Below are 144,179 nucleotides of genomic sequence, written 5' to 3'. Positions count from 1 at the left end.
ACTTATTGTCTACTGTTTTCATTACCCGCTCCTTTACTTAGTCATGCTTCTGCTTAATCTATTGGCCTGCGATGCTGCTATAATGCTGCTTTACTTATAGCTACAGACATACCTTGTGGATGCTTTTTCAAGTTAAGAAAAGAGGCAGCAAGGGATCTGATTGCAGTTCTGTCCACAAAACATTTTTTTTTGGCTGTAATAGTTAACACTAGCCATTGGAGGGGGGCGTGAGTAGCAGTTTACATAATCATATCGGATGAAAGCAGAAACTAAAACTTACATCTCCATTTGGTCATCAATACGTCAATATCCATAAGTGACGTGAGAAGCTGAAAGGGAATCTGAAAGCGAGGTTCTTCTCTTGGGTGTCAGGGTGGGGAGAAACAGAATTCAGTATTTTAATTTTATTTAAGTCTGTGCATTTGCTTAGTTTAAATACTTAAAATACAAACTGAAGTTCTCAAAGTGTCTCACAAATGTTACCATACAATTGAAATTGATAATTATCAAATGTACAAAATAACAGCAAAGCAGCTAAGCAGCACTTAAAATATGAACAAAAGATGAAAATAGAACTAGTATGTATATTGGTGAGAGTGGCCTGGGGAGCTCTTGATTCAAGTCTTTGCTTGCCATGAAATCAGCCCAGCCTACTTCACAGGTTTGTTGTGAAGATAAAATAAAGGTACGCTCATGTCAGTTGCCATGAGCTCCCTGAAGGATAATGATATTATAAATAAAGGAAAGTAGTTATACCTGACAAAAATAGAACCATCAAATAATTATCAATGCCCAGGAAGCAAAACATTTTCTCCTGGTACCTAAAGCCCCAATGAGTAGGTACCAGATACATAAATGCAAGGAGGTTATCCTACAATAAGGTATCACACTCAAAAGCTTTGTCTGTAGTTACTAGAGACTAGTACTAGTTATTAGGGTCTAGTAGCCACCAATTTTATCCATAAAGGTGGGGGCATGGAGAACAGGCCCTCTGATGATTATCATACGGCAGTCAAGCTCGCCTACCTTAACAAAGGTAGGAACAGAAGGGGGGGAATAATATTTGCTATGGTGTCTGACCTCAGCTGAAGCTGTTTCTACGTGTGTTACAATTGAAGATTTCACTGATAGTCAAAGGTCCAGTGATGGTAAAGAGAATTTGTAATTTCCTACCCACTGCTTCACTTGAATCTTCAGTTTTATCTACATTCTCATATATTATGGTTTATGGAACTGCCAGGCCCTTCTATGCAATCTTTGTTATTCCGTGTCAGGTGAAAACATTTTTGTTTCATTTGGGTTTGGGTTGTTGTTTTTTACCTCATCTTTTTGTTGTCTCTTGCTGAGTTTTTTTATTGTTGTCTGCAGCTTTTAATATGGTTTTGTTGTTATGCTACTATATGGTTTTGCTGTTATGCTAATATTTTTGTTTAATCATTTTTTTTAGTTTAAATGTTTTAATTTGTTAGCTGCCTTGGTGGACCCTTATGAGGGTAGAAAGGCAGGGTATACATTTCGTAAAATAAATATATTAGGTTTTTAAAAAGTAAAAGTAAAGATAGTCACCCGTGCAAGCACCGAGTCATTACTGACCCATGGGGGGACGTCGCAATACGATGTTTTCTTTGCAGACTTTTTACAGGGTGGTTTGCCATTGCCTTCCTTAGTCATCGACACTTTACCCCCAGGAAACTGGGTACTCGTTTTACCAACCTTGGAAGGATGGAAGACTGAGTCAACCTTGAACTGGCAACTTGAACCCGGCTTCCACCAGGATTGAACTCGGGTTGTGAGCAGAGCTTGGGCTGCAGTACTGCAGCTTACCACTCTGCACCACGGGGCTCTTACTATATTAGGTTTATGGGTCTGATTTTCATGTTATTTTATTATATTATTGATTATTTAAACTATTTATATTTATGTTTATATTTACAAAACTATATACAAGGCAGCTTACTTTATAAAATTATAAAAAAATACATGGTAAATGAATAACAATAAAGTTAAAACAGCAACAAACATGTAAAAGCAGCAACAATGAAATGCATCAAATTAAAACTGCATAAGGTCTTCCCACATCCTTTCCTAAAAAGTCTTTTAAAGCCTCCAAAAGCAGTCTAAAATCAAGCAACTAAACGTGGCAGCTAAAACTACCTGCAGTGGATCCAAAATGGTTGACAGAAATTTTAAAATATATAGACTTGATGCCAGGGGAGCCTTTGTGGGAATGGAGTTCCACAGCATAAGCTATTACTTACAAGATCCTGTCTCTGATGCTCACCCACCTCACTTCAGCACTCTGGAGGAATCGTTTCAAATTTCTGCTATAGCCTATTGTATTATTTACTGAATGTCCCAGCCATTGATCACTTTGTTTTACACTATGTAATCAACCTTGAGTCTCTGTGAGAAAAGTGGACTATTTAAAATACAGCTTACCGGCCACGGAACATCGCACCGAGCTCTTGGAATGACAGCGTCTTCCTGGCACAATTTCACACGAGAAAGGCAGTTCTCACATGAAATCGTGCCAGGAAGACGCTGTTGTTCTGGGAGCTCAGTGCGATGTTCCGGGGCCAATAAGCCATGTGAAAATGGCCATGTGAAAACGGCCATACATACATAGCAAGGCCTCTAATAATCTTCACTGGTGGGCAGGTATATAGAGTGTTAGCCAACTTGATATTTTATTGGGAATGCAAGATAAAAATCTTACAAATAAATGCATGAATGAATGAGTGATGGAGAAAGAGAAGCTCACGTCGAGAGGCCATCACTGCAAGAGCACAATTGTCTACTGACTTCAGAGCAGATGGCATCCCAAAGACTGACAACACCTACACACAGATAGCCAGCAAAGTATGGAGTTATGGAAGCAGGTCTTATACTTTGACATTATGTTATAGGTAGAAAAATCAGCGAAGAAGGGGGAGAAACTAACCATGCTTGGTGGAGGCTCCAAGGGGGGCAAAAGAAATGGTGCATCATGTGGTACCTCATAAAATAAACAGCAAACGCTCACGTGCTAAGCAAAAAAATAACTGGGTTTTTTCTTATGGGTTTTTTTATTCCCCAGAAGACCCTGAGAAAAAAAATTCATATCAGACCTCAGAACCTTGTAATATTAATCTAGGGGTAAATGAGAGTTATATGTAAACATCTATGGGATCAGGCTGCATATGAAACACAGGGTCTCACCATACAAGACAAAATGCACTTGAATTACATGGGTAATTCAAGTGTATTTTGTAATTCGAGTGATATTTGAGGGCCAAGCTACAAGTGACAAATGACACTTGAACGGCAAGTGGATTGAGTGGAGAGCAAGTGGAAGGCAAGTGAACGGAGGAAATACACTTGCTGTTCAAGTGTCATTCGTCACTTGTAGTTTGGCCCTGAGTGTAATTTGAGTGTAATTCAAGTGTATTTTGTCTCGTGTGGTTTGACCCACATTTACTGCCCCCACCCGTCCATATTTGCTCTGAAGTACATTCAGCTAAACAGGCTTAGGTTTTCAGCCTTGACTGCAGATAACTATACAAAAAAATCTGAAATTTTTTTGGCTGTACAGAAACAGGGCTGTAGACTGGGGGTGTTCTTGGATCCAGGCCTCCAGCTGTGGCCAGGGGTTCCTTTTACCAGCTTCAACTGGTTAGCCATCTGGAGCCTTTCCTGGGCAGAAAAGATCATTGTGGTGTATGCCCTGGTTACATCTAGATTAGATTACTGCAATGTGCTTTACATAGGGTGGCCCTTACAAACCATTTGGAAATTTCATTTATTGCAGAATGCTGCTGCCAGGGTGTTGACTGGAGTGGGTCACAGGGGCTGTGTCTTAGCCCATCTATATTGGCTCCCAATTTATTTCTGGGTTCAATTCAACATGCTGACATTTAAGACCACATTACTCTCTTATGAACCTACCTGACCATTACAGTCATCTTTGAAGGTCTTGCTTCATGTTTCCCTTCCTTCTGAGACTAGGTGAGAGATGGTTTAACATCAAGGGTTTTGAACTGTCTCCTAGGGAGATTCATCTTTCCCCTTCAGTTGCCATCTTCCACCAGCAAATGAAAACTTTTTTGTTTCATTTGACATTCCTTCGGTGATCCTTCCTTCTCAGGGTTGCCAGATCCCACCAAGTGGGATGGGATACGGGCGCAAGAAGTACTCGCTTGTGCATGTGCATGAAGCATACATGTGTCCCTGCATCTACCAGCAATGACATCATTTCTGGTGTGAATTGGAAGTGAAAGGTTGCACCGGGGACTGATTCTTTAGCCCAAAACTTAGCAAAAACATCCTGGTCATGCCAGGAATTGTGTCATTTCCAGAGGACACAGGGTCATACGTGTGCTTCATGTGAGGGCCAACTTCTCCCCCCTTCCAGAGGCCTTTCCCCCCACCAGCCAGGTGAGCAGCAGCAGCATGGACTGGCAGCTGGCAGGGGCTGGGGGTAGAAGATTCTCTGACATAGGAAGGGACTTTGCAGCTCTGCTCCTTCCTGCTAAGTTCTTTTTAAATGTTTTTCTATATATTTTATCTCTTGTTTTAATTGTTTTAATGATTTGTTAGGGAGTTATTATGTTATTATGTATGTTTTAATTTGTTAGCCATGGTAGCCCATATGAGGGCAAAAAGACAGGGTCGAAATTTTGTAAAATAAATGAATAAAAATAAATAAAATGTATTGTTGTTTTAATTACCAACTGAATAAATATTGGAAGATTTCAGCTGTATGAAACTGCAGAAAGATTTATTTTCTAAATGTTGAGGACATGTCACTCTGAAAATTCCCAACATCCTTACAAGAGATGAAAATGTTTAGGAAAAGGAAAGAAAACAGCATCAAAAAGGTTCACACAAATGAATAACTCGTTAAAGTCACCTGTAAAAGTAGATCATTAAAGCTCCTTTCATTGCTTTATAGGACAACCTTCTTTCACCTGCAAATATAATAATTTTCTCATAATTTCTTAAATTCCATTTATTTTGTTAGACACCAGACATCCCAACACAAATTCATAGGCCAAACACAGTGGTGTACCTCAGATGCTTCAGGTGGGGTATGCCAAGTTTTGCCACTAAGGTTAAAAGTAGAGATGGGCACAAACTGAAATACGAACCAAAATTAAGCATGAACCAGGCCGCTTCATGGTTCGCGATTCGTCAGATCCCATTTCTGACGAACTGCCATGAACTTTAGGCTGGTTCGTTTTGGTTCATTTTTTGGTTCATCACTGCAGACAGCCTGGTGCCAATCAATCAGTTTCCTAGGCAACAGGGGATGGACTTCCTGCAGACCTTCTGCTGACCTGGAAGTGAATTTCTGCTAGCCCGGAAGTGACCTTCTGCTGACCCGGAAATGATTATTTTCTGCCCTGGATGTGCTGTTTTCACAAACCAAATGTACCAGTTCGCAAACCAGGGGCAGGTTCGTGGAAGTTCATGGTTAGTGAATTTTGATGAACCAAAAACCACATGTTCCGTTATTTTCTAGTTCGTGCTCATCTCTAGTAAGGAGTAGCCAATTAGTTCGATCTCCCATACTCGCGCCCTCTACTGCCCTGTCTCATTTGCCTAATTCATGCCATTAATTGTCCCCATGACAACTGATTTGTTTTAGTAGCAGTATGCTTGTACATGCCTTCTTTCTAGCCAACAGGAGATCAGGTCTATGAGAGCATATGTATCTTCTTAGAGAAAAGCGAGTTCCCACCACCAATCCTCAGCAGCAGATATGTAGTCCACTCAAACACTTCTGGATATGAGCCTAAATCTATTCATGCATTAAGTTCCCAAACAAACAACCCCCTCCCCCCACACCCATTCGTAGTTTGTTTGCAATGAATGATTATACCTACCTTTACTAAGAAGGTGCTCATGGCGTTTTTCATCAAACAATGAAATAAGCACTTCCTTTTGTTTCTTCAATTCAGCCATCTGGTCTTCTTTTTCTTCTGAGTCCTCTTTGACCTTTCAAATCACAATAATTTTTAAAAGAATACTAAAAGCTTATTCTTTGGCTTATTTTACATAGATTACTTTTCCTTCTGTTGTCCATTCTATTGCCCTAGAGATGAAAGCATATCCTGTTCAACCCATCTTTGGTCAGTTATATGTCCCTGGAAAGGGTTTGCCATGACTTTGAAAACCACCTCAATAGAGAGGAACTACTACTGGTTTTCCATCCTTATTCCAGAGTTGGCCCATTATTGAAGTCTTTCCCAGTGTTCAAAAATTAGACCCAGTAACTTGATTATTCTGACCAAGGATGCATTACAGCACTCTAAAAGCAAGACAGCCATTTTTACTTTTTCACTGACTCCGTATGACTGAGGTGAGTTTCATATTGGTTAGAAGGCAACGCAGTTAAGACTTCCGTTCCTTTCTGCTGACTAGGTTTGTTGAAATCACATCCTAGTTCCTAAATGGTACAATAGGTGGTTTGCCAGTCATATGTTTTAAAGTTGATGGGTTTGTTTACAATAATCCTTAATCCTGGAGAGAGTTCTCATATTACATTTTCACAAAGACTCATGAAAATGTATCTATTATGTTACAAGGGAATGGCCACATGAATATACATTACAAAAACAAAGTAATTACTTGCTAACACATGAATGTGGCAACAAAAAAGGGCCATTTGTACATGAATTTATTATGTATTTGTCTATTTCGTTGGATTTATATCCCGCCCTCCCTGCAAGCGGGCTCTGCATGGGTCACACATCATAAAACCACAATTTAAAATACAATAAATAATCATTAAAGTCATTTTTTTAAAAAAATAAACTCAATTGAAGTGGTACACAATGTGTGTTATATGAAAATACATCTCTAGGTACAAATATACCATATGTTAACATGAGATTCCTTCTTCAGAAACTTTGTTCACTAGGTAAGCAGCCATCAGTCTCAGGGTCCCTTACAGTGAGAATGGAAGTTCAGGGTCATCAAAGAACTGCTATATGTTTGTCAGGCAGACTAGACTTGTATGTTATTAATTACAATAATAAAGGGTTGTTCCATAATTATCGTAATTAATATAAAAACAAAAAAGTCCTATCTAAAGAGCCTTATAATGGAGAAAAACATAATTTTCTTTTGTTTTGTTCTGGTTTCTTTTGTTATTGCAGCCTCTACCACTATTGGTTCCACTTTTATAAGGCAGGCAGGCAGCATTTTCCTAATAAAGGCATAGAGAGACTGCAGTGTTCCTCGGGGGGAGAGGGAAGAGCAGCTTTGGGTGTTCTTGAATGACTACAAGCAGTAGCCACTAGGGTTATGTACATGTGCAAGGTATTCCAGTCCTGAAGGATATGCAGTTCTCTCCTTGCAGTACCTGCCCTGCTGTGCCAAATTTTCCTTTGCAGTCTGCACTTGCCTGTTTTCCTGCTGCTCCTCAAATCTTGTTCCTCATCCAAGCAAATCTACCTCAAGTAAGGATCCCATTCCCCCAAGTGGGGGCAGGAGATCCCCTGACCCCCTTTTCACTCCCCGCCACTGCTTACTTGGCCAGCGGCGGTACGGTATGGGCCTCCCAGGCACTACCAGGGCTGGCGCTATGATATCACTGATACCATCACACTACCCCAAGAGCACTCCCACCTTCACAGGGGGCTGATTTGGGCCCCAAATAGGCTGAATTGGGCACATTTGGGACCCAAATCAGCCCGCTGTGAAGCATTCCCCCCCCCTCCTTGTGCAATGACATCACTTCCTATCGTGCTGGCCTGGAGTCACGTGCATGCAAAGCATGCACAAAGAGCATGCCAGCAACAAGAAAAAGGTAAGTGCCAGGTCCCCCCTCCCACCAGGAGGATAAGGTGACCTGGAAAACCTAACCTCAAGGTCCTCCTCCTGCTGCCAAGCTTGTGTCACAAAATGCCTTTGCATAGGCAGTCAGCCTCTCCCTCATTCTACTTTTCTTCAAGCTTAGCGGCTGCAGTGCTGTCTGTGTTAACTGTGTAAATTCTTTCTTATCAAATTTCCCATAGAATTTAATGTTTAACATGGGTGCCTTTTATTGCCTTAAAATGTGTGTGTGTGGGGGGGGTATTCTATTTGTGAAATTTGGCAATGTGGGGATCCTTAGAAGATATAACGACCACCTTGAGTATTGTTCTTGTGGATTTTCCGGGCTGTATAGCCGTGGTCTTGGCATTGTAGTTCCTGACGTTTCGCCAGCAGCTGTGGCTGGCATCTTCAGAGGTGTAGCACCAAAAGACAGAGATCTCTCAGTGTGATACTGAGAGAAGATGCCAGCCACAGCTGCTGGCGAAACGTCAGGAACTACAATGCCAAGACCACAGCTATACAGCCCGGAAAATCCACAACAACCATCGTTCTCCGGCCGTGAAAGCCTTCGACAATACCTTGAGTATTGTTAAATTTATATGGAAAACCATGAAGGTACAGACCTGAGAAAGGGGAAACCAATGAGAAATAACAAAATGGAATTATGGAAATGGAGTAACAATAACAAAAGAAACAATAACTAAACAAAACCATACAAGAAATCCAATGATGAAACAATCCCTTTCGGAACTATCAAAACTGAAACCTGATTTATAGCTGCAGTCTGATATTGTAATAATGTAATAATTGTGATTAATTGTAATAATTGTAATGTAGATTTCAACCATGTCAGCATGTTTATGTTGATAGCTTTAAAAAAAAAGGAATTGATCTAGCTTGTGTAAATCCCTCCCCCACAATGGATGGGGGCTAATCACAAAAACAGAACAACCTTATCAACCCACATCCAGGTAGTCTAGTTTTAAGTGGCCACACTTACGGATGGCTGAATTTACACTATGACCAAATATTGTAATTTTAATTGAGCATCTTTTTTGTTTAACAAAAAAAAAGATGATCAGTACCTGCACCATTGCGAATTCTTCTTCCAGTCCTTTAAGTACATTCATTTCAAATTTTCCCCAGAAATTAAACCCTTCTGGCTCGAGTCCTGGTGTTCTTTCGAGCCACGCCTTAAATAACAAAATAAATTAATTATTAATTATTGACACTATATATTGGGTTGTATCCAGCCAGCTTTTTCACTCATTCTCACCTAGTTTTCCTCTTTACTACGACCCTCATCCTACATGAATTTTGTCCACGCACGTCCCATAATTCCCAGCATACCTTTTTAGGGGGTCAAGAGACTGAGATCGCCTCCATTTTCAGCAGTGGAAAATCTGGTAACTCGCTCTGATCATTTGTAAACTGACAATAGTGCTTTTTACAATGTTTTGCAGGAGAGTCATTGGCTTAAGAGGACAGAATTTACTTTCTGGGAATGTGGATTTTAATTGTCCTTCTGCAGACAGGGTTCGTAAGAATTTACCCACGTCTCCAAATAGCCCATATATTTTCAGCAAGAGGGATTTAGTTTTGTTCCAATAAGCTAGTTGTGTTCATCTAAGCTAAACCCCTCTTGTCCAAAATACATGGAATATTGTAGACTCGGGTAAATTATTACTAAAACTGCCCAGCAGTTGGTCACCAATTAATAGGAACTCATACCTCCACTAACTGCAGCAGGGTTAGCTCTTGCTCAGATTTCAGCAGTAATTCATTTTCTTTTCCTTTGAAGTTATCCCGGTAATGTCTTCTGTTGTACGGGACTCTCAGGCTTTGAGGGACACCAATCTTATTCTCCAATAATCGAAACTGTAAGCTTTGAAATCCAGATGCTGGACTCAAATAATCTCTTTAAAGATAAGGGGGAGGGGGAGACAGTTTTTTTTAAAGTGATGCAACGTAAAAAGTAAAGAATAGCTAAATACACACTTTTGAGGAAACCAGTCCAGTACCCAAAATGTAGCCCCACCATGCCTTACTGCTACTTTATTAAAGAAGACAAAGAACTGGGCTCAGTATCTTAGGGAGATGGTAGGGAAGTTCCTTTGGAGAGCCAAAGCATTGGAATGCTACACTGAGAGGCACTCAAGATACTATTACAAAGAGTGTGTCATTTTAATAGGATTAGAAAGTAGATCAATCTGCACTAATTTCTGTAACCACAACATTCTGCATTCGGAACAAACCAAGAATATTTGCAAAACATCAGTTTCTTTGCCCTGATACATTCCATGTATAAAATCTGAGTACTTACACAATCAGACAGCTTGATCTTTTTACACTTACTCAGAAGTTACTCCTGCTGAATTAAATGGGGCTTACTTCCAAGTAAGAAAACATGCAAAACAGGGTTGTACTAACAGAGCAATACTAAAAAGAGTTACATCCTTATACATCCATTGATATCAATGGACTTAGAAGGGTGTGGGGCTCTGGTTAGGATTCCACTGTAAATCGCATGTGATTCATCTGGGTCAGTGTTTGTATACTTTGTCTGGCAGCATCTCTTCTGGATATTAGGCAGATAAAATGGTCTTTTGGGATTGCTGGCCTAGTCTCAGCAACGCAAACAATGTTCTTTTCCATTTTTATTTGCTTCATTTTAATTTTTTTAAATCATTTTATTTAATCTTTCAATTTGTTTTTAATTATTCCCTTCCTCCTCCTCCTCCTCCTCCTCTTCCTCCTCACTTAAAACTGGCCACTTGGTTTTCAAGTGCGACCACTTCAAATTCAGAATTATAATAGAGAAATTCACAGAAATGTCTTTTCAGCTCATTATTTGTTGTGTTAAGATACAAGTCTTTGTTTTGTAAATTTAGCAAACAGGGTTGGGGACGTCAAATTTGAGAAGGATCCTGACAGAATTGCTGAGTGTACTCAGCAATTGCCAAGTTTCCTTTTGCCAAAGCATACACTCATCTTGTTCATTTGAACATTCTTGTCCTGCTCTTAGGTGAGGATTAATGCTGACATGCAAGCTTTCTTTTGGACCCAAAGGGTTCAATGAGATTGGTAATGATGAATCACCTATGAATGAATCAAAGGATCAAAGGGAGGGTTTACCTGAAATCAAAAAAGTCCAGGGCTGTCATGGTTTCTAGAACAGAAAATTGTTCCACGAGTAACTTAAGGATCATTGATATTCTGTGCATGCGAGTAACAATCTTCAACATGTTCCGCTCATCTCTCACCTTAGTGGGGATGGGGGAGAGAAATACATATCATAACTGGCAAGAGGACAGGGAATAGTGGGTTTGTTGGAACCTTTGTTTTTCACTTAAGTATTAATACAGCATTTAACCCAGATCTTGTTTTTAGGTTTTAGAAGCTGCTAAAGAGTTCCTTTATGATTTATGCCTGGGTCTTCCAAGAAGGCATGCACATTAAATAATGCATCCAATTTGACACAAAATCCAAAGGAAGTTAGCCATACCAAATTCCTAGTTAAGCCTAATCCTCTACACATTTACTTGGAAATCAGTCCTGTGGGGTTTGTGCACTGGGACTTACTCCTAACTCAGGTTTGCAGCCACACTGCTCAATGCCGACCAAGTTTACTCATTTAAGTACCTCTGAGATCAATGTGACATATTCCTGAGTAAGTGTATTAGACTGCAGCCTTACAATACAATCCTATGAATGCTTACTCAAAAGTATGTCGCATGTAGGCCTTACTCTCAGGTATATGTGCACAGGACAGCAGCAGTCTTCTATACTGTTAAGTTATTTCAGTGAGATTTGTGGGTGCTCCCCATAGATAATTATACTGTTCTACATCCCCTCAATGCACAAGGTCTTCAGAAAAGAGCTGTCAGTAGTTGGCAGCTAGATCCCCAAGTCCCTCACAGCAAGCACTCAGGTGCATTGGTTGAAGTAACTTTTATTAGAGATCTATACAATTCAAGGTGTTCACACAAAGGTAGCAATTGGCAGAAGTGACTATTCAAAACTGGGTCTTAGTAGTAATAAGGAAATTTCCCACCCTTTGGATCCGTTGACATTCTGGCGTGAAACCCCAAAGAGTTACATGGGAACTGATTAGTTTAGGCTAGACATGGTACAGAATGAAATCATCCCAGTCTCTGAAAAAAGAGACATTGCTCACTGCCCGCAGCTTGCACTTGATAGGAAAGTGAAAGTAAACAACTTCAACTGATAACAGAGAGGCCCCACTGGCTCTCCGGTACATTTCATGTTGCAGCTTATACATTCTCAGATGACTTATACAGTATACAGAATACAACTTTAGCAAACAGTTATGGTCAGAACAAAATGCAGGACACATTAACTAATGGCAGGTATGCAGGCATCCATGACAAGAGCTCAACTTAAAATATTCATTGTGTATCTGGTGAAAAACAAGCAATAAAAGAAATATTTTTAAAATGAGATACATTCTGATGTGACTTACGTGACCATTTTGAAATATCACTCGGACAGAATCCAGTTCCCACAGAATCTGCTTGAACCATAGTTCATAGGCTACAATTAAAAGGCATGTATTGTTAGCTTCCCTTCATAACAGAGATAATGAACTCAAGTAAAACATAAGAAAGTTAAACATCTCCTGGTTTATTATGAAATGAACCTATAATTTTTTCCTTACAAGGAATATTAACTAAAACACAAAATCTGCTTCCAGTTTTTCTGTACTAGCATGCCATATTTCTTCCCTGTCCCCTAGGGCAGTTTAGGAGGATAGCAGTATAGAGATCAAGAAGATATCTGGAAGGGGCCTCACTTCTTCCATCCCTGAACATACTCATACCAGTGCTGCAGGTGTACACAAAATGTCAGAGTAATGCAGTATAGCAGCTGTAAGGTTGTACTTCTTCACATGAGGGAGAACGGCATGTAATGTCTAATCATATTTTCTCATCCTAACTTGCCTTATATAGTAAATGTAAGGATAAGAGGAGAAAGGAAGAACCATGTATCCCACTCAGAAATACAGAGAAGTTGTGATAAAAAATGGACGACACAGAAGTGAAGAAATTTAGCAAATACATGACCGATTGTGATGTGTACTTCAATAATGTAGAAGAGAAAAGCAAAGCAACTGGACAGCTGTGGAACACTGATTTTGGAATGTGTTTATTTAGCTAATTATATCTTGCTTTTCTCCCCACCCACACAGCTTCCAACATAGTTCTCCATTCCTCCTCACAACAATTCTGTGAGGTAGATTAGGCTGAGAGAGATAGTAACTGGCTCAAAGTCAACCAGCAAGCTTCAAGAGCAGAGTGGAGATTCAAACAGAGTCTCCAAGATCCTAGTCTGACACTCTAACCACGACTCCATGCCTGCTTATTTTAATAAACATTTTTTATAGTGAAACCAGAATTCAGATGAACAGGCGGGAGAATGAATGCACACAACCATAAAATGAAGGATGAGGGTGCCCTGACTCCAGTTGCTACAGCAAGAAGCATCTTCTTGAAGAGCCTTGCAAACTGGTTAGTCCAGCAAGATTCCCATCTCAGCTCAGGGCTTAAATACACTGAGAGGGAAGTGGCCCAGCTGCTCTGGAGGCAACACATGCTTCCCAGTTGTCAAGGCTTAACTAGGCACCTAAACTCAAAGGGAAACTCCCAAGGAGACCAAAAAACACTACTGGGTGTCAATGGGATGAAATTATTATTAAAGTGCTCAAATGTGAATCATTTTGGTGCAATCAAAGTAATGTTAAATTATATCCATTCAAAATAATTTACAATCATACATCATAGTAGTTGCCCAATATAATGAGGTAAGTCCACAAACAGTCTGTAGTAACCAGGGCTTTTTTTTCTGGGAAAAGAGATGGTGGAACTCTCAAGAGGGAAATGAGGGAGAAACACTTGGCCCCCCTTACAAAACAGCTATTTCCTCCAGGGGAACTCATCTCTATCTGGAGATTGGGAGGCGGGACTACCAAACACAAGAGGCACCGGAACTCCGTTCCACTGCGTTCCCACTGAAAAAAAACCCTGGTAGTGGCAATGTAGATACTTGTTCTTTTTCTTATTTCTTTTTAAGCAGAGATGAGTGGAACGTCAATAAGTATCTACATTGTTACGACTGACTGTTTGTGGACTTACCTTATATTGGGCTACTACTATGATGTATGATTGTAAATTATTATTTTGAATGGATGTAATTTAATGTTACTTTGATTGCACTACAATAATTCACATTTTAGCACTTGCACTTTAATAATAATTTCATCCTGTTGACACCTGGTAGTGTTTTTTTATCTCCTTGGGACTTTTCCTTTGAGTTTAGGTGTCTATTGCTTTGGAGACTTTCCCTTTGTGCTTTTGTAAGGCTTAACTAGGGCCAGAACCCTGAAAAGGATTACTTCTGGTGCCCAACCACTGCAGCATGGGCTGCCTTGCACTGGCTCTCCAGGTTGGCAGCAGAGCTTGGAGGGTTGGCGGTCCTGGATCTTGCCTAGCCCAGGCACAGGACAGCTGTCACTGCTTATGGAACATCTGTAGAGTCTGCTGGTGAGGAGGTCTCAGCATGAGGCTCTCAACGCATGGCTTTGGGAGCTGGTGGCTCCAGGACTTCCAATGGCAAGTTTTGGACCTCGCCAGGTTCTTGGGGATATCAGACAAGTTTCTGAGAAACTGATACTGCGGATGCAAACCTGTAAATGGGGGCAAATTGGATCCATTTATCAATTTTAAGAATAAATTTTAAGAATTTCACCATCAGGTAAGAAAAATGAGCTGCCACATTGTACCCTAGTTTTGCTTTTGATCTGGAAAATTACCTTGGTGGGTCACAATAAACAGATGCTCGTCATGGATTTTGTTCCCCTTCTTTTCACTCTGAAGCTCCTGAGCATCCAATATTTTTTCTAGCTTTAAAAGAAAGAATATACTCCTTGGCCTTAAAGCAGTACAATTAATTCCAATAAAAGTATTTCCCTGAGTTTGCATTTCACAGTCAGCATGAACATGCTCAACTTTAAGTTTAGAATCATTACTGACCTTGGTCAGTAACAGAAATAAACAATTCAAAATAATCAATAAACAAGAATAATACATTTAGAGAATTACCAAAACAGTCTAGTAAAAACAACAGAAAGGCTTCCACTCTGTTGGAATTCATAAGGGATGTACAACTTTTTAAAAAGGTCTTTGGGGTCCCTTAATATTGATATAAATCTAAGGTGTCTCAGCAGGGCACTATTTATTGTGTTTTTACTGGATAGTTTTGTCCTGTGCATGGATGAGGCAAGCTCCAGAACCACCAACCCTCCAGGCTCTGCTGCCTGGAAGACAGTGGGATAACCAGCAGAAGTTGCTGTGTGAAGTTGCCACATGGGTTCATACTTTGTGTGTGTGTGTGAGAGAGAGAGAGAGAGTCCTTCAAATGTGAAGGACAGTAATTTGAATTGGCAGCAGGGCTTTTTTTCAGCTGGAACGCAGTGGAACAGCGTTCCGGAACCTCTTGAAAATGGTCACATGGCTGGTGGCCCCACCCCCTGATCTCCAGACAGAGGGGAGTTTAGATTGCCCTCCGCGGCAATCTAAACTCCCCTCTGTCTGGAGATCAGGGGGCGGGGCCACCAGCCATGTGACCATTTTCTCCAAGGGCAACCCACTGAGTTCCACCACCTCTTTTCCCAGAAAAAAGCCCTGATTGGCAGTAATTTGAGTTGGGCTGAAAAAAATACTGAATTGGACTGCATTCTCACATATGAACCTACCTGCTCACTCCTGCTTCAGGTGCCCTCGCCATATGAGGTAGGTGGCAACCCAGGAAAGGACTTTTACAGCCATGGCACCAAACCTTTGGAACTCCCTCCCCAGGGAGATTTGTCTGTCTCCCTCTATTGTCTTCTGCCAGCTGGTGAAGACTTTTTTGTTTTGACTGGCATACCCCCAATAACTGTTATTGGCCCTCCTCCCTGTTCTTTGTGTTATGAGTTTGTATATATGTTTATTGAATTTTAATACTATTTTAAATGTTGTTTTAAATTTAAATTTTTATTGTTTTAAAATGTGGTTTTAAATTGTTTGCTAGTGTTTTAATATTCGCTGCCTTGGAGACCCTATTTTGGGTAGAAAGGCAACACAGACATATTTTAACTCAATTAATCAATATTGGCAATCAATGCAAAGATAGTAGAATAGGAATAATATAATAATGGCTATGGCTAAACAACAATACTAAATAGGTGGCCACATTCTGTACCACTGGTAGTTTCCAAGTTGTTTTCAAGGGAAGTCTTACATGGACTTTTTTTCAAGGAACAGCCCTACTGTTGTGCTTCTGGATACACTGCTATGAAGGCACAAAATGGAGGGTGCTTTAGTTTTGACAGTATTTGAAAAAGATGAGGACGAATCCCACCCTGATTTGAAGCTTGGACATCTAGTGCTTTGGCTGGTCGCTTTCACTCAGTCTAATGTACTGATGGACATGGTTTTTTCCCCTTTGCTTTTAAATATTGTAATTGTGAATACTTTTGGTCTACTCATTTTTGTGGCTGATATTGATGATTCAGTTGTTTCTTTTATGCATTTTATGAATAAATTATGTTTATGGTATATATATATGTACAGTGCATATATTTTGTATAGAGGTCATATCATTAATATGTGTGATTCTGATTTATTGATGCATAAATAACATAAAAATGCATATATTTTCAGGGGGAAATTCAGTGCAGGGAAACTGAAAACGGGAGTCAAAACTAAACAGTAATAGGTTCAGTTTGCACTAGGTTCAGTTTGCAACACTGAAATAAGAATATTTAAATCAAACTAACCACCAAAGTTCATTAGCATCCCTAGTCTAACATACCTCACTGGGTTGTGGGGATGAAACTGGAGTGTAACCATGAGTCACTCTACACAAGACATCTTACACGAGGATGTTCAAGTGACTTACTTTCAGTGTAGTCTCATATTCAAGCATACTCTGTCTTCCTAGTAGTGCATATGTATCCACAATGGTAGAACAAGTGTAAGATCTTTCATTTGTGTGTCCCCGTCTAAGATGTCTTGTGTAGAGAGACTCATGTATTCCTCCTTTTTGGATGGAGGATAGGATAAAAATCAAATAGATCCAATAACCAAAAACTTTGCCAGAAAAATTCAACAGTCTGTTCCAAACAAGAGGAAATGTTACACTCAATCACCTATTCCATTCAGAATATACTTCGTGAATATTCCTCCCATACAGCTTAGATAAAAACTCATAGGGTTTCCTCACATCTTAAGTATTTGAGTTAACACAGTTGCCAGCTAAAGGGTGATTATAATTAGACATGGGCACGAACAGGAAAAAAAACCCGAAGAAGCTGTTCATTGTTCGTTGCCATCCATGAACAACGAACAGTAACGAACATGACCCTGTTCACAAACATGTTCGTTGTTCATTGTTCATGGCCCTTTAAAGATCCCTTTAAACTATCAGCTGGCAGATGGCAGGGGGGATTCCAATAGTTTAAAGGGCCCTTTCCTGCCATATGCAAGGGGCAGGTCCCTTTAAACACCCCACAAACTGACATTCCCAATGTCCAATACCTACCAAATTTGCAAGGGATATAGTCTTCACTGTCCTCTGAAGCCCCCCCCCCCAAGTTTCAGAGAGATTGTACCCTGGGAAAGGCATGATCCATGGGTCTCCCCCTTTGTTGTCATTTTCTCCTCACAGTGGCAAAAATGGGACTCTCTGCTGGAAGTACTTTGAAGAGTTAAAGCCAGAAGGAAAGCCAGAAGGAGTTCAAACAGAGTTCAGTCCCTGCTTCCGGTTGCCAAGGGAATTGATTGCAGGTGCCAGATTGTCTGGCTTGACAAACAGCTGACGAATGGCTTGTTCGCAAACAGACGAACGGGCTGTTCATGGGTTTTTTCCGTTCGTAATGCTGTTCATGCCCATGTCTAATTATAATCAGATCCCAATGGTAGTAGTAGTGCATCATCTGGGAGGCTCTTTTTGACTGGAAACAGATGATAATTTTTAAAACAGTTGAAAGTGTTGTGTCTGTGGTATGCACACTATTTTTTTCCTGATCTACGGGTAATCTCTTGTAAAAAAAAATTTGCCTCAAAAAACTTAAAACAATAGTGTCCAGGTAAGGACCCAGCTGAATCACATAATTGAATAACATAACTGCTCTTAATAATACCTTCAAGTCTTAAAAACTATTACCTGTATCTAGACAATAAACAATCAACCTAGTAGAGAGAAATGTACCAAATGAAAACCATTATGACCGTATTACTTCACATATATTTTCAAGTTTTTAGTTCCCAGTCGTTTAGTAGCATTTGTTATAGCAGTATATGCATTTGTTACAACGGTATAGTACATCCTGCTCTTTAAGAACATCTTCACAAACATCTTCACAAACTGCAAATAAGGCATCTTGGACAGCTCTTTTCTACCTCAAAATCTGGATGTATTAAAATAATCAAGCTATCCCATGATCATGAACTACTATAAAAGCCAAGGGAAATTGTTTTGCATAACCATAAATGTTCAATATGATTTACGTCATATTGAGGCTCATTTGCTGAAAGAGAAAAGCAAGGTACGTCCCGTCACAAAATCGACACGAAATCTACACTTACCTGTAAATAGTCTCCATAGATAAGGCCCCCTTTGTTAGCTTTATTTTGCCCTTCTTGTGACTTATCTTCCGCATCTGACAAAGACAGCTTGCTAAAATTAAATCTAGGAATAAAACAAAAGACAATAAGGCTAAAGAATCAAACTGTCCATACATGTTCAGACCTTTTGATGAGCTGAAGCATAACTTTTTAAAAGTCTGATTCTACAGTTCTGTATAGAATATATTATTGTTATTATTTTCAAAAAGCAGCTTCTTTTTTCCTTTTTAAACACATGTTTAGTAGTTAATCTACCCCACTAGGCTATATTTCATTCTTTCTTAATGTTCTGTTAAGGTTGGCGATCAATCTTAATTAAAAACAGAAATGTACTCACTGATATTTGTTTTCCCAAAATGGACACCCACTCATGACTCTAGAATCCAGTAATGCACTGAGCTACCCTTAAGCATAGGCTAGCCACCTTTTATGTAAGATGATCCTAGGATTTAGACCAATCCCCTGCGTCTTCATCTGCCCGTCCCTGTCATTCTACTATAACTATGAAATGACTCTGAAACAAACACCATGAAGTATTTGTTTTTTCAACTGATCAATTCCTTTAGTAAACCCAACAAAAACTGGAGAAATGCTCACAAAAGTCAAAGGTGACCTTTGTCAGTTTCTCTGACTGACCGTTTTCAGTCATCAAAAGGGTTGGACATCATAGCAGAAGGAAACAATTTACAAAATGTTAAAGGAGGACTGTCCTAAGTTAAAAATCCCAACGCAATTAGGAAATTAATATATTCATGTCATGAAGATAATAAGGGCTTTCTGGAATCAAGCTTGTAATTAGAGCAATCAAATGCCTGTATCTCCACATTAAAATGGATTTTTTAAAAAAAGGATATGTTGGCTAGGTTGAAAAATATATTTTAATTAAAAAATAATTTTACTACGTTCCCCAAAACAGCTGTGTTAGTTTAACATTGTACCCAGCTCTTCCTAATCATTAACTAAGCACTTGTTGAACAAATGAAACATGATTTATTTTCACTAGGCCCCCAAGTATATCTCAGACTTTTGGATATCACCCAAAGAAATTAGACTGTTTTTCAAATCATCACAGAAGTGACTCTGTCTGAACACTAGGATGATTCTTGTAGTGGTGAAAAGGGCCATTAAGTTGTAGCCAACTTATGTTGGCTATGACTTGATGGCACTGCTGGGGTTTTCAAGGCAAGAGACTAACAGAGGTAGTTTGCCATGGCCTGCCACTGCTTAGCTTCCCTCCCTCACCTCAGCAGGATCGAAATATCCATTCATTTTATCTTACTATATAATTGAGTAAGTGTATTCAAGATGACTCACTTCTTACCCTGGTGCACCACCAGAGGCAACGCACCATGTCCCTCCAGAAAATGTGCCATGGTGGGAAGCCCAGACTGGGATCAGGATGGGAGCAGGTGGCAATGCCTGCCCCATGCCTTCACCCAGCTAGTATTAAGAGTGGAGGTGGCAATGCCTGCCCCCCCCACCTTAACCCAGCTGATTTTAGGATCCGAGCAGGTGACAATGCCCACCCTTCACCTTCACCCAGCTGGTATTAGGAGTGGAGCAGGTGGCAATGCCTGCCCCTGCCTTCACCCAGCCTGGATCACGAGTGGAGGAGGTGGAAGGAGGTGGAAATGCCCACACCCACCTTAACCCAGCTGGTATTAGGAGCAGGGAAAGTGGCAATGCCCACCCAACCACCTCCACCTTAACCCAGCTGGTATTAGTGGAGTAGGTGGCAATGCCCACCCCCTTCACCCAGCAGGGATCAGGAGCAGAGCAGACAGCAATGCCCACCCTCCTTTACCCAGTTGGGATCAGGAGCAAAGCAGGTGGCAATGCCCCCCCTGCCATCACCCAGTTGGGATCAGGAGTGTAGCAGGTGGCAATGCCCACTACACACCTTCACCTGACTAGGATCAGGTGCAGAGCAGGAGGCAATGCCCTTCTTCCCTTCACCCAGCCAGGATAAGGAGCAGAGCAGGTGGCAAAGCCCACCCCCAACCTTCACCCAGCCAGAATCGAGCATGGAGCAGGAGACAATACCCCCTTCACCCAGCTGGGATCAGGAACAGAGAAGGTGGTAATTTCGCTCACCACCATAGTCCAGTTGGGATCAGGAGTGGAGCAGGTGGCAATGTCCACCCCCCACCTTCACCTGGTTGGGAGCAGACACAGAGCAGAAGGAAATGCCCACTCCCCCTTTACCCAGCTGGGATCAGGAGCAGAGCAGTGGCAATGAGGAGCAGTGGCAATGCCCTTCATCCGGCTTGGTTCAGGAGCAGAGCAGGTGGCAATGCCTACCCCCCCCCATTACCCAGCCTGTATCAGACATGGTGCAGGTGGCAAAGCCCATCACCCCCTCACATGGCTGAGATCAGGTGTGGAGCAGGTGGCAATGCCAACCCCCACCTTCACCATCTGGGATCAGGAGCGGAGGAGTTGGCAATGCCCACCCCCCTTTACCCAGCTGGGATCAGTAGTGGAGCAGGTGGCAAAGCCCGCCCCCACCTTCATCCGGTTGGGATCAGGTGCAAAGCTGGAGGCAATGTGCACTCCTCCCTTCACCCAGCTGGGATAAGGCAGGGAGCAGCTGACAGTGCCCACACCCCTTCAACCTGCCAAAATCAGCCATGGATCAGATGGCAATGCCTGCCCCCTTCACTCAGCCAGAATCAGGCAAGGAGCAGGAGAGAACTCCCAATCCCCCTTCACCCAGCTGGGATCAGGAGCAGAGGCAATGCCTGCCCCCTGGTCAGGATCAGGTGCAGAGCTGGAGGCAATGCCCACTCCCACCCCACCTTCACCAGCCAGGATCAGGAGCACAGCAGGTGGCAACGCCCGCCATCCCCCTTCACTCGACCAGGATCAGTCATGGAGGAGCTGGCAATGTCCACCTGCCCGCTTTACCTTTTCTAGAACCTGTTGTATTTTTTCCCTACAACGGGCTTTGTTGCTAGTATAATATAGAAGATAGCCTGGACATAGAGAAAGCAAGCTGAAAATGCACACATACAAAGCATTAGTGATCTAGTTTTGAATGTTTAAAATAAGTGAACATTTTTTCCAAATTTTCCAGGCTCATGACAAGTGCCTTACAATTTGCAATCATTTTCAAAAATAGCAAGTGGAGAGGAGTCTCTGTTTCTGCTGCTCCAGGTGGAGTATTCTGCGCATGTGGAGCAGTAAAAACAGGGTAATACCCTCCCTTGTGCTATTTTGACACAGGGAAACGTTCGGGGGGGAGCAGGAGCTCTTCCTTTTCCTCTGGTGGTATTCAGAGGCTGCTCAGGCTCTCCTTTATTTTTTAACAGCCATTCCCCACAGCTGCTATGTGGCTGCAGGGAACCCATTGGGTCTAAGGAACCCAAACTCAACTATTTAAAGCTGCACATCTCATTTAACCCCTGCTCATCAGCAGGGCTGGTGCTAACATTAGGCCAACTAGGCAGCCACTGAGGGCGCAGACCTCAGAGGGTGAGAAACTGACCTGAGGGACAGTTTTATACAGATTAGTTTCTTGAAAAAAATACAACTGACAATTTATATTTTTTATTTTAAGATAAATACCACAACAGTGCTATGGGATATAATTAATTATAAAGTCTTGTAAAAGTTTTATATATACTGCGCAAGGGGTGTGTGCTTCGGGTTCCTGGTTCGGGAAAAAACCTAAACCGGGCCCGATTCATAAAGATTCGGAAATACTGAATCAAAGCTTCCCGGAGGGATTCGGATTGCTTCGGGAAGCTTCGGGGCCTTGTTTTCCCCCAAGGAGGGTATGCTTTATTAGGACCAATTAAAATGACATAAAACATTGTGCAAGCTTTTGAGTTCATCAGGGCTCTTCATCAGGCTGCATGTTTTTTTTTAATAGCTTTTTATTAGTTTTCTCATGTAGGAATAGGGGAGGACAAGGGAAAAGGTAAGGAGGGAATATCCAATATATATCATAGAGTCTGCTTGAGTTAGAATTCTACTTATCTATGTCCTTTCATCATAACATTTCATCAGACATTTAACTGTGTTTATTAATAATACATTACAGTAGTGTCTTCATATAGTTACTACATTCAAGTCTCTATATTTATTTTTTATCCATAAAATGGTGTCCATGGGGCTGCAAAATCTTCTTCTATTTGTCCTTTCATTAATGAAGTTAGTTTATCCATTTCTGCATTTTCCATTATCTTCGCTATCAATTCTCGGGGTATTATTGCTCTTTTCCAGAAGGATGCCAATACAGTTCTTGCTGCTGTTATGCCATGGATTATAAAATATTTCTGATCTTTTCCAATATCTTCTGGTACACAATTTAACAAAAATATCTCAGGTTTAAAAGGGATTGTACATTGTAAAATTTGTTGTAACAGGTTATGCACCATTATCCAGAATTTGTGGACTTTGGAGCCTTTTTAAAGGGCTACCTCCCACCACCACCCCACTTACCTGGGACATCCTGGCAGCAGTGGAAGCAGTGGCGCAGGCAGTGTAGGCACTGGCTGCGGACTTCCTTGCCACCCTGCTGGCCACTGCAGAGGCCAAAGCAGTGGTGTGGGCGGCCAAGGCACCAGCTGCGGCCTTCCCCACTGCCCTGCTGACCACTGTGGTGGTGAAGATGCCTGCTCTGGCCTTCGGGAAAGGTAAGTGGGGTTGGGGGAAGAGGGGTTCAGGGGGGAGATGGGGGTCTCACTTCAATATGCTCCGAATCATTAAGAAGCATACCAAAATGATTCCGATAACCCAAACCCGAAGCCGGTTTTGGGTTATTCTGAATCTTTTTCCCCGCTTCAGGTAAACCCGAAGCAGGAAAACCAAATATTTCCCCAGTGCACACCCCTATACTGCACCCCCTATCACTTGCAAAAGTCCCATTGGCACCAGCCACTGCATTCTGCCTTCTGGACTTTTAAGTCAGCAAACAGGGCTAATGGGCAGGCAGCACTGGGGGAGAAAACCTATTGTGCACCCCCCTAATAGGGTAGGGGGAATGGCCCTCTAAACAGACAGTCAAGCAGCTAAAAAGCTCACCCTAAAGTTTTTAACAAGACATTTCCCAATAGGTAAAACAAATAGCAGAAAACTGTATAATAAATAGGCTAGTTAGCATAATTATTAAGGTGAAAAATATACTAGCAATTTGTATATAACAATTTGAATAACAGCAGTATGTATGGCTTTGGGTAGGCAATATGAGATCATTAACTGTCAAAAAAGGCAAACCTTAGGAATTATATCATTCTGCTTTGAGATAATGTTGCCAGTTGTTGCTGCATCTCAAAATAGTCTAGGAGACTCAAAGTTATCCCAGAAGACTCAATCAACTTGAGAGGAACAAGTCTCACTAAAACTACTCCTTTTTAGCTCTCCAAAAAGCCAGCTGAAAGAAGAAAGCAAACAAAATAACTGCAGAGAAAAAGTATCTCCTTATCAAGTACAACATAATTCTCCCCCCCCATTGTCTCACAACAAGCATAAGAAGAGGGACGGAGTAGATGTAGAAGGTCACTCTGTTGTGCCAGCCAGGAAAAAGCTTCCAGTGCTGCAAAAAGAAACTTTTCAGCAACCTGAGAAAGCAACGCAAGAAAGAAGAAGGAAAACAAAGGGGGAAAGGCAGAAAACTACCCCCAGAGCTAAGAAAAGAAACCACTTAATACAGTAAAGTGTACCCGAGCAACACGAAGAGGAGAGCCAGAGTGGAAAACGCTAAAATCTCCACAGCTGTTCTGTTATGTCTGGGAAGTAATGTGCTGAAAGAAAGCTTCATGGCTGCAAGAAAGGGAAGGAAAGTGGGGAAATTCTGCTGTAGCAATGTGCAGAGCATACATGCTTCAGAGGAGGAAGTGCAGGGGCGAAATACCTCTGCACTAAGAACTTTGCAACTACTCCCACACCTTTCCCTAAAGCTATATGAATGCCCTACTTACAAGTCATCATTAACAACCCCTGGAACTCAGCAATTATGGCTCCTAGGATTACCAGGTCCAGGTTGGGAAATTCCTGGAGATTTTGGGGTGGAGCCTGGAAAGGGTGAGGTTTGGGGAGGGGAGGGACCTCAGTGGGGTATAATGCTGTAGAGTTCACCCTTCAGAGCAGCCATTTTCTCCAAGGGAACTGGTCTCTGTTGCCTAGAGAACAGTTGTAGTTCTGGGAGATCTCCCGCTATGACGTGGCTGACAACCCTACCGTAGATGATCTCAGCCACAGCCACAGTGGTGGCTGAGAAGGCAAGCTAAATTAATAAACAGGCGCAGAAGAAGGAGGAAGAATACTCAGGACACTACTGTAGTAAAGTTTTCAAGGATCCTGCTGATTGCTTTGGTCAGCGTTCTTGGCGTGCAAAACTTGGCATTCCGTGGAACAAGTGAAACGTTGGACAGTGCTAACAATGGGAATTTTTTTTAAGTTTGTAGAATATTTAGCCCTTTTTGATCCTATCATGAATGAACACTTGCACAGAGTTAAACATGAAGAAACAATGGTTCACTACTGAAGAAAAGAGATCCAAAATGAGCTTGTACAGCTCCTAGCAGGAGTTATAAAGCAGAAAATTTTAGCATGTGTAAAGTAACTCAGCCAAATACTACTCAGTTGTTCTGGACTGCACACCTGATTTAGTCATATTGAACAAATGACAACGATTATATGTTATGTTGATGTAACCAAACTATCAGATACTCAGACATCTGTCTGAGCCTTGGGTTATGACAAAAGAACATTTATCGGGATTTGTTCTACTACAGGAGACTACTGGTGCCTTTATGACAGAAACTCTTCTCGTACAGCTCGAACAAATGGAATTACCACTTAAAAATCTATGTTGTCAAGGTTATGATAACGGAAGTAACATGAAAGGCAAAGAAAATGACGTACAAAAGAGAGTCCTAGACATAAATCCACATGTCTTTCTCGTGCCCTGCAATGCACACTCTTTAAACTTGATAGTCAATGATGCCGCTAAGTGTTGTCTGGAAGTAACGAGTTTCTTCAGTTTGGTTCAACAGATCTATCATTATTTCTCTACATCAACTCAGCATTGGCAAATTCTAACTAGCCATGTATCAGGTATAACTGTTAAGCCATTGAGTCAAACAAGATGGGAGAGTTGGATTGATGCTTTGAAACCACTGAGATATCATTTTGATAGTAGATATGATGCTTTAATAGAGATCTTTGATGACACAAGCCTAAAAAAATTATTGAGAAATACTTCTCGAATTGAAGCTAAGGCCCTTGCTGATGCAATTTGTAAGTTCAACTTTGTGGTATCCCTTGTTACATGGTACAACATCCCTTTGGAAATTAATCTTACAACCAAGCTACTACAAAATAAGGACTCTGATTTAAATTCAGCCACAGGCCAATTGCAAGTGACCAAGAATTACCTTGTGGGCTGTAGGTGTGATGAGGGTTTTCAACAAGTTTTGACAGATGCTACTGAGATTGCAAAGTAGCTAGAAATAATACCAAACTTTGAGACGGAACAAGTTAGAAAAAGGAGAAACAGCAGTTCGAGTATGAGGCCCAAGAAGAGGCACCAAAAGATCCAAAGCAGAAATTCAAAGTAGGTTTCTATTATGCTGTCTTAGACATGGCCATACAATCTGTTGAAGAGAGATTCCAACAGCTACAACAATATAATTCCCTATTTGGCTTCCTGTATGATATATACAGTATCAACAAAAATTCTTCTGAAGATGTATTTAAGGCCTGCAAGCAGGGCCGGCGTGCCCATTGAGGCCAAGTAGGTGGTGGCCTCAGGCGCGGGGTGCCAAAGGGAGCGCCGGAGGAGGCACGGGGGGCGGGAGCACGCGCCACAAAGCAGCAGCCTCCTATCCCTCCCGCCCCGTGCCGCCGCCGCCACCAGCACAAGCCCCCAGCTGGGTGCAGCCGCCATAGGCAGGCATCTGCGGCAGCGCAGGCAACCAAGCGGGAGAGCTCAGAGGCCACCCGCTGCAGCAATCGGGCCAGCGGAGGCGCAAGTACTGATGACATCATGCATGATGTCATCACGCAGGCCGGTGTGCGCACGCATACTAGCATGCGTGCGGGAGGGGCGCCCAGCCAGCCACGAGCGCCGCAAACCCTTGCACCGCCTTTGCCTACAAGAATTTAGAATTGCAGCCTACTACTGAAGGTGGGGAGGGAGGAGGAGGCAAGGCGACAAACTCAGACCACATGCTTGACTGGAGGAAAGAAGGCCACAACTTTATTAGAAAAAACAGCAAGTAGGAGCATGGCAGTCATGTGGATCAGATCCCCCTAAAGCATCGGCTGACCCACCTGCCAGCCGATGACCCCTCTTCCCTCAGACCCCAGCTGAGGGGGGGAACCAAGGAGTGGCATTGAAGGGGGAGATCATGTGGGTGTACACCCTGAATGATTCCCCTGCCACCTGGAAGTGAGTATGCCCTGGCAGCCCCCAAACTGGGCATGCACCTCCATCACTCACTCTAAGATCCCCTATGGGAATCCCCTTCCAGTGGACCAGGGCATGCAGCCCTGGTCCCCCCCAACGAGATCCGATCCAATGACCCACTGCCAAAGAAAGTTGTGACAGTACAAGCAATATAACCCAAAATATAGAGGGAGTGGTGGGAGGGATTTCACAGCCGAGGACGGAGTGTGGAGGGAGCGGGGCGGCAGCGTCTTAAATACAAAACAGCTGGACCAGAGGGAAGACTGCCTCCCTGAGGTCTGGCAGCCAAGCCCCATCCCCCGGCCGTTCATCCCCGGATGCCTCTGATTGGCGGCCCGGGGTTTGAATTCTATTGGCCGCGGCTAGCCCAGGGGAACATGGCAGCCACCCTGCTCCGTCTGCCCTCCCCGCCCACAGCAGCAAACCATCCGCCCAGTAAGTCGGGCGTCCATGCAAATCATTGGTGCACAATGGAAACGAAGACATTGATGCTGAAGATCTGTGCTGTGAACTTATGGCAATTGCTCGAAGACTTCCAAAGTCTATGCCACCAGAAGGAGTACTTCTCTTCATACTGCAACAAAAACTCCTGGATAGTGTGCCTAATGTTTCTGTTGCTCTAAGACCCTTCTCACACTTCCAGTGTCAGTGGCAAGCGGTGAACACAGTTTCTCAAAGCTCAGACTTATAAAAACGTTCATACACTCAACAATGCTGCAAGTGAGACTAGTCGGTTTGGCAACTATATCAATTTAACATGCCCAGGCATAAGCACTTGACCTGAAGGAACTAGTAACAACATTTGCAAAGGAAAAGGCACACAACATGAGATTTTGATGTGCCTGAAATGGAAACATTTAAGAGACTTAAATTTTAACATCACAATTCACAGGATTATTCAAAATGATTTGTTATTTGTGTGCTAAAACTGTTTTGTATCTGAGAACAAAAATTAAAGATTGTTGTATTACTTTTCTCGCAATTTTTTTAAAAAATAGCAATTTCAAATGTTGTGCTTTTCATTTTCCCACAATGCATCTGTTTTTGAAAATTGGTTAGCATTGAAAGGGGAGGCTCAAGTCATTAGCCTTGCCTAGGGAGTAAAAAACCCTGGCACTGGGCCTGCTTGTCAGCCTGCCCTCCCTTCTTTCAGCTCCTATTGTGAGGTTACTAGTTGCTAGACAGCTCCCCCCCCCCCAATTATTGACACCAGGGCTTTTTTTCTGGGAAAAGAGGTGGTGGAACTCAGTGGGTTGCCCTCAGAGAAAATGGTCACATGGTTGGTGGCCCCGCCCCCTGATCTCCAGACCGAGGGGAGTTTAGATTGCCCTCCACGCCGCCGAGCGGCGTGGAGATCTGGGGGCAGGGTCACCAGCCATGTGACCATTTTCAAGAGGTTCTGGAACTCCATTCCCCCACATTTCAGCTGAAAAAAAGCCCTGATTGTCACAAAGCAGGAGGACAAGGAGAGAATAGGAGAAACTGTCAAGGAAGAAGAGGAGAGAAAGAAAAGGGTGGAAAGGGCAAGAGCCACCATTAGAGAGGTGATGCAATTTCAAAGGCTTTGCAACCCACTTTTGGGTCCTGACCCAGAAGCTGAGAAATGCTGACCCTACAGGAACTTGCAAGAGATTAAAAGTAGCAAACAGAGAGGGTGGGGGTTGTTAAGAGTCGGTGGAGGTAAAGTTCTAATATTATAGAAGAAAACTTTAAAGGAAGAGTCATCAGGCAATTTACTTGACACTAGCAGTGTCAGGAAGCTCTGACCTGGCCAGCCTGGTGGCCTCTGCATACTGGGTCTGGTTTCAGCTAGGTAAAGTTGCCAACTCCAGGTTGGGAAATTCTTGGAGATTGGGGGTGGAGCCTAGAGAAGGACCACACCAGAGTATAATTGCTTACAGTCTATCTTCTAAAGTAGCCATTTTCCTCAGGGGAACTGATCTCTGTTGCATGGAGATCAGTGTAATACTGGGAGTTCTCCAGACCTCACTTGGAGGTTGGAAATCCTACCAAAAGGCTTGCCACCTTCTTGGAGGAAAAAATGTCCACCCCTCTAAAAGAGACATGGTGGTGATAGAAAGTGTCATCAAGTTGTAGTTGACTTATGGCAAACCCTGATAGGCAAAGAGACAGTGAAGTCCAGTGTAAATTTGGAGGAAACCTACTCCTGACCGTCCTCGAAGGGCCCCCCAAATTCCAGGAGGATTGGCCCCCAGGATCCAGTTGTATGCCCCCCTGAACAAGCTGCCCCCAGCAACTCGCCATTGTTTCCTATGGAGGAAAAAATCCAAGCCTTTTAAACTTCACTGCCATCCCCCCACTTGGGATTTTCTGGTTGAACATAACTCCCTTGTAAGCTTATTGTTGTCAAACCATGGAGTCCCATTATTGAACCAGAGAATTCCAATGTCAAACCAGAGGATCCCACAGAGAATCCTTTTACTGAAGGGATTTACTGAAACAATGGATGGAAGCTAAGTCAAGCCTCAGAGTTTAAAAGGTGGCCGCGGGCAGCAGCTTGAAAGGGTTCTTTTGGAGCTTGGGCGGGATGGATGGGAGATGGGTATCCACTCTGGGATGGGTATCCACTCTGTCTGCTTCCTTCTCCTCTGCCCTGCCATCCTTGTGTCAATCTCCTGCTCTGATTCCTTTTGTGCTACTGCCTCTCACTGCCTGCGGCTGCCTGCAAAATTATTTGGCTCTGCTGCAACCAAATAAACCAGCCCAGCCGAGTTCTTCAGTGGGAAGCAGGAAAGCTAGATTTACCTGGATCAGCATAAATCTGGCTCCCCCCCCTCCCATTACCAGACTTGGATCACACACCCCTAAGTATCAGATTAGCCTGGACCATACAGATCAGGGCAATAGAGGCATAATGGGATGTTTTTTATCAGGTAATGTTATTGACCTGCTATGTCTACTTCCAATGTTAAGTCTCAGTGGACCGAAGAGGGTATTTTTCTCCTGTTAACAACTCCAGTTCCAGTCCCTTGATATGGTAACATCCAATGATTTGAGCCACAACTGTCTCTCCTCTGGCCCCTATCCTTAATATGGCCATCTTCACTTCTTCATGAAGAATAAAAAAGCCAGTTCTTAAGTCTTAATGGTTAACTTTCTGTCAAGTACATGCCTGACATATTTAACACACAAGGACATATCCCTCACATTCCTTATTTGTATTCAAGAAAAAGGAGCTGGGGACAAGGGTGTTTCTAACTGGACACCCGTAACTAACCCTCTTTACAGCAACATAGACCTTCATTACTGTAAAGGTATTTTGCTGTTTTAAAGCTCTATTAATTTTAATGTGTCTATTAACAGGGAAATGAAAATAACTCCATAAATTTTGCCTCATTCAAATCCACTGATCTGTAGATTTCAACATGTCTTGAAATGTTTTTGTCTATTCTATAAAAAAAATTAATATCCTTAACTACAGCTATTCCTCAGGATCTGTTCTAATCATGGAGGCCTCTGAAATTTGCATGGACTGGAAGGAATATTTTGAATGCCTATTTATGTCATAAAAACATCAATATCTATATCTCCTCTGCAGTTAAGCACCATCGGTTCCCGTGTTCTCTGAATATTTTGTAATTTCCGCAGACACCGTGCCCTTTACGTTTATCCACATCCAATTAATAGTCTGCTTTAAGCAAATGGAAATTCAATAACTCAAGGTTAGGCAAATATGGATAACAGTTGATGCAATATTAATAACCCAATCAGATACTCATTCTCAGTGGGAGGATTAAAGTTCAAAGGTTTGCAAACTACAAACTGGTTTGTAAAAAAATTGCAATGGCAGGAGCAGGACACATCAAAAAAATGCAGCTCCTGGCTTAAAAAGAAATATTTGCTCAGTTTAGACAACCCTTCAAACCATAGTTTATAGCACAGAAACAAAGAGCAGACTCACTCTTTCTCTCACACAGTTTCAATTAATAATGTCCAAACTAGAAGTAGAGACCAAAACGCTCATCAAACAATGATTACCAATCCTGACTTGAAAGGAAAGATCTAATCATACTTTGCCAGTTTGGATATCAAATTAAACTATTTGTGCATTCATTTTTTTAAAAAACCTTGCCTCACAGGGGCTTAGAAAAATTGATGATTACTATACAAAAATCAAATAACCATTATAAGTTCCACTGCCCACAGATAAACTCATGTATAATCAGCCTGAGAAATCCTGACAAAAAAAGACTGTATTTTGCAGTCCGTATGGAAGAATACCACTGAGGATTCTCATTTGCATCTCTTCTGCCATTCTATATCACAGGATCAGTGGAAGAACAAAAATGGTATGAAGGACCCCGCCCCTTCACTCCCCACCAGGAGGCAGATTTTCCCACCAAAATCCAGTGTGCCTGCTTTGGCTGAGCAGTTAATCTTTGTGGTTTGAAAGTATGTTTGTCCCACCCTGACAGTCAGATATAACTTTTTAGCCCAGCCCAGGAACTTAATGGGGAGAAGCAGGAGCCCTCTTGCTTTTTGTTGGAAATGCCACTGGAGACTGTATAACGTTAAAAAAAACACTTTATTAAAAAGTCAAGGATTGAATAAGAGTAGTCAGGGAATGAAAGTGCTGAGGTAAAATGTTGTTGATTGTACAGAATACACTTTGAGTAACAGGCAAAACAGTTTCCTTGAAGCTTAGTTCCTTATATTCTTGGTTCATGGCAGTGAGAGGTGTTTTACTTAATGCTTCAGTTACAGAAACAATGTTTCTTTACAGAGTTTCCTATGACAGCTCAGGTTTCTTGGAGTTAGTTTAAACCCATGTTCTCTTCTCAACAGTCCCAGGGTCCTCCTCGGAGTCAAACCCCCCCCCTTTAGAAACTCAGCAGGAATTACTCTTCTTCTAAGAAGATATAGTTCTTTTTCTTTTCACATGAAAGGGAGTCTCCACCTACTACCCAATCACTCTTGCCAAAACATACTCCCAGTTCTGTGGTGTCTGTGTCAAGTGTGCTTCAGCTTATGCTGAAGAATTCTTCTTCAGGACAGTGATGTCTTCCCTACTCTGGCTATAAGCAGAAGATCCAAAATCCAAGAACACAAATCTTTTATTGGTGGTGATGGAGAGTGTCATCAAGTCATAGCTGACTTATGATGACCTCCTGATAGGGTTTTCATGGCAAGAGACTAACAGAGGTGGTTTGCCATTGCCTCCCTCTGCAACCCTGGTCTTCATTGGAAGTCTCCCACCCAATTACTAACCAAGGCCAACCTTGCTTAGCTTCCAAGATCTGACAAGATCAGACCTGTCTAGACCATCCGCTACATTGTGTATAATTACATAAACATTTGGAAGCAAGAAATTGTAATGTACCTGATGAAGATTACCTTTTGAAACAGGCTTGTTACCAGCTACTTGTAGTGTGGTACTTGATTTTGTATGTCCTGCTTCTTTATCTTACTTGTTATGGTTGTTGGTTTATTAAACACACTTGTTCATAGAAAAATTCATTGACATTTAATTTTTCAACAGCTATATTCAGAAGCAGACACTTCTGGAAATTTAGCATAGTTACTTTACACTCTTGTAGGATTTTGGTAAGCTATTTTTAGTTCACGGTGATTTTAATTGTATAGCTTCTAAGATCTGACAAGGTCAGGCTTGCCTAGACTATCCAGGTCAGGGTAAAACTTTTATTAGGCTCTACCAAATGATACATAACATAGTGTGCAACCTTTCAAGTTCTCCAGAACTAATCTCCAGGCTGGATATTATGGATGTTTTTTAAAATGTATTTAAAGGCATTGAGGGGATATTTTCAGGTTGATTTCACTGACTGTTAGTGACAGAATGCTTGTGGTTATGATTCCTTTGGGTTGTGAAAACCGCTTCTTGCCCATCCTGGCTATTAAAACTATGTCAAGAAAAACTTTCTTTGGGGAAGATTATTAATATGTCCTTCTTTCAGGGTGAAAGAAGCTGTGATTAAACCTTTTCTTAAGAAATTGTTTTTGGATAAGAGGGATATGAGCAATTTTCTTCTTGTGGCCAATCTCCCTTTTCTGGGCAAAGTGACTGAGTGGGTTGTGGTGAAGGAACTGCAGGCATGAAACATCTGTCCTTGACCCATTTCATGCTGGCTTCAGACTGGGTTTCAGGACTGAAACGGCCCCTGGAAAAGGCCTTGGTGGATGATCTCCAGGTACAGTAGGATAATGGATGCGGACAATCCATCTCTGTTGATATTTCTACACTTATCAGCCACGTTTGATATAATTGACTGTGATATTTTGGCAGATCAACTACAATCAATGTTTGAGCTAAAAGGATCAGGTCCATAGGATCTCCTGCTTTCCCCCGTGCCATTTTCCCAAGCCAAAATGACACGAGGAGGCATTATTTGCCTCATCAGGGCCTGCACATGCAGGCATTGGGTGCACAACACCCACCCCACCCCTTTCCATGTCCATCTGTATGTATTCCACTGTGACTGATCGCATTCAGTTCATGATATCTGATTGTCTAAGATCTCCCTGGCAATATTTGCAGAACCAGTTGCTCTCACTTGAACAAATATGGTGCCAGATTTGACTGGCTGCACAAAATCATGTCTAGAGGATTTACCAAAATTCATGTTTCTTCTCCTTAGAATCCAAACATTGGTAGCTTGCTAAGTACCACTAAAGAAGTCCATGGTTGCTACACAGAGGCAGGCAATGGCAAACCATGTCTGAACATTTCTTGCCTTCAAAACCCTATGGGGGCACCATAAGGCAGTGGCAGCACTTTGCACACACACAATACTCATGGCAAAAGAAGGATAAACAAAGGCAGTGGCAGCTTTGACAAACAGATGGTTATTCTCATACTTAAAGGGAAAAACAAAATCTCCTATATTTCAGTGTCCAACAGCCCACATACCACAGAGAGAAGAAAAAAATTCTTCCTGGTTAGCATTTTTCTTCTTTGATTAATTTTAAATTCTAGTGACTCTTTACAGTAGGACAGTGGCTCAATGGCAGAAAATCAGGTTCAGTCACTGGAATCTCCAGTAATAGTATTGTTGGTGATGGGAAACAGCTTCACGTGAGGCCCTGCCGTGTCACCTGCCAGTCAGAGTAGACAGTACTGACCTTGATAGACCAACGGTGTGACAGAGTCTAAGGCAGCTAGCTACATGTGTGGCTTTCTGTTTTTATCTGCCTTATAGTATGTACACTTAAGCTCATTAATGTGGTCTTTTTGTTTATTTTTTAAAAATGTGCCTGTGCTATTTAGAAAGAACGTAGCAACAGGAGATTGTAAATTGCTCTTGGATGTGGTATTTATTATAATCTCCGCCCCTTCCTTCTTAATATAAGCAGTTAGCTTGCGGTGAAATATAACTGCTTGATAGTTGCAACTCCTCTATTAAATAATATGTGTCCAATGGAGAGGCTCAGAAAATTAAGTGGTTTTCACAGCCAGGGTGAGTAACAACAAATTTTACTCTAAGATGGTGAGTGTTTTTAATTGTCTTAAGTGGTACTGTTTTGGTAGGAGGGCTTTGATTATAGTTATTTTCTGGAGATATTAGTAAAACCAATATATTTGTAGGGATAAGGAGACTACAACTTGAAATAAGTATATAATTTAAATGGAATGGGTAAATTACAATAAGTGTCACTTCTCTTAGCTGATAAATGTTTTAGCTGATACTGTTTTAACTCAGAGAATCAAAATAGGATTTTTCATTAGATATTCCACAACGATTATGCCATATAAATTTTTTTGCACAATTGTTGAACAGTTGCCGTTAATTTGATACATCCGGACATTTACTTCCAAGGCAGTGCTTCTTTGGAGACATATTCACGATTTGGATTTGGAGACACATACATAGAAATATTGGCATGAAAATGATAACATTGTCAGCACACCAGCAATGCTTTGAGAGCTGACTTTATTAAATGCCAAATGCACCTTGAAGGATCCCTGTCACTTGCTTTTATAGTGAACTTTTATGTAACTGATTTTTTCTTCTATCAAATATCAAGGTTTGTTGGGGAAAGCAAAGTTGTATTTGACAACAAAACAATTGCCATCCCTGGAAGAAAGAAAGAAGTATGATTATGAATTTGCAACTTCTACCTCATTCCACGGGATGCACAATATTGTTCGGACCCAGAGCAAGACACGTAAGGTGCTGTGGATGTTGGTAGTCTTGGGATCCATTGCTCTTGTTGCTTGGCAGATCTCCAATCGTTTCATCAACTACTTCAGCTGGCCCACCACAACATCAGTAGTTGTTCAATATGTGGAAAATATTGAGTTTCCTGCTGTAACTTTTTGTAACCTGAACAGGTAAGTCACACTTCACCTCCTCTGGCCCTGTTTTCTTCTCAGGCATGAAACCTCTCAATTAAAAAACCATCTCCAGAACAACAATGACATGGCCAGTTATCTCCCAGTCTCTAATCTGCCCTTTCTGGGCAAAGTGATTGAGAGACCAGGAGCTGATCAACTCCAGGCCTTCTTGGATAGTTCTGGTGCTTTGGACCCTGGATTCAGGCCAGGCTATGGGGAGACAGCACTAGTAGCTTTAGTGGATGATCTCCATCTGAATATAGACAAAGGCCATGCTTTGTTATTGCTTCTCCTTGGTCTATTCACAGCTTTTGATACAGTAGACCATGCCATCATGTTGAGGGATTTGGAGGCAGAAGTGGGTATCAAAGGATATACCTTGGACTGGTTTAAATAGTTTCTCATGAAATGGACTCAGAGGGTTGCTGTTGGAGACCAGCTATCTCCAAAGTGGGAATTATCTTGCAGGGTTCCACAGGGCAAAATTTTATCCCCCATGTTATTCAACCTCTATGTAAAGCCTTTAGGAGAACTCATTTGTAGCTATGAGATTGGATGCCATTGCCATCAATATGCAGATGACACCCAATTCTATATCTCACTATCTAAATCACAGTGGGATGCAGTAGAAATCTTGGATCGCTACCTGACTGTTATTGTCAAAAGGCTGAAGCTTAACAAATTGAAATTGAACCCAGACAAGATGGAAATTATGCTCGATGAGAAGACAGATCTTGAAGGACATTTTACTCTCCACTTTCAATGAAGTGTGTCTCACTTTTGCAGACTTAGTTAAGAGCTTAAGGATTATACTGGATCTAGCACCACTGCTAGAAAAGCAAGTCAGGGGAACTGCAAAAAATGCTTTCTACAACCTCAGTCTAGCCTGGAAGAGGGCCCCCTACCACAACATGGTCAATCTGGTCACCTAGATCCGTGCCATCTGCAAACTATGCCAAACTGAATTGTTCAAGAGGACTTCTTACTCAGATAGGAAGGCTGTATTATAACAAAGTGGTCTCAAAGAGATGCGCCAGTAAAGGGATAGGGACCATGGACTTTACCATTGTGTGCTACTACGTACTGTGTTGCTTTAAGTATGATCCTACTGGGTAGTTCTATGTCGTTTACTATGTCAGTCTTAGAATTGCTTACGCTCTGTTTCAGCACTTCTTCAATTCTATACTGGATTTCTGCTGGTTTTCGATCTTTGCAGATTTGTATTTATCTACCCCATTAAATTTATTGAAATATCCTTGAAATTGACTATACTAACGCACACTGTGCAATCTGCCTTGAGTCTCTGTGAGAAAGGCAGACTATAAATAATGTAAATAAAAAATTAAATGTGAACAACATAGTTGTTGAGCAACACTGTGTCCAAATGCCTGCCCTGTGTTCCTTATTTCATTATTTGAAAGAGTTTTAAGAACCTAAGGGTCTAAAATTGGAGAATATAGAACTCATGCAGCTTTTTTGTTTTGCTCTGACAGGTTCCAAACCCAAGCTGTAGCTAACTTGAGCATCATTTTCTTCCTATGGAGTATAGTTTCTGGTGTCCTTCATTGGTTTAACACTTGGGGCATGTTTGGCCAGGAGCTGTCAGATTTTCTTCAGGGGAATCAAAATTTCAGCATCAAAGAATTTACCAGGAATAATGGTTTCTATCTAAACAACAGCACATTGCTGGAATGTGAATTTTTTGGGAAGCCTTGTTACCCACAGGTAATATTTATGTTTTTATTATATTGTAGAGGAAAAGTGGACGTTGTGGAATGAATGGGAGGAAACGTGAAAAAAATGGTCATTTTGGACCAACACAGTGTGCTTAAGCATTGCTAAAATGTTGGACTTAGAATGGGAATATCCAGATTCAAATCTATTAAGGCATTTTGTTCACTAAGCCAGTTGCAATTTCCTTACTTAGCTTGTCTCGCAGGGTTGTTGTGAGAAGATAATTACTACCCTGGCCCTAAGAAAGATAAAACTGTAATGAATAAATATAGAATTTGTTCCATGTGGGAATGGGAATGCACAATGTCTGAAGGGCAGGAATGGGATTACCCATGCTGGATCACAGCTATGTTTGAGTGTTCCCAGGGCTTTTTTTCTGGGAAAAGAGGTGGTGGAACTCAATAGGTTGCCCTCGGAGAAAATGGTCACATGGCTGGTGGCCCCACCTCCTGATCTCCAGACAGAGGGGAGTTTAGATTGCCCTCCATGCCGTTGAGCGGTGCGGAAGGCAATCTAAACTCCCCTCTGTCTGGAGATCAGGGGGCAGGGCCACCAGCCCTGTGACCATTTTCAAGAGGTTCTGGAACTCTGTTCCACCACGTTCCTGCTGAGCGGTTGAGCGGTGCGGAAGGCAATCTAAACTCCCCTCTGTCTGGAGATCAGGGGGCAGGGCCACCAGCCCTGTGACCATTTTCAAGAGGTTCTGGAACTCTGTTCCACCACGTTCCTGCTGAAAAAAAGCGCTGAGTGTTCCTGATTTTTTTTGTTTGTTTGTTCTCGTTTACATTTTCATCAGGAGTATCAATTCCGGTCTTTGAGCTGTTGATTTTGTAGATTTGTCAGTACTGTATGTATATGTTGTATGGTTTTAGGCAGAAATTACAGCAGTATTTCCCAACTAGGGTTCTGTGGAACCATGGGGGTCCTCGGGACATCATCAAATTCTTGTATAATTTGTGGAATAAATAAATTCAAATTTTGAAATACAGCAAAAAATTCAAAACATCCATTGAAATAGCATTGTTATTAAGGTTATGTAGGTTTATTTGTGTGTGCAAGTGTGTGAGTGTGTGTGTATAACAGCTCTTTACAAATAAATTGTCTTGACATTAATTCAGCTATAATTGAATTGCACTCCTTGCCATCAACTTGTTCTAGCCTGTAAACATAATAATAACAGCAACAACAACATGCTTATATATCACTTTTCTAGACATATTAATGACCTTTCAGAGCAGTGAACAAAGTCCGTGTTATTATCATCCCCACAATACAGCTAGGGAGCTGGGGCTGAGAGGAGTGGCTTACCCAAGGCCACCTGCTGAGCTCATGGCAGGAGTGGGATTCAAACCAGCAGAATGCTGATTCACATCCCAACCACTTAACCACTATGCTACAGCAGCTCTCTTAGGTACTGGTTCCTTGGGATATGAAAAATTAAATTAAAGGTTTCTCCATGGGAAAAAGGTTGAATAACACTAACTTTATACCATATATCATTTATATGTATAATGCCCTTTTATTAATGTACATATTTATTTATTTATTTACTTCATTATACCCTGCCTTTCTCCCCGGTGGGGACTTCCAAAGTGGCTTCCATTGTTCTCCTGCATTTCATCCTCACAACAACATTGTGAGCTGGTTACGGTAACAGTGTGTGACTGGCCCAAGGTCACCCGGTGAAACTAACAGACTGAGAATCTCTTTACTCAAGACATCTTACATGAGTAGGATCAAGTGAAAATCTTACTCCTCTTGTTCTCCCATTGTGGATACACATGCACCGCTAGGGAGACAGGGTACACTTGAATATAAAACCACACAGAAAGTAAGTCACTTGAGTGTCCCCGTGAAAGATGTCTTCTTGTGTAGAGAGACTCCTCGTATTTGAAGCTGGGTCTCCCAGGTCCTAGTATAACATTCTAACCACCAGGGCTTTTTTTCAGCTGGAACATGGTGGAACGGAGTTCCGGCACCTCTTGAAAATGGTCACATGGCCAGTGGCCCTGCCCCCCTGATCCCCAGACAGAGGGGAGTTTAGATTGCCCTCCGTGCCGCTCAGTGCCGCGGAGGGCAATATAAACTCCCCTCTGTCTGGAGATCAGGGGGCGGGTCACCGGCCCTGTGACCATTTTCGCCAAGGGTGATTTAAACTTTAAAAAACTCCCCCCTTGTTCCAGCTGAACCAAAGTGACATCATTGTGCGGTCCTGAGTTCCACCACTGAGTTCCACCCCCTCTTTTCCGAGAAAAAAAGCCCTGCTAACCACTATATGAGATTGGCTGTCAATGATGCTTCAAAAAGAAACTGTGCAATGAATAAAAAATGGTAGAATCTTTCCTGTAGAAGGAAGTGAAACTAAAACAATATTTGGATTGGAAACAGGAATGAGAACTTTTAAATCAGCCCCTGTCAAGGTCTACCATGTAGCCCCACCAGGTACTTGAGCTGGCTAACATTTTGCAGGTGCCTGTGCCCTTTCTGAGTAACACTTTCCCTCATTCTCTTCTCACCTAAATCCCTGCAACAGTATTCCCAGGCAAGGGTGGACTGGTCCATCTGTATCATTGCTGCAGTATACCGGTTCCCAGGGCTTTTTTTTCTGGGAAAAGAGGTGGTGGAACTCAGTGGGTTGCCCTTGGAGAAAATGGTCACATGGCTGGTGGCCCCGCCCCCTGATCTCCAGACGGAGGGGAGTTTAGATTGCCCTCCATGCCATGGTGCGGAGGGCAATCTAAACTCCCCTCTGTCTGGAGATCAGGGGGCGGGGCCACCAGCCATGTGACCATTGTCAAGAGGCTCCGGAACTCCGTTCCACCGAGTTCCACCTGAAAAAAAGCCCTGGCAGTTCCATCCAGAAAATACAGCAGCAGGTATCTCCTTAAAACTTACCAAGTCCAGTCCTTAACATGGAGAAAATTAATTTTCCATTGACTTTTCTGGAGGCTTCATAAATCTGTGATCAGTGGAAACAGAAGGATTCTCAGTAACAAATATTTTTCTGAGGTATATGAAAAGCCAGTTTAACTGGAAGAAAAACATCGTTTGGCCTAAAAAGACTATGGAAGTATGTGCTATTGGTGGCAACTGCAGAGAGACATTTCCCCCAAAGTAAATCCAAATCTATAGCTACCATTACGTAGTAAAACACTAACAGGATTAGGGCTGCAGTCCTGAAGATACTTTTCTGGAAGTAAACCTCGTAGAATAACGCAGCAGTTAACTTCTGTGTTGTTCCCTAGGAGAGCTAATTCAGTTTTCCCTTTTGTTTTCTTTGTTGAAGGATTTTGAGCACGTCTTCACCGAATATGGAAACTGCTTCACTTTTAATCATGTTAATATTCCAACAAGAAGAAGAGTGAGCGTCTCTGGAAGGGGCCTGAGTTTGCTTTTTGACATCAAACAGGTCAATCCAATTTGCACTTAACCATCTACTGAAAATATTTGGACCTGCAGTACTGAATATTGATGGTTAAAAGCACAAGCTTTGGGTAACCTGCATGAAACAAAGTTCTCTACAACAAATTTATTTACAACAAATAGTCTTGATATCTGGCTTCACTCACCATAACTGTTAGTAATTTTAGTGCAAGATGAGGCAGGTTGCTTAGATTATTTCATTTATACAGAGGAAATCAGGTGATGACATATAATGTAATAAAGGAACAAGATTGGAAAGCCTCTTCTTGCTTAGATGCATGCAACTACATTTGAAAAGTAAAGTGCCCCCCACCCCCGGCATTAATATAGGAACAAGCACAGGCAAAATACTCTGGAGAACTTCCCAAATATGCAGAAAAATGAGTTTGTAAATCAATTTTTGAAAGTGAAACAATAGGCTGTTGGTATGTTGGCACCCATCATATATTCTCTTGGCTAAGAACAGTGTGGAACATCAAAAACGCTCTTCCAGAGCAATCCAAAGCAGAGTTACACCCTTCTAAGTCCATTTAAGTCCAAGTAACTCTGTTTAGGGTTGCACTGTTAGATATGAAAGTCTTGAGCTGACCCTGCCACCAAGCACACTGAGACATCTGCTTGAAAAGAGAACTTGCTGCATGTAGCACTGTGTAAAGTATTGATAAATGGGGGTACCTAGACATGCTCAAACACCTGTCAGTAGCTGCAACTCAGGTTTTACTGATCGCCCATACTGGAACTTGTTGAGATGCTCTTTCCACCTTCCCTTTTACAACAGAGACCAAAAGCTTTGCTTCTGTCCTAGCCCAGCTTGGAGGTCCCTTTTGCAACTTCAGGGTGTAGTTCCTTTGCTGAGGGGGCAGGATAGACAAGAACCTCCCTTCCAGCTGATGCTTCAATTAGCCGGGAGTCTGCTTTTGCATCTACAAACTTAATGTCTGGCAGCTGTTCAGATTGTTCAATGCAATCCAAACATATCCCTAATTGGCTCACAGTCTGATTGGGAGTATCAAATAAGGTAAGTTCACCTGCTGAACAGGTTTGCTGAGATGTTGATGGCATCACTAAATGGAACTCTGGGCTTCATTGAATAAAAGGAACAAAAAAATCCGAACATGAACACAGGTGGGTTGGATAACAGAAACCCTAAAGTAAAACAGAGCCCTGTATAAACTTAAAAGTTGCAATAAACTCAGGAAGGTGTTGGCAGTGAGGAATTAATTTTTTTTGTCTGAGCTGGCAAAGAGCCTCGGATATATTCTGAATGGGACAGAAGATAGTAAGTTGTAACTGTCCCAAACAAAGACATAATTTTGTTAGTGAATCCCACTGGCCTATGTGCCAGAGGACTGGAAAAAAGCAAATATGACCCCAGTTTTTAAAATCCAGAGTGGATCCAGGAAATTACAGGCCAGTTAGCCTACCATCTGTTCCAAGTAAATTAGTAGAAATAGGTGGCAAATAGAAACTGTTGGCCAGGACAGGCAAAAAGGAGTACTTTTTTTACTCAATGAGTAATTATGCTGTGGAATTAACTGCCAGTGGACTTTGTGATGGCCACAAGCATAGATGGTTTAAAAGAGGGTTTGGCAGATTCATGGAGGAGAGGTCAACCAATGACTGTTCCATATTCAGAGGCAGCAAACCTCTGGATGCCAACGCTGGGAGGTATCAGCCGGGGAGGGACGTGGCCTCTGGCTTCTGTTTGTTTGGCCCTTCAGGGCAACTGGTTGGTTGCTGTGTGAAACAGGATGCTGGATTAGATGGACCACTGGTCTGATCCAGCAGGCTCTACTTATGTTCTCTGTGCTTACTTGAGGAATAACTAAATATAGTTAACTCATTAGAATGTCAGACTAGGACCTAGGAGACCCAGTTTGAATCCCCATTCTGCTATGGAAGCCTGCTGAATGACCTTGGGCCAGTCACGCCATCCCAGCCTAACCTCACAGGGCTGTTGAGAGGATAAAACGGAGGAGAGGAGAATGATATAAGCTGCTTTGGGTCCCCACTGGGGAGAAAAGCAGGGTATAAATGAAGTAAATAAATAAAATGTTTGCCACTCTCACAAAGGATTGAGCAAAAAGACAGATAAGCCCTTTGTAGTAGATCTAGAAAGAGTTTATTTAATAATAATGATAGTGAGGGTGACAATGTTATTTTTCTATGTTTAAAAGGATGTTGATAGTTTTTGCTTATGAGGTAAACAGGGCCGGCGCTACCATTGAGGCGGTGAGGTGGGCACCGCGGGGCCGGAGGGGGTGCTGGGGGTGGAGGCACACGCCATGGAGTTGGCGTGCTTGGCCCAAAGCTGCTGCTGTAGCCAGCCAGCCCCGTGCCACCACCGCCACTGCTGCCACACACCCCCGGCCAGGTGCAGCAGCCACGGGCCAGGCACGGCAGGTGGCTGGGGCAACGTGCAGAACGTGGGCAGCCTCTTCGTGCCGCCCCAGCCACCCACTGGTCAATGGGCCTGGCTTTGCTGCGTGAAGATGTCAAGTGATAACATCATCACACAGTCCAGGGGCACGTGCGTACACGCGCACAGGAGGGTGGCCGCAGGCGCCAGAAACCCTGGCGCTGGCGGTGGAGGTAAAGGAAAGATGGTTTTCCATTAGAGGGCTGAAAACGGATTGAAATTATTATAAATGTTTGGTGTTATTTTGCCATTAATGCAGTTTTATCTTTGTTGGAACTGAAATAAATCTAGGGGAAATGATCAAGTAAACTGAATCTGCTTGCAAAAAAATGTATAATTTATATTCAGAAACTTTGCTAATGTTACATGCTGCAATTCTAAAGAATGGTGATTTGTATGATAAAAATGTGTTACAAAATGACAATGCTCTACAATTCTGTATTTTACGTAGTGTTAATTGCAATTTTAGGTTATTTTTCATCTGTGTAATTCCCAGCTCCAAGGGAATACATGAATGAAACTGATTTGGAAACAATTGTTCTATTTTACTGTAACTTTTAAAAGCAAGCCGTTCTTTGTCTTTTAGGAACAGTTCACTGATGACCCTGCTCTTGGTTTTGTTGATGCTGGTATAACCTTTGCTATTCATTCACCCCAAGAACCGCCTCGGTTTGATGGTTTGGGCTTATCTACACCAGTTGGGATGCATGCTCATGCTGCAATCCGCCAGGTTAAGGTAAGAATTTATGTAGGATGTGAAGGAATAATGTATTTCCAGTGTGATGGAGTAGGGAAGAGTGTTAAACCAGCCCTGGATTCAAGTTGTTGCTGAGTCCTAAAGCTCACTTAGTGGTCTTAGATCAGTCATTAGCTCTCTCGGCATAACCTAACTCAAAGGGTTGTTGTGAGGGTAAAATTGAAAGGGCAGAACCATGTATCCTGGCCTAAGTTCCTTGGAGGAAGGGGTGGCATAAAAATGTAATAGAGAGAATTCTAGCTATTTAAGAATCAACTGAAGTACCTTTGTAATCACCTTCATCATATTTATTGATCTACCACTATATGCACCATTTTAAAAGATTCAGTCAGTTTACAAGATTAAAACGAATTAATTTCTGAGCATGGAAAGGTCAAGGAAATAGCAAGGAGGAAACTAGCTATGTGAAATAGTGATTCTGGTCAAGCTATTGATTTTTGCACAAAGCTCCAAACCATGCACAGACCTTCCTACACAGAATGTCTTCCCTATTCATTTATCAAAGGAGACTGAAAGTCTCTCTACACAAGACACCTCGCTGCATGTTGGTCAAGTGTAGAGAGACACAATGTTAGTGTGGAAGTACAGTTTTAAAAGACAGCTGGTGGAGGCTGCTCCACAGAGGGTTTGTTAATTTCATCTTCATCTCCCCAAAGGCTCTGTCAATTTCATCTCTCCAGTCTAAAACAGAGTCGGATCACAACCAGAGAGCAGCAAGGAATGGAAATGGGCTGGAGCTGCCTTCCAGAGCTGGGCTTGGACCCGGAGAGGTTAGAATGGGCTGAAGTTTCCCTTCTGGCATTTCACAGCCCCTTCACACAGCTCCAATGTCTTCGCCCTGCCACTGGCTCTGTCTTTTTAAACTGCCTTTCCTGGCTATCATTGCATCTCCCAATATATGTTCTTGATGTGGCAGATGTTTCGTGTAGAGAGACTTTAATCCACTCAGGCATGTCTGGGTAATCAAAGGCCTTCAGTCTGGACAGTTGTAGTTAACTTTCCAGAGAGTTGGTCAGGCTGGCCTCCTGATCGGTCCTATCGAACATCAAGCAAGATTATTGAAAGCTTTGTATTTCACTTTTATTTGGACCCAAAAGATTTATTAGACCACCATCATTTTGAAATTACATTTATTTTAGATTTTAAAATGTTATGACTGACTGCATGTCATGGACACATTGCTGTCTTTCTTCCATTTTAAAGACAGTTATACAAGAATACCCTTGGGGAGAATGCAACCCGCATATCAAACTTCAGCACCACAAGATCTACAGCACCTATGGGTGTCTGCAAGAATGCAAGGCACGGCATATACAACAGAAATGTGAATGCCTACCATTCATGCTACCAGGTGGTATATCTTGGCAAAGGCTACATTTGTTTTATGAGTGATTATCAAATAAATCCTATGAGAAAATAGAATCAACAATTCTGGAGTTATCTTTTTGACAGTTCTTTCTGGATACACTATTAAAGCAACAGCGAGGCAACTCTCAACCCTTAATTCCAAAAGATTTAGAAGAGTGTGGTTCTGTTTAGGATTGTACTGCAAGTCAGAAGACAAATTTTCATTCTATATATTTGATTTTGAGGATAATCTATAGGTCATAATGATTGCTAGATATTATTATATATCAGGTATGATAATTACATACTAATTACAGATTCAGTTTCTGATATTAGTTTCAAATGTAGACTTTCTGTGTCTTAAGAATACGCATCATGTCGGTTAAGGCATTTGCTATGAAGAGAGAGTTTCTATATGGTATATGCCCATTGGATGCAAATTTGAAGGAGTTTTTGACAGATGCCATGCAGATGTTACATGCTACCTTCGTTTAGAGTGAGCATAAATAAAATATTACGTTGCAGTGACTTAAATGGGCTTAGAATGGAGTAACTCTGCATAGAATTGCACGATTCGTTTATTGAACAGCTAGATAATGGAGCAGTAGATGTCAAATGTGTGCTTTGATACTTTTGTTTGTTTCTCACTCTCTTTTCCCAATCTATTCTATGTACCGGTTGAAAAGGAAATGGAACAGAGTGTGACTTAGAAAGATTTTACAAGTGTGTTTCTCCTGCATTGTGTGAGTAAAATCAGAAACAACCAATCAGAACATTAGAGTCCAATTCGTAGGTGTTGCTGTGGTGTCATCACAACTTCTGCATGGGCCTGTAGCAGTGGAAATGTCTGCAATTGGCAACCAGGTGGCCAACAGAGACAAAGAGTTTGAATTTAACACAAGCTCTGTGACTGGTGCCCCAATCACACAAAAGCAGGATCCAATCCATAATAATGTTCGTTTGTTTTCTTGCTTGCTTAAAATATTTATTATTATTAAAGGTAAAGCTAGTCCCCTGTGCAAGCACCAATTACTGACCCATGGGGGGACGGAGCATCACGATGTTTTCTTGGCAGACTTACGGAGTGGTTTGCCATTGCCATTGCCTTCCCCAGTCATCTACACTTTACCCCCAGGAAACTGGGTACTCATTTTACCGACCTTGGAAGGATGGAAGGCTGAGTCAACCTTGAGTTGGCTACCTGAACCTGGCTTCTGCCAGGATCGAACTCAGGCCATGAGCAGAGCTTGGACTGCAGTACTGTAACTTGTTGTTGTTGTTATTTCTACCATGCAGGAACTCAAGGCAGCTTACGAGATAAATAATATAACAATAATAAGAAGAAATACCCACCCACCCCTAAATTTAAATTTAATACATGATTCAAGCCCAGGCCTGAGATGCCAAGCTGATGAGAATTAAAGTAGTGTAAGGGTTAGCTATCTCATCTATGTGCTTGCTTTTCAAATCATTTGCAGAGATTTACCAGGGGGAAAGATGCCTGTCTTTTCCCCTGATAGTTTCAATGCTTGCAGCTACTAGTGATGGTATGCTTGGGCCCTAAATCACTAATTTCAGTTTAGCCTTTTTCCCATCCAGAACAAGGTTTGATTTCAGTATAAAAAAACACAAAAAATATAATGTGAATGGCAGGAACGCATTTCTGCTGGAAATCCCATTGTAAAAAAATTCAGTTTTTATCCTTTTCACTGTGAATGGATATGTAGTTTCTCCTCAAATTCCCCTTTATATGTAGTTTCCCCTCAAATTCCTGAAATTATGAAGCCTATTGTTTCCTAAAGCATTTGTTATCATTACCGTTATTACCGTTCTTTGCAGAGGGTAAAAGTGATTTCCTCATCCCCCACCCCCGATGGATGGCTACATACATTTATGTATTAACTTTTTCACCATTCTAGATAACATAGAACTGATGGGACTGTGTACAGTAGGAAGACATAATTCCACTTGTCCAGTGCCTTGTGAGGAAACTGATTATCCTGCCACTATCTCCTATTCCACTTTTGCAAGTGAAAAGGCTTTGAAATTTCTTTCTACAAAACTGAACAAAAGCCCAGAATATATACGGTAACTTTATTCCTAATTGTGATGTAACAAGCACTGTGTTTGCACATGCTCATGAATGGCCTTCATTAACGAACTGAAACAGCCTACAGTCAATAGATGTTAACTGATGAGTTGATCCCAAAGTATGTAAAATTCACTACAGGGATCATAATATTTTATCCAACTAGCTTAGGTTGGTATGAGACTACTTTGTCCCTTACCCATCTAAGGTCCTAACAATATAAGATCCAGGCCCCAATCAGGTCTGGTCCATTGTGCTGGAGGAAAAATGATTTAACCCTTGCATTAATCCTCATTCTGTATGCTATTTAAGAATACAAAGAAAACTCCATGTGTATATGGCACCCATGACAGATAGATTCATGATATAGCACATGGGCTATTTCATGAATCTCTATGAATGCAAAATCAAAACAAGATGCAAAATAAATGTCTGAGTGATTTATTAAACATTTCAAATACCTTCATTCTTATTACTTCCTACATGAATATATAAAGCTGTTTTATACTGAGTTATACCACTGGGGCATCTAGTTTGGCATTGCCCAAGTATTGACTGGCAGTGGCCCTAAAAGGTGCCAGCTAAGCTCTACAGAATGTCCAGAGATCCTTTCAGCTGATGCGGCTGGGGAGTGAACCTGGGGCATCTGCAGGCAAAGCAAGCATTCTGCTTCCAGCCGCAGCCACGGAGGCACAGCCCCTCTGATCTCCAAAGAAATCTCTCCTATCTGGTTCTAACAGTCTATGAGCCTTTGAGCTTCCCAGTCCTGATTTGCAATTTGATGCTGAATTAGTTATCATGACTTTAGGTGTCCCTGTAGAAAATACTTTTATGTTTGCCTTTATTACATACATGCAAAAATGTTGCAAAAATAGGAGTGCAGTTTTAATAATGGATAATGCTCTACTGAGCATTTGAGAATTTCATGGCATTGTTTTTATTTAGCTCCTTTTGACAAATGTTTTATTGTTCACAAACAGTGCACTATCTAGTAATTACTCAGTCAAGCATGGCAAATGACTGGGAAATGTTTCTGTTCCCAAGTGTTTAAGCTACAGGAATCAAGCAAATATATTAATGAGTATACATCATAAATTCTCTAATAGCATCATCAATTGATTTTTCAAAAATATAAAATGAGAAACTCAGCTATTTACAGCTGTATGCCAAAGATGGGAATCAGTAGTATCTCATTTATGTCAGGAAGCCAAACCATGGGGTCCATTAGCAGGATTACTACAATTATTATAATGCAAAATGTTCAGATTAGAGTTACAGAAGAATATCTTTATGGAAGGGCATGACCCAGTCAATTAATCCATTAATTAATCTAAAACTTGGGCAACTTTATATTACCTATATATTTAATTTTGACTACCTAATGCCTCTGGATTTAAAACTTTACGGATATTTTCAGATATTGGCTTAGACTACAAAATTCTGTTGTTGCTGAACTGACTTTTGATTAAGAACATCCTAGCCCATAAGTATGTCCCTACCAATATTTTAATTTGATTTGAGTTTGCTGCTTAAAGTTGCCAGTTTTATTTAATTGTTGTCGAATAATCTTCCAGCAATACAAAGCAAAAGGAGATTGCACTAAACACTACTTTAGCCAATGGTTTGTCTCCAACATGTGTATCTGTATAATCCCCAGGTTTCCAAGCAGCTGGTTGTTGCACCCTCCCCCCAGCCCCGGATTGTTATATGTGCAGATTTTTTAAAAAATCACAGAATCAGAGAATCACAGAGTCGGAAGGGCCATACAGACATTCTAGTCCAACCCCCTGTCCAATGCAGGATGAGCCTAAAGCACCCCTGACAAACATTCATCCAGCATCTTCTTGAAAACTGCCAGTGAAGGGGAGCCCACCACCTCCCTGGGCAGCTGATTCCACCTTTGAACTACTCTGTTATGCATAAATCTAAAAGGCAGGTCAGAGTTGAAGCCAAAAGTGCCTTTGCATTAGTGGAAAACACTTCTGCTTATACCATGCCCCTTCTGTTGCACCATCTCACACTACATCTTTCCATGTTCTTGTACATTCAGGAAAGGTATTGGGTGACATGGGAAGCTGAAAATGGGCAGTTGAAAAGCTGTCCCATGAGGACAGAGAGGTATGTACAAAATAGGTGCACAGAATATACTGAGGGTAGATCCATCCAGGGCTCATTTTGAGGGGGAACACACAGGAACACAGTTCCTGTAGTTCTCCAAAGAGGTCACATGTCAAGTGGCCCTCCCCCACCTGATTTTCGGTCATTTTGGGACCATTTCAGCCTGGATTGGGCCCAAAATGCCCAGGATCAGGCCCATTTCAGCCAGGATTGGTCCCAAAATGGCCAGGATCGGGCCTATGACGCGTGATGGATCACTCTCCCGCTCAGCAGCAGCCCAATTCTGACCGTTTTGGGCCCCTTTTTGGCCATTTTCAGCCCCTTTTTGCCATTTTGGGACCAATTTTGGCACTGAATGGCCAGGATTGGGTCCAAAACAGCCAGGATAGGTGATGTCAGGGGGTATGGATTATGCAAATCAGTTATGCTAATGACACACTTCTGGTGATGGCAAGGGGTGTGGCATATGGTAATGAGTTATGCTAATGAGTTCCTGCGGCTCTTTTTCTATGAAATAACCCCTGGATCCATCCCATTATATGTGAAAAGCAAGGTTCAAGTCCAGTAGCACCTTAAAGATCAACAAGATTTTCCAGGTTATAAGCTTTCAAGAATCAGGTTTCCATCTTCAAAGGCCCTTAGTATGCTATTAATTGCTAAACTCTATCCTTTCCTTTTGCTATATTAGAATCATGGGTACTTTATTACATAGTTAAAAAAATTCTATGTAAAGTTCACAAAGGTTGTAGCTTTATTTATTTATTTACCATATTTATAGTCTGCCTTTCCCATAGAAACAAAGTGGATTACCCAGTGTAAATCTATAACAGTCCAGACATTCAATAAACACAGTATAGGTTGATACAATCAGTAGAGGAAACATAGCAAACAATGCACTAGAAGAAGGATTACTGAAATCAGTGAGCATAGGATGTTAGGCATGATACAAGGTGTGGATATACTGGAAAAAAATGGAATACATCAACAGAAAACAATGAAATGACAACAGGGTGAAATGTGCAGCAAACTGATAATACAACATAGTATAAGCCATAGTCCCTTTCCCTTTATAAAGCACCTACTGTTCTGTTACAGTATGGCCCTTCTTTATAGAAAGCCTCTCCTGAACATCTCTGCTCTACATAATTTGTGGAATGACAGGATCAGGCCATTCCACACAGTGAGGACCACAACAGAGAAAGCACACGTGCAGGCAGTTATTGGCCTTGCCTGTTTGCAGGGTAGCACCTGCAGAAGGCCCCGAACATATTGTCAGAGCTGTCATACTCATAATAACTCAATATAGGCAGAGAGACAGTTCTGCGAGATATGAGGGTCCAAGGCCATGCAGGTCTTTGTATGGGGTGGCCAGTACCTTGAACTGAACCCAGTTGTGAGGCTAAAAGTAGGACAGAGCAACCAAGTAAGCTAATCTTCCTTGGAGGATGAGTGGGATAGACTTATGACATGAAACCAAAGTGTATGGAAATGGCTAAAGTGACATCAGTGTCTAATATAAAAATAAAATACTAATAACAGTATTAATCATAATGTGTTATCCCTAGGCATAACCTTGTCTATATTGACATTAAATATCATGATCTGAATTACAAAATGACACAGCAGCAGAAGGCAATGAGCATATCTGAGTTGCTTGGTAAGTGGTCCCGAATTAGCATGCATGTCTTTGTGTTTGTTGTGGCATGTATAAAATATACTATATAAAAGGCAAACTGTATTCCTGACAACTCACCTCCTACCCTGGTGAGCCTCCAGAGGGCACTGCCATGGAGGGAAGCCCAGACAAGGCAGCCCGTTCCTCCAGAGAGAGCGCAATGGCGGGAAGCCTGGCCAGGATCAGGCACGGAGCAGGCGGCAATCCCTGCCCCCCGCCTTCATCCAGATGGGATCAGGAGCAGAACAGGTGGCAATGCCCGCCCCTCCTTCAACCTACTGAAATCAGGCATGGAGCAGGAAGCAATGCCCACCCACCCCTTCACCCAGTTCGGATCAGGGAGCAGGTGGCAATGCCTGCCCCCACCATCACCAGGCCAGGATCAGGAGCAGAGCAGCTGGCAATGCCCTCTTCACAAAGCTGGGCAGGTGGCAATGCCCACCCCCACTTTCACTGGCTTTTGCTGTTTCCAAGCAACAGAATGTTGGATTTTTATGAGTCATGATATATAACCATCCCTATTGGTATTTTCATGCAATAGAATTTAATTTACTAAAAGAGACATATTTTCTTACATTGTATATTAAGGTAGACAGAGAAACAAATGAAAACTCTAAGGAAAAATGACATGCCATTATATATTTTCATTTTCAACCCTGTTGCACTGAAGCCTATGGGAATATCCTGGCAATTCTAAGAGTCCTTGATAGAGTCTCAGTCTTCTACACATTCTCCATGAGTCATATCACACTGATGGAAATGGAACTTTCTTCTACCAAAAATTGTGTAGAGTTACAGTGTAAACTAAGGAACTGCCAAATTACAGTGGACTTGTTTTTCATTGCAGCTGATGTAGGTGGTCAACTTGGATTATTTTGTGGAGCCAGTATGATTACAGTCATAGAAGTTGTTGAATATATTTTCACCAACTTCTGCTGGATGTGTGTCTTTCTTCTACTGAAAGCACCAGAACTTCCCAACTGGAATACTTCAGATCAGAACGAACAGTCAAAAAAGAAGAGAATCCAAGAATGTTAAGAGCTTACAGAAAAATAATGGAAGGATCTGTAAAAGGCATTCATTTTACTTATAATGAAGGGAACCCTAGCATTTATTTAGAAATATTTCCTATGCTCAGAATACAAACTTCAGCACCTTTAATGCTCACTGTCAATATAAAGTTGAACATTACCACGCCAAAGAGGAATTCCCCTTCCTCCTTTTCCAGCTGCTGCTAAGGGGATGGGTTGTAGCTCAGAGCTAAACTACACGTGACAAATTGCACGAGGACACTCTCAAGTGAAGGGAGACACAATGTTAGCCGGGAAGCGTAGTTTGGATTTCACCTCTCTCTACAGAGCTAGCTAGATCACTCATCAGAGGGTTTGTTAGTTTCACCTTTGGATAGAGCCACAAAGATCCTTCCTCAGAGGGTTTGTTAATAATTGACAGAGCCTTTGGGGAGGCAAAGAGTAAATTAACAAACCCTCTGAAGAGCGATCATTGCCAGCTCTGTAGAGAGGTGAAAAAGAATTTTATTCCAGTTTGGTGGGAAGGGGAAGCTACAGCATAGAATATGATTCTTATTAAACTCAATGAAAACATCTGTCAGATTGATAACATAATGCAATTAGCTTTAATCCCAGTATTAAAGAATCTAACTCAAAATAACAAATGATTTAACTCTTTTTTTTGCATACTCCTAGTTCTTGCTATTCCTATTCTGCAGTGAAAAAGATGGACACTCACTGATATCCCAAAATCAGGACTAGATATAGGTTCAAAAAGAAATTCCTTATTCGGCACATGCATTTTATATTTGGATATGCATACCAAGTGCAAAGAACTAGACTTATCAAAACAAATGAGCCTCAAGTATTAAAGTGTGAAATTTAACTGGATTTATCTTCAATTGGATTCAGGGATGCCTAATTTTCACTGGATTGCACTCAAGAGTGTTTTAATACTCAACTGAATGGAGTGATAAGCAATTTTTCATCTCCTCTTATAATTAGCTTGGTTTTCTACTTTCTTGGAGAACTCATAATAAGTCATTTCCTTCTTCCCATGTCATCCCCAAGAGTTCTCTTAAATTCAGAGAGAATCTGCAGAGATTCATTACCTTTCCTCACTCCCATCTTTCCTAGCTTTCCCATGCTTTCACAAACTTCTTGTTATGTTTAATTTTTGTTATATTTATTATGTTTCTAGCCCACTTTTCTCACTGAGATTCAAGGCAGTGTACTTTAATGCAATCAACAGAATAAAACGTTTAATAAACAGTGTGATAAGATTAGAATTACAGAAGTCTGAAACAAAGCATAAAGCACTAGACGTGGTAAACAATGCAAAATATGGAAAATAATGCAGAGAGAGTAGGACAATACCTACAGCTGCGAGGTAATATATACTATACACTGTAGTATAGTCTACAGTCCCATTCCAATTCTGTTTGGCTAAGACATTTCTTATTAGAACATGTAGGTAGACATGCTGGACTGCCACAGAAGAGCAGGATTTGAGTCCAGTGGCATCTTAGAGACCAACAAGATTATCAGAGCATAAGCTTTCAAGAGACAAAGCCCCCTTCTTCAGATACTTTAGACATTCTTCAGGCTAGCTGAAGAAGGAAACTTTGACACTCGAACGCTTTCCTGAAAATTTTGTTGGTCTCTAAAGTGCCACTGGATTCAAATCCTGCTGCTCATTAGAAAAAAATGCATTTTTCCAATCATGATTTAACATGGTAATGTAATTAATATAAATGTTTCAACAATAAGAAGGGAAGGATTGGCCCTGGAGTTGAACACCACTAATTGCACATCATTACCAGCAGATGTCCTTCTTACCTTTCGACTTTTCTTCTACCAAATGAGATAACTTCACAGAGTGCACCAAAACGATCATTGTTACCGTTACAATGTGTGAAACCTAGAGGTAGCTTTATGGATTTGCTATTACGGTTCCAGTCCAACTGTGCAGGCATGTAGCCAGCAGCCTGCACACGTGTAAAAATGTGATAAGCTAATCAGCAGGGAGGTACAAGAATAAATCAAGTCCTCTCAACCCCCTGCTGAAAATCGAATGTACAATTTGTAAGAAAAATATGAAAAAATACATAAATAATTAATAGGATATATTAACTAATACATTAATGCATAACTAATAAAATAATACATTGACAGTGCAATCCTAAGAAGAGGTACTCCAGTCTAAGCCCATTGATTTCAATGGGCTTAGACTGGAGTAACTTATCTTAGGATTGCATTAAGCATATTAAGAAAATACTGGTGAATTCTTCTGATCATCTCATTCTCAATGTAACACAGCACCAGCAGGATTCCCAGTATTCAACCACTTTAGAATGTTTTGCTGCAGCCAGTGTCACCATTTTAATCCTTCAGGAATATACTGAGGCTTCCATTGACATGAAGTACAATTATTGTTGGTTTTGAATAGGGTTCAAGACACTAAAATCACAGAGGAGAGAACCCCTCTGCACACGCATTAACATCTACCTAGGAATCAGGGTATATCTGTGCCATATTTTTGTCCTATCCTTCCTTTGCATTGTTCAGAATGAGGTACAATGTTTTCACTCCCATCCATTTTGACCTCACAAAAACCCTGTGAGGTAGTTTAGGCTATAAGATTATGACTGGCCCAAGATCCCAAGCATGAGCTTCATAGCTGATAAGGGACTTGAACCTGCATCTTCCATGTAACGCCAATGTCAGCAGTCAGTGTGGGGCAGGTGTTAAACCTGAGAGATTCCCAGGCATAGGCTGTACAATAATTGTCTCTTTTATAAACCAAAAGTCCAAGAGCCTCTTTAAGAGTAACCATTGTCATTTGCCATTTGCCATCACAAATAATCCTCAGTTGCAGTAGAGATTCAAGTTTCAGGTTGCTGCAGATCAGGGACCATTAAAGCAGGAGATGATAAAGCAAACTCCAAAGAAACCATTCACACCAAGCCTTGACTCTCCCCACGCCCGCAAAGATTTCCTAGTATGATTTTCCTTCATAAAGCGATACATGGCTCTACTGCTTGGAATACTGCTGCTTGGAATACTCTACTGCTTAGAAGTTGGAATAGTATTATACAAACTAATGAGTTAGCATAGCAGAAATGTTTACAATGAAAAGTAATAGCCGACTTTATCATAAAGAATGTTGGTTATTTCTCAGTTGTAAATATCTTATTGAATCTAAGTTATGAATCAGAATGGGAGTGATGTGGGGGAGGCTCTTTTTCCCTTAAAAGACTTGGATTGTCAGAATTTTAAACATTCTGCACTTGACAAACTGTGGGACTCAATTGATTTAGGAAACAACATGAGCTTTTTGTCCATGTTAAATGTACAGCGTAGTCATGAAATAAACCACTTTTTCACCGAAAGCCAAGCACTTATGCTGTGGCTGCATCCACAAATTACCTGTGTATGATTTCTCTTAACCAAAGCAAGCAAATTGAAATGGAAAAGGTATGGTTAATGAAGAAATGGTAGAGCTAAAAGCAAAGGACCAAATGGAAGGAGGTGGCTAGAAGAGAAAGGGGCTGTACCAAAGGGAAAAGGAGCCCCAGTTTTACTCTGGCTCCCAGGATCCAGGAAACCCATAACCAGCTCTGCTTCCAAGTTCTGTTCCAATTCTGTAACTACTCCATTCAAGCATGTGCTCTAGCGGGGGAAAGTATACTAATAAAAAGAATTCATGGGCCCTTAAACATTTTGGATCAATTTATTTAATGGAATAGAGTTAAATGCGGACTTCTTTCCCACTAAAATAAATACATCTTTAAATAAATGAGGCTTTGGTTGGATCCAGCCAGCTTTTTTGCTCATCTCATTCAGTCCCCCTCCTTAATATAGTCCGCATGGCTGTGGTCTGTGCAAGAACCATAATCCCCAGCATAGCTGGTTGGATCACCCAATCCATTGAATGTTGACTAACTTTTGATGTAGCGGTTAAGAGAAGCAGGACTCTAGAGAACCGGGTTTGATTCCCCATTCCTCTGCTTGAAGGCAGCTGGATAACCTTGAGTCAGTCACAGCTCTCTCAGAGCTCCCTCAGCCTCACCCACCTCACAGGGTGATTGTCATGCTGATAATAATAACACATTTTGTAAACCACTCTGAGTGGGAGTTAAGTTGTCTTCTCGTTGTTGTTGTTGTTGTTGTTGTTTCTCTGAAACTTTCCAGGGAAAAATGAAAGGGATATTACTACTGTTGTTTTCTTAGGCCTGAAAGCATAAACTAAATAATTGGTTTTTGCACAAAACCTGCATAAAAATTTTATATCAATAGTATTATTGCAAACCATTTTCATACATCCCATGATACAGTCCATTGGTTGAGTGAGAAACAATTTCATTGTGCTTTATTAACTGTGATATTAATGAACTGTTCTCGGCATATTATCTCTAATGATATATTACAGAGTTTATTTAAACCAATTAAATCTAATCAATTAAAAAGTTTTTAATTGGTTTATAGTCCTTAATGTGATATCTTTTACTACTTCTAATGACTGCATTAATTGTGTTTTGATACTCATTAAATGGCTAACTTTTTGAAACAATCTTGACTCTGATTGTAGTTTTGATCAATGCAGTGAAATATCATTTAGATACTGTTTGGAATACAAACGACAAACTTTGTTTAATTTGAAATAAACCAGACGTGCATGAAGAGATTCAGGACATGTAGTTAACATCCACCCACAAAGTAAAACACTGTCTCCAAAGAGCCAAATCATTCACTTCTAGCTGAAGAGTTCAGTATTTGCACACCATTGATAAGACCACTGCTAATAATAGGTCACCAACAAGACAGAGAGAAGATGCATGTTAACTAGATTGCTTTTTACACCTCTTTCAGAAATCGGTATACATGCTAAGTATTTAAAGTAATGACTTGGTCCTAAGCATGTTTATATAGAACTCAGATCAACTGAGTCCAAAGGAACTTACTCCTTAATAATTGTATTATTAACACATAAAAGGCAAGTAAAGTTTCATTCACACAAAAAACGTAGGTACATAATCCATCCACAGGTCATAAGAGCAGGGCTCATTTCGAGGGGGGACGCACAGGAAAGCAGTTCCGGCAGGCCTCAAAAGAGGTCACATGTCAGGTGGCCCCGCCCACATGTCAGGTGGCCCCGCGCACCTTTCAGCCATTTTGGGCCCATTTCGGCCTGGATTGGGGCCAAAACAGCCTGGATTGGATTGATGCCGGGCGAGGGAGGCTGGGGGAACCCTCCCCTGCCCAGAACTGACCTGATCTAGGCCGTTTCGGCTCCAAACCAGGCCCCAAAAGGCCCCAAATGGCCACTTTCGGTCATTTAGGGCCCCTTTTTGCCATTTTGAGCCCAATTTTGGCTCTGAATGGCCAGGATAGGGTCCAAAACAGCCAAGATAGGTGATGTCACGGGGTGTGACACATGCAAATCAGTCATGCTAATGACACACTTCTGATGATATCAAGAAGTGTGGCATATGCTACTGAGTTCTGCTAATGAGTTATGCTAATGAGTTCCTCCAGCCCTTTTTCTACAAAATGACCCCTGCATAAGAGTCTGCCTATAGTTTGAACTCCCTCACCCATTGCTTGGAGAATTAGATAAATGTAACTATGCACTTACAAAACGATGTTATTGTTCACCTTGTTTTGTGTGTGTGTGTGTGTGTGTGTGGCGGGGTGTTTCAAGGTCACAACATACATGAAGCTACCCAGTTCTGATTCAGATCCTTGGTCTGTCTACCTGATGTCAGCTATGCTGACTTGCAGTAGTTCTGTAGGGTCTCAGCAGTAGGGGTGCACAAAATGAACCAAATGAGCCAGAAATACACTGGAAATCACTGTTTCATTTTGTTAAAGCAGCTTCCGGAATAGTGAACCAAATACAAGAAAGTAGGTTATAACAGCACACTCCCATCAAAAAGTTTGTGTTTCATTTTGGTTTGTACTTAGCAGCACTAGGCACCGGGCTCACACGGCAACAGCATTCACCAATCAGATCTCAAAGGAAGAGAGCCCTTACGTAATTAATTAACTCTGTTGGCAAGAAGGGGGAATGAGCATGATGTGCATAAGTGCATCTTCTTTTCTTCTGCCACTGCCTGGGCAATGGAGTTGTCTTCCTGCCAATTGAGTCCTCACAAGAGGACCCCCTCCCACCTATTGGCTTTGGAAACGTTTGGAAGAGAAAATGTACAGACTTCAATCATAGGCTCCAAGTCTAAAGACACCTCTGTGAGAGTAAGCACTATTGAATAACTGGGCTTACATGTGAGTAGACCCATTTAGAGCGTGCATCTTGGTTTGTTTTGTGGTGCTACCCAGGAACTGGTCTATCTCCCCCTCCCCTATCAAGGCACTTGGATGGTCTCTATGAGGAAAAGTGCTGCTGGGGGGAGGAGTCGGGAATGCAATTGGTCTTTTTAATCAAACTTGATAAATGCTCTGGAAGCCTTCGGTCATAGGTTGCAATTCTAAAGACACTTCTCTGGGAGTAAGCACAAGGAAATATGGCACCCAAGGTAATAATTTAATGGCACTATAGAAAAAGAAAAAAGTAAACATAATGCAGGATTGTTTTTAATGACACCATCTCTGCTTCACTCCCCCCTTTTCAGCCAGTTTCTCACTCACCCAATGACCCAATGTTGTTATGTGTGTATGTTGTGTAACTGAAGAAAAACCCATTGGTTTGATGTTTTAGAGGGTGGACTGTGTTCTGTGTAATTTTTGTGCCCCAGAGAGCCTGGAAGCCTGCATTGCAAAGAACAGGGCCCACACCAACCAGAAAAAAACCCATAACTGTACATCGTTGGTTCATCAGAACCCCGGATTTGAAACTGAAACGGAATTTTTTTCAGTGCACACTCCCACTCTGCTGACCTGAGTCTTTACACATTTCCTGATACTTTAACAGAGATGCCAAGGATTAAAGCTGGAACCTCTGAATTTGAAGTAGGTGTTCTACCACTGAGCTGTGGCCCCTCTCTATAATAACCCTTAAACATTCAACCAATCAATTTAGACATTTGCAATGAAAATTACTCGGAAAAGATTCAACATCTTTGGCAGAATAAGGGACACTTGTCTTATGTCCAATTGCTCAGCTTGTAAAGGCAGAAGAAGAAGGCCAATGGGTCAACCAAAACAGGAAGGGTGTGCATATGTTAAGGATTGGCAGGAACTGCTCGCTGTCATCCGCATGGTCCAGCCTGGTCCACCTGCTCTCCTCTGCTGCAGCCTAACAGAAAGCATTACTGATCTATACATAAGCCCATTTGCACCCCCCTAGTCGAAATGAAAGGCAGACACAAAGCTTGGGAATAAAATTGGGCCACTTTATTGAATGTAACATAAATTGTTACTACGGCAAGAGATCTAACTAACTAGCAGTACAGGTCAAGCCCTGGGGTTGCTCCGGAGCTCTGCCTTGACCTGTCTGGGTGAGCCTCCACTGCCCCAGGGTTGAGCCATACAAACACATGGCTGTACCCGGCGGCCAGGCAAATGGTTCCCCCTCTAAGTCTGCAGTACCTCGCCATACAGCAGGAGGGCCTTACTTGTACAGGGGAGCCACGTGGCAGTCTGCCCTTGCCACTGGCTACCGTACAGCCCACCAGCTGCTCCTGACAGACCCCAATTCCTCACCAATGAGGATGTACCAGGGGGTCACTGGCCCACTCATTTTCCATCCTAACCTGCCAGTGGCCAAACTATTTACAGCTCCACCACCAGTTAACTAAATGCATCCCACAGTGCAAGGTAGGCAAACCCCCCCTCCTTTTCCTTTCTAACAGAGCTGCAAATGCAGCCCCCAGCCAAGCCACTCTGTGTCCGGCCGGGAAGGGGCCATCTTCCCCTCTTTGTTGCCACTCAGAGATGATCATGAGGTAGTGTTTTCTGAACTCTCTGCTTTCATCCTAAGAAAACTGATCACATAGACAATGGCAAGATTGTTAATTCTTGTGGGTACATTTTTTTTACAAAGAAACATCTGGGAATGATTCTATATAGTCAACAAGTTTGTGTTGACAAAACAGCCTGAATGTTGTTGTTTGTGTAGACAGAGTTGTCTGCTCAGAAAAACCCTCATAACTCTGAAACTCAATTGTATAAATGGCCCTTTGTTAACAGAAGCTTGCTGCTGGAACTCATACCCAAATACAGAAACTTAGCATGTGATGGGGGCAATGACTTTCTTCATAAAATTCAGGATTAAAACTGTCTGAGGTGTCCGAGGTCTGGGTCCCAGCCCCCAGACTTGCCAGGAGGGAGCAGTGGGAGGCAACCGGGAGGCAGTGGCCCTACCACCCCAGCCAGCAACCAGGTCCAGAACCTGCCCGCTCCAGGGGGAAGAGGTGAAAGGCCCAAGCCTCAGAGGGCTGGGGGGAGCAGGGGGGAGACCAGCCAGTCCCACCCTCCAGGGGGAAGAGAGGGGGCTAAGCAGGACAGAGGCAAAGGGCCAAGGCAGGGGGAACAGGGACCCAGCAACAGCCCAAACACAGCCCTTACCTGCCAAGGATGAGAAGCAGCCACTACAGCCCAGAGCCACACCCTGGCTAGAGGACAGCAGCCTGGCTCAGGAGTTGCTAGGAGCCAAGCCCCTCCAGGTGGAGCTGCCACAGGTGTTCTGGGGGAGGAGATGGGTAGCCCCGCCTGGCATCAATGAGCAGGCAGCCCAGAAGCTGGCCAGGGCAGCTCCTCGCAAGCAAGGCCAGGCATGCTCAGCAGCACAGAAGCCGGCTGGGGCAGCTCCTCGCGAGCAAGGCCAGGCATGCTCAGCAGCACAGAAGCCGGCTGGGGCAGCTCCTCGTGAGCAAGGCCAAGGAGACCTCAGCTGGGGATGGCTCGCATTCAACCCCACCCTGCCAGCAAGGCAAGGAAACCAAGAAGGGATTAGTGGTAGGAGGGAAACATCTGAGGGAAGGCACAGCTGGGCCAAGTCAGGAGAGGGGACAAGCCTAGAAGGAAACCCTATATAAGGTGGCTAGGAAGAGCTCTGAGGTGGTGGGTGTGAGTAAGGAGTGATGGTGTTGAGTGAGAGCAGTGTGAGAGTGGAGGCTTGGAAGAGAGTTCTGGGAGAAGGAGATGATGGAGAACACAGAGGGTAAGCAGGCCAGGTTGAGCAGGCCAGTGAGTGGACTGAGAGGGAGTCTGGGTGATGTATACCGCCCCTCCTTCCATAGAGCAGGGTCCTGCAGAATCCCTGGTGCCCCTCTGACATCAGGGCTGGCCCAGCTGGGGCCCCGTCCAGCGGTGGCAGCGACCAGCCCTGACATGAGGTTCATGAGGTTTTCTTGAGGGTCCTTGGATTTTTCTTGAGATGTGATTTCCTGTTTCTTGTCCTGTGAGTAACACAGATTCTTTTGGTACTGTAATAGCTTTAAATTCAGGGCCACTTCAGATGTTCAGAATATTCAGAATGTGGCTACCCATATGCTTCCTGCCACTACCTGAAGGGATTCCTGGAAATGAACAATGTGTGGCTACCAACAGGGCTGGTGCCACCATTGAGGTGGTGAGGTGGGCACCGTGGGCACTGTGGGGCTGGAGGGGGCACCGGAGGGGGTGTCGGGGGTGGAAGCGTGCGCCACGGAGCTGGCGTGGCTGGCCTGCAGCTGCTGCAGCCGGCCAGCCCCGCACCACCCCTGCTGCTGCTGACGCCACACACCCCTGGCTGGGCTCAGCAGCTGTGGGCCAGGCACAGCAGGCAGCCAGGGCAGCGTGCGGAGCACTCCACCCCAGCCTATTGTACACACACAAGGTGGGGATTAGTAGCACATGTGCAAACACACACTGTTCTTTTCAAATGGGGTAGGGAAATGAAGCTCTGAGGCAGCTGGTCATAGCCTGTCCTTGCACTATGTGTAAAAGGAAAACATAAAAAGGAAACAGGAGAAATCACAGGAGGGCAAGTAGAAACAAAAATAAATCTGAACAGATTGGTCCTTCCATGTGGGATAATGATCTGGAAAGATTTGAGTGTACATGAATGTGTGAGTATGCACTGCACATGTCTACTACCTCTCCATCATTTAACATTGGGTTAACAATTTTATTCAGAAAAGCCCCCCAAAACAGAAGGTTTTCAGGGCAAGATAAAAATCCTGCTGCTGCTCCTCCACCCACTATCTTTGGAGGACTTCATTAGTTATGGTGGAGGCCCTGGCACCTAAGAGCGGAACTACAAGTGGCAAAAGGCACAGGTTGGACACTTGTCAGCTTCCCTCAAGTTTTGATGGGAAATGTAGGCAGCTTGGCGGAATGTTGAACAAGTGACAGTTGAAAAGTCCATTGGACAGCAGTCAGAGAGCCAAGCTGCAAGACTAGGATGCCTACATTTCCCATCAAAACTTGAGGGAAGATGACAAGTGTCCAACCTGTGCCTTTTGACACTTGTAGTTCCGCTCTAAGCAAAGAACAGCAGCAGCAGAAGGCCACTAAATGGACATGAACCAGCTCCATCTGTCTGGGGCCTCCTCAGTGTCAGGCCTGGCTAGGGGATTCTCTCAGATTCTCCACTTCATCCAACACGGTTGTATGAGTTAAAGGTCTTTATTTAGATAAAACTCCCTAGAACTGCACTGATACATAGTAATTGCCTGGAATGCTGAACCAAAGTCTTCCCCAAGAGGTTATACCTTCCGTGTCCTTCCCCCAGTTCAAACAAGTCAGTTGAAGTCAGCAAAAGTCCTGAAAAAGATGCAAAGCTGAATTTCCCAAGGTCGGTTCCCAGACGTTCCCAGTGGGACTGATAATACCTCTCAGCAAAGCGTAGCTAAGATACAGTGAAAGAATAAAGCTATACTACAGGAAGAAAGCCCATCCCCTCCCAGTTGACATGCATTCATAGTTATGGCAGGCCAGCCTGCCTGACACTCAGTGCAGTTTTCCGTTAATAATGGCTTTTTCCAATATTGATGGTTCTGTACTCTGCTTTCCCATTTTCTTTCCAATTTTCACCCTAATCTGCGTTACATGAGCCTTTGCTGCTGCCAGGGGCTCAGAGGCTGAAGGAGACCCCTCCCTTCTCATACCCACAGGTGCATGCCCATGTGGATGTTGCTGGCCTTTCCTTGCATTGTGAGTAAAAATGTACAGAAAGGGATGATGATGGCAATGATGGCACCTCGCCGTCTCCTGTTCACCTCCCTGGCACAATGCAACCCTTTTGAGATTTGATCCCTATGCACCACTCAATGACAATATCATTGTCCAGGAAGCACTGAAGAAAAACATGCACTCGTGCACGCTGTGTACATCCTCTTTCCGCCAACAGAGTTAACGCTAAGGGCTCAGTCTCTCCCCTTTGGATCTAATTGGTTGCATGATGAGTGCAGACTTGCTGTTAAGGAAGACAAGATGCCGCTAGACAGTCCACCCCACTGCGTGGTCTGCCTGTGTGGCCTCTGTGCAGTAAGAACCGAAAAGACACACAAACTTTTCAGCAGGGGTGTGGGGAGGCAGTCTTTACACCCTCGTTTCCGGATTTTGTTCCATCTTTCCAGAAGTCACTTTAATTAGCCAAACCTGCAATTTCTGTGCGTGTTTCTGGCTCTTTTCTGGTTTTGTTTGTTTGTTTGTTATGCACACTCTTACCTAATAGCATGTGGAAAACTGCATTTATGGACAATCCAGTTGACATCCTCCTTGTTTTTTTAAGAAAATCACTGGGACCTCTGAAATACCGGGAAGGGGGGAATTGAAGGGGTGTTAACTTGGAGGCCAATGGAGCTGGGCAAGTCCTGTGATTTATTTGCATATGGTGTTTGGGTTATCTGAGTGATATGAGGGAAAGGGCAAGAGAATATTTGTCTGGGAGCCTGTGGAAGCTCTTGACAATGCTGATAAGAGGTGAAGATGTTGACTGGTCCTCAGCATTGGATTATATATGCCTTGTCACTTGGGCTGTTACTGTTTGAACTTTTCGTGGCCAATTTTATTTTGAATGCCTCTATGAGTTGAGCTTGAGATTTTCAAATCTTTTGAGGTGGTTTTTCAAAAATATCATGAGAATTTCCAAAATGAGACTTTTAGGGAAAAAGGAATCTTGATAGTTTAGAATAAGCATTGGAATTAAAGCGATTAAAAGAATCCGAGAGATGCTCTGCAGAGCAGCAGCACCATATGAGGAAGGATAACTCTTGAAAGCTCAGTCTCCCCCTCCCATCCTTTGGGGCATCTGGAGAGGTTTTAAGAACTATGGCCTTGAAGAAGAGCCTCCACAGCCAGGAGAGTTGCCAGATGCCCTGGGGACCAAATCCAGGGACAGGCAGGCAGTAGGGAATAGCAAGTACTTACCCTGCATGCTCTCCTATCACCAGACAATGATGTCATTTCCAGCCTGACACAGAAGCAATAGGTCACAACGAGGGCTGATTCTCTAAAAATCAGCTCAAAACTCAATGTTTGGGGCTGATTTTTAGAGAACTGGTCCTTGTCATGAGACCCATCACTTTCAGGTCAGGCCATAAATGATGTCATTTTCCAGAGCCATGAATGGCCATGTGCCTCAGGCCTGCATCCAGCATTTGCAGGTACCTTTTTCACACTGGCCAGGTGATTGGTGGGAGGTGGGGCAGAGACTAGTGGTGGCTGGGAGGCAAGAGATTCCCACACACACACACACAGAGCAGGGGATCTGGCAAGCCTGACAACCAGTGATTTCCCGTTGATGTTGCTTAGCAGCTCTTTCTGGGGTAGGGATTACATCCATCCAGTGCATTGCAGCCTGTCAGGCTATGGGTGACAGGATATAGCAGACAGATCTCTGTCCCATTTGTAGTAAGACACACGTACTTAGTCAAATGGATTTTATTCAAAAATCAGATCATTTCCATATTCAGGTCCATAGGTCTACTTAGGAGTAAGACAAGCGTCTAAGCAGCTCGACTAGAGATTGACAGGAATGCCAACATGCGAAAGATACATCTCTTTTCTAGTTCATTTTTTCCTCCCTCTCCCAGTTATAAACAATCTTTTGCCGCTCCTCCTTTGTGAGAACATTTTACATATTTGTGATATCACGATGTGTTGCTAGGAAGAAAGACATATCATAGTCTGAGAGGAAATGCAAGGTCATAAACACTGGAGTCCAACAGATAACCACCTGTGAAAGCCTGAGAAACAGAACACTAGCAAAAGGAAATGGAGTTACACCAAGATCACGTTTACAACAACTGGACTAAGCATCAGCATTAGAATCAAAATTGTCGTGGATGAATGGGTGCAGACATACATGACACAGCCTCTAGAGAGTCCGTGAGGAGTAACACAGCAGGATCATCTGGGGACTGCCATTAGGACTTTGGCTAGTTTCATCGCTCCCATATCATATGTTTATTTTAAACATTGTATAGCTTTTTAAGCCACCCGGAATGCCAACGTTGACAAAATGGTAGGATATGAATGTTCCAAATAAAACTGAGTACCACTGTGCTACTGAAGAGAAAATTTCCAGCTGCAAGAACTCACTCCCCGCTTTCAAATCTTAGGAGTGTGAAAAACCATTCAAAATATATAATATCCATTACTCAGAATACATCCTTTCAGGATTTAATCCCCCTGACCAAAGACTAGGATTCTCATGACCTCTTAGACGCAGATCATGAACACTTATACATAATATTTAATATTTATTAGTAGTATTATAATAGGACATAAAGACTGCCCAATTAATGTGAAATACTGATACTTTTAAAGAATATTTACTGTTTATGAATGCTTATTTTATGAATATTTTGCAAGTTCTGCTGGATGTATTGAGGCCTGATCCTTTGAAGACAGGCAACAACAGAAAATACGCAGTGCCTGATTGAACTGAACAAAACTGAAATTGAACTAGATATCTATGGCATTTTGTCCAGTTCTTCCCAGTGGCAGCATTAATATATTTTGTACCTGAGGCACCATGATGCCACTTTCACCTCAGACAGTATTGAAGGATAAGTATTTTACAGAAGCAAAGAAATAGGCTGGAGGCAGGACAATGGTACCCCCCCTCTAACAGTTTGCCCTGGTCTGAAACTCTTTGTGCTTTGAGTGGAAAGGGATAAGTTTTAAGAAAAATATTGTACCATCCTAAGCACATTACACTCTTCTAAACTCATTGCCTTCAACATCACTTAGGATGGCACTGATATTATACCCCACTTCCCCTGATTCTGTTTTTACATTCATACGTTTCTATCCATATTCCCACATTTGGTAGGAATCTTGCTAACTGTAAACAATACTTTTCCTGTCATATTTATTTGAAACACCTTGGGTTCAAAGTATTTCCATGATTCAGATTTCAGTGGAAATGTTTATAAGAGCATTAGGTAACACTTATTGGAACTCATTGTTTGAGGGAGGATGACATTTTCACTGTTTTGATTTGGTTCTTAAAATATTTTATGTTCAGTTTAGAATGCCAGACTATACCACTTTCCTTGCCAGAAGACGCACTTAGAGAGAGAGCAAGGAGGCAGGAAAAGGAGAGAGAAACACAGAGAGAGTAAATGCAATATAAACCACTTGTGCCTCTAGCAAGCAGGAAACAGATGTTTCATATCTCTCTAAACTTATATGTGGAAACTGATCTGTTGTACTGATATCATAAGCATTGGCCTACTCTACTGTGATCAATGTTGCTGGGTTTCAGCCAAAACACAGGCAGATCAGGAGCAATTTTTACATCTTTCTGCCATTCTGATGATAATATATGCCATGATAACAGCAGCTGGATAAAGCAGCATAAATATTAGGAATTATAGCACTTGTAAAAGTTTATTTTTCATAAACGAAAGCAAATGGGACCAACAAGATGACCACTTTCAGGAAGCAACAACATCTATTAATGCAGCGTGTGTTACATTTGGACCCAAATCTTCCACTTTGGTACTGCAAAGTGTTTATTTATTTATACCCCACTTTCCCCCATGGCTCAAGGCCAAATTCATGAAAATTCATGAAACATACAAAGTGTAATAAAACCCCAAATAATACTCCCAGGCATTCTCTCACCCAACAGCGAATGCCAAATGTATTACTTCAGGAACCAAACTTTCTAAATAGAAAAGAGTAGAGTCCAATAGCACCTTTAAGACTAACCAACTTTATTGTAGCATAAGCTTTCGAGAACCACAGTTCTCTTTGTCAGATGCATCTAACGAAGAGAACTGTGGTTCTCGAAAGCTTGTGCTACAATAAAGTAGGTTAGTCTTAAAGGTGCTACTGGACTGTACTTTTTTCTATTTTGTGACTACAGACACATGGCTAACTCCTCTGGATCAAACTTTCTAACACATTTTTGAAGCAGATGGCCTATATGATGTGATGCGTTTCCAACTGGCTATCTGGAGGGCCTGGTCATTTTTCTATCTGAGGGATCTTTAAGGAGTAAGCAGAGGAAGGTCAGCCCTGGTCATCATCATGGCATCCCGAAAAGATTCAGGGGGAGGAGTATTTCACAGCAAGTTTGCAAGACAGAACAACAATGTAAGTGGGTATGTTGGCATCTCACGTAAAACTAAAATGACAGTTCAAACAAGCCTGCCAGACTTCAAGTTGATACAAGCCAGCATGACTATTCCAGTATCTACTGTTTTTTGAAAAACTGAGAGCCTAGCAGTTATCATCCTGACACCTGGAGCTTTTAAATTATGGAATACAGTCGAAACAAGCACATAGTACACTCTTCTTGAGAAACTGAAGTTGAATGGAGTATGGAGGGTCTAGCCATGCCTGCAGTAAGTGCGGCAATCTTTTTCATTGCTATACCTCTACCTTCTCAAAATCAGCTATTCAATATATAACTTAACGTTTTTTCACAGAATTGTCTCATGTAAAGGAAGGATATGACCACTCAACTAACTTGCAGAGGAAATATTAGCTGTTTCTGGTGTCAGGCTTCATTTTCTAAATATAGCTCCTTGGTATCAAAATGCAAATAATTGCAAATTGTTCTCCAACAAAGATGGAGAACAAGCACTTCCCATTTCTTACACATATATGCGAGCATGCACACACACACACACACACATATATGCAGCAGCACCACCACATGTTGTTTCAGTGAAGCTCTTAGCCGAGTCTGTGCAACCCTGCTAAGCATCTTGCCATTGCACCCACGCACAACCTGTGAAGAGCACATGTCCATGACTGCTTTGTGGCAGTGATGCTGACAAAGCATGTGTTCATTTCTGCACAAGTGCATGTTTTTCATGGTGATGGGGCTTCTCTACCAGCTTGCTGATGAACCCAGTTTGGATTATTCTAGAGCCCTCTTTGACTTATCTGCCAGGCATTCATGGATGATACTGATTATATGCAGGATGTAGATTTTGCTGTGATAGTAAACTGACATCAAGGTTGTAACAGAACATAGGCTAGTTGCAGCTACATTTTGAGATTTAGGCAGTATGGTCTGGGGACATGCACATGTTGGAGAAGTAAATCCCACTATGTAAATACTTGGCCTTTGCTAGTTTGGGCTTCTAACATCTAGCTGAAGGGGGCTGCTTGGACAAATTCAGAAGGTAATGCTTCCTTAACTCTGATTCCAGTGAAGAGGGCAATTGTGGGGCCCCCCACTTGAAGAAACCACGAAGAAGCTAATGGCAATATTGACTTCTTGGGCACACAGTCTATGGAATACCCTTCGCTACAGTTGTTCAAACAGCCCTTCCTCATTTTGTTCAGTCCAAGTCCTTGGTTAATTTTCTTTCAATGTTTTCATTGCTCTAAGATGGTTTTTATTGTTGTGTATGACTATATTGCTCTCTCTGTGTATTGCTTTGTTAAATTGTGATTTTGTGCATTTTATCTGGAAGCTGCCTATGACTAAGAAATGGGATATAAACTTTTCAGACAGACAGCATGAGCTGTTACTGTGTAGACATCTGAAAGATTGCTGAAACTGATTCCCCACCAAAATATGAGAGTGCTTTACTGAGTAACTGCTTCTGTTGCTCCAGTGTTTATACAATCCATGCTATGAACATCAGTTAGATGCTTTATGTGGCTGGGATAGAACAAATCAGTAGCTCAGAGGGTGCCACGACGGTCCAGTTAGCAACCTGTGATGCTAAGCCGCTAGACAATAAGCTGCTTTCCTGATTGTGACTCATATAAAGAAACAGAGTTCAAAATGAGAGCTCTAGCCACTTTTTCAAAATAACTCCAGGGCTGCACTAAGATGGATAGCACCACATGGTCTGAAATCCTTTTGGATAATGCCTGCTTGAGCCTTTCTACATCCTGGCCCCAGCATTCCCTTTCTTCAGTATTCACCAATTACTGTATGTTTTGTTCATTTGTTGATAATGGTGTCTGTTTCTGGCAAGGACTGATTTTGCTGCACTGGTGCAGTGCTTCTGATGGCAGAATTTCATAGGCTGCGCTGGTTCAGCTATTACACATGCAGCAGACTGCAGGATTAAACTATGTTCTCCTTGTAATAAAAATATAATATCCATATAGACCGTTTCCAGCATTGAATATAACCTTGATTTCCCCCCTTCTCAGATGGAAAATGTGTATTGCAAAGTGCAGTATACACTGCAGATGCTTTAAAGTCTTTTGTAAGCTGGAGGTGGCTTCAAATTTCTACCAAAGCGTCAAAGGAGAGGCATACAAATGTGCACGCTTAAACACACACACACTACAGAAGTTGTGACAGAAGAACCAGGTTCCTTCCTTACTACTTCCATAGAAAATCCAAAACAGACCAGACACAAATTAATAGGGCATATGTTAGAGACGCAATATACGAGGATCTGGTTCTCTGAGGTTGCTTGGGTTAATGGACCGTTGAGTCCCATTGTTGTGAGACCATCAACAAAAAAAACCTGAAAGAGTCCAGTAGCACCTTTAAGACTAACCAATTTTATTGTAGCATAAGCTTTCGAGAGCCACAGTTCTCTTCGTCAGATACATGGAGGGCCAAAAGAAACTGGTCAGATATAGAGGAGGAGAGGGGAGGACGGAGTAGATGCAACAACTCCTTCTGATATGGAGATGCAAACAGTTCCGCATCTGGCGGGGAGAGCTGTGATTCTCGAAAGCTTATGCTACAATAAAATTGGTTAGTCTTAAAGGTGCTACTGGACTCTTTTTGATTTTGCTACTACAGACTAACACGGCTAACTCCTCTGGATCTATGACCAAAAAAACCCTGGTCTGTCTTTTTCAGCAAGTGGGACATTCCCTTACAGCAAATCTGAAATCAAGACACGACTTAGAAAACACACAAATAAGACAGACTCAATACATGATTGGGGATAATGTATATTTAATTTATCAATTCCAATATTAACACATTTTTTCACTGAAAATTAAAAAAGAACCTTCCAGAAATCAGTGGGGAAAGCCCATAATTTAAAATCCTTCCTTGTACATAATAACATAAAACATTTATACATATAGTGTTGATTATATATATATATATACTAGATACTGACAATATTTATACATAACATTTATATGTACATATATATTTATACATGTACTGAGTGGTATCTTATAAAGACAAAATTATTAATAATAAACTAATGATTGACATTATTCCTACAAAATGTCTAAAACAAACTCATTTGTCTTGACAAATTTAGAACTTAATACAGATAAACAGTTCATAAAAATATGAATGTTGTTTATAGGGCAGTTGTACTGACACGAGTTTACACTGAAAGACTCAGGATGAAGGTGAACCATCAAGGTTCTTCATAGACTAGAAGATCAGCCCCCACCCCCTATTTCAAGCAATAAAACAAAGAATGAGGATATTTTTGAAAATTAGAACATATAAAGGGTTTTCTTGACAACCATCTCAGGTAGCTCTGTTTGAATCCTGGGAAAGTATGAATGTAGGGGCAGGAGGAAGAGGAGTGAATCCACCTGCCCAACCCCAACAACATTCACCCAAAGGTTTGATCAAGGTGCCACACGAAGATTTGGTATGTATGGATGGGATAATGGAGAAGGCCCCAACCATGCCATGAGGGCACAGCCTTTGCCAATATCTCTGTACAGTAGAACAATGTCCAGAGTAACAGGAAACCTGTGGATTTTCATAGTCCACCCTGACTTCGGGATAAATCTGGTCAGATCCAAGGTCCAAAAATTGTGTCTTATTCTGGTACTTAAACTGGGTGCGCAAATGTTTGTTTGTAACAATTCCCATACACATACACCAAAGCCCTCTTCCCCCTACAAAATAATACCATCATGCATGATATAAAAAGTTGTCTGGCAACATATTATCATGAATCAACTTTACCACTATTAAACTGATAAAGAGAAAAGGGAGAGGATCTGATCCAATTTAGAGTAGAAATTTGCACACATTTCCAAGTGGTCTATTATACCACCTCATTTTCTTAGAAAATGCATATGTTATATCAGCAGACAGCCAACACATAGGAAAAGAGCAACTGAAGTGCATGGAAGCTAGCTTCTAGAACAAGCTAAAACATTTCACAATAGAAGACAGATGGATTAGTATAATAAGTGGAAATCAGAATGCCAAATCGCTCTCATAAAAATATCGAGGCTCTGAGCTCAGGAGGAGTCTTCCCACCACTTGGAATTTCTTTTTGTTCAGGAACCATTTTGAATCACAGTACCATAAATATTGTGATGACTAGTCACTACAGAGGGTGACGGGAAGCACATGGCAGTGTACACTACATTAGCATGGTTAGCTGGATCACATTTGAATTCGTGTTGGATGATATGGTAAGAAAGACCAAAGGAGACAGTATCAAAAGCCAAATGAACAAAAAAGCAGCTAGTAAGAAAAAGTTACTATCGGAAACATTTCCCATGAGCAAACAGGAGAGGTACAGAATGTAGCACGAGCAGCAGCATCTAATTACTACCAGATGGAGTTAGTGACAAGACACGGTGTTCCACTCTGTTTGTTGTCCTCTTGTGCCTCCCTTGGCTTAGTTAGCATCATGCGTTACTTCCTTGAAAGCATGCAAGAAAAGTTTTGAAAAGTGAGGGGTTGGGTTTGCAGAAATCATGAATAACAAGATAACTATATTCTTACACTGCTTTACTGCAAACAACTGGAAACGTGTTCCGGGAGGTTCAGAGAAAATGCATCTCTACAAGTTTCTAATGTCTTACAGCATCCAAGAGAAAAACCGTGTGAGGAGCCTATCACCCAAACCTAATTGTCCCCCACAAATCCAGGCTAGTATAAGCTTTTAACAAAAGTGAAGAATCCAGGCAAAGGTTTTATTAGGATGAGAGCTGCTTAGTTAATCACAGGATTTGAGTCAGATATGAGTGGATCTGAAGAAGGGCGTTTTGACTCTTGAAAGCTTATCTTGTTAAGTCTCTAAGGTGCCACCGGATTCAAATCCTGCTGTTCTACTGCAGACCAACATGGCTATCTACTTGAAACTTAAATCACATCGCTCTTCAAGCTGAAAAGGGGACAGAGCTCCTCCTAACAGCATGAGATAACCTGACATGGGGTGAAAGCTAAAAAATAGGGTATGAGGGATATGCCTCACAGAGAGGTGAAATAAAAATGTACCCCTTCCCACATTATACTCTTCAAGTTTGGGGCTAGATGAGCAGCTTCCCGTTCTTCCAGTCCCAAACCTCAGCAACAGAGCTACAGAGCAACTGGGCAGTAAAGCCAGGCTGCTGGAATTCAGGATTCAGAAAGCAGGAAGCTCTAATGCCAGATTTCAGTAGTCTCATGCTATTGTACTATGGCAGGAATTCCCTAAAAGATTACACCTTCAGTAATTCCTTATAGGCCAAACCAGGAACAGTGCAGAGCCAATACACAGTTCTCATTTCTGCCCAAGGATCTGCACAATTTGAAACCTGCCCAAGCTTGGACTTAGTGCAAACATGTAAGTCTCATCCTCATTTGTCACAATAGATTATAAAATTTTTGCTGATCATTTAATGGGACCTGGTTCTGGTGGTGACTGCCTCAGTGGGCAAAGAAGGATATCATCTGCTGAAGTTTGTCAAAATTCATACATTGTGTATAGAATGATTAGGTTTGGCTAATTTTTCCCCCTCCCTATTTGCAATAACCTTTTCATTTTCTCCCTACAAGGATTATTTTGCAGTCCTTTCATCAATAAGGTGTAACTTTTTGTGAAATAGTAAAGAATCCAGTTGCATCTTTAAGACTAACCAACTTATTTGTAGCATAAGCTTTCGAGAACCACAGCTCTCTTCATCAGATGAAACTTACAAATAAGTTTAGTCTTAAAGGTGCTACTGGACTCTTTACTATTTTGTAACTACAGACTAACATGGATAACTCCTTTGGATCTGTAATTTTTGTGGTTTACCTGCTCACATACACCTGTTGTTAATGAGCTTTAGGCTGAGCAAAGCACATTTCTTTCTTTCTTTTTTTGACCCAGAGCTCCCTTGCCTATGTAAAATTGCCTCATGTCCGAGTTAATTCATTATTTGCTCTTCTGGTAGAACTATTAACTTTTGTTCCCAAAAGGAAATATAATTCCCTACAATCAAATTTTGTAAATTAAGAAACCACATTTAAGATGGCTGTTAGCACTGGAAAGTCAGTTATTTGGACTGTGTGGTTTTCAGTATTAGACCCAGGACAAAAGTGAATTCAAATACTAAATCAAAGTGCGAACATTTTGAAAATGTTTTTTAAACAGAAATGTGTTTGAAAGGCTGTAATCAGTGAACAGAAACCAATAGGGGCCCATTTTATGCTACAGCTCAGGACAGACAATATATAATACCAGTTCTAATCAAGAAGGAGGACAGAAACGTGTGGTAAATATTTAAACACTTGGCACTCTCTCAAGGACATTTTGAAACACAAAAACCAGTTTCTAAATAATGCATGAACACCAGGGACAAATAACAGACATTAATCTGCTGTCAAGATAGCAAATATATTAATGCAACGTTTTTTTTAAAAAAATGGCTCATTTCTTCAAGGGAACATTTCGTTTTGCAAGTAAAACAGCTCTCATGGTTTGGGTTATTTGTACATATTTGTCCCTCGCATTCTTTAGATAGGGTCTTGCATTAGTCATACCTCCGTCTCTGTGCACTTTCTGGACAAAAACCAAACTTGCATTGGTTCTTTTTTACCCTTCATAGAAACAGGACCTCTGTGTTCCAGGTGGAATTGTGGGTCTGAATTTTCAGGACTCATAAGACACCTGCAATTAAAGATAACCATATGGGGACAGATATTGTTAAACCATTAACCATCCTAAAACAATCACTTTACTTTCAAGAGGAGCACCCTGGTCCTGATTTGACTGCTGAATAATGAAGAGACATCAAAATAAACAAGCTTATTGCATTTAATCTGAGTATTTGAACATGACTATCTTCAGTACCCATAACAGAGAGCAGCCTGAAAAGGGTGAAGGGTGAAAACCCTTGCTTGAATCAAAACAAGTCCATCTCCTCATTAAGTACAGGTTCCTTGGATCTCACAGACTACGACTGACACTGGCTCACTCCGCACACGTTGGATAATGCACTTTCAATGCACTTTAACTATTGTTTGGAAGTGGATTTTTTGTTTCACACTCGAAAAATTCAGTTCCAAATGATCTCTAAAGAGGACTGGAAGTGCATTATCCAAAGTGTGTGGAATCAGCCACTGTCAGCCTGACTGCTAGCAGAGGAAACCCCCTGTACCATCACATGGGAAGCCCTACCCTGCTTAACCTTCTGCCCCATGTCCACATAATCCAACTAATATTTAGCAAAATAAATATTTAGCAAAATAAGACTGAGAAATTATTTATTATGAGCCTATAGGCAAGTCTAAGAACATGGGCGGGGAGGGGGGGCTGTTAACAAGACATTGAGTGCAAAGCTCCAATATGAGTCTTTTATTAAACCTTTAGAGCAGATCCAATAAAAGGAACCTCCCTTTGGTCTGCCCTGGTCCTGTTCATGAGCCCAATCCCTGCCAAGCTTACTGGACAGCAGGGTAAGGCTGCCAAGTGGCAGTACAGATGCTGCAGGCAAGAGTCAGCCATCCAACTTGCCCTTTATCCTCCCACCCATATCAGGTGCAATAGGTCAGCAGAGTGTTAGATGTTTCTTGATGGAATACTCATACTAACATAGTTCGCTGGTTAATTTTCAGCCAAATTCCTGAAATGAGTCATCTGCCAAGTGAGTGAAGAAGCCCTTGCTCTCAAATATCATTTAAAAGCTGTTGTATCAATCAATACATCTCAGCCGATACGTTCTCACCTGTAGGTATATTCAGAAACATTGATCTTCCCCTTTTCTCCAGTGGTTTCTGTTCGACTTGTTAGGTTAACAGTGTTTCCAAAAAGGCAATAACGAGGCATCCTTTGGCCAATGACACCAGTAACTACTTCTCCTGTATGAATGCCTATGGTTATCTATTTTTTTGAACAATGAAAAAGAAAGGATACCAAGTGAGTTTAGTGCAGTGCATACAATCTAGAGGTTCATAGCCTAATATGCTATAACCAAGTCTATAAATCCCAACTGTCCCTTAACCAGATGTTTATCAAAACCCCTAACAAATATTCATAAATCAGCATTTAGGTTTGTCAAGCAGAACTGGGTCACAATGCATTACATCTAGACTAAATGTAGAAAGTACTACAACTTTGATTAGTATGACTGATAATGGTAAAACGTATCTGCCCATATCAGCAGCTTAGACAACAACCTACAACAGCACTTCAGAGGGGGCTGCAAAATAGAAAAGCCAGTGAATTAAAGAGAGAATTTGGCAAGGGTGGGATGTGGTTTCATTGCATTCTGCAGCAAAACATGCTGCTCAAAGGGGCAGCAAAACATCATGCATGTAGCTAACAGGTGGTTGTTCCACTCCCTTTCTGACTGATGAGAACAGCGAGAATAGGGAGGCATATTGGCAAGCACTGGACTGCTCTTCATGATCCCCAACATCTGAGCGCACACTGTCTCCTTTTTGTCCTCAGGGCCTTCAAGAATCATCCCCCTTCCCCCAAAAGATTTCTTCTGGATCCCATAGCCACCACACAAACCCAACGCAAACACCACATAAAAAGCAAACTGTATGACTTGCTTGCTTCCACAGGCTCCTAAACTGATCAGGACCACTGGAATTTTGTCCACCACACCATCTGGTGGCAGCCCTGTTTGTCTCTATAGTCATTGGGATTAATTATCTAGGTAGCAGGTAGATTTTGAAGAGTTACATTTAACTATCGTCACCATCTACCCACTGCCTAAATGCCTACTGAGCAGAAGTATACCTAAAAAGAGAGACAGGATATCCATAGGGTAGAAGTGCAAGGTTTTGCATGAAAACAACCTGCCATTTTCCCCCCAATTTCCCTAACCTTTTCACTGATCCCACATACTAGTTGTGAGGATGTGAAAGCAGCCACCACCAGCACAAGTCTAAACAGGCCATCGAGGAAAGGGAGAGCATCTTTTGTAACGAAAGGAAGGCTAATACAGCAATTCTCACAGGTCAGAAACCTTGAAACAGGTAGTTTTCCTCAGTTGTCGTCCTTTCTATTCTGTATCACTGCCCAGGGCTGATTTCACAGCACCTTACTAACATCTGTCCACTTTTATTCACTTTTACTATTAGTCCATTTTTATCCTGTCCTTCTTCAAAGGAACTAGTGTACATGATTCCTCACATTTGTTCTCACCACAACCCTGTGAAGTAAATTAGGCTGAGAAAGAGCAACCAGGCCAAAGTCTCCTAGTGAGATGTATTGTTGAAGGCTTTCACGGCTGGAGAACGATGGTTGTTGTGGGTTTTCTGGGCTGTATTGCCGTGGTCTTGGCATTGTAGTTCCTGACGTTTCGCCAGCAGCTGTGGCTGGCATCTTCAGAGGTATAGCACCTCTTTTGGTGCTACACCTCTGAAGATGCCAGCCACAGCTGCTGGCGAAACGTCAGGAACTACAATGCCAAGACCACGGCAATACAGCCCGGAAAACCCACAACAACCATCTCCTAGTGAACTTCAAAGCCAAGTGGGCATTTGAACCCTCTGGTCCTAGTCCACTACTGGTGTGTGTAAAATGAAACAAATGAGTCGGAAATGCACCCAGAAATCACTGGTTCGGTTTGTTTAAGAGGCTTCCAGAAATGTGAAACAAATTTTAAAAATGAAGCCGCAACGACTCCCTCCACCAAAGTTTGTGTGCACATGTGCAGCCAGCACCTGCCTTGTGTGCACGCAATTGGCTGACATTCATTAGAACAAAAAACCCAAATGGATTCACTCTGAACCAGTAATGGAAAGAAGTTTGTCTGGAAGTCTCAGAACCAAAACTAGAAGAGAAATGTCCTAATGCATACCTCTAACTACTACAACACACCTGGCATCACATTTTTAGTTACATTTGAAAGATTTTAGACTTTTCTATTTGCCTAGGATGCATCTGGAAGACCCTGGACTGAAAATGTACATATATAAACTCCTTGAGAACTAAGATACTGTCAATTACTAACCTGCACAGATTCTCCATCAACTTGAACCTGTCCAGCAATTTCCATCATATCCAATGCTAAGTGGCAGATAGAACGGGCATGATGAATACATGGCTCTGGCAAGCCACTTACTGTCATATACTTGTCTCCCACTGTCTCAACCTAACAAAATATAAAGATGACCATTATTCCACTTCGTTAGTTATTCAGACTTACCGGTATGGAGAACAGTATGTATTATCTCCTCTGAATCAGAGAGCAAACTGTTAATGATAATAATTGTGTCCCAAGCAGAAGTTAATCAAAAGCATGTATTTTCAGTTTGATACAGAGGGTGCAGGGCCAGGATCGCTAATGTAGGAGAAAAAAAAATGAACAGCATCAAAACATCAAAAGGAGAAGAAAAACCACAGCCGCTTAGAAATAAAAACATAATAGGACCAATCCATTTCAGAAACTATCTTCTTCAGGAGTAAAAGAATTTTGAGCGATCTTTTGAGAGAGCCAGCTAAAAGAGTTCATGCAGAGTTCCTGTAACATATTGTTACACAAACAGCACAATGGGAGGCTAGAAATTGGGAAATGGTACCCCATCCACTGGGAATATGTTATCCAAGAAGCTGCGGGCTTTACATGGTTCCATAATAAGGGAGGAGTTGAATTCAATATTAATTCAGTTATGTATGGCATTATTCCTTATGGATGGGCCTACTGGCAAAGTATGAAAACTCTATGCATTGTTCACTTGACCGAACCATGGAATTTGGAGTAATTTAAAACTGAAAAATTTGCACTTACCTTATAAACAAAGGGATTCCTTCGTGAATCAGTCAGAATATCAAATCTAGTGTAAAGATCATTTAAAAGATTGACAATTTTCATGGCTCCTTCTCCAGAGGCATGTTTACTGCAGAAGGGGTTGAATCCCACAATGCCACTAAAAAGTATGGTCACGTTATCATACCGCTTCGCTGGCACAGGGCGCTTGTGTCTCAGCTCGTTGGCCACAGATGGAGGAAGGACAGAATACAGAAGCCTACACAATGTGAAAAAGTAACAGCAATGGGGGAAGAAAGGAGAAAGGCGAATTTTTATGTCAGTGCAATTATCATATGCAATGTGACTTTAAGCACTATAGGGTAACGGCATCCACTTATTCCATTATGTTAACAATGGACTTTATAATTGTTAAATAGCAGGCACTAGTTTGCATCAGAATGTGTCGTAGAGTTAATGATGGTTTAAAGAAGGGTACTTATACTAACTCTTAAGGCAAGATTTGGGATGTTTAAGTTTCCTTGATTTCATTGAGCAAATTTGCATGTGCTTAAATTGCTATTATGAAAGAGGATGGAACTTAAAAGAGAATGATTTTGTCTGGATCACACCCTTAATCTTTTCCATGGAAAGCACTTCTTAAAGCACATGCTCCTGATTTATTTGAATTAGATGACCAACAGCTGGAAACAAACAACCTTTTTTGTGAGAACTGAGAATGGCATGTCAAAGGCATTATCATCTCTGGTGAACACCACTCATTTTGGTTGTCTCACTGATGCAAATCATATAGAAGCAACATTTAAATGAATATACATTTTGCAAAAATTATACTTTAAAAACACTTCAGCTCTCCAGAATAGCAATTATATTTCCAGCCTAAAATAAATGGATATTTCAGTAGGATCAAACTGAATTTAAAATTCGTTACCCCCGCCAGCTGTATACCACAATAGTGCACAAGCAAAGTGACTCATTCTAAAAACCAAGCCTCAGATGAGCCTAAATCCAAAGTTATGGACACCAAGATTTATTACAGATGTTCTGAACCAGCAATTTTTCTAAGTTTTTAATGATGGCCAAAAAGTATTTTGTCTAATAAATAAGAAAGATAAACTTTTACTATTCTGAAAGTCCAAAATGCTGACATGCTAAGGGTGTGGTAGATAAGATATGCTATTAAACCAACATTAGCATCCAAGACTGGGACATAAAAGCTAATTAGATAAGAGAAAAAAAACTCAGAGAAAGATCAGAAATAGAGATAATAATAATAGGAGAGCAATTCTTTACAGAATAGGACGTGAAGTCTTCCAGATTCCCTTGAGTGCATTAAAACACGCTTTACCCAAACACTGAGTGATGAAATATATTTTTCTAGATTATTTTTCCTTATCTCATTGTTCCCTCATTTTCATAGGCCAATTTGTAATCAGTTTCAGATCAAACAAGACATTAAACCATTGTCTCTAGAGGGATGCCACTGAAAACAGCCCTCCCCCTATAAATTATAGAACATAGAACCACTTTAGAACACAGAGGATTGGACCCACCCAACTTCTCAGCTGATGAAAAATAGAGGAAAGGATCCCCTTTGATCCCCTTAAAAGCTGTCCTAGGGAACAAGGGACCAGCATTGACAAAAGCCATGTGGAACAGAGCCTGTAGTACAATCAGGACTTGAGGGAGATTGAGTGAAAAAGCTGTCTGGATTCAACCCGTAATAGAGATTCCCACTATCACAATGGAAAACTCCATGCCACTGCTAGCAGTTCTTGGTGGTTCCTGCCTATTTTCAGCAGTATTCCTGTAGTAAGTGTAATCTGGAATATTTTAGTTTTCAAGCGATACACACAGTGACTCGCAGGGGAGGGAAACCCCATTTTCCCTTGTTGGCACCTACTTCTTTCTATCTTGTTCTGTTCCCTACTCTAAGCTCCATGTCAGTCTCAGCAGGGCCAAGTTCAGAATCCCTCTCTCTTGGAAGGCTCAACACTCCATGCCAATATTTCTAACAAAGAAATTACTTAACAACGTATTTTGTAAAATGTAACTTTTCCAATTATGAGCTCACTAGAGAATATGAAAAGAAGAGATGGTAACATGGATGGTCTACAGCTGTAACAGCTGAGCTTAGAATCAATTGGAAGAGTAAGATCACTAGAATAACAACAACAACATTCAATGTATATACTGCCCTTCAGGACAACTTAATGCCCACTCAGAGCTCTTTACAAAGTATGCCGTTATTATCCCCACAACAAAACACCCTGTGAGGTGGGTGGGGCTGAGAGAGCTCCAGAGAACTGTGACTAGCCCAAGGTCACCCAGCTGGCTTCAAGTGGAGGAGTGGGGAATCAAACCCGGCTCTTCAGATTAGAGTCCCGCACTCTTAACCACTACACCAAACTGGCTCATAGAAACTATGGCAAATGACAAAGTTATACTATTTTCAATTCAAACTATCCTAGGAGCAGTCAGCAGCGCTCTAGAACAATCTCCTCACCCCTAACACCTTCTGTCAATGCCACCTACAGCCTAAGAGAGACAGAATATCAACTGCTCGTGCATCTTCTCATACTTCCCTGCAATTCCTATACAATTCTTAGTTATGAACCCTGATTTGTTGGGGATTCTTATTAATGTTGGCACTTTGTACAGTGATGGGCATTTCATTATAAAAATGAAGGCTCTGACTAATCATCTAAGACAGTGAAAACCTGTTAATAGCCGAATAGCATTATTAGCATTCTAAGAAAAAACAAACTTTCAATGACTATGGAAAATCTAAACAGAAGATTTTAATAAGTGAGCTGTAGCAAAACACAGTATTGGATTTTACTATATTCTTGTTTATTTAACTCTAGGTTAAGGATTCAATTAACATTTGTATTATGCTGAGTACGTTTGTCATCATTGATTTTAAATCATAAATCAGTTATAATTTAAGGGAGACTTCCTAAATAATGTATATTTCCCTCACTGTAACCAACATCTTACAGACTGTTACGAATTACTCAGCTGATCTTAATACACCGAATTCTGAGGAAATATCAATTTTTTATGTTCTTTAAATTACTCTGCCTAATGTAAATACTCTGGCACACCGTCCCTTGAATAACAGGAATACTCCAAGTCTCAGATCACAGACAATTCCTGTTCAGCTGAATCTTTATGTCTGCCCAGCTCAGAGCTGGAGGATTTGCTTGAGTGTTCTTCAGATATCTGAAGAAGTGAGCTGTGGCTCATGAAAGCTCATACCCTACCACTAATTTTGTTAAGTCTTATAGGTGCTACTAGACTCTTGCTCTTTTCCACTGCTACAGACAGTGATATCATCACTCAGGCATGGCTGCCCTGGGAGCGATTCTGTGCTCCATGGGAAGGTCCGATTTGGCCTGGAACGGGCCACTCCGCTGTGGGGGAGCACACCCTCACCCGGCAATGACTGGGTCTGGGCCATTTTGGGCCCAAATTGGGTCAAAATGGGCCCCAAATGGCCTGGAATGGCCTGGAACAGGCTGCTGCCACACAGAAGAGCACTTCCCCGCTGGACAGTGGTCCGATCCTGGCCATTTCGGGCCTGATCCTGGCCACTTTGGCCCTGAATTCTGTCCAAAATGGCCGAAAGGGGCCCAAAATGGCCAGGATCTGGCAGCTGCAGGGCGGGGGAGTGTTCCCCCACCAGACAGAGGCCATTTCGGACCCAATCCTGGCTATTCTGGGCCCAAATTGGACCCCAAATGGCCAAAAGGGGCCCCAAATGACCAGGATCAAGCTCCTGCTGGGCAGGGGAGTCTTCCTCCGCCTGGCAGGGGCCCGATGCTGGCCATTTTAGGCATGATCCAGGCCATTTGGGGACTGAATTGGGCCCCAAAAGGCCAAAAGGGGCCCAAAATGTCCAGGATCGGGCCTCTGCCAGGTGGGAGAGTGTTCCCCTGCCCAGCAGAGGCCTGATCCTGGCTGTTCTGGGCACAATCCTGGCCATTTGGGGCCTCTTTTGGGCCCAATTCATTTTGGGCCCAATTCAGGCCCCAAATGGCCAGGATCAGCCCTAAAATGGCCGGGATCAGCCCTCTTCTGGGTGGGAGTGGGTTCCCCCACCCGGCATCAACCCGATCCTGGCCATTTCGGTCCCAATCTGAGCCGTTTTGGCCCTGATCCTGGCCGTTTTAAGTCCTAAATGGGCCCAAACGGCCAGAACTCCCCCCAAATGGCCAGGATCGGGGCCAAACTGGCCTGGAACAGGCTGCCGCCAGGTGGGGGAACCATCCCCCGCTCGGCATCGGTCCGTTCCTGGCCATTTCAGCCCCAATATGAGCAGTTTTGGGCCCTGAATGGGCCCAAAATGGCCAACATGACCTAGATCGAGGCCAAATTGCCTGGAACAAGTCGCTGTTGGTCAGGGGAACCTTCCCCCTGGCAGCAGCCAGATCCGGGCCCAAAATAGGCCATTTTAAAAATACCCATGTGAAACCAGTCATGTGCTTGTTTTAAAGAGCGGCTGGAACGTCGTTCTAGGGCGTTCCGGCTCAAAAAAAAAGCCCTGCCTATATTCGAATCAGTCATTCAGATTAACATCACTTTTAACCTTGAATGAATGCCAGCATGGGACTTTGAATCTTACTGAATATTCACACCCTGAAGTCTCTTTACCTCTAATTATGAAATCTGAAATGGTGCGTGCCACTTTTATATTATTTATACGAGTGAAGGAACTATTAGTTGGCTGCAATTTTTTCTTTGCTGTTTCAACAAGGAACACAGGCAAGGACTCTTCCTCCTGACCCTTCATTGCTGACTTCAAGAGAGCCACTCAGAATCAGAGAATTTTTGGAAGTTTTTCAGAACAGGACAAGAAGACTGAAACTTTTCCATTGGTTTAAAATCACTTCATAATATTGCTTCTTATTTGGAGTCTTACGTGTCTGTCTTTTTTTTCTCATCTTCCAATGCTCGTAATGTGTGCTGAAGCCTGTCCGTTAGTATTTCCAACTCTTGGGTCAGCTTGTATTCCTCTCTGAACTGCTCTCCCAGAAGTACTAAGTCACGGGTAGCATCATGCAATGGAATATCACTAAGATATAGCCCTCTTCTTGTTAAGTCATCCAAATTCATCACACTGCAATATAGAAAAATGGTCAGAGGCAAGATGAGAAAACAGTAGAATAAACCAGGCACTCAGATTTCTCTCACACTGGCCTAAAAAACACCAATTACTTAACTCTGTAAGTATTTTTAAATTGGCAGATAGTAACGTTTTGGTAACCGGTACAGTATACAGTTGTTTGCTCCGCAGACAGGAGAAATTACTACGTTGAACCCATACAACTTCATCCAAAATAATGAAGGTTACTATAATACAATGTGTTTTGTGATCTCATTGTGTTTTCCAATAGCCAATGATGAGAAATGTGGGAGGAGGGAGAAGGCGCACAGTGAAATGTTGTTGTGCCACATATTACACTGAATCCTACCACTCTGTGTGCAGACGGTGTAGTTCTGCATTGCTCTCAATTTCTGCTGCTCTTTCTAGCCCTGGAGGGATCAGTCTGGAAGTCACAGGACTCACAGCTGTGCAGGGATGGGAGCTAAGCAAGGAGGGATAAGGAGCTGAAATTTCTCCTCCTGTATGCACAGCTGTGCTGAGGGTAGGGAACAATCACATTCCCTTACAGCTGACTGCTGACTTTCATGTCTGTTCCTCTGAGCCGATCTTGCTACCCTAAGAGGGATTTTTCTTGGAACACGAGGGAGCTACTGTAATGAAGGGGAACATGGGAAAACTAGGTGTCCTCTGAGCACACGCAGTACTATTATGTTGTAATAGAAGAGGGAGTAAAGAGACACAGGATGGTAACCCTCCTCTCTTTTGTAACTACAACTTCCACCCTCAGTGAGCTTAAACTAATATGGCCACAAAATGTCTTCCAGGAAATGTTTTAGTCCAAGATTGCAATTGCAATTGCAATATTCGTTTTGGTAACAATGCAACTGTCACACATAATTTATTTGCTTACCTTGGAGAACAAAGAAAGAGAATACTATCTGCTTCAGGTAAGTAGATCATCTGACCCTTAAGTCGTAAGCAGCTAATTTCGGTACCAGTTAATTCATCTTCACACTCCAGCTTTTCCACATCCAACAGCCCTTCCTGTAAAGAAAACAATCATAACCACAACTAAAATGTGATATGCCTTCCTGTGGCCACAATCCACTTTACTATTTATTATCTGCAATAAAATATGTGTTCTACTTCTGTTTTTCCCTTCCTGGGCCCAAAGATAAATACCTCAAGAATGTGGTAAAGAAATAACTCCAGTGTTTTGAAACTCTATTGTTCTTCCAAGTAAAGCATGAGTGCTAACTGAAAAACAGCATGTGGACAGCATTTTGGTTACCTTGCTCCTCAAAACAAAGACAGTATTGATATGTGAGAGGATTCCATGGAAACTTATATCAATATGTGGCCGAACCAAAGAAAATACAGATAAGAGATTGCAGTATCCTGGCTGGAGCTGAAATAGAAACAACAAACAAATTTCAATTTAAGGACTATATGCTCAGTAACAGGCATTCTGATTGTATTTTGTTTCCCCAGTTTGTAATGTATGTATATTAATACAATATTTAGAGGTTTCTTCCTCCATTGATATTAAATTTCATCTTTTAACAACCATGGTCCATATGTTGAAAAGGGAATTCAGAATTCAAATTCGGTACTCATATATTTACATTTTACAAATTTTATTATTTAAAACGTAGATTAAGCTGAATTTGGGGCCCGAGCGTGGCAGGACCAGATGCTCTTGCTGCCCTGTGCCTTTTTAAGGGCCAAAAGTGCTGCTTCATCTCTGTAACAGGTACGAGGAGAAAACAAGGTCTTCCAGTCCCACTGCATGGCAGGCTCTGTCTCTTTATTAACAAATCACAGCTTTTCGTTGACACATTGACATGTTATGTAATCCACCCTGAGTCGTAGCAATAAAGCTTAAGCGAGCAGTAAGCAAATATATAAAAGAATAAATGTTAAAAAATGGTTGCATGCAAAGTATAGCAGTGTTACACTTTTTGGGGCCATCCTTATGAGAGGAAGAATAACAAAGCATTAAAGGAAGAGTGGTAACTGGGTGCCTAAAACATTCTGGCCTACTCTCAGTGCAATCCTAAGCAGAGTTACTCCAGTAACTGAAATCAATGGGCTTAGACAGGAGTAACTCTGCTTAGGATTGTGCAGTCTCTCTCTTACATGTAGGCTTTCTACCTAGGCCGGCCTACCAGAGCTTGGAATTAGTTGGTCTCTGTGAAATCAAGCAGGAATTTTGTGTGTGTGTGATCCTATCAAATTAGCACTAATGGAGGAGTCTCTTTTTTGATGCTCCACATTGCCTTCCCAGGGGCTGGTTATAATTAATTAAATCTGTTCCTTTGAGAATGGAGAAGCCATTACCAAATAATTAGCAGGAATACTGCAGGTTGCTATATTATCAGATATGGAGGGAAAATTCTGAGATGGAGTTCACCCAATTCAGTTGCTCATCAGCTGTGAGGCCAGACAGTTGCAGAAGGAGTTCCCTTAGTGTTGTGCAGCACCACTGGATCCATGTTGCATGAGAAGGGGAATTAGACTTGGTATGCTGGCAAGGAAATGTAAGCCATGGCAGCAATGCTGGGCTAAGTTTGAGCCTGGGCAAAGCTGCCTGTACAAAGGCAGCCACCAAACTAGAATCAGTAAATTTAATATTTTGCACAGATGAGTTATAAAGAAAAGCCTAATTTAACTCATATGGAGTTTCTTCTGTCTTCATTCAGAGTGTAGCGAGAAAGGCTACTGGAAGGAAAGATTTTTATATTTGTAAGTATATATGGGATTATATCAAGGGCACTCATTTAATTTTTTGCAGAATATATACTACAACCAGTGTAAACAAATGACACCTGAGTAGGAGGAGGAGAGGCAAATAAAAACTGCATCTCACCTGTGGAAGGACTCTGTATATTGCATTGCCACACTGGGTGACAACAAGATCTCTATCAAATATAATATGAAAAGGGAAAGCCTTACAAAAAGTGTAAGGACTGATGCGAGACTCTTGTGTGCCATTCTCTTCAAATCTGTCCAGGTCTTCATAAAAATCCTCTTCTTTAGACTCTTTCTCTTCAATTAAAAACTGAATGTGATCACATTCTTCATTTCTTTGTTGAACAACCTACGTAAAGAAAAGATGGCAAATGAGTTAGCCTTCACCATTCACATTACAGTTATTTTATTTAAGGAACAGAAGTTATCACTAGAGGTGTGCACCAAGATGGCTTCTGTTTCAGTTCCGGTTCTGGTAAGTTCAACCATTTTGTTCCATTACTTGTTTGTTCCGCCTTGAAACTGGACCATTTGGTTTTTTTCATTTTCATGAATTTAAGCCTGTTGTGCATTTTTCCCGTTATGTACTCCCCTAGTTGTCACACAATTATGCACACATTTTGGCACCAAGAAATCCAGGAGCAGACTGAAAAAGACCTGAATTGTTGGGTCCCCCAGCAGTACTAGGCCTGCCCATAAATCCTGAAGCTCTGATGTGAGGACATAATGCTACGGGTATATGTGTTCCTTGCTTTCTCCAAAGCAAGGTTCTGATTCTTCTCTACTCCTTTATCTTTACAATCACCTTATGAAGTAGGTTTGGCTGAAAGAGAGTGACTGGCTATGGTTGCCTAGTGAGCTTCATGGCTGATTTGAATCCCGTTATCACTCTGGTCCCATCAGACACTCCTAATCACTGCACCCTACAGACTCTTTGGCCCATCACTGGCCCTAAAAGTGCAATTCTTGGTTCTTTTGATCAGCTATGACCCTTTTATGCAACAGAACCAAGGTATAAGAGTAAATGGAATCATGTAACAGAAACTCAACACTTAACTCATTGTCACCAATGGTGCCACTCTATCATGTACACGATAAAGAAGAACCATGAGGGAATGAATCTCACAGGTATGTCAAGAAACACTGCCAATGCTCTTAATAAAATGCAATTTATGGGTTTGAATGAGATGGTGCAAAAGAAGCATGCAGCAAATAAAAGCAACTTCATGCTGTTTTATCCATTTATGTACGTTGGCTTGCACTGACTTCCACCCTGGCTGCAGCTGACTACGCAAACACCATAAGATCTGACTCTCTGGAACATCCGTGCAGTGCAAGGAAATGCAGGTGATGGTGGTAGAAAAATGGTGATTGCTATTATGCACTAGAAGTAGTTCAACCTCTCACACAAACAGATTTTTCTGATTCAAACCAGTGCTATTTTTATTGCCATGGTAATTGTATTGTTGCTGTGAATGAGAACAGTAGGATAAAGCTCTCAGAAATTAACTAACAAACTTTTTCCAAAATTAATCAATGAATCAGTATTACCTGTGGTTCACTGTTAAGAGAGAATCATTTAAATAATGTGTGTTCTTGTTCATGGCATTCAATACAACTATAAACAGAAAAGGACACAAATGTTCTTCAAAAATCCCTTTAATGGTTAAAATTTCATCATCAAATATTTTGCTAACACTGATATTCATAAGGTACCTACCTGATGGCAAAACAGAGAAATCTCCCAATGATGAGATTGCATTCCCATGTTAATCCAGTTGGAAACATTTAAAAAATCAGCATGATTGAAAATGTTTATCTTGAAGAGGTTACACATATTGCTGTGAGTAAATGAGCATTTCTATCCATCCAATGTCCGTCACCTGTGTGGCTACTAAACGGCCTATGATTTGGGTATCAGAACCAGCAAAAAAGCCAGATTTATGCAATTATGCCAATCCAGCAGAATCCAGCTATGCTGGTTCCCCAGGGTACCCAAACTTGCTGGGCGGGATTATCCAGCCATAGGTATCAGCTGGAGGCAGCCACAGAGGCAGAGCACCAGCAGTGGAGAGAGAGCAGCAGCAGTGAGAGGGCAGAAGTGTGAATGGAGCCAAGCTAGGAGCCTCTGAAGGAAAGCAGCGTGAGCCTGACAGGATGGGGAAGAGACAGGAGGCAGAGTAAATTCCCATCCTGTTCTGTCCCTACCCCAAGCTCCAAAAAAAGCCCCTTCAAGACTTAGCTATCAGCTGCCTTTTAAGCTTTACAGCTTGGCAAGCCTCATCCCCCCTTGCTTCAGTAAAGGAATTCTGCATGGGATTCTCTGGTTTGACATGGGAATTCTCTGGTGTGACAACAATAAAACCAACCTGTGGTTTAATTCTGTGGGCCCCTGAGCAAGCTGCCCTCAGCCACTGTCCATTTTTTCCTATGGATGAATCATTTCCAAGTCTTTAAAACCTCCATCTCTCCCACCACTCTGTGATTTGGATTCTCTGGTTCAACATAATTCCCTTTATTGTTTATTGTTTGTTTATTTATTTTATTGGACACTTTACATGTATTTACTGGCTGGTGATTGCATGGCATTTAACTTTGCACTCTCCTGAATTTTGAAAGAAATTTGTTTTCACTTCTTACATGATTGTTAATTGATTTATTTGTCCTTCACATGTGTTTCATGCTGCTTATATAATTGTCCAGCTCCTAATCCCAGCTGGGTGAAGAGGGAGTGGGCATTGCCTCCTGCTCTGCACCTGATCTTGGCCAAGTGAAGGAGGGGACTGGCATTGTCACCTGCTCCGCTTCTGATCCCAGCTGAATGAAAGTGGGAGCGGGCATTGCCGCCTGCTCTGCACCTGATCCCATTTGGGTTAATGCGATGGGCAGGCAATGACATCTGCTGCACTCCTGATCCCAGTTGGATGAAGAGGGGGCTGGCATTACCACCTCCTCCACTCCTGATCCCGGCTGGGTGAAGGCGGGGGGTGGGCATTGCCACCTGCTCCACTCCTGATCCCAGCTGGGTGAAGGTAGGTGGTGGGCATTGCCACCTGCTCTGCTTCTGATCCCTGCTGGGTAAAGGTAGGAGGTGGGCATTGCCATCTGCTCTGCTCATGATCCTAGCTGGGTGAAGGCAGGCAGTGGGCATTGCCACCTGCTCTGCTCCTGATTCCTGCTGGGAGAAGGTGGGGGTGGGCATTGCCATCTGCTCCGCTCCTAATCCCAGTTGGGTGAAGAGGGGGCTGGCATTGCCACCATCTCTGCTTCTGATCCCAGTTGGGTGAAGGCAGGGCCAGGCATTACCACCTCCTCAGCTCCTGATCCTGGCTAGGTGAAGGCGGGGGTGGTCATTGCCACCTGCTCCACTCCTGATCCCAGCTGGGTGAAGGCAGGTGGTGGGCATTACCACCTGCTCTGCTCCTGATCCCTGCTGGGTGAAGGTAGGAGGTGGGCATTGCTACCTGCTCTGCTCATGATCCTAGCTGGTGAAGGCAGGCAGTGGGCATTGCCACCTGCTCTTCTCCTGATTCCTGCTGGGTGAAGGCAGGGGGTGGACATTGCCACCTGATCCACTCCTGATCCTAGCTGGGTGAAGGCAGGGGGCAGACATTTCCAGCTGCTCCGTTCCTGATCCCAGCTTGGTGAAGGCAGGGGTGGGCATTGCCACCTGCTCTGCTCCTGATCCCAGCTGGGTGAAGGCGGGGCCAGGCATTACCACCTCCTCCGCTCCTGATCCCGTCTGAGTGAAGGTGGGGGTGGGCATTGCCACCTGCTCTGCTCCTGATCCTAGCTGGGTGAAGGCGGGGGGCAGACATTTCCAGCTGCTCTGTTCTTGATCCCAGCTTGGTGAAGGCAGGGGCGGGCATTGCCACCTGCTCTGCTCCTGATCCCAGCTGGGTGAAGGTGGGGGGCGGGCATTGCCATCTGCTCCACGCCTGATCCCGGCCTGGGCTTCACGCCATGGTGCACTCTCTGGAGGGATGGGCGATCTCTTCTCGGTTTCCCTCCACAACAGCACCCTCTGGAGGTGCACCAGGGTAGGAAGTAGTTGTCTGGAACACGGTTAGCCTTTTAAATAATTGGATAAGGAATAATGGCTGGTTAAATCCAGTATTCTCTAACCTGGAAGAGAATCTGACTCAGATTTCAGGGATTCTGGATTGTTTTAAATCTCTGAAACTTGTTTCTGGATTACCCAGATATTTTTGGTGTAAACCACAAGTAGTTGTTACAGGAAAAATCTGAAGCTGTAACAAAAGGAAAAAATATGACCTGTCTAGAAGCCTCTGTGTAAAAAACAGCAGCATTTCTCCCTCCACTGCTCAACTCATGAAAAGTCCAAAATGTGACTCTCTTACACTAAAGCAAGTCTTCTCCACTTGATAAAACCAGGGTACTAGTACGTACAGTCCCATGCTGGCCCTTTACCCCTACAGAATGAATACAAATCAAAAACAGCACAAAATTACTGCTGTAGCCTCACGACAGCCCTAACTTGTTATTAAAATGAGTATCAGACCCCACTCAGGAAGGTGTGTGTGATTAACTCAAAGAGCAAAATAACATGTCAGAAAACTCAGAAGTAGTCAGCCCTTGAATCCAGGCTCAGATAAAAACATTTCCACCCTTTTCCTTTTACTCTGAATCAGTACAAGAACAAAATCAAAAAGAGTCCAGTAGCACCTTTAAGACTAACCAATTTTATTGTAGCATAAGCTTTTGAGAATCAAGTTCTCTTCGTCAGATCCACAGACTAACATGGCTAACTCCTCTGCATCTAGTACAAGAACACTATCTACACACTGATGTCAAGTGCCCTATCACTTGACAGTGATGTCAAGAACTCTATCTACATTGATGTCAAGTTGCTGGCACACAGAGGTGGTAACAGTGCAAGTCTCCCTTGGACGGCAGCAGGGAAACTCGACTCTAACCTAAGCTCCTTCAAATCTTGGTCCCACAGCAGATGTCAATGTAATGTCAAGCCAGCAAAAGAGGCAATGCGAGTTAAAGTATTCCCACTGAACTCATCTGCTCCCACCTCCTAGTTCACCTTCATGGAACCGACTGAGATAGGGGTCCATTTAATTCTGCAGCCCATCGCAGCACACCATCAGCAGTATGTAAGTTCCAGGCAGGCCACCATATCTCTGATAACAGGATGTGCAATATGCACACTGGGTGATGGGAACTCTACAGAAAGGGTATTTTGCCTAAAGAACTAAGGCTGGCAATGAATATAGGAAGAAGTTATGGTCTGCTCAAAATCTTACAGATGCTTCATCTCAGGCCACAAACACTCGAAAGGAACATCTGCTCTGACTGGGGATGCAAAGGCAAAGTACCCCAGACAGGTAAGCAAGGGAAAGATACGACTTGCCTCAAAGTTTGGCAGCTGCCAGTATTTCCCATGCAAATACTTTCCATTCCCTGGGGCATTACTCCCCCAGTGCAACTTAAACTGCTTGGGAAGACCATGTACTTTCATTGGAGCCTTCTAAGAGAGCTATCGAAGCTGTGTGTTCCACCTACTCTGAATTAGTTCAAAAAACACTTATCCGATATAAAATGCTATGGAAGCAGTGAGGTGAGATGCCTGGATTCTGTGCCCATCCAGTAAGCATGTGCCCTTCTGCCAAGAGAGTCACTAGTGGCACAAGGCGGTTTGCACTTCTGTCCACAGGGCTCCTTCTGAGCTTCATGCAACTGAAGGCTCTCATTTTGCGTCTTGTTACATTCTGTGCATGTGCTGGGGCACGGTGACATTTTAGAGAGATGCTGAGATTGCTGTGTATAGCTGGGCTCCTTCGATGCATGGTTGGCCTGCCACTGCATGACTGGTGGATGACTGCAATACTGCCATGGACTCCAGTGGTGTTGCTATGTTCTCTGTCCTTTAAAAAAGCCTCTCTCTTTTTTTTGCTTTCTTCCTTTGGGAAAGTGTAGGCTCTCAGCTATGCCACCCTCGTGGGCTGCCAGCATGCAGCAGGACCACAAGATTATTCTAGTAAACGAAAGAGCATCAGCAGAAGCAACACAGCCAGGAATAAAGTTGGATTATTATTCCCCCCTGTGGGTCTACTGAGCAAGTGACGTCAACCTATCATGTCTACGAACTCCTTCACCATGGTAACGGCAGTTAAAATCAAGACAAATCACCCTTCAGGTTCGAAACAGACTCCTAGCTGATTCTCCCTCCTGTGATTTGAAGATGGGTTTTCTGCATTTGCCTCTGCTTGGCTATAGGAAAGGTCACATCAATAAGAAAGGAAAGCCAGGTTTGAAAATAGCTTCATATTGCCAACAAGAAATCCAGTTTAGGATTTTTTTTTATAAGGAGTCCTTTGAACATTGTTTCATGCCACATTATTTTCGTCACAGAAATGTTTGCCTGTTCCAAATCCACGCTATGAAGTCATATGTCCCAGATTCCATCTTTTGCAATGGCAGCCTGTAATTATTTGCTGTCAGTCAACAGGAGGCATGAGAGGGAAGTAAAGGTCTCTGTTCTGCAGGATTCTGCAGCCCAGCATGTGTGTGTACTAGCTCCAAAAAAAACCCCAAACCCCACCATCATACATGAGGCAGCAGCCCTGGTTAAGGCAGGCATATGGAATTTATAGGTGAAAAGTGCAGGAATACCAATTAGATTTGCAAAGGACTTTATGCCTCTGGCTTATACAACTGGAACAAAGCTCCTGAGCTAAATTTAACTCAGTATGCAATTACAGCAGTTTAGATCAATGGCTTTTTTTTTAAAGGCAGAATGCTAATGAAAAGCTTCACCACAATGGATGCCCTTTGATGAAACAATACTATGCAGCAAAGTAAAACTGCTATACCCATTTTGGTAAATTTGGCATTTATGGGAAAGTTGAATCGAGATAACTGGACACATTATGCTTTTATTTATAAGAACATACTAATGGCCCTATTGGATCAGATCAGCAGACCATCTAGTCCAGCAACCTGTTTCGCACAGCAAATAACCAGCTACCCTGGAGGGCCAGCAACCAGGGCACAGAGGCCAATGCCTCCTCCTAGCATTGGTATTCAGAGCTGAATACTGAGATTCCTTTTAGGCACCATGGCTTGTAGCCACTGACAGACCTGTCCACCATGAATCTAACCCCATTTTAAAGCCATCCATGCTTGTGGCCATCACCATATCGACTGGCAGTGAATTCCAAAATTTAAATACTCATTAAGTAAAGAAGTATTTCATTTTGACTGTCCTGAATTGATTGTCCATCGACCTCACTGGTGCCCTGAGAGCTGGTATTATGGAAGAAAAAATTCACCATGCATAATTTTATCGTCTTCTGTTATGTCCCCTCCCCCCCCCCCTAAACTGAGAAGTCCCTAGACTCTTTAGTCTTTCCTCATAGGGAAGATGCTCCAACCCCTTAAAAATCTTGGTTGCCCTCCTCTGTACTTTTTCTAGTTCTGCAATATCCTTTTTGAGATACAGTGACCCAGAATTGCACACAGTATTCAAAATGGGGCCTCACCACAGATTTATACAGAGGCTTTAATATTCTGGCCCTTTTGTTTTCAGTTCCTTTCCTAATAATGCCCAGCATGGAGTTTGCCTTTTTCACCACTGCCCCCCCTCTCCATAAACCTGCTGCCAAACTTGTGCCTGCTTGGGTCAAATGGTGGTGCTCTGAAGAGAGACCAGCGTTCCCATTAATCACAGCAAGCTGAGGGCAGAAAGACAAAGAGATAGAGCCAATACCTATCAAGGATGGCTGACAAGCTTTTTGACTGGGCGAGTCTATCATCTTGTTTGTCCACCTTTCCTGCAACTACTTTTCTTCATTATTCCCAGAACAAAACATGGCTGAGGGCCTAATTAAACAAGATACTAAGAGTTCCAGTGTCAATCATCCTAAGTGTTTTTTTCTTGATCAAGAGCAACCATACCAGAGTCTGAATCAGCTAAGGATCACAGTGTGGGAAAGAGGTTAACCATTTCCACATTCACTGTCGCAAACTTAAATGATCCTATAGAACTGCTATTTTCCCCCTTTGGGAAAAACTTGCAAGCAACTATATGCTGCCATTTTTTCCCTCAAGTGGGGCAATTGTAGAGCCATGTTAGTTCAGGACAACGGTGCGAAGTGTGTTAACCACCTCTGCAGTCCCAAATTGATAGGGTTGCCATATGGCTACAATTTACAAAGAAAAATGGCTTAAACCCTTCGAATTCTATTCCACGGTATGTCTCTTTCTTAAGAGTGCCCTACTATAGAAGGGCATTTATGATGGCTAGGCTAAACACCTTTCTTTCTATGGTTATGGAGACCATTATGCTGGTCTACTTTATTCAGATAAATTGTGTAAATGTGGAGATCATCAAAGTGAGACTTTGGAACATATTTTGTTGTTTTGTCACTTTTGGGAGGACTTGAGGAAGAAATATTTAGGGCAGTTTATATTTTATAAACTATCTCTTTTGCAGGGATTAATTCAGACTTATTATTAGATAACAATAAAAGGACCACATTGTTGGTTGCAAATTTTTTGTCATCAGTAATTAAATGTAAAAGGGGATTTTAAAAGCATCGTTTCAGTGTGATGCTGGCCAGTTGGCCATTAAAGCAATATCACTTAAGTAAGTAAAGTAAGTACAAAGGTACAATACTTGGGAGCGTCAATCACTGAACTCGTATCCCAAATCCCAGTGTCACATCCAGTCAGGCCATGATTTCCAGGTGAATTGCTAGGTATAGGTTGGTTCTTTCAAAACTATTTCCTGAAGCTGCATATTTCTATATGAAATTTCTTTCTGAGCTTGGCATTATTTCATAATGTTCCATAAAGTGTGTTGGGGAAACGTTACAAATAGTACCCAAAAACTCCCGTGTCAAGGATGTGAAGAAATATGATACCAATAAGACACTGCTTTTTGAGGCAGCATAACCAGGACTGTAGCTTAATTTTTCCCCTCTTTGTTTTATTTTCCTTTCATATAGTGCTCAGTAATGAAGAAATTACCTGAAGATCACACTGGCTAGCAACGTGAGGAATTTTTACCTTCCTCAGAGTACGTGACACAAGACCCTGAGATATTAAGCATATCTTGACTTCTACATAACCTCTTCTTTTGTAGCACACTATAGTTTTATGTAATAGTAGGTTGTCTACTGTGATATATGATCCTTCTATTATGGAAATTTTGGGTGTGGTGGCACCCATCAAATTCCTCTGCTTTGGTGTATCATGCTCTCCACCACCTGACCTCTCTTATTCATGATACACTATGATTTAGTGTGGCCTTAACAGAATTATCTTGTAAACACTAATCAGTTAGAAATCACTGAAATTTCAGATATGTGCTCCTTCTCTGACTATCTTCTGTACTGGCACCACAGGTCCATGTAAAGAGATGTGGGTTAAAAGTGCTGCAAATAAACAACAAAAAAACTCTTTTAGGTGACTAGATAGAAACAGTATGGTGGATGGGAAAGAAAGGTTTAAAAAACAATTTATTTTAACTCTTCTTCTTCCTTTCAGTAACTCTAAAATATGCATGACTTGTCTTAGTGCCACAAATAGGACAGGGAATATAAGGAAATAGTTCCATGACTTGATCAAAAAAATCATGGAGAACACTTCTGCTCACTAGAGACAGAGCTGGTGTAGCCTCTCAGCTATACACACCAAAAGAGAGTTTAGACCTAGAATAGAATACCCTTGGAAAGGGGCAACAAACAAAGAAGTAACACAATAACATAGCCTTGTGTAGATCAGAAGTTGTTTAGCCCATATTAATAGATATTAAGTGCTGAGGTCCAGGTGCATCTGAGAATAGCAAATAGTCAACTTCACAGAAGTTCAAAGATGGGGTGTATTGATTGCGGGCCAAAAGATATTCACATGTATAAGAAACACATAATCACTATTTTTAAATATACCTAGGGTTGCCAGCTCCAAGTTGGAAAATTCCTGGAGATTTGGGGGGTGAAACCTGGAGAAGGCAGTGTTTGGGGAGGGAAAGGACCTCAGTATGGTATAATTCCACAGAATCCACCCTCCAAAGCAGCCATTTTCTCCAGGTGAACTGATCTCTGTGGCCTGGAGATCAGTTGCAATTCCAGGAGATCTCCAACTACCACCTGGAAGCTGGTAACTCTAAATATACTTCATTACAATAAAAATCAGCAGAAATCAACTAATTATTTTTATATATTTCAAGTATAGGTAACTTTGTATGGTGCTTGAAGTTATAAGATGATTAGTTATCTAAGAAGGTGTGCCCTTATATCAAGTGGGACAGCTAGGTATTGTTAGGTAGTACTTTTAAATATCTATAAATATGGAAAGTTGACATGACTGGGAGCCTCTTGTTAGAAGAGGTTCCATGTGTGAGACCTGCTTATCTTTGGGCAAGATATTTTTATGTCATTGCTCTTTAAGTATCCATGTAGCAGTAATGGATGGTATAATTTTCTGCTGAGTTAGTCGATGCTTAAAAGGCAACACAGTTATAGTGCAATAAAGGTTTAGAATGGAAGCAGAATCACTTGTGTACTGTACTCATAATGAACCTACAATGTTATTGAGGTATACCTCTTGCCAGGAATTAAATGATCTGATATAAGAAAGCTAACTAGATGCCTACGTGCACACTTATATCTGAATCAGGCTTGATCAGTCATCTGGAACATCAGCAAAATCAGCACTTCTAGAGAAGAGAGGAGAGGCTAGATAATCATAACGAAACATGCCAAACACAAAATTTTCATATTATGCGGGAGCTTCTTCTATACTAAGCAAATACATCTATGATAAAGAAAGCAGGAAACTATTGCATTATCATGTTAATTTACATGCCAAGATCCTGATTGCAATTGTTTTAATCCAGAGATTGTAATCTAAATTAACCTGAAGCCATTCTGAGATACTTTTCAGACTTAAAGAATTCTGCTCTTTCAAAATGATGACTAGTAGGTCAATGAGTTGCTAGACTATGGATATACCATGCCATGGATATTTGGAGGGAAAGAGCAAACACGAAAAATACCTCATTATGAGGGGCAGTCACTACAACATAATACAGCTGGTGCTCTTGAATAAGAACTATACTGATGTAACCCTGGAAAATGCTAAGATTTTTACTACAGTAATAGAACAATAATGACGGAGAGACATCATAGTGTTCTTTACAGCTATGGGGAACTTTAAGGATGTCATGTTAAGATTTCCCACCCCCTGAGAATCTCCTGCAGGGAAAATGGTGTTAAAATATGGTTATCGCATGTTGGACACATGTCAAATTTGGTTGAGGATGCATTAAAGCTTACCTTCATGTCGATCTCTGTGCCATGAATCTGCTGAGCAACTGTTTTGATGATTCCAATGACAATATCTTGGAGGCCTTCTCTTTCTGAATAGTAATGTAGAATGAGACCCTTCCCTTTTTCTGCATCAGTGCACCTGAAGGAAGGGGCACGCATACCCGGGTATATTGTAGCAAGATGGTCATGCAGAGCATCGAGGTTCTGCAAGGACGGCATTAAGTCAAATGTGAGAATCCAACTTTCCAGTATTTCCACTAAAGAACCTATGCCTGTGAGGTATCTCTAAAAAATATTTGGATCCCTTTTGTATTAGATAGGTGCCGCCCAGCAGCCTAAAACTGCTGAAATTGTTAGATCTGGATTGAGACAACAGGAATTAAATGTTGACTGCCAACTCATATTCTCTCATACCTATCTGCTTTACATTTACTTAAAATGGCTAAAACGAGGGTGATAATGGCAACATAACAGCCTGTGCAAAAATATTCATACCAAATTCTACTTTGCATCCATCACTACTATAATTATTTTCTCTACTTCTTCTACATTTTCTAATACTACACTTTTCAGTGATTGTTTGGGTATCTCTTTAAAAGCATACCAATGAATTAAGATGTTTTGAATGCACAAGTTTTATCATGCCCCTTCACTTAGCAACTGTAGATCCTCAAAGCTTTGGAAAAAGCTTGAACTTTGTCTTCTGTTCGTGATGAAAAGCTTCCACTGTTGCCTTTTTCTCTTGGGAGGTCTCCAAAAATAATGAATGTCTTATAAATCAATTCCTTAGGCTTTAGTCAGCCTATTATGGCATCCTTTGCATAGTTGAAATGTACATATTTATCACTTGAAATTTATATTTTGATTGAGCTGACAATTATCAATAGCCAACAAGCTAATCACTTCTGCATCCTAGGGTATGGTTTGAAGATACACGATACAGCAATCTTACCCAAGTTTGGGTTTGGAGTGAATGGGAAACCGCCTGGATTCCTTTTTATGATGCCTGAAGTTCCATAATGGGAAAACGAAGGATATAAATAATATAAAATAACTTGTAACAAGCAAGGAGGACAGAGAACAGAGTCCTATAAAATAGCTGAGATAGCAACAGAGATGTTGAGGTTGCTACAAGGCAAAATGCTTTGGGTATAACTCTCAAAGCATAAGACTGCCAGTGGCTGCTGCTGTGGTAGGATGGACAGTAATAAGAGACCACCACCACGGAGGGTTACCAACATCTACCTTAATGGTAGATGATGCAAGGACAGGGAGAGCAGAGACAGGTACTTGGCAGATAAGTGGCCCCTTTCCTCAGACAGTTTTTTATTACTTCTTTGTTTACAAAATGTACACCATGCCTTTCTGTCCTCAGTGAGCCATCAAGGCAGCAAACAGATCAAATAAAATAATAAAACATATATTAAAAATCATTACAACCAAAACAAAAACACATCGTTCAAACCAAGTTAAAATGCACAAGCAATACAATAAAATACACTTACATAAAACAGAAATTAAAAACAGTCCCTAAAGGAAGGATCCCTGAGGGAATGTCAGATGAAACAAATAAAAGTCTTCACCCACTGGTGGAAGACAGCAACAGAAAAGAGAGTCTCTCTGGGGACAGATTTCCAGAGTTTTGGTGCTGTGACCAATAAGGCCCTATCACGGATTGCCACCTGCCTAATCTCAGGGTTACAAAAACAAACAAGCCGTGAAATCTAACTAATAAATGTTTCTATTGCAAATCAAGCAAATTTAAAGCAATATTATAGTCAACCTGAACAAGAGAAACAATATATATATATACACATACGCCAAAATGGAAGGCAGGTGCTAAAGGCAAGAATATTGAATGACTAGTGGAAGTGTATATGCTTGGACTGTGATATAACGACTGCCAGGATGAAGAAATGAAATAGGCAGATTGCTGGCTTCCAGTCGCAGTTGTGTATCAATTCTTCTCTGCTACCTCTCATTGTTTTCATATGAGACCATATACACCATTTCTTCAAAAGAAATTTATTGCACTGAAGACCTTCTGGCATTGTTTTACCACAAACTTACTGGGACTTTGGTGATTACTGCTCAGACCTCTGGTCAATTCTAGGCACATAGCACTTTAATACTGTACAGGAATTCTTGTTGAACTATATTTGAATTACTTTTGTATGATGCTTTGCCCTCTGTAATCACTCCCCCTGTGTATATATATATATTGTTTCTCTTGTTCAGGCTGACTATAATATTGCTTTAAATTTGCTTGATTTGCAATAGAAACATTTATTAGTTAGATTTCACGGCTTGTTTGTTTTTGTTTCTCTGTATATTACCGTGATACTCTCTACTTGCTTACTAATCTCAGGGTTAAGCTACAAGTGACGAATGACACTTGAACAGCAAGTGAACAGACTCACGTGTATTCCTCCCTGTTCACTTGCGCTCCACTTGCGCGAGTGAACAGGGAGGAATACACATGAGTCTGTTCACTTGCCGTTCAAGTGTCATTCATCACTTGTAGCTTGGCCCTCAGAAGGTGGGGGCACTTGAAGAAGAGCTTTAGAAGATGACCATAGTGGTGTGATAGGTTTGTAAAGGGAGTAAGTGGTCCTTCAAGTGCAAGTGCATATAGGGCTTTAAAGGTCCACACCAACACCTTGAATTGTGCCCAGAAACATACTGGGAGCCAGTGTAGATAGTTCAAGATTGGAGACATATGGTTCCTACAACTCAAATCCTAGCCACTGCAATCTGCACCAGTAGAAGTTTCTCTATACTTTGCAAGGGAATTGCAGTCATGTAATCTAGATGTAACCAGCCACAGTGACTAGATTTTTTCTGTCCTGGAAAGGCTGCGACAGGCTAACCAGTCAAAAAATGGTAACAGGAACTCCCGGCCACATCTGACACCTGCTTAGCTAGCAGCAGGCCTGAATCCAACAGCACCCCCAAACTACAGATTTGTTCCTTCAAGGGGAGTGCAACTCCATTCAGAACGAGTGACACCTTCTGCTCATCAGCAACATTTCTGTCTTGTTCAGATTAAGCTCCAGTTTATTAGTCCGCATCCACTTTAAAACTGCTTCCAGGCACTGGTTCAAAGTTTCTACAATCTCCCTGGGATCAGCTGGAAGCATGAAACAGAGTTGAGTGCCATTTGCATATTAGTTAGAACCCAACCCAAATCTTTGGAGGACCTCATCCAGTGGACATTGAAAAGCACGGAGAACATGTAGACACTGAAAAGTTTAGAGGACAAGATGGAGCCTTGAGGACCCCACAGGCCAAAGGGCTGAGCAGCAGCTCCTCAGCATCTTCTGAAGCCCACCTCCATATAGTATCGTAACCACCACAAAAGAGTGGTGGTTCTGATACTGCCAGTCACAGCCCAGAAAGCTGACCCAGAAGGATTCCATGATCAATGGTACAGAAAGATGCTGAATGTCCAGAAGAATCAACCAAGTTGCACTCCCTCAGTCCATCTCCCAGCATAGGTCATCCAACAGGGTGAGCAATACTGTTTCAGTCCCATAAGCAGGCCTGAAACAAGACAGGAAAGGATCCAAACAACTTACACACCTTAACTGCCTTTTACCTCACCTCACTTCACCACCTGCCACTGGGTTGAGGTAATATCTTTAACAGCAATCTCAGATACCGCCATCACAAATTGGTTAATTCTGAATTTAAACCACTGTTTTGCTTCCTCAAACTATCTCCCACAGGAGGGCTTAGCAAAGGAGACACCCAATCCACCTGAGTGGAGAATTTGGTTGGAGAATAACAGCAAAGGCATATTCTTCTTGGAAAGGAGGACAATCTTCTCTGAAGTCCATGAACAGTGTTTACTGTGGCTTAAAAGGCCAATGGGAAAAATACAAATACTTCTTTTATTATCACCTGTTAGAGAAAAAGCTGAAGGAATCCTCTCCTCCCACAAAAGAACATAAACAAAATCTCTCTTGCGTATCTTTACGAAAAACTGTGGACGTATCCATCTAGGCAAAGCTAATTTTTGTGATGCCTTTATAGAACTACAGAGTTACTACCAAACTTGGAGGAAAACATATTCAGAAGATGTAAATTCCTTTTTCAAATGTTCTAATATTTTTCCTTACTAGCTGAGTTTAGGCTGATGTAGCTTTAAAACATAAAGCTATGTTGCTTGGCATATGTATGGCCCTGTTCCATATGAAACTATTTTAAGCACTATGAAATGCAAAAGACAGTATACTGGGCTATTTTAAAATACCAGTAGAGAAATAAACTACTCCCTAAAGTGTCTTAGATTAACCAACACTTTGTGTCTGATTGATTTTCTTTTGCTGGTTTTCACATAAGAACACCCTTGGGGTTTCTCCAATTGCATTTAGCTCCAAGCTGCCTTTCTTTCACATGCTCCTTTGTAGTGACACTCACAATACTTGCATAGCCCCACATTATTTAGAAAGGAAGAATTACATCTTTTAAAAAGACTAATTATACTTGATTCTTTTTGTTTTACCTTCAAGAGAGGTCCCTTGTGCTTATATCCTTTAAATAAACCTTTCCCCTAAATATTTCAAAACTTAAAAAGCAAAGGCAAACACATCCTCTAATTTTTTTTAAAAAGTATGTTCAGTTCAACTGCTGATGTTAATTTGACTACATGAATTGGAATTTTTAAATCTCTTTGAATTTTTGTGCAGACCAAGAACAGAGGACTCAAGACAGCTCATAGCCTTTGAGCAAATTTACACCACAAATAAACAAACCATTAACAGGTATACGGTACAAAACAATAGATTTTGGGGTATTTAAAGCACCAGTTTGGTTTTAAGTCTTTTGTTCAATAAGAATAGACAATCACACATAAAGTTGTCCTCATACTAACTCAGACCACCTAGGCCAATTCTGTCTACTGTACCATATGTCTGTCTATGTACCATATTCCAGATGTTTGGGAGCAAACTTGGAATCTTTTGCATGTGAATATGTACTCTACTACTGAGCTATGCTCTCAATTCAACCTCAGATTCATTAATATAAAAGGCCATAACTGGGCCATTGGGGAGAGGCTGCAAGGAGGGAAGGGGAAAGGTAAAGACAGGTAGGCAGAGAAAAGTGGATGGGAAGAAGAGAAGGAAGTAGGAAAAGGGGGAGAGGCTACGTGGGACAAAGAAGGGAAAGAGGACATGGTGAGGAAGGGGGAAAAGAGACCACACGTCTCTTACAGGTCCCCACTTGTTCCTCTCTAATAGAACAGCCATAAACCAGTCATTTCTGCTTTGGAATACAAGAGCCAGATTTTTTTAAGGTACAACCCGATGAATATTTCGTTGAGAGCAAGTCCCACCAGACTCACCTATGAACAAGCGCGAGGACATGAGGCTTCCTTATGCTGAGTCAGACCACGGGTCTATCAAGACCAGCCTGGCAGTGGCTCTCCAGGATATCGGGAGGTTGTCTTTCACATCACCTGCTACCTGATTCTTTTCACTGGACCTTCTGCATGCAAAGCAGATGCTCTACTACCCAGCCATAGCCCCTCCCAGTACACTGCATTGGTTTATTAGTTGTTTATATTAAAATTGCCGTAAGACTGCCTAGTCAAGACTGGCTGTAGATTACTCACCTGCAAAAATTCTCTGACATTTGAGCCCAGGACACGCAAGATGGTGTCATAACCAGATTCTTGGCAAAATACAAAAAACATCTTTCCAAACATCTGAAGGATTTCCCCAGCATTAAGATCTACACAAAACACAGAAACATACAAAAACCCTTTTAAGTTACCTGAAGACATTTGAGCCTTTCTCCCCTGCTAAGCAAACAATTCATACTTGACACTTTCTAATTAGGTCAGGTCGACAGGGGTGAATGGGAAGGAGTGGCAAAAAACCCGACGCACAAGGCCTTCGGTTCACATACCCAAACCGTTTCACTCAGGCACCTCACTGAAAGATGACTCTACAGAACACGGAAAATATTTATTTATTTAAAGCCTTTCCAATCCACCTTTCTGCACAAATGTGGACTCAAAATGCATTTTATATACTTAAAACAACAACAGCAAAATTTAAAATGACTACAAACTTTTTTTAAACATCGTATGGCTTTCAATATAAAATCAGCTACTCAAACCAAACCAGTCTTTAAAATCAAACTGCTTTACATGCGCTTCTAAAAATGAATATTGAACACAGCAATAACTTTTTAGTTATATTACTGTCTTTTTCTGGCTGAACAGCCTATTGGCTTTAAGACCTATCTGGAATATGGAAAATGGTTACGGAGGAGCATTACTTTCACTAATAATCTGTTCCAGGATATCAGAAACACCACTGAAAAAGCCCTGGAACGGGGGCTTATCATCCAATCCCTTTACAGTTCCTAAATTCACAAAGCAGTTTAGATATTTAATATCAACATCATTTAAAAGGATAATGCCACATGCATAGTATGTTATTCCCCCATAATCTTCCGTTTTAAATACCCAACAACTGGTCCCTCCCACCCACGCTTTCCTCTGGAGCCAGCAAGAGAACATTTGGGAGGATGAGAATGATGTGGTGCTACATGCCAACATCACGTCTGGGCAAAACCCCGGTATTGCCACAAAATTTCCAAATCATCAGCTGACACACTGACAACATGTTCCGGTTTTTACCCGGATGTGAACTTGAAATGTAGCGCAACATCATTTATGACCCTTGTTCTGCCTCCACAGCTCCCAGAGGTGCCATACTAGATATGAGTATGTAAAATATTTATCCTTCATTATTAATACTGAACGACCTAGTCCAGTCCATCCAACAGATTCCCTGTCTTTTCAAAAGAAAAATCTCATATCTTTACACCATAGAAGGCTATGCAGTACTTTATTTGTTATTGCTCTTCACTTTCCCTATTTGCCCAGAGGCTCACATGGAGCAGATTCTACTGTCCACCCTCCAAGCTTCCTAAGCTAGAGATTTATTTTTAATTTAACTGATGTTGTTGCTCATAACTATCCAGTGATTTCTTGAAAAAGTAATTTAACAGTCATCTATTTGGATTCATTCTCAACAGAAGCTTTTAGGCATTTGGCACTTTAAAAATAAAGAACTGCGAACTTTGCACCCCCCACCCCATCACTCTGTTCTCAAAATAACCAAATTGGATAACCAGCTTTATAATTAAGACTGCAGTCCTATGCACACTTATCTGGAAATAAACCCCATTTATCAAAGCTGAATTTATTTCTACGTGAATATGTACTGGATTGCATAACAATCTTCACATTTGCTTATTTTACTCTGATAGTCATAAGAATAAGAAAAGTTAATATTCAAGTGACTGAGGCTAAATCATTCAAGTCAGGGAAGCCCTCCGTAACCCACTCCTACTCCATGCCTTCCAAGATTTCCCAGTTGTTTTTGTTTCATTTCATTTAGTTTCTTTCTTTCTTAATATGTAAAAAGGGACCTATTTGTACAGCATAAGCATTGTTTATTCTTTTTAAAACTTGTCTTGAGCCAATCTACCCAAAAATGTGGTTCTGTATCCCAGGGATCTCATGCTTACCTTTGGCTGGCCTTATATTTTAAAAATGAAAATCAATACTACACAAATTTGTTCTCCACTCCATTTGGGTTTCATTGCTTCAAGTCTTTTTTCTAGTAACAAGTATTTACATTTCCCTATTATTCTCTCATCTCATCATCTTTCTTTTTCTGACCCGCTTCAATGCTGGTCTTTACAGTAGATTACATTCCACATGGTCAAAGGATCTGTTTATGCAGGCCTGAGATACTCGAAACCGTAACACAATTTTTCTCTTCATGCAAATTTTATGATTGTTTAAGAACTTCTCTGATAAGCCCACTTCTTGTAACATTCCCCAAATGTTCCAATTATTATCATTTATTTAATCTCTTGTTGGGAAATGAAAATTATATTTCTTTGGTGTTGCCAAATATATTTTGGCCGCTCCAAAAATTCAAGCCATTGCTCAATGCCAGGATAACTATGAAGCAAGTCTGTTGTTTTTAAGAATGTTAATCTATGTTATTTTAAATATAAACTTTTCTTAACTTTGGGGATTTTCTTAAGTTTTAACAATGTCTGTATATTTTGTATTATTTTGTCTAAAAGCCTATGAGCTATTTAGACTTCTTTGATTAAATGAATGAATGAAATTAAAGTCCATATTCCTAGGATTTTTCCGTAGAATGACAGACTTGCCAGGGAAGACTTAAATTTCTGCCTTTGTTTCTTTCTACATATTATTCCACCAACCACTGTAAACCAAGGAAAGTAATAGTTTAACAGCCAGAACTTCAGTTTCCCCAGAAGTGACTTTTACTGAAAGAAAGTGGTATTTACTCACTTAAGACTTTGCTTGCTGCAGCAACCAAATCATATGTTTTAGAATCATCATAAATGATTCTGACTAGGAACTGCCCTTCTTCATCCAGTTGTGCCTCCTTCCTGAAACAAAAATAGAAAACAAAATTAATTTTTATATATAACATATATGGAGCTACAAAGCAATCAACTATCATTTACATCAGGACTTGAGTCCAGTGGCACCTCAGGCACCAACAAGATTTTCAGGGTATAAAGCTTTTGAGCACCACAGCTCCCTTCTTCAGATACCCTAAAAATCTTGTTGGTCTCTAAGGTGCTCCTGGATTCAAATCCTGCTGTTTTACTGCAGATCAACACGGCTACCCACCTATAATTTAGGACATGTCTTTTAGAAATTCAAGTGGTTGACTCTAATGTTTGAGAAGTCTAACTATGTATTGAATTATGCTGTATTGATATGCACCCTCCCCTGAGCTGCCCCCCTCCCCCAAGTTCTCGAGTGGCAAGAAGTTCAAGGGGCTGGATGTTTTTGTAGCATTTGCTTTCTTTATAAAAATAAAGAGGTACTTTTTCAGAGCAGCAGATCCATTACCCAATATCACAGAGATCCTGCACCACGCAGGTATATCAGCCAACTCACAGCAGTCAATCTTTGTCCCTTCCCTGTCCCTTCCAGAATCTTCCAGAGATTCTGTGCGATATAGCAGTTAGAGTGTTGGGCTAGGATCCGGGAAGCCAGGTTCAAATCCCCATTCTGCCATGGAAGCTCAATGGATGACCATGGTCCAGTCACATCCTCTCTGCCTAAATTACCTCACAGACTTGTTATGAGGATAAAATGGAGTAGAGAATGCCAAGAGGAGAGGAGACAGCCCACTAACCCATCAGCTCTTTCCCATCATGCCCTCTGATGTGTGTGGGAATTAAGCAGTGGCAGTCCAAGTCTCCTCCTGGCACATGCCACCCACCTGGCTTTCCCAAACCTCAAAAGAGCCTTTTCTCTCCTTCTCTCTTGTACCCACCACCACCATTTGGCTCTGTAGGAACTGCTCTCGGGAAGGACCAAGGTTCCCCACTCCCCACTGTAGGCTTCCCACTCTGCCTCCAGCCCCACAAGGTTATGACCACCTACTGCAAGATCCAGGTGCACTCCTTCTGTCTCCAGATGTTATCAACAAAAGAGGTATTCCCTTCTGTGCCAGGAAATGTTATTATCTCCCTCTGCTCACCCCACTAATCAAAGGGGCTGGCCGGATAAGCTTACAGGAAGAATCATCTCTGGCATTTTAGACCTCCAAATTTCAGACCTCTGTCTCCCCACATCTGAAAGGGCCATTTTTTAGCAGAGAGACTTAATTGGCCACTCTTTTATCCGCAGCTAGGCAGGGCATCCATATGTATAAAGCCCCAGGCTGAGTGCAGTTTGGAAAACATTTGGCTCCCTCCCCCTCCTGTCAGCTAAAAAAGAGGTAACAGTGTTTAAAACTACAGGTTTAAAGAATTTGGAACTAGCCAAAACTTCAAAAATAAAACTTATTTCTCCACATCTCCCCCTCCCAAGATTCAAGTAGAAGAACACTCTTTTACAGAAGGCTGTTGTGCAACAAACCAAACAAAAGCAGTCACAAAACATTTACATGATACATAATGCACATTAGAGAATCTACTCACAGGTGATCTGATACATAATCATACATAGGAGTCCGTTCCCTTTAAGAGTCTGTGTTCTTCCTAGAAATTAAGTTTGCAACTATTCTGATGCACCCAGCAATGTGTTCAGACTCCTCAATCTTCCAAGACCACCTCTGACGTATGTGCTTGAGTTTTTCATACACTGCAGCCTTTGTAAAGATGAGTGGACTCAGGGCTCATTTCGAGGGGGAACGCACAGGAACAAAGTTCCAGCAGTTCCCCAAAGAGGTCACATGTCAGGTGGCCCTGCCCACCTGACTCGGCCATTTTGGGACCGTTTCAGCCTGGATTGGGGCCGAAATGGCCTGGATCAGGCCTCTGACGGGTGGTGGATCCCACTCAGCAGCAGCCCGAACCTGACCATTTTGGGCCCCTTTTTGGCTATTTTCAGCCCTTTTTGCCATTTTGGGCCCTATTTCAGCCCTGAATGGCCAAGATTCAGTCCAAAATAGCTAGGATAGGTGATGTCAGGAGGTGTGGCATATGCAAATCAGTTATGCTAATGGCACACTTCCGATGATGTCAAGCGGTGTGGCATATCCTAATGAGTTATGCTAATTGAGTTGTCCTAATGAGTTCCTCCCGCTCTTTTTCTATGAAATGACCCGAGTAGACTGTTAAGAGGATGAACTCTTCCCCCACAAATAAGGACTGAGTTTGTACAGTGCCCAGGGAAGCCCTGACCTGCTTCTCAGTCTTTAGGGCTTCCCAATTCTGGTTTGCCTCTACCTTGACCCTTACTGGTGGGATGTTCCTAAATAAATCACCTCTAGCATCCCAAACTGACATTTGTCCAGTTTGATTATGAGACCTGCCCCCTGGATAGCACCTAACACTTTTGCTAAATGCTCCAAGTGTGACTCCAGTCCTTGCTAAAAATTGTGATACTAACATAAACTGCTGCTAATTCTAATATGCCACTCAACAGTTCTTCACCAGCCACTGGAAAGGTGCAGGAATGTTCCTAACTCAAAAATGTCACACAGTAAACTCATACAGACCATCTGGAGTGATGAAGGAAGATTTAGCTCTGGCTTCTAACTCCAACTCCATTTGCCAAAACCCCTGAGAATTCACTCTGTAAAGGGAGCACCTGATAGGCAGGTGAGAACCTGTGCCTATTCCATGCCTAGCCAAATCCATTCTCCCATAAAATGTAGTATTCCACTCCTCCATAAGAGGATAGGGGAATGATGTGAGGTGCTTTGGGTCCCCACTGGGGAGAAAAATGAGGTATAATTAAATAAACAAACAAATCTAAACTGCTCTTTCTTCACAAACTGACACCCATCTGTCCTTCAGTGGGACAGAATTCCACCTCCTCTGAACGCCAACAGATGCTTGGAGACAGCCATGTCCTAACAACTTAGACTTACTTCATTAAGAAACATTTGTCATGGGTTCTGCTTCTCCTTTGCAGGCATGCCAGTTTAGACCAAAGCCACTGGATAGACTCATTCATCATAACTCATTCCTCCACATTCCACCACTCTCTAAGAAAAAACCACAGAAAAACTCCTGAAAGTACAGGGAAATTCCTGCAGATTCCCACTTCCACATCCTATATACTTCTCCAGGATCCCTCATTCTTCAGGAGTAGTGGAGGGGGTATTGAGAAAAAGGGAAGTCAATCAAAAACCCCACTGTGAACTCGCTCCATGTGTCTACAACAAGATGAAACCATACAGGGGTCATTTCGTAGAAAAAGAGCTGGAGGAGCTCATTAGCATAACTGATTAGCATATGCCATGCCCCTTGCCATCACCAGAAGTGTGTCATTAGCATAACTGATTTGCATATGCCATACCCCCTGACATCACCTATCCTGGCTGTTTTGGACCCAATCTCGGCCATTCCGGGCCAAAATTGGGCCCAAAATGGCAAAAGGGGCTGAAAATAGCCAAACGGGGCCCAAAATGGCAGAGAGTCTGGTGGGCAGGGCCACCTGACATGTGACCTCTTTGGGGAACTGCTGGAACTGTGTTCCTGCACATTCCCCCTCAAAATGAGCCCAGAAACCATAAGTGATGAAATGGATCGTATCTATCTATCTAAGAGTAAACACAGAGATATAAAGGTAGTAAGCACACACATGACATGAAGCCGGGGAAGTATATCCATAAAAGTATGGGACCTTGGGAGAGGAGTTCAGAAGAATTGCCTTCCCCTACCTCTTGAAAGTAACATGAAGGCATAAGGAATAATTCAGTTTGTAATGAAAAAAAATGCCACTATGAGTCAAGAGTAACGTTGCTTATCATCTCATGCTTACACCCCAAAACCCAATCTGCAGATTAACTTTTTGGATGTTTAGTAGCCATTGGGGAAACATAGCCATTTATTCTGGATTATTTCCAGAAGAGATGACTTTGGAAGACTTCTCATTCCCGGCAGGTACGGAAAATGGGAGGGAGGGCCATAAATGGTAAACACTCTGAAGCATTCACTACACAATGAATATACCAGAACAGGAGATGGAGGGTAGTATATTTTTCCTAGCAACAAAATATTGTGGTGTGAATGGTGAGTGTAAGGAAAATATTATTTCCCAAGAACAACTGCGCTGATCTAGGAAAAGGTACTTTTGTGTCTTACAGAAATTTATTTCAGGCGTGTTTATTTTGATCAGAATTCATCCCTTTTTGTCCATTCTCGTATTTGTTGTTAGAAAAACAAACTTTACAAAGTGTAGTTAATCATTAAGCTGGCTATATTTACAGGCTCCCAAACCTGCCTATATTGTTGTTTTTGCTCAGTAGAATAGCAGCACACAAGTACTATGGTATGAACAGCCACCACTGTATTTATGCAACCGTTTTTGATGGAGAGTAAGGCAGGCCAGAAAAAAAGTAATGACCACGCCCATTGGAAAAGTATCAGTTGTCATGACGGTAACCATCAAATTTCCAAGACTGGAACATGTCAATTCATGCTGCCATCTTCAGAAATGCTTCCCCTTCGGCTAGAAAACCTACTACATTTCATTAGAGATTTCATAAATGTGTTCATACTATTCATAAAATTTCATAATATTCGTAACTTGAATATTAAGGAATTTTCCTGTGTCACACAACCATCTATCATTGGAAACTGTACATCAAAAATGATTGCTCCAAAGAAGCCTCAAACTAAGAAAAACAGGTTTCGCTTACCGTAACTGTTGTTCATCTAGGTCTTCCATGCAGGCACACATGGGGACTGCGCACGCGCAGGCCTGCCGATATCGGAGGTTTTTATAGCTCAAGCCCACCAGGGGGCGCTCTCGCCTTCCACCGCGCATGCGCGGCCATTTTCCCGCCTAAATGGACTATAGAAGGCGGAGCGCCCCACACATACCCTCAGTTCCCCTTTCGCCGCCGTACAACCATCAAATTTCACCATACAGCGGGGAAGGAGGGAGGGCATGTGTGCCTGCACGGAAGACCTAGATGAACAACAGTTACGGTAAGCGAAACCTGTTTTTCATCCACGGTCTTCCTGTGCAGTCCCACATGGGAGATTATAAAGCTTAATACCTGGGCGGAGGTACCACAGTCAAGTCACTCAAAAATAGAATGCAACACTGCGGTGCCCACTGCAGTTTCCTTCCGGTCCAGGACGTCCAGCGCATAATGCTTGATAAAGGTATCCGCTGAAGCCCACGTCGCCGCTCTACAGATGTCATGCAGAGGAACACCTCTCAGCAAAGCCGCAGACGACGCCAAGGACCTAGTGGAATGGGCATGCACCTCTAAAGGACAAGGTAAACGTGCAGAATCATAACATGTTAAAACTGTTTGAACAACCCATCTCGCAATGGACTGAGATGTCGCTTTCTTTCCCTTCTTTTGTCCTGCAAAGCAGACAAACAAATTAGAATCCAAACGAAAAGGCTTGGTACGATCCAAATAAAAGAGAAGAGCCCTGCGCACGTCCAACGAATGGAGGGCCCTTTCCGCATCCGAAGACTGCATCGGGAAAAAAACAGGTAAGGAAATGTCCTGAGACATATGAAACTGAGACACCACTTTAGGTAAAAAGTCAACTTTAGTCCGTAAGACCACCTTGTCTGCATGAAACTTCAAATAGGGGGGTTCTGACGAAAGCGCAGCCAGTTCCCCCACCCGCCTGGCTGAAGTGATCGCCACCAAGAAGGCCACCTTCAAAGAAAGGTAGCGTAAAGGACAGGTAGCCATAGGTTCAAAAGGTTTAAACATCAATCTAGTCAAGACTAGTGGTAAAGACCATTGAGGGACAATAGCTCGAACCGGGGGGTACAAATTATTCAGTCCCCGGAGAAACAATTTCGAAGTGTAGTGTGAGAACACTGATTTTTGATCTATAGGAGGATGGAACGCCGAAATCGCAGCCAAATATACCTTAACAGAACTATTGGCCAAACCCCTCAATTTAACCTCCCAAAGGAATTCCAAAATCTCAGGCAAGGAGGAAGAAAAAGGGTCCAGATTCCGGCCTTGACACCACCCAGAAAAACGCTCCCATTTGAACGCATAGGACTGCCTTGTAGAAAGGCGTCTAGCATTCAACAAAACACGAGCTACAGCTTCAGAAAACCCCGATTGTGAGTTATCAGCCACGCTGTCAGTTTGAGTCGTTGAATGTCGTGATGCCAAACCCCCTCCCAGGACAGAAGGTCCGGAACGAGTGGCAACCTGACCGACTGCGTTTGCAGGCGAAGGAGAGTGTGAAACCAAGGCTGTCTCGGCCAAAAAGGGGCTATCAGTATGACCGTCGCCCCCTCCCCTTGAATCTTGCTCAGAACCCTGGCCAACAGGGGGAATGGGGGAAATGCATAACACAGAGGACCCGACCACTCGACTTGAAATGCATCCCCAACGGACCCGGGGCCTAGACCCCCTCTGGAACAATAGCGATGGGCCTTGCGATTGTCCAGTGTGGCAAAGAGGTCCAGATCCGGGAAACCCCACATCGAGAAGATCGGAACGAGGTACTTGTCTCGAAGAGACCACTCGTGAACATCCCGGTGTAGTCTGCTCAGCTGATCTGCCTGGAGATTCTCCACCCCTGGGATGTGTACCGCTCTCAGCCATACCGAGTTCCGTATGGCCCAAGTCCACAGCTTCATCGCCTCGGTACAAAGGGTCGCCGATGCCGTGCCACCCTGTTTGTTGACATAAAACATTGCAGTCGTGTTGTCCGTCAACACTTGTACTGACTTGTTGCGCACGGTATCTGAAAAGGAGATCAGTGCATTTGAAATAGCCCGGAGTTCAAGGAGATTAATATGTTCCGAGCGTTCGGCCTGAGACCATGTGCCGTGAGCATAAACACCCTCACAATGAGCTCCCCAACCCAACAGGGAAGCATCAGTGGTCACAGACAGGTGAGTTTGGCGATAACCAAACTCCACACCCTTAAAGAGATTCGCATCTGCAAGCCACCATTCTAAGGAGGCCACCACCCGCCTAGGAACTGATAATCGTTTGTTCTGGGAATCAGAATTAGGCGAAAAACTGGAATTAAACCACATCTGCAATTGTCGCATGAACAGTCTGGCGAATGGAACCACGGCCGTAGTAGAGGCCAAACACCCCAATAGAATCTGGATAAAATGAGCGGACTGAAAACGGCAGCGCTTCAGCCTAAGGACCATACCCTTAATCCTGGCCGCCCTGTCTGAGGGCAGGAAGCCAGTATTCTTGATCCCATCCAAGACTACCCCTATAAATTGTACAGACTGTACAGGGGTCAACTTTGACTTCTTTTGATTAACAAAAAGACCCAGTCTAAGGCATAAGTCTAAAGTCAGGGATACTTGGGCAGCCACGTCAGTGGCAGAACCACCGACCAGGAGCCAGTCATCTAGGTACGGGAAGATTCGGCAGCCCTGTAACCTCAGATGGGCCACCACCACAGCTATACACTTCGTAAAGACCCTAGGAGCAGTGGCCAAACCAAAGGGTAAAACCCGATACTGGTAAATTTTACCATCATAAGTAAAACGTAAGTACTTTTTGTGTTCAGGAAAAATAGAGATATGGAAATAAGCGTCCTTTAAATCAAGGACCGCAAACCAGGAGTGCCTAGGTAAAAGGGTCAGAACCATTTGCAAAGTGACCATTTTGAATTTTCGAACTTTTATCAGCTTATTAAGGCCCCGTAAATCCAAGATGGGTCTAAGACCACCATCCTTCTTTTCCACCAGAAATAGGTTAGAGTAAAACCCAAAGGGGGCAGGATCATGGGGCACCTCCTCAATCGCACCCTTCTGAATCAAGGTTGTCAATTCAGTTAAGATCTCCGCATGCGGAGGCCCTGAAGAAAAAACAGGGAACTCACGAATTCAATTTTATAACCATACTGAACAATATCAGAAACCCAAACATCGGAACCGATGGACAGCCACTCCCTCCAGTAAGCACAAAGCCTGAACCCAAACATAGGCTCAGGTCCCTGTAATTGTCAAAATTGTTTCTGGGAGTGGGGGGCATCCTTAGCCTGTTGTTGCTGAGAACCAGGCTTGGGACGGTGACCTTGTCTGCGCCTGGAAAAGGATTGTTGAGGGCTCTGGTAACTCCTCTGAGACTGATACGAATACCCCTGATAAGGCTGGTACCGATATGATCTGCCCCGCTGAGAAGATCTGAAGTAAGGTCTGGCGGGATGCTGAGGAGCCTGGTGCAGAACGCCATAGGACCGTGCTGTGAGACGATCCGTTCTCTTTTTCGACAGATATTCATCTGTCTTCTCAGAAAAAAGGAGCGTCCCTTCAAAAGGTAAGTCCTCTACTTTGTTCCCCGTCTCAGGCGGGAGAGCAGTCGTGCGGAGCCACGCAAATCGCCGCAAAACCACTGAAGAGAGCAAGGAACGTGCAGACGTATCGGACAAACTCCTGCTCGTATTAATCTGGTGTCTCGAGAGGCGGGTGGCCTCCTCTTGGATGACACGCAGGAGGGTCCGCTGGTCTTCAGGGAGTTTGGGAAGGAAAGCAGCCACTTTCTTCCACAGGAAGAGCTGGTAAGCCGACATCATAGCCGCATAGTTAGCCACTTTGATGGCAAAAGCAGCAGAGGTGTACAATTTCCTCCCCAGAGTATCAATCTTTCTACTGTCTTTGTCAGTAGGAGCCGACATGGAACCTTGTTTGCCTCTTGCCTGCATCTCCTCAGTGACTAAGGAGGAAGGAGGTGGATGGACAGCCAAGAAAGGATGGTTTTCGTCCTTTGTACGATAAAGGCCTTCCACTTTTCGGTTAGTGGCGGGGATAGAAGCAGGCTTGACATTGAGCTTCTTCCACAACTCCACAAAACCATCGATCAGCGGAAAGGCTACGGAAGGAGTGGAACCTGAGTAGATATGCTGGTAGATCTTATCAGTAAATTTCGACTCCGTAGAGGTCGTTTCCAAATCCAGTGCTTTAGCCATTCGCCGGAGCAATTCATTATAGGCCCTGAAGTCGTCCGTCGGCGAAGGTTCTTCCGCTGGGCCAAGTTCAGCATCAGGTGAATCCGAAGGAGGGGACTCATAACTCCTTGGTCGGTTCCGATGGTAATCAACCTCAGAAAGGTGTGGTGTTCCATGCGAGTCGCCATAGGATCGGATCCGAAAGGAAGGAGACATCGAGTCCCTTCGAAAAGAGCGGTCCGATCGGAGCGGACTATCCCCCATGTAGTATGAGGCCGCCCGGCCCTCACTGCTGTATCGCTCCCTCGATCGGCTCCGAGTCGGGTACGGGCTGTATCTACGGCCCGATCCACTCCGATAACTCCGACCCGATCTGATGGACCCGGATTCATGGGAGGTCGATCGCGGACGTCCCGTAGGGGTCAGGGGCTTCTCTACCGGAACCGGGTCCTCCTGGGAAGAGGTCAAGACAGGAACCGGGTCAGGATCCTTACGCCTCTTTTCCGGTGGGTCGGAACCGAGCGCACCCGAAGGGGTCGGTAGTGGAGAGGAGAGTAACTGCTCCAGAACCGCCTTGTCCCTCTTGGAAGAGTGTTTTCTCTTCTTCTTCCTTTTGTCAGAGTCGGACGGAGCGGATGGTTCTCCAGCTGTCTCCGAAGCGACCGCACCCTGAGACGGTGGAGGCGTGGGTCTCGATACCGAGGGCGTTCGACTCCGGGACGCAGCTCGCTCCAAGGCTGGCGCAGCAGATGAAGTCGAGGGTGGTCGGCTCCGAGGGACCTTCGGAACCGATGGTGCTGGTTCCGACGCGCTCCGAACCGAAGAGGACGGGCGATCTCTCGGTCTCGACTCCGAATGACTCGGGGAAGGCAAGGTGCGAGGGGTCCTCGAGCTAACAGTTTCGATCGGTCGAGGAGTAGATCCGGGCGCAGCAGGTGGGGGTGCCTTCGCCGGAGGATCCACAACTGACATAGCACGTTGCCAAAGCGAAGCGTGCAAACGGTCCGCCCTCTCTGCCCTGGCCTTCGAAGTGAAAGCACGGCAATGCTTGCAGGCCTGGGTATTATGGGTTTCCCCGAGGCAATAAAGGCAATTAGAATGGCCGTCTGACCTGGTCATCTTTCGATTACAGGAGACGCATCGTTTGAAGAGAGCAGTATCCGACATCGCGAACGAGTAGAAGAGCCAAACCTCATCTATCGGCGGCGAAAAGGAAACTGAGGGTATGTGTGGGGCGCTCCGCCTTCTATAGTCCATTTAGGCGGGAAAATGGCCGCGCATGCGCGGTGGAAGGCGAGAGCGGCCCCTGGTGGGCTTGAGCTATAAAAACCTCCGATATCGGCAGGCCTGCGCGTGCGCAGTCCCCATGTGGGACTGCACAGGAAGACTATGGATGAATTGCTTGTTTCTCTGAATGAACTGCTAAACAAATTAAGGTGGCAATCTTAAACATGTACACAAAGGACTAAATCCCACTGAACTCAGTGAGATTTTCTCGGAAGTAAATTTAGGGTTCTATTATATTCTGAGTATGCTTAGAACCAAACAGCACAGAGTTCACCAAAGCTAGGTGGGCCACCTTTCTGATTTTTTGTTAAAACATCTCATTCCAGCACCTTCCCAGAGGCTCACAAAACCCAGACAAAGAAGTATAGTCAGCTCAAATGCATTAGCACACAGACAGACACTATGATGTGAGGAGGAGCTATGGCTCAGCAGTAGATAAGGTCCCAGGTTCAATCTCTGCCCTCTCCAGTTAGCAGGATCAGGTAGTAGGCAATGTAGATGACTTTGCCCCGAGACTCTGAAGAGACACTGCCAGTCAGGGTAGACCACAGTGACCCCTGACAGGCTCAGTAGAAGGCAGTTTTAAGTGCTCATGTGACTGCTTTGGATAGCACTAAAAGGCATGGCACATTTGAGACCGTTTAGGAGCTGGGACAGAGGGACAAACTATATATGACAGTGTTCCCAGGTCCAACCAGGAGATGCCACTATTTTAAGGTCTAATGCTGGCTATTTAAAAATACTGTGAGGGCCCTCTGCAGCACTACAGGATAAGCCATTCTGGTTCTATCCCTGTGCCTTTTTAACTGTTCCCTCTCCCGCAGCACAGGGCCAAGCTACAAGTGACGAATGACACTTGAACAGCAAGTGGATTGAGTGGAGGGCAAGTGAACAGGAAGGAATACACTTGCTGTTCAAGTGTCATTCGTCACTTGTAGCTTGGCCCTCAGACAGGCATGGGAGGAAAAAGAGCACCTCATTCCATGGTGGTGCAGCATTTTTAACTACTCAACACTTGGCTTTAAAATGGTGGTAGCACCCCCAGGTCAGACCTGGAGATGCCATCTTGTCTATTTCAGCCCTCAGTGAGAAAAAGTTGAAAATATACTACCTCTTGCTGCTGTCTCAACGGCTTTTCCTAACTAGGTTGCCCTCCCTTATTAATCCAGTTGCTGCACTGCTGAAAGAAATAGCTGCTGTAGAAATCCATGTACTTTGGTAGACTCCATTACCAGGATCTCCATTAATCTGCTGCTTTAATTGCCATTTCTTTCTTGAAGCCCCTTCTTGCTCTCTGGAGCCTATCCAAGAGATTCTATCTTCAGTCTTTGATCTGCATAATGACACCCTCCCTCTCTCTCTCTCTCCCATTTGTTGCCTCTCCTGATACCGCTGCTCCCTCACCCAGAAAGCAGTCTTCATTGTTCCCATCCATCTTAATCCCTCCGGCTATTTGCGTTCACCAAAACATGTCTCCTCCTTCTCTGATACTGTCTTCTTTCTAACAGGTGGTGCTGGTCACCTTTCTTCCCCTATATTCTGTTAATTTCAGTCCAAGTAATTCCTCGTTCCCCTTTATTCTTTTTATACAACTCTACTCCCCATGGCATCTCTACGCTGCTGTCCTAATACCCACTAGCTAATCACAATTCTTCTTATGATTTTCAATCAGTTTTCCAGTGAACGGATTAAAAATACATTTTTTCCCTCAATGGCTTACTCCACAGTGTTTTAAAGTTGTTGCATTTCTTCAGAAATTATGGTTTTAAAACAGTCAGTGAACCCAACACTAAGCTCCACAGGAAATTCAGAGTTCCCTCATGAACAAGAGTTTTCATTCACTTCGGTGTCAGAGACTATTCATGGAGGTGTCTCCATCCCTGATATGAATGGGGATTCCTTGCTCATGTGGGAGCCCCATGTGAGCATCAGCATTCCTACAAACACAGCATGAAGATACCAGAGAAATGGAAATGTTGTTAAAAACCTGTGGAGGTTGCTTCATAGGCATACTGTAAATTTGTACACAAACTTGCATATGGTTATTAAAACTCAGTTCAACTAAATGCCTCAAAACTATAGAAAGCTGATTTTTGTGAGTTTTGTGTTGAAATGTGCTATAGGTACAAAAAAAAACCCCTTTTCTGTAAAATAGTTAAGTTAGCAGCATGAAAGTGCTTCTCTGCTTTTTAAAAAAATCCAAATCCTGCATACTATATTGTAGCTCAGACAAAGGTCTGCAGAAGCTCCCAAACTTTTAAGATTCCAGTGAAATGTGCAGCTCCTGAGCATTTAATCCACATGCCCAAAAAAGTTCCTGAGCTTTGGAAGTCAGGAGTAGATATGGGCACAAACCAGAAAAAAGACGAACCATGGGGTTCGTGGGGTTTCCACGAACCATGAACCAGCATGGACCTGGCCCAGTTACGAACCAGTTAATGGTCCGTGGGGTTTAATGGTTCATGGGGGGGGCATTTAATCGTTTAACGGGCCCTTTCTTGCAGCTTGCAAGGGGCAGGACCCTTTAAACTATCAGCTGGCAGGTGGGGGAATTCCCCCCCCTGCTGCCTGCCGATAGTTTAAAGGGACCTACCACTGGCAAGCAGCAGGGCCCTTTAAACTCCCCAAACCCCAGCGCCTACCCCCAGCCCCTAACCCCCCCCAAGCCCCAGCCCCCCACTTACCTCCTCTCTGATGCTGGGGTAGTGGAGGCCTCCTTTGCTGCCCTGCAGGCCTGTGCAGCAGAGGAGAAGGCCAAAAATGGCCTTTCCACCCCTCAAATGGCAGCAGTGGCTGCCATTTGAGGGGTGGAAAGGCCATTTTCAGCTTCCTCTGTTGCCCTGCGCGCCCACAGGGCAGCAGAGGAGGCCAAAAAGGGCCCTCTCATCCCTCAAATGGCAGCTGTGGGTGGGAGGGCCTTTTTCCACCTCCAGCGGGCCTGCAGGGCAGCAGAGGAGGCCTCCACCACCCCAGCATCAGATGGAAAGTAAGTGGGGCGCTGGGGCTGGGGCTTGGGAGGAGGTTGAGGAGCTGGGGCTGGGGGTTGGGCCATTTAAAGGGCCCTGCTGCTTGCAAGCAGCAATTCCCTTTAAACTATCAGCTGGCAGTCGGCAAGGGGGGAATCCCCCCTGCCGCCTGCCAGCTGATAGTTTAAAGGGACCTGCCACTTGCAAGTGGCAGGAAAAGTTTAAATGGCCATTTCCCTCGGGGAAATGGCCATTTAAACTGGCCCTTTAATTCAAACCAAACAAACCCATAGTCTAGTCCATGGAAGTTTGTGGAAACGAGTTTCCACGAACCCTGGTTCGTGAACCCCGAACCAGGATGGTTCTTGGGATTTTTTGGTTCGTATTTAGGTTTGTGCCATCTCTAGTCAGGAGCTATACAATTTCTAACCTGGTTTGACCAACCTCTAAAAATCTCCTCAAGCAAACTGAGCTAAAGCTTAGGAACAGTCCCTTTATATCATTTTTGGACCCCCCCCCCTTTGCCCAGCACATGAGACTCTAAGTGGAGATAAGGACAGGACTTTCACCAGTCTCATGGACTTACACAGAGTATATAAAGGGTTTCCTACTTAATCCTTAAACTCAAGCTGTTTGGAAAGCTTCCTGGAGTTCTTTCAAACATGTAGAGGGATTGTAAAGCTTGGTGGGGGCGGGCGTGTTCTTACATACATCGTATCTAGGACTTAAGTGAAAAATGATGAAACTTTGATGGCACAATTAAAAAGACATGAGAAAAATGAAATGATTCGGACAATAATGAAAGAAACAGCAGTGGCAGTGGGGGTGAAGACAGCTGCTAGAGATGTTTATGGGCCAAACTACAAGTGACGAATGACACAGGTTGGACACTTGTCAGCTTCCCTCAAGTTTTGATGGGAAATGTAGGCAGCTTGGCAGAATGTTGGACAAGTGACAGTTGAAAAGTCCATTGGACAGCAGTCGGAGAGCCAAGCTGCAAGACCAGGATGCCTACATTTCCCATCCAAACTTGAGGGAAGCTGAAAAGTGTCCAACTAGTGTCATTTGTCACTTGTAGCTTGGCCCGCAGTTAGGATCTCTATGCTCAAGTGTATAATATGTAAATAAACCTGTTTAGCTCCTTCACAATTTGCTGAAATCAGTACTTAGGGGACCTGGAAGATCTTCCTAAGTTCTACAATGCCCCCTTTCTGTACTCTAAATTGGTACTGTCTAGGAACAGTTTTTCTATGATCTGACTTTTGGCTTAGACTGGCTGTCATGTCTTCAGCACCTAGCCTAATAATTAATTCTTTCTAAGTTCAAGGAGTATTTAATAACCTATTCTTGTGGATTGGGAAATGAGAGTGTCATGCATGACATGTATCACAGAAACCCAAATAGAATTATATAAGGAACACTGTGCTCCAGGTACAGTACAATGTACTGTACAATTGCCCTCCCAATCTTAAGAAAACAATGCCCAAAGCTTCAGGCAGATCTTAACTAGATCTTACACTTGACATTAATTGTGTCTCTTTGCCGTAAACTGAAAGGCATAGTTCTGAATGCATGTGTTTACATTTCTCTTACAAGAAAAACGTCATCCTCGGTTTGTATTCTAAACTTCACCGTGACATCCAGATGTATAGCAGAGAAAATAAGGCCAAACAGCTACTGTAACTATGGAGTTAAAAATAAACCTAGTTACTTGACAGAGTCATTCTGTTGAGCACGTGCTTGATGCTTTCCTCCCTGTATGGAAAGTGTATCAAGAGATTATTGCATATTTCCTTTGTTTGTTAGCAATTCTTGAACACTGGAAGAAGCAAAAACACATTAAAAAAACAACTGAAAAGTTATTGTAATGTTTCCAGACTATATTATTATACAAGTTATAACATGAACAGAGGTAACTGATAAAGTCCTGAATTTTCATCCTTGCTTCATGTTTATTAAAAAATATGGTCAAGAAGTATCATTTTTGCATTTGGAAATAACCGTGTGATAATAACGCAGGGCACAATCTAGCTAAAGTCAAGCATTTACCAATCCATTTACTGGTGGCCACCTGCTTGTCTTCCCTCCTTCAAAAAAGAGGGCAGGCAGGACAAGCCATTGTATCCCAAGCCATCGGGAAGCCAGAGGGAGGGAATGCGACAGAGCCGGCAGCTGCACTTTGAGATGCCCTGCCTGTTGTGAAGGCAGATGGGAGGGAGCAGAGTAGAGCTGATGGCTTTCTGCTCTTCCTCTCACCCTCTCTCCTTCACAGGGGGTATAAGAACACTTCATCTGTATGCCACTCTTCTAATCAAATTACTGCCCTCTCAGAGCAGAGAACAGTCAGTGGTGTTAGCCCCACAATGCAGCTAGGAAGCTGAGGCTTAGAGGCGTGGCTTACCCAAGGCCACCTGGTGAGTTCATGGCAGTAGTGGGAGTCGAACCAGCAAAGTGCTGCATTGCAGTCCAACTACTCAGCCACTACATTACACCAGGATGGTGGACGGGGTGAGCAGGGTGACCTGGTCAGTGGAACTGGAGCTGGCTGTGCCACTCTGGGCAGCTGCTTGGCCCTGCTTTGTCTTCTGGCACCATAGGCAGATCTGCCTAGATTAGTCTAATGGGCAGGCATCTCTTGCCCCATTGCTTGTTTTGTTTCTTTACCATTTTCTTATATCCTTTTCAAGAAACAAGAACGGCTTGATAGTTTAATTCTAGATGTCACTTTTGGCCTTTGGCAAGTTGCTTTTGCTTCCTCTGATTGAGAGCTGCTCTTTGGCTATACCATTACATGTTCAGGAAAGGTGTATCTGCATGGCTGCAAACCTGAAGGCTGGTTTAATATTATTTTGTTATGTTGTTGTTTTATGCTTTCAGCTTTGCAGCACTGTAAGTCAATAGGCTTCTTTTGGTTATAGCCATTTTTGTTGCTGTTTTATACAAAGAATATAGGAGGAATTAGGCCAGAAATTGAAGCAGAGGTGTTTTTGTAATTTGTTTGCACTGTCTAAATTTTCCCCAGATCGTTGAGAGTTCTGTAAATAAAAAGTTCCTGATTAATATGAAGTGTCTTATCTTTGTTGTGTAATTGTCACAATACAATAGCTGGATAACAACTCGCTGAGTTGGTTCTCCTCGCTACACTCTGGGTAGACAAGGCCAGGGCATGCCCAGAGGTGTGAGCCAAAGGGCAAGTGCGAAAGGACTAGACCTGGGCAAAAGACCAGCTAAAGGCAGAAGACTTGCTTGACCAGTGGAAGCCTCCCCTCCCTTTCCTCTGGTTTATTTTTCTGTGTATTGTTAGCAGCTTTAGCACACACACATACACACACACAAGTACAGCAGAAGATACGTCAAATAAAGCAATTGTATTGGGTACGTGCCAATCTGTGTTTATATATCAGCTGATTGCCAATGTACATCCATACTACACGCTAGCATAGTCACTGATGCAACTGTAGTGTTGACATGGGATTAACAGGACCAAACTTCTAAGTTGACTAAAGTCAATAGGCTTTGCAGGGTACAACTCTGTTTAGGATTGTACTGTTTGTACAGCATTAACATCAGCATCAAATTGTGTGGCAGAGCACCTTGCAACATTTAGAGCCATTAATCTTCCCTGACATTAATAATACAGAAAAGGTTTCATATTTTTATATAACTGTTGATATTTTATATCCTTATAAATCTCCTTTGTTTGCTAGTATCTTCTGATCCCCTAACATGCATTGTCTCTCCATTCCTTCCACGTCACTACAGTTGGTAAGAAGATATATAAGAATGCCGATTTTGGAAGGATTGGTTACCTTAAAAATCCAGCTGCAAAGGATGCATTTGTAAACCCTATTTTATCTTAGGAAATTTATATTCAAACATCCTGTTATTAACATAACAGCAGCTCACAAGAGTATAATAAGAAAAACAAAACAGTAAAAATTGATAAAACCAAAAAGTCTAAAAATAATAACAGAACATCATAAAAATAACAACAGTCAGTATTAAACCAACATAAAACAGTGGCCGGAGGGTAGGAGGAGAAACCAAAATCACAGAGAACACTGAAACACAAAAAACAAACTGGACAGAAAAACTCTCAAACGTACTCCAGAACAAGTAAGAGATTCCTATCTCACAAGGTGGTACAGAACATACAGTCAGTAACATTTTACTTTGTTCGCCTGTAGGATAGCTATTGTGCACTTTATAAATAATGGAGTGTGATCCAACCAGCTTTTCCACTGATGAAAAAGGGAGGAAGGGTTCCCTTTGACCACTTTAAAAGGTTATGCTGGGGATCATGGGCTTTGCATGGATAGAAGCCATGTGAGACAGGAGTTGTAGTGAAGGGACTTTGGCAGGACTGAGTGGAAAAGCTGGTTGGATCCACCCCAATATTTATCATTATTACTACTAGCAGCTCTAAAGTCTGATAAAGAGTCATTTTTAATATCAACTTCTATCGGCTCACAGAGTACTAAAATTTTCTTGCACTACATATGGTTCTTAAAATCAATAAAAGCAAATGCATTGCACACCTAATTCCTTAGTGTACAGCTCTGACCCTTGAAAGTTCACACCCTGGAAATCTAGTTGGTCTCTAGTTGGTGCTACTGAACCCGAACCTTGCTCTTCTACTACAGACAAACACGGTTACCCACCTGAAACTAGAAATGCTTTATGTACTGAAAAGATGACCCTAAATACACGATGACCCCCGCCCCGCTAAAAAGAGAGACCAATACTAAACAGAATTATAATCTTCTAAATCCATTGAAATCAATGGGCTTAGAATGCTGTAACTTTCCTTAGGAATGCATGGTAAACCACTCCCACTCCAGCGCCTTCACAATGCTTTCTGTAGGCTAGGAAGTCACATTTTTCCAGCGGAAGGTGTTATATTTCCAATCCAGCAGGCATTTAAAATTAACTACTTGTCCTATCCTTCCCTATCTCAAATGTTCACAAACTTATAACCACTATAGCTAATATGCTAAACTGCTGCAAACTCACCTGCTTTTTGAGTCTCTTTCCCGGGGCAAAAAAATTAGTGCAAATACTAGGCAACTCTGTCTGGCATGACGTGCAAAGGAAGAAGCAAAAGCTGATGTAGAGTACTATTCAGAGCCAGAAACATGTGTCAGTTGAGAAACAAATCCTACCCCCCTCTCAATGTTCCAACCACTTCTTACCACTTGTCTTGATGGTAGAGAGTGACATCAAGTCATAGCTAACTTATGGTGACCCCTGGTGGGGGTTTTATGGCAAGAGACGAACAGAGGTGATTTGCCATTGCCTGACTCCACAACCCTGGTCTTTGTTGGAGGTTTCCCATCAAATTACTAACCAAGGCCAACCTGTCGAGCTTCTGAGATCTGACAAGATCAGGCTCTCCTGGACTATCCAGGTCAGGATACTCGTCTTATCAAGTTCCAAAATGGCCACCCACACCTGTGCAGTTGTTTTGGCACTTGAAATGGTACTGTGGGAGGACAAGAGAACCATGCTGCTTTGTGGCATTTTAAAATCACTTTAATAATGGTGGTGGCATCCTCAGGGTGGCCATGAGGATGCTGTCATGTCTAGCTTGGCCCTCAGTCTTCCTGTTTCTCCTCACAGCTAGGGCACATGGTCAGAAGCAAAGGCTGTCTGTCTTGCCCTCTGTGCTGTTTTCTTCTCCTTAAACTGCCCAATAGAGCTGCCATTGGTTCCATTCATGAAATCATGATTCTTGAGCAGCTACGTGTAAGTTTTACAACTGAGCCAATACTGGGTCCTTGGGGTAGTTTAAGGAGGAGTCAAAGCACACAGGGAAAGGCATCGGTTTCTTCTGCCTGACACCTAAGAAGAAAAGGGCTAGTGCATCTGGGAGGTACCCCCACTGACCATCTGATTCAAAGTCCTCGTGTCAACACCCAGCAAATATGAAGATCTTGTAACATGCAAAGAAGATACATCAACACTTTGCCGATGTAATCTTGTAGATTTGGGCAGTTTCAGGGACATGTCCAGGAAAGAGTGGGGCTTCACTTTTTCATTATAGTGTCATTTGTAAGTTAGCAAGGACAGGAGAAAGGGTTGCTTGCTTAACAGCCCAGCAACCGTCAAAGGCAGGGGTGGGCAAATTGCGGCCCGCGGGCCACATGTGGCCCGCTACAGAGTTTTTTGTGGCCCGCCAAGACAGTCAGAAAAATCCTCCTTGAACTGAGATTTCCTTCCCGTGTGCGACCGAAGATTCGTCTCGTATTTTCCACTAGGAAAATATTCAAATAAATCGAATAAAACTACCACTATTTTATTTAATTTATATTTATTGATTTTTATGATACAATTTATACCTTTTCTGAAATGCAAAGTTAACTAATGAATGCAATCATTTTAAAAGGTGCGGCCCTCCGCTAACCTCCGCTCCCACAAAGTGGCCCCCGAGCCAAAACAATTGCCCACCCCTGGTCAAAGGCATATTTAGCAGAACAGCAAAGTTCCTCTTACTGGCCATCTGCTATGACGGCAGTCATCTGAAAAAAGGGGGAAGTAAATGCAGCTTTTTAAAACTACTTTTTGTTTTTTGTTACTTTCTATTTTAATTTCTTTTTAAAAATTTTGATACTGTAGTCTGACCCTGGTATTCCAGCATAAAAGCCAAATTGAAGAATGTTCAATCTGTCACTGACTAATTTCACTCAGAACTGTTGCAAGTTTTCTTCAACAGTTCTCTATTGCTTTACAGTAACCGGTAACTCATTTGCTTTAGTAATTAGCATAAGTATCATACCTGTGGAGGATTGATTTTTTTGTTATTCTAGTAAAGTTAATACTTTAAAAACATTTGACCAATACTAAGCAGTCTGGTCAATTGATCAAATCTTTTTTGATCTGTCAAATGGTCAGCACAACCAAGTATAGATGGTATTTCTGGCAACATCTCTAAAATAGCAATGAATAGTCAGAGAACACTAGTTTCCTGCTTAAACACAGAGAGGGTAATAAAATAAGTTCATATGCCAAACCCAGACAAGCCTTTCACTTCCTTTCTGCTTGTTAACTTTCCATGGGAAAAGAGATATTTGTTTGTTTTTAAATAAACTGCATACTAGAAATTGTAGAAGGCAATATTTCTGGAAAGTTACTCTTGGAAACATGGTTCTCTTCCCACAGATCAGAATAGGATTTGCTTAACTAGATTGCAAATTTGGCCAAGTTAGATCACATGCTGTAGTTGTATTGCAGTTAAGATAAAAGCCCCTTTCAGACATTCAATGTGGTGAGCAGGATTACAGAAGCAGACCCTGACACAGCCTGCAAATAGAGAGTCTGCTGTCTGGACTGCACCTACATAGGAACACCAGTCATATGCTCAGCACCTGTGTAGACAAATCAAACGTGTATAGGTCAGGGGCAAGACCTGCTGCTGCAGTCCTTTCCCCTTCCAATGTGCATTCAAGGTAGCTACAGTCAGGGCTTTTTTTCAGGGGGAACGCGGGGGAACGGAGTTCCAGAACCTCTTGAAAATGGTCACATGGCTGGTGGCCCCGCCCCCTGATCTCCAGACAGAGGGGAGTTTAGATTGCCCTCGGGCAATCTAAACTCCCTTGTCTGGAGATCAGGGGGCGGGGCCACCAGCCATGTGACCATTTTCTCTGAGGGCAACCCACTGAGTTCCACCACCTCTTTCCCCAGAAAAAAGCCCTCTTTACAGTGATGTCTGAAAGGGCATCCACTGCAATCCACCGGCTAGATTGTTGAACAAAGACTTCAGAGGCCAGCACTGCACCCCCTGCTCACCCATGACCAAGCCATATTTTTCTCATTCCGTTCACTACATATTAAATAAGGAATATTAACAATGAACCTTCTGCTAGGATATAGGACCTTTTTTAAAAAAAGAAGTTTAGGACTGCCTGGAAGTATTTGCGAACCTGACAGAAGAAACCCTAAGCTTTCAGAACTCCTTTTCAAACACAAGAAAGGATCTTGCTGCCACATCTTTTTAACCTCAACAGGGAACAAAGAACTGCCAGCTTTTTCCATTATGAAAAGGTACGTTTTACTTCAACTCTTTAACATTTGTACCAAATCTTTATCTCCACAATGGTTTGTAAGAGGATGCTTTTGTCATCATTCTTTGTTGAAAAGGAGGCCCTCAGATTGGGCCTAAATGCTCCCAAACATTGGCACCAAGGACTAAAATATCACGGCATCAATGAGCACCACACAGCGGAAGACTCTGCTCCATCTCTTTCCAGAGGCAGCTCTCAAGGAGCCTGCAGTTGAGGCTTGTCCTCTAGATCCTAGGCCAACTGCATGCCAACTCAGGAACCAGTCCATGAGCCCACCTGGATCTGCCTCCACCCAGCAGGAGCAGCAGAGGCAGTAAGTTTGTGCTCAGTTAGCTGAAAACAGACACAGTGCCAGGTTAGAAGCCTATGTGCCAGCAGCCCATGTACCAGCCAGGGAACCAGACTAGACTTAGTTCTCTGCAGGATTCTGGCCCAATCAAGATGTCACCAACAGAGTTCCAGAAACTTCCTCCAGAACTGGGGTTGCTTTTCCTCAGTCTCTTTAAGCTGAGGGCAAGAGTAATGCTAGATCAGCTGGTTCATAAGGGTCACAGCCATCATGTGCCTTCTCCTAGGCTACAGAACTTGCCGAGTGTGGGTTACATTCTGGCTCTCAAGGAGACAGATGGACCAGGAAACCTGAGGTCAGCAAGGATGGACGGATGGACAGAGCATGACTAAATAGCTCTGTTTGGAGCTGTTTTCTAATTTTCTAGTATTTGATATTAACTATGAGGATGTATTCAAATCTTTATGGAAATTCTAGCCTCTAACTAAAGAAGTATTAACAGCAGGAAATGTGTTGTGATTTTCTTAATATGCTGATTGGAAAACAGCCTGGGGCAGCAATCTTTGAAATACTTTCATCTGCAGCTGTACTTGGTTCCTCATAAAGTTTGTGGCAGTACAGCAGAAAGTTTTTTCTTATATATGTACGTGGGAGGTTTCCTTTGAAAACTGGTTCCAAGTAAACCAATACATTAAAAAATGATGTGACTGATGTCTGCTTCATGCTTTTATGAAAACAGGATGTGCTGACTAGATTAATGTATAGAAATCCAGTAAATCTGTATTGTAAGACTTATCTCCAACATTCTCTTTAGAAAACGCACCTCCACTGGCAGAATATATCATACAAACTCTGGGCCTACAAGGAGTCATCAGGAAGAAGGGAGTAAACCATTTGCAAATATCTTCCCCATACCACAATCTACGGCTCCATATACTCTCAGGTCCTAGACGTTTTCTTCCAATTAAATCTGGTTTTCTTTAGCTTTCTCTAGATTTTTTTTAGCTTTCTTTCCTCTTGCCTTTTTGGATTTGATAATTCCGGCAAGAGATAGGCAGCACAAGCTACAGTGATATAGTTCAGGTTATTGTGGCACAGTCAGATAAAAGATCAAGTGCTGAACTGTCCCTTCGAGCTTTGGGAATAAGGTGAGAGCTATGCACACAGATACATCACAACAACGAATCCTGCAGAAGTTTAGGCTACAGACCACCCACCCCACAACAATCATCTTGACTTCGGCTAAGGGATGGAAAGTAGCTTGCCAGCCTTATGGGCATTCCTAGCTCAAAAAATGTATTCAATTAAGAAAATGATAGTTATTAAGTCCTCAGCAGGAAAGGTTTCAACATATGATCAGCAGTACAATCCTAATAGGTACGTCCTTCTAAACACCTTAACTGTAACCGATACTGCAAAAAAATAGAACTTAAAGAATTCTTAATGTCGGCAGGATGGTATCAAATAAAAGCAGGGCTTTTTTTCAGCAGGAACGCGGTGGAACGGAGTTCTGGAACCTCTTGAAAATGGTCACATGGCTGGTGGCCCCGCCCCCTGATCTCCAGACAGAAGGGACTTGAGATTGCCCTCCACGCCACTCAGCAGCGCGGAGGTCAATCTAAACTCCCCTCTGTCTGGAGATCGGGTGCGGAGCCACCAGCCATGTGACCATTTTCTCCGAGGGCAACTCACTGAGTTCCACCACCTCTTTTCCCAGAAAAAAGCCCTGCATAAAAGTAATCTCCATATCATATTTTTATTATTAAAAATGTTATGGAACAACTCTAGAGAGCAAACTTGGGCATCTCAGTAACTTTACTGAAGGGTCTAAATACTATTTCCAAATGATAAGTCAAGCCAAGCTGGTTTCTGCTGATCTTTGTTTATACTACTCTTTATATATGCCATTAAAAATAGACTAACACAGTGCTGGCTGTGTCACTACTGAACTTTCCTGCTATTTAGCATCAATAACAGTCAGGAGAAGAGCGGCTAATATTAGAATATGTTAAATCTTCTGACATATAATGTTGACATCTTATCTGAATAATGTATTTCCTATCTGCTGTGAAATCCTTTACAATGAATTTTTAATTTAAAGAGGAAGACCTCATTGGTAAGAATGCTCTCAGGAGAGCAATTGCAAAAGAGAATAGATACAATCTATTTGTGGAAAAAGAAAGTGCTACAAATGTTCAAAGAAATAAATGTATTCAGGTTTTGAGGGGCATGTTGTGTACCAGGCTGTCATGAATAATTAACTATGTCAAGAAGCCATATCTCCTTGTAATTAATTTTTTCCTGTATGTGTATGAATGTACCACTTTAAACACATCCTATTAAAAATATTTTCAAGGCTGTAACTGCACGGCAGTCATTGTTTCAGCTGGGCTTTTTGCCACTATTGTATTTAAGTTGCCATGAGGTTCAATGGATACCACCATAAATCCATTATGAAAATGGTCAACTTGATTCAGATAACTATACAGGAGCTTTTCTGAAAATTCAGTCCCCTAACCCAATACTATACCTGAATTTTTTTAAAAAATACATACCATTTTTAATTTAAAACCAAAACAAAATATGTTACATATAATTAAACCTGGCTCTCATCAGGTTGAACACCTAACCATCACCACTGAACTCCTTGACACCAGGTGGCTCAGCCTCCACATATAGGGAAAGAGCAGAGCAAGGTACAATATATCCACGCACAACAATCCACCACATTTCTCTAGAGGCCTTGGAGTATATAAATCTTCCCCCACATTCCACTCGTTAGGAAGACAGAATTATATTAGCAACTACAATAAATGCTGAAACTGAGAACAGGACCCAAATTTTATGTGGCTGACATACAGAGCAAGCCACAGTCAAGGCTTCTCTAGATAAGAAGACAGGTACAATTACATGGGGCAAAGGAAGACAGGGCTCTTGCATCAATGGTAATTTGTAGCAGAGAAAAATGGAGCACGCACAACTTTTTCTCACCCAGGTATAATTTCCACTTGCCAAAAATTTTTCGTTTGCACAGTGTTTGAGTTCAGGCTCACCTATTTCCATCAGCCAAAGGCAGTAAGGGGGTGGGGGATAAATAGCAAATGCCAAATGAAGCAAACCAGTTGACCAGCTTTCATCTTAACAAGCATAAAAATAACTGATAACATGGGGCTAAACTAGGGTTCCCAGTTCCCTGCTGGGATACAAAAACAGAGACCCCTCCAAATGAAACTAGAACAAAAAGTGGGAACCCACAATTGGAGAGAAAATATAAATAACCCAATAGAAATTTTTTGTAAAGAATTTAATGTATAGTAAAGTGGCTAGTTCTCATAATAAGTTAAAGAAGTTAACAAGTATGAATAAATATATTATAAATACTATACCTATAAACAAGATGTAAACAACAACAGGGTAGTTTTGTATAGCTGCCAGGCAAAAACACTCAAAGTTTAGTTTAGTTTATTCAGGCTCAGGGCGGGGTACAACAATCACAAAATACAATTTCAAAAACCATCATTTGAAGAACCAGTCAAAGCTGCACAGTGCCAGAAATGCAGTCTAGACATACTTGAGAGTGACATAGTTTTTTCTTTTTTCTTTTTATAGGTGCAGTTGGAGAAATGATGAGAGAAGACCATCCAAAGGGTAAGTATCACAAAGGTCAAAAGTAATAAACTGCTTATCTCTTTTTTCTCTTTAGGTGACACCGCCAAGAAGCCAAAGTGCCCAACGGGGCAGAAACCCCTCCGCCCTACACAAGGCCGGCTGTATATCTTGATGTTTCATCAGTTGGACTTCCTCAGAGGCAGTTTTGGGCTCACCTAATAGAACACTTCATAAAGCATGGAATTCTCAAACAGTCCAATGGTTCTCTCTTGTGGCAGATACCGAAGGCCCAATCCATCCCAAATTGGGCTGCTGCGGAGCGTGGGAGCACTCTTGCGTTCTGCAGCAGCCTGATTCGGCCCCAAATCAGGCCAGATTCAGGCTGGATCAGACTGCTGCAGAGTATGGGCGCGCTGCTGCACTCCACAGCAGCCTGATACAGGCTGAACTGGCCGAAATCCAGCCTGATTCGAGCCCAATCTGGCCCAATTTGTCCCTCTGCTAAGCACAGGAGCGCTCCTGGGGGTGGCTGAGACCCGCGTGCTGATGACATCACTTCCCAGAAATGACATCATTGTGCAAGCCGGGAGCATGCATGCACACAGCGCACATGCAAGGAAGAAGGGGGGGAAGTAAGTGCCTCCCACTGGGAGGACAGGGGGGCCTGGCAACACTAGGCTGAACAAAAGCAACATGGGATTTTGACAACACTAAAGCATAGGGTACCAAATGAGTTGTGTGATTCTTAATAGCAGGGAAAAAAGTCAACCTTTGGAAGGTCACACCAGTTTTCTTTGACCAACAACACTTGGAGGAGAAACTTATTCCTAATTGTCAAAGGAATAGGACATTTTTTTTAAAAAAGTGAAAGAGATAATGAATTTCTTCTGGATTAAAGAAGCAGAATTGAGCAGCGTGAAAGGTATTACCAAATGTGCCACACAAATCAACAGTTGGAATCCAGCTAAGCCTTAACAGAAAAAAACGCCTCTTCATAGAGGACAGCAGTTGAATTGACCAAGACAATCGTCTAGTCAATGCTAGTATTTAAACATAGTGTATCATGTAGCAATCTTCTTGTATATAGTACCTCTGTTCTCCTTGGCATTACTGATGGCTCCATTAGTAGGTCAAACACAGGCCACATCTGCCTGCTTCTTAGGCAGGGTGTGTTGCTCATCTCATTTCAAAAGATTCAGCAAATGTTGTAAACATTCAGTTAGTGGGGGAAAATTACCATGATAACAAAATTAAGCAAAATGGGAATCTGTCCAGGGAACTGACTTTCTGTATAAAGTATATCGGTCTATTTATAGAATTTAGAATGCATGGCTATTTTTGCCATTTCTCTAGACTGTGAGTGAGTGTCCTCAAATGAGTATTATCTTCTGAAACTTCACTTAAATGTATCATTTATGTAAACTGTGCATTAAGGTTCTAAATACACAATTGTTTCTTAAACAAGAAAATTAATTAAAAGAATGTTACTTGGAAAGAACACTTACATTTCTTTTGTAAAAATACTAATACATTCTACAGACAAGGTACATTTTATCTGGCAGGATCTCTGAAAAATTAAAAGGTTGGGTTTTAAAACAGACCCTTGACATGCAGAAGTCACATAGTTCTCTTGCTAAATTATGCTCTAATAGAAGGTGCATGCCTTTCGTATAAGCCTCATCAACCTCAAAAGTCTGCACAGAAATAGTACTTGGGAAACAACATTCACAAATCATGCCGATTGATACGTCATCATAACATAGAATTAGTATTTTTAAATGATTACAGCGATCCACCTCTACAAACTCCTTCTGCTTGTGCTTCCATAGGATCCGCCTCTTGCTTTTCTTAAGTGAACTGCTATAACGAAATGCAAGTGACTTCATAAATGGATTTAACTGCCATGTTGATGTGTTCTAGATGAAAATTATCCACCACTATTAATGATGGATACAAGCCATGCATTTTGGTGTAAGAGATCATGACGACACACAGTAAAACTATAAGCAAATATTCTACTCTCCTTGACAATGCAAGGGAATCCCTAGGAATATTTCTTCCAGCTACATAACCTCTAAGCTAAGATTCCATTCCTGTTTGCAGGTATATAAGCCTGGGCATAGGGTTGCCAGCCTCCAGGTAGTGGCTGGAGATCTCCCAGAATTACAACTGGTCTCCAGGCCACAGAGATCAGTTCACCGGGATAAAATGGCTACTTTGAGTGGTGGACTCTATGGGACTATGCCTTGCCAAGTTTCTTTCCCTCCCCAAACCCCACTTTCTCCAGGTTTCACTCCCCAGATCTCCAGGAATTTCTTAACTTGGAGCTGGCAAGCCATGGCCAGAGGCACAAACCTTTTGATACAAACCAAAGGACTTTTGTGGCTTGGGGTCATGACAAAACCAGCTTAGTGGATCCAAGACCAGCTGAGGATGTAACTGATTGTATCGTTTTTCTGTTTGTTCATTTAAATTGCATTTTTGTAAGCCATTCCTGACCCCATTGAGAAGAAATGCAGGGTGGAAAAAACCCTAAATGAATTTTTTTAAAAAACCTCCTCTCAGTGCTTGAGAGTGTCAAATTGAGCAGTATTCAGTTAGAATTCAGTTACAGCAGAGTGAGAAGCGGCAGACAATTACAAGCAAAAACGCAAGATTCCAGCAGAGCACCGTGAGTTTTAGGTGAGAACTGCAACAATAATAAAAGATCATTAATCAAAAGGCTCAGGCTAATTTTATTCTTTGCCTTTATCTCTTAATATCGGGAATCTGCTTTTCCATTCCTTTATGTTATTCATTTCCTCATAAGGGAGATGAAGAAAAATCTCAACACTAAATACATGCCAAATAGAATTAAAGTCAAAAAGCCCCCAATCATTCAAGTTATGGAATCTCTTTCTTTGACCTTTGATTTGCTTCTTAATGTGTAAATAAATTAGAAGGTTAATCAAGTTCAGGGGTTGTTATCCAGGATAACTTATCATGTAAACAGGATCTTAGTGGCAAAATTCATGTTTTGATAGACCAAGCTACGCAAGACTCTGCACGGAAGAACCTACAGCTGGAGAACGTTTCAAAGAAAGAGGAAAATGGAAATCCCAACAGGTCTCTCCTGACAAAGAGAGTCGTTCTGCCAATTTGTACGCTGACATACTTATGATTCGAGTCTGTCCCAAGCTTAGCTCTAGGACAGCTACAGTAAAATGAATTTTAAAAATTGCAGGCTGTAATTCATATTCTGTCTGATTATAAAATTTTAGTGGAATCTAATAAATACTAACTTCATACCATTTTCTTTTAATTTATAGTATTATATTTTGAAAAAAATCAAACCCTATGTTGCCTCTGAGTGCTTGAGAGACAAAGCAAAGTTTTCCCTCCTGTCTCCATAGTCAGTTGTCAACTGCACATTGCTGAGGTATGTAAGAAAACACAATTTGCTGTGTTAGCATACATTGGACAAACTAAATATTCTGCAAAAGCAAAGGAAGAAAAGAAGCCTAAATTCACAGTATCTCACAAAACCATTCCAGATAGGTAGTAGAATTGTAGCAAAAATAAACAGGAGCCTTGCAGCATCTAAAAAATTAACATTTTACTGCAACATAAACTTTCATGGACTAGAAGTCCATGAAATCTTATGATGAAATAAAATGTTGTTAGTTGTACCACAAAACTCCTGCTTCCAAAATCATTAGTATTATTCTGGTTTTCTAGACTAAAGGAGAAAAGTGGGCATATAAATATTTTCAATAAAAATGCTACACTAAAAAGATGCCAAGAGATATGCTTCCATTAGATAAATCCCGCTATGAATTACTCCTTTACTTGCTTAAGGAGTACAAAAACATTGTTCTGCTCAATTTTTACTACTATCATACCTTCACTGAAACCAGATTAGTTGGTTGTGTTTTACCTATTCCTCATGAGAAAACATCACAACTTTTAGTAAATACACTATCACAAAATTGATAAAATAAGCTGGTAACAGGGTCAGTTACTTTAAGCACTTGGTGCATGACCTCCAACTGCAGACACAACTGAGCTGCTTCCAGTCTGGGTAAGGCACTGAAACTGTCATCCAAAGCCAACTACAAGCTTTGCTTAACACTCAGAAAGGGCAATTATTGATTCTGTGACAATTTTCTTTAGCTGTTGATAATTTCACTGCAGTTACCAATATTGATGAATGTGAATTGTTGAGGACATGTCTACACAGATTATTCATTCATTCATGCCTCACTGAAGGAGGACATGGAACCAAACACATCTGTAGATGTTTTGTATGCTACTAATTTATATACAATGCCCCCCCACCCCCAGTCAAATAGCATGCTACTTCCAACTTTCCCTTTTTGGCACATTTATTCTGTCTTTTCAAGGACATGAACACAATCCATTTTCTAGACCTCTGCTAGCCTAGACTTTTCTCTTGCCATGGAACTTTTTGGGAACAGTCAGTACATTTCAGATAGAGATGAACAGTATAAATTGTACCATACTGATCTTGCCACATACTTAATCAGTGAAATGAAGTGGCTTCAGAAGTGAAATGAATTTCCATATATGAAAACAGACAGAAGATATACTAATTTTCCTTTACAACAGAACAATTCTATCTGTAATGGAAAAATTTGGGGGGGGGGTAAAATTAAAGATTAAGCTCCTTAGAGTGAGTCATTTGTCCCTTGCATATAATCAACTTTTCCAGAAGAAATAATTACTTGATTAGAATAAAATGGCAACTGTGGCATTGAACAGATGACTTGTTGGTAAGCAAAACAAAAGGAAGATAATTTCATAGTCATGTTCTTAATATATTTCAGGGAAAATATGCGAGAACACTGTCAATCAAGTTTAGAGATTTCACCATTTATGGAGACCAACGTTTCCACATTCATGTAGCCAGCCAGTTGTTGTTATTTAAATCATTTAAAAACAGGAGAATGACATATTCTAATTTTAAAATCCAGATCATCTTGATAAAACCTAAATTTCTCAAGGAAAAGAAAATGAATACTTGTGATCAGTAATAGAACAATGTTTCAGAGTCATTCACATCTCTTGCTGTAAGCAGTTCCTCTTTTGGACCCCATTCTGGTTGGTGGGTAAAAAGTAACCAACAGGGAAGACTTGACATCAGCATGGAGTATTGGTTTGAGTATCAGACAAGGATTTGTGAATCCCAGGTTTCAATCCCCAGTCTATCACAAAAACTTGCTGAATGACCTTGAACCAGTCATTCTCTGTCAGCCTAACCTACCTCACAGGGTTGTTGTTGTGAGGATAAAATAGAGGAAGAAATGTAATAATGTGTAAGTTGCTTTAGATCCTCATTGGAGAGAAAATATCTAAATAAATTAATAGCTAATTGGAATTATAAAAACATCATTTAGGACCGACCAGTGCCAGCGCACCTTGAAAGAAACTGAGTAGCTGTCTCTCAACTCTATTTATTCCTGAATTGCTACTTTCTATTACAATTTGATTTCTTCTCTATCGGACAAAATGACCTTAGCTGACCCAGTGCAGTATGTGCGCGGGTGTGCATTTATAGACGACTAAGAACAATTGTTCAGAGTTTTAGAATGCAGTGTCATCAGTATGTAGGTTTCATTTTAAAATTATGTATGAATTGTTTAAAATCTGTATTTTTACTGTTGCATTTGTTAACAGAATTGAGAAATTCTTATGAGTTTACCCACCATGTAGACAATGGGTGATAAATCAATGATGTGTAATATATTATACAGAGTATGTATGTATCAACTCAATTTATTGACACTATTTTGAATTGTTATTTTAAATACTCTTGAAATTATAAGTTACAACATACAGAAGTAGCAAAAAGCTACTACATTTCTTATAATAATGTCACAGAAAAATATCTCTGGGATCATTTAAATCCTTCTTGGATACTAAAGAAAGGGGTCAGGTTGGACTAACTATTAAGAAATTTTGTTCCAAGGAAGTATCTTGAATCAGTTTAAGTGGCCAGTTAGGCTGTACAGCTTCTTTTTGTATACTGATTTATTTTTACATCATAAATGATACTTCCCTCTTAATGTCAATTTAATAGCGTTTTTATGTGTTTTATGTGCATTCTTATGTGAGTTTTCATGGAGGTTTTGAGGGGGACACCAGTTAGAATAAATTTTCATGGGAGAACTAGAATGAGGTAAGTTAGTGTAGCTGAAGGGACCTCTTTTCATTTACCTTAGAGAAGTAAATTAGCTTTAATTCAAAAGTAATGTCAGGCCTGGCACAGCTCAATTTATTAAGGAAACCAAGATATATATCAGAGATCTGTCAGTCCCTGGCAGAGACCAAATCCAGGCATGCTAATTCATCATCACTACAACTCCCATCAGAAAAGTAAAAGCAACAATGTTAGAAATTTCAACTTAGAAATATACAGTTTACTTTTTGAAAAACCCAAATGCCTCTTCGGTGGGGTGTTCATGCACAAGATGTTCAACACATGTTCTCCTGACCAGGCCACGTTCAACTAGGCTTTGAGTGCTTCGCTTTTGGCCAGTCAGATCCCATTCCTTTCTGAGGAGCTACTACACACTGTTGTGCTCATTTTGATCGCCACACACTTGGCTCCTTTACTTTTAGCTTCCTCAAAGGAGAAACTGAATTGCTGTGGGCAGAGCATCCGTAAGGGAGACAGGTAGCCTCCCTACACACACATCCTTTTAAGCCCCTTAACTGTCATTTTTCCCCTCAGCATAGCACGAATGCTGTGAGCACTGGGGCTCACATGTTAAGAAAGAAGAGGGTGGGGGGTCAGTGGAGGACCACACAATTGTGGAGGGCCACACAACTGACATAGCCTTAGCGCTTCTGCAACAGTGAAGTGGATCACATGGGGGGGGGGGAGAATGTGGAGGGACAAGGACAGCAGTGAGCCACACAGGGCCAAGGCATGCAGACACCATTCCAGGTCATCTCCACCCCATTCACTGCTGCTTCCACAGTAGGGGTAACTTTTCTCACCCAAATGAGGAAACTTAGTTAACTCTCCCTCACTCCTAAAAATTAATTCATGTATTTTGGAGACCCTTCATGTTTAATGTTATACATGTTTACTGTTTAATGGTATACATGGTTAATGTTATCTTTGAATATTTGTCTCAAATTAACTTTGCAATGGTTTATTTACTTACTTCATTTATATTCCCCACATTTCTCCACAGTGGGGGCTCTAAGAGGTTTATGTCACTCTCCTCTCCTCCATTTGGTTCTCATAGCAATTCTGTGAGCTAGGTTAAGAGTGTGTGAATGACCCAAGGTCACCAAGCAAGCTTCCATGACAGTGTGAGGATTTGAACTTGGGTCTCCTAGGTCCTAGTCTGAAACTCTAACCATTTCACCCCACTGTTTCTCATAGCAACCATCCAAACTTTTGTTCTGATTTCCCTGAAATGGTATTTACTGGCTGAAAGAGACCCATGTTGTTCATGAAAGTAAAATGCCTTCCACCATTATCAGCTAATTTACAACCCACTGGTCAGGACATCACTGGCACTCAGGTGGGTCATAGAAGGTATGCAGTTGTAGCAAAAGAGATGTGGCTTAGGAAGCAAAGTGATTCTAAGAGGCTATATAAAAATGCAGTTGGGAGCATTGTACACATTTCATCTATGTAGGAAAGGAAAGAGGATTACAGCGCACACACTATTTTACTGATTTTAAAACTACATCACTGAAAACATGTAAGGTATAGTAATATGGCAGCTCAAAGAACAAAAATGATAAAACCAGGATAATATTGCATATAAAATGCAATTATGAAGATGTACATAGATGATCACTGTATCTATGGTATAAAGCTAAGAATGAGGCCTCTTGGTATAGGTTAGAATTAAATCCAAACCCACCAGGTCCACTAGACTGCTGTGTTAACAGCAATGTCCATGTTCCCTTGACTCTCTGTGAACTACTGTATTGTTTTTCATAGGATGCTTCATTCCATTTCAAAATGTATTGCTCTTTATATAAATTACATAGATAAGAATACACTGTAATATTTGGGGTTTCTCGATCTGGACTCGACAATTAAAAGGGAGAGGTGAAAGTTGTATGCCACTTTGGATCCCCATTGGAAAGTGGGGTATAAATGAAGTGAGTATAAATAAAAGTACAAAAGGCATTGCTCAATAATGTTATCCCTCTTCAACTCATGGTAGCAGGATTGTTTTCACTATAGTTTTTATGTATTCTTATGAGTGATTCTGGAATTGTATTCTGTTTAGTTCTAAGTAGAATACTCAAGTAGTGTTGTTCTTCATACTTGGCAATTAATTAATATAGACTATAGAGCTGTAATCTTGTGTATATGGTGCAATGTGAGTAAGAATTCTTCTGCCATAATGTGCATTATTGTTGTTGTTATTGCAAACCCACCAGCATGGCATTTCCACCCAAACTCTTCCATATCATACATAACAACAATAACAACAACAACATTCAATTTTTATACCACCTCTCAGGACAACTTAACACCAACTCAGAGCGGTTTACAAAGTGTGTTATTTTTATTCTCATGACAATCACCCTGTGAAGTGGGTGGGGCTGAGAGAGCTCAGAAGAGCTGTGTCTGACCCAAGGTCACCTAGCGGCTTCAAGTGGAGGAGTGTGGAATCAAATCCAGTTTTCCAGATTACAGTCCTGCCGCTCTTAACCAAGTAGGCGCTCATGTTTTGTTAGAAGGAAGAACTTACATTTGCAAGCCCTCCAAAAGAGTAGCTGTTTTACACTGCAATCATAGAGTTAAACCTCTTTAAATCCACTGGGTTAAAAAGTGTTTTGAACTACACATTACCCTGCTGCATTAACAACAAACATGGTCTTGTAGCTCCTTAAAAACCAATTGCATATGAAGAAATGGACTCCAGAACATTATTTATTTAATTATTTACTTTATTTACCCCATCTTTTTCCACAATGAGGACCAAAACTGGCTTCCATTGTTCTCCTCCTCTCTCGTTTATCCCCACAACAACCCTGTGAGGTAGAGTAGGCTGAGAATGTGTGATTGGCCCAAGGTCACCCAGTAAGCTTCCATGGCAGAGCAGGGATTCGAACCTGTTCTCCCAGATACTAATACAATGCTCTAACTGCTACACCACTGATATGAAGAAGCACATGAAGGCTTGGGCCTAAAATGTTGGTAGTCTGGAAAGCACCACAAAGCTCGTTTCTTTTTACACATTGGCAAGAATGCACATTTGATTAAAGTCGGCTCTTGGGCTTGACTTCCCTCCCCACCAATTATTCACCAAACGACCCCAGAAAGGGGGTCGTTTGCTTTCCGTGTCGCATCTGGAAGCGGAGGCCTGCCAGCGCATCCCTCTCGGGGCTCTCTGGTTCTCTGCGCGGAACCGGGGCGGGGAGGGCAGGGGTTCAAGCGCCCGCTCTCCGCCGAGAAGCGCGGCCACGGCTCTCCTCCGCTGGGATCCTCTGGTTTCCCACCAGCTGCACAGCCCAGCAGCGGACGGAGCCGGCTGGCCTCCTCCCTTCCCACGCGCGGGGAGAGGGCAGCCGCCCCGCTCGCCTTCGGGGCGTGAGAACCAGCGGCGGCTGCGTCAGAGCCGGCCGGGAAAGAGTCCCCCCGGCGGAAGGAGCCCGCGCGGTGGCCAAGGGCGGTCGACGGCTGCCGGGGCGGCGGTGACTTACTTGATGTCCTCCCAGACCTCGGGGCCGTAATTGCGGATCACCAGCAGCTCCAGGGCGTGATTGACGAAGCCATACTGCAAAGAGAGAAGAGCGGTGGGTGCCTGAGGGGCTGCTTGCCAGGCGGCGGCGGGAGGCACGGAGCCAGAACGCGGCGCCGCCCGCCTGCTCACCTGCGCCAGGTGGTCCTGCCGCCCACGGGGCCGGGAGGGGCCGCCTTCACGCAGGGGCCAGGCCGGCCAGGGGCTCTCCTGCGGCGGGTTGAGCCCCGCACCCTCCCCTCAGGAGCTCCCCCCGGCCGCCCCCGAGCCCGCCTCCGGCTCTTACCGCGCATCCTTCCCCGGCATCTTCCCCACCCTCCCGCCGTGGCTCACGCTAAAACCTTCTCCCGCCCGCCGCCCTCTTCGGCGTGGCCTTGCTGCTCACCATCGCGCCTGCCTTCCCGCCTGCGCGGGGACCCCGTTTCCAGCGGCGGCTCGGAGCAAAAGCTGCAGAAGGACGAGCGGCGGCAGCGGAATCTCGCGCCCGCCGCCCCCGCGGTCCCCACTGATTGTCACCGGCGCGCGGCCAATCCTCCACGCGGGCGAGCGGGCGGCCTCCAATCAGAGGCAGGGGAGGGGCTTGGGGTGCCCAGGATGCTGCCGAGCGGGGAGGGGGCCAGCCATCGCGAAGGGGGGAGGACGGGCTGGACGCTGGGGAGGGGCGGGAGGCAGCGCGGCCGGCGGGGCGGGGGGCCGTGGCCCGGGTGTGCTCCGGCAGGTGTCCGGCTCTGGCGCCCGCTTCGCTGCTTGCTGCCCTTTGGGGGATGCGGAGACTCACCTTGCTTGGGAAGGCTGCGAGAGACGCGCGGCCGGCGCATTCCCAGAGACTCTGCCGCTGAAGTAGACACAGGTGGGCCCGCGGTTGATCTGCGGCCACCATCGCCCTCGGTGCAGTCCGACGGAGAATCACCCCCTTCAGTCTACTGAAGACAATGCGTTTAGGAGGGGCAACAGCGTTGAGGATTGCGCTAAAATACGCTCATCGGTAGCCTTTATTTAGAATTTAAAAAAACATACTCTTCATTTTGCTTTGCAAAGGCAACGCTCCTTTCAGCAAAGGGCCCTGCCCATGAACACTCATGAAGTTGCCTTATACACCATTGGGGCATCAAGGTGAGCCTTGTCTACTCAGACCGCCAGTGGCTGTCCAGGGTCTCAGGCAGAGGTCTTCCCCTTCACCTACTTCCTGGAGATGCCAGAGACTGGACCTGGGGCCCTGCATGCAAGCCAGAGGTTCTTCCTCTGAGCCACAGACCCTCCAGTCTGTCTCTCCCAACCACCACACTCACCTTGCCTACTGCTATTCTGCCCTCCTCCCTCCCTCCCTCTCCTTGGTTTCTGACCTCATCAGTCACTACTTTAAACCCTTGCAACACAATGAAAAAAAGCAACTGTAATTACAGCCATTCTGATACTCAAACAGCCTTAGCAGCACACTCGGTGCCGAGCCTTGCTGCAGAGTGACAGACTGTGGGAACATGCAACCATGGCAAAGGTGAAACGGAAAGTGGAGCCATTCCCAAATTTACTTGCTCATTAAAATGATTAAACACCAGTGGCAAGAGCTGTATTGAATTCCAAACCCTGTTATCGTAGAAAGAAGGAGATGCCCTGGGTTTTAAAATGACTTTCTTAATCCTCTACTTAAAAGGTTTCCTTCTGGGGCAATGAAAAACAGGATAATCAAGAATCAAGATGGACTTTTAAGGCAAGGAATTAATTACTGTTTCCTTGCAATGCAAACCCACAAGCCCCCAGAGGTTTTCATAATTAGGGGGAACAGAAAACTAAATAAACACTTCTCTTGGCAGAAAGATATCAAGTGGGAAATGATTAAAACAACTGATGTCTTCTGTTATTTGAATTTAATGGGCAAAGGTAAGAAGTGACATAAACAAGCACAGGAACATGTGACTATAAAAATGCTTCTTGTATGCTTGGAATATTAGAGTTGCATGCAGAATACATTGGCTAACTTTAGAGGTCCATTCAGAACTGTGGAGGCTGAAGGGGGGGGGCTGTGAATTATTAGATGCAGTCAAAGCAACTATCGAGCACTGTGTGAAAATATTTCCAGATCCTATAGAGCAAGAGCCCCATCATTATCTTGATATTTTATTTCAAATAATTAGCATTAACTACATTTATATAGAGATCCATTTACTTATTTATTAAAATAAATGTATTCTACCTTATCTCCTGGCTCAATGCAGCTCACACATCAGAACTAAAACACCAGAATTTAAGACCAACAAAATAAAAACCAGGATAAAATCCCCCTCCCCCCCCCCTCAAAAAGATGCTTGATGTTTATAACCCATTAAAAGCCCTGGTGAATAAATTGGCTCCGCTGTGCTTCCTGAAAATGCTTCTAGACAACATCCCCTCTGCTCCTCAGGAAGCCAGTTCCATTCCACAGAACAAGATTGGCAGTGGAGAAGAGACAAGCTCTGGATGATGCCAAGTGGGGAAAGAGCCAGCAGGTGGCAACCTTAATTGGGGAAAGCCAGCAGGTGGCAACCTGAGGGTGGTAGTTGGCAAACAGGAATAGAGGAGAGGAGACATTGCTTTAGATATGTGGGTCCTTAACCTTGAAGGGCTTTTAGGGTAATGACCAGCCAATGTAGCAGTTTTAAAATAGAGAGAAGTTCCCGTCAGCTAGCTCCTGACAATAATTGGGCTGCGGTGTTCTGAACTGGTCATGGTTGCCTTCAAGGGCAGCCCAATGAGAGCATATTATAGTCATTGAAAAGTTAGGTTACAAAAGCACGGGGTCAACATGGACAGATGGAGTCTAAGAAGAGAGATTTGGTGAACCAGATGCAGATGATAGAAGTCACTGTTGGCCACTGTGCCAACCTGCTTTTCAAACAGCAAGGCTGGGGCTATGAGCACCCCCAAGCTCTCAACCTGCCTGGCAGAGCCAACTCCACTTTATCCACTGCAGGTGGATTTAATTCCTCTAAGGGCCAAACTACAGGTATGCGACTGGACTCGTGGCAGACATACATTGGGGGGATTCTCCTTTAAAAATGTTCTTTCACTTGGCACTAAGAGGGAAGAGGAGTTTCCAGTTTCCTTCCTACTCCACTTTTGCTGGCGTTCTGTGTGTGGGCGTTGTCCCTCTTCTATGGCTCCACGTGCCCTAGAAAGTTATAGTTAAAATTCTAGGGTCATCTTGTAGTCTATTTGTTGGAGAAGGAACATTTAGAACATTTTAGTATTTTTAATTAGTACTGGGATGGCACCTGAACATATTGGATTTCAGAGAAGGGATGAGAGGTGGCTTATGTATGTTTCCTACTCCAAAGTAGTTCAGCCTGCTCATCTCAGCCTGAGGAAAACAGCTTAATGATGGGGAGGGAATCATGACTAGAAATAGATCCAGAGGAGTTAGCCGTGTTAGTCTGTAGTAGCAAAATAGTAAAAAGCCCAATAGTACCTTTAAGACTAACCAACTTTATTGTAGCATAAGCTTTCGAAGCTGTGGTTCTCGAAAGCATTTGACAAAGAGAGCTGTGGTTCTCGAAAGCTTATAACTAGAAACAGTAGGGCAGATTTGAACTTGGATCAAAGTGGTCTTAATTCACCACAGACTTTTTAGAATCAATGGAACTGTTCTTGAGGGAATTTTAATTACATATTATACATTATTATGTGCTCCAA

General features: G+C 42.5%; 3 protein-coding genes across 5 annotated transcripts in view; 1 reads left to right on the top strand and 2 right to left on the bottom strand.

The window, feature by feature from the left end:
• The window catches only part of TDO2 (tryptophan 2,3-dioxygenase), a 21,902-nt gene extending 2,886 nt beyond the window's left edge, over positions 1–19,016 (bottom strand). The window contains exons 1-10 of the mRNA XM_054990291.1: positions 18,823–19,016; positions 18,447–18,549; positions 14,630–14,720; positions 12,284–12,354; positions 10,936–11,063; positions 9,532–9,718; positions 8,886–8,993; positions 5,865–5,976; positions 4,889–4,946; positions 281–360 (exon numbers count right to left, since the gene is read on the bottom strand). Coding sequence (XP_054846266.1) covers positions 281–360; positions 4,889–4,946; positions 5,865–5,976; positions 8,886–8,993; positions 9,532–9,718; positions 10,936–11,063; positions 12,284–12,354; positions 14,630–14,720; positions 18,447–18,549; positions 18,823–18,857 — 973 coding nt within the window. The 5' untranslated portion in view covers positions 18,858–19,016. The remainder of the gene's footprint in view (positions 1–280; positions 361–4,888; positions 4,947–5,864; positions 5,977–8,885; positions 8,994–9,531; positions 9,719–10,935; positions 11,064–12,283; positions 12,355–14,629; positions 14,721–18,446; positions 18,550–18,822) is intronic.
• A 4,084-nt stretch (positions 19,017–23,100) lies between these two features.
• ASIC5 (acid sensing ion channel subunit family member 5) lies at positions 23,101–51,815 on the top strand. The gene is made up of 10 exons (XM_054989647.1): positions 23,101–23,125; positions 34,906–35,212; positions 36,709–36,940; positions 40,236–40,358; positions 43,378–43,527; positions 44,752–44,899; positions 45,582–45,638; positions 46,815–46,983; positions 50,668–50,759; positions 51,625–51,815. The coding sequence occupies exons 1-10, from the start codon at positions 23,101–23,103 to the stop codon at positions 51,813–51,815; spliced, it is 1,494 nt and encodes a 497-aa protein (XP_054845622.1).
• An 18,254-nt stretch (positions 51,816–70,069) lies between these two features.
• On the bottom strand, positions 70,070–140,972 carry GUCY1B1 (guanylate cyclase 1 soluble subunit beta 1). Of its 3 annotated transcripts, XM_054990080.1 has the most exons (14): positions 140,899–140,972; positions 140,476–140,549; positions 105,543–105,643; positions 102,807–102,925; positions 97,196–97,393; positions 86,002–86,232; positions 84,424–84,540; positions 84,043–84,176; positions 82,947–83,144; positions 78,044–78,281; positions 77,267–77,407; positions 75,026–75,180; positions 73,842–73,968; positions 70,070–71,754 (listed from the first exon to the last, which is right to left on the bottom strand). In XM_054990080.1, the coding sequence occupies exons 1-14, from the start codon at positions 140,899–140,901 to the stop codon at positions 71,731–71,733; spliced, it is 1,860 nt and encodes a 619-aa protein (XP_054846055.1). In that variant the 5' UTR covers positions 140,902–140,972; the 3' UTR covers positions 70,070–71,730. The 3 variants fall into 3 exon arrangements, with proteins under 3 accessions (XP_054846055.1, XP_054846054.1, XP_054846056.1); XM_054990079.1 differs by lacking the exons at positions 140,476–140,549; positions 140,899–140,972 and adding an exon at positions 108,592–108,710; XM_054990081.1 differs by lacking the exons at positions 102,807–102,925; positions 105,543–105,643; positions 140,476–140,549; positions 140,899–140,972 and adding an exon at positions 102,537–102,787.
• Positions 140,973–144,179: the final 3,207 nt, after the last annotated feature.

Source organism: Eublepharis macularius, chromosome 10, assembly GCF_028583425.1.
Source record: "Eublepharis macularius isolate TG4126 chromosome 10, MPM_Emac_v1.0, whole genome shotgun sequence".
In the NCBI taxonomy this organism is placed as follows: domain Eukaryota; kingdom Metazoa; phylum Chordata; class Lepidosauria; order Squamata; family Eublepharidae; genus Eublepharis; species Eublepharis macularius.
Note: the sequence above shows the minus strand (reverse complement) of the source record. Positions and strands in the feature narration are given on the sequence as shown.

Excerpts from the sequence above, each read along its gene's own strand:
- GUCY1B1 (XM_054990079.1), bottom strand. The coding sequence starts at position 108,680 with ATGATGAATGAGTCTATCCAGTGGCTTTGGTCTAAACTGGCATGCCTG. Across the intron at positions 105,644-108,591 it reads GACAAATGTTTCTTAATGAA|GAAGGAGGCACAACTGGATG; the intron begins GTAAGTCTAAGT and ends TTTTTGTTTCAG. Across the intron at positions 75,181-77,266 it reads TTGATGGAGAATCTGTGCAG|ATAACCATAGGCATTCATAC; the intron begins GTTAGTAATTGA and ends TCAAAAAAATAG.
- ASIC5 (XM_054989647.1), top strand. The coding sequence starts at position 23,101 with ATGCCTGCTCTGGCCTTCGGGAAAG. Across the intron at positions 35,213-36,708 it reads ACTTTTTGTAACCTGAACAG|GTTCCAAACCCAAGCTGTAG; the intron begins GTAAGTCACACT and ends TTGCTCTGACAG. Across the intron at positions 36,941-40,235 it reads GGAAGCCTTGTTACCCACAG|GATTTTGAGCACGTCTTCAC; the intron begins GTAATATTTATG and ends TCTTTGTTGAAG.